General features: G+C 36.0%; 1 pseudogene; it reads left to right on the top strand.

The window, feature by feature from the left end:
- Positions 1–19047: 19047 nt before the first annotated feature.
- Positions 19048–20748, top strand: LOC110196661 (insulin-like growth factor 2 mRNA-binding protein 3; annotated as a pseudogene).
- The last annotated feature ends 123431 nt before the right edge of the window (positions 20749–144179 follow it).

A 144179-nucleotide genomic window follows, 5' to 3' on the forward strand; every position in this document is an offset into this window, starting at 1 on the left:
ACGTGGCTGTTATTGTATACAAAATCCTCTTAGTTCTGCTCACTTCACTCAGCATCAGACCATGTAAGTCTTTCCAGGTTTTTCTGAAGTCAGCCTGTTCATCATTTATTATAGCACAATAGCATTCCATTACACTCATATACCACAACTTGCTCAGCCATTCACCAATTGATGGGCATCCTGTCAATTTCCAATTCTTTGCCACCACAAAAAGAGCTGCTGTGGAAATTTTTGAACATTTGGGTCCTTTTCCCATTTGTTTGATCTCTTTGGGATATAGCCCTAGAAGTGCTATTGCTGGATCAAAGGGTATGCACATTTTTGTAGCCCTTTGAGCATAGTTCCAAATTGTTCTTCAAAATGGTTGGATCATTTCACAACTCCACCAACAATGTATTAGTGTTCCAATTTTCCCACATCTTCTCCAACATTTATCATTTTCCTGTTTTGTCGTGTTGGCCAATCTGATAGGTGTGATGTGGTACCTCAGAGTTGTTTTCGATTTGCATTTCTCTAAACAATAACAATTTAGAGCATTTTTTCATATGACTATAGATGGCTTTAAATTCTCCATCTGAGAACTGTCTGTTCTTATCCTTTGACCATTTATCATTTGGGGAATGGCTTGTGTTCTTATAAATTTGTATTAATTCTCTATATATTTTAGAAATGAGGCCTTTATCAGAAAGAATAGTTGTAAAAATTCCTTCCCAATTTTCTACCTTCCTTCTAATCTTAGTTGCATTGGCTTTGCTTGTGCAAAAACTTTTCAATGTAATGTAATCAAAATTATCCATTTTGCTTTTCATAATGTTCTCTATCTCCTGTTTGGACATGAATTCTTCTGTTCTCCATAGATCTGAGAGGTGAACTATTCCTTGTTCTCCCAGTTTACTTATAGTATCAGCCTTTATATCTAAGTCATGAACCCATTTTGACTTTATTTTGGTATATGGTGTGAGATTTCTGTCTATGCCTAGTTTCTGCCATACTCTTTTCCAGTTTTCCCAGCAGTTTTTTTGCAAGTTGTTTTTTTTTTATCCCAGAAGCTGGGGTATTTGGGTTTATCAAATAATAAATTACTATAGTCATTGCCTACTGTGTCTTGCATATTTAACCTATTCCCCTGATCCACCTCCCTATTTCTTAGCCAGTACCAAGCAGTTCTGATGATTGCTGCTTTATAATACAATTTAAGATCTGGAATTGCCAGGCTACCTTCCCCTGCATTTATTTTCATTACTTCCTTCTATATTGTGGACCTTTTGTTTTTCCTACTTTCAAGGAGCTATTATATAACTGTACATAACTATATAATTAATGCATACATTAGGGAGGACTAGGCTAGGCTCCTTGGAGAAGGGGAAAAAATCTGAATTTGACAGCATGCACACAGTTACCAGGACAATTATACTAAAATGGTATTCCAAATATCACGAATGAAGGCATTCTGCCAAATCATATGACAAAAACATACTCAATGAGAATTATTTGAACCTTATTCTTATCAGAATTGGCTGAAAGAGGGAATAACATACTCAGTTAGGTATGGAAATCCAACTTACCCTATAGAAAGTAAGAAGGGAAAGGGGAAATTAAAGGGAGAGGTGGAGAGATGACAGGGAAGATAGAGGGAGGTGGTCAAAAGCAAAACTCTAGTGAGGAGAGAAACTGAGAAAGAAGAGATAAAAGCATAAACAGGGAGGGCAATAAGATGGAAAGAAAGACATAGAGAGGAATCGTACCTGTGGATGTGAATGGGGTGAATTCTTCCATAAAAAGGAAGCAGATAGCAGAGTGAAATAAAACAAACAAACAAACAAACAAACACATAATCCTCCAATATGTTGTTTACAAGAAACACATTAGAAGTAGAGAGATAAATAGAGTAAAGATAAAAGGCTGATATAGAATACACTATGCTTAAACATGGGTAGCAACTGTGATCTCAAAGAAAGCAAAAGCAATTATTATTAAAAGAGATAAGGTAGGAAACTATATATTGCCAAGAGGTACCACAAACAGTGAATTAATATCACTAATCATATATGCACCAAATGGTACAGCATCCAAATATTAGCAAAGAGGTTACTACAACTTCTCTTGAGGATAATACACCACAAACCTGTAAGATTTATACCAGGAAGGAGAGGCTGGTTCAACATTAGAAAAAACTAGCAGTGTAATTGACCATATGAACAACAAAACTAGCATAAATCACAAAATTATCTCAATAGATGCAGCAAAAGATTTTGACAGAATAAAATACCCACTCCTTTTAAAAACACTAGAGAGCTTGGGAATAGATGGAGTCTTCCTTAAAATGCTGAGCTATCAGCAAGCATCATATGCAATGGGGGTAAGCTAGAAGTGTTACTAATATGAATGGGGGTGAAAAAAGGATGTCCATTATTACCATTGTTATCCAAAATTTTACTAGAAATGTTAAGTTCATCAATAAGAGAAGAAACAGAAATTGAAAGAACAGGCAATGAAACACTAAAGTCATCATTCTTTGCAGATGATATTGAAATACTTGAAACTATATTGAACTACTTGAAGTAATAAACAACTTTAGAAAAGTTGTAGGACATAAAAGAAACCCCATAAATTATCAGCATTTCTACATGCACTAACAAAGCCCAACAGCAAGAGATAGAAAGATAAAATCCATTAAAAGCAACTGTAAACATCATAAAATATTTGAGAGTCTACCTGCCAAGACAAACGCAGGAAATATATGAATACAATTATAAAACATTTTTCACACAAATGAAATCAGATCTAAATAATTGGAGAACCATGAATTGCTCATGTGTAGGCTGAGCTAATATAATAAAAATGACAATTCTACCTAAATTAATTTGTTTGTGTGGTGGAGCTCATGGTAGCAGTGGAGAGGGAAACCTCACAGTTCCAAAGAAGAAAAGAAGGTTTACGCTCCCAACAAATTACTTGAGTTTTTGTTTTTGTTGTTGTTGTTGTTGTTGTTGTTGTTGTTGTTGTTGTTGTTAAGGTAGGGGTCTGCTTCCAGTGTGGAGAATGTACTGTTCCAACTTTCAGAGGTTTTGTGCAGTTGTTTTCAGAGATACTTCTAGAGACCTGTAAATTTTCAGTTCTTCCTAGGTGGTATGAAAAAGGGCAAGGTGATAACTCTTTCCCAGAGCCCAGGCCAGGAAGCAGACCCCTACCTTAACAAATAATTAAAAGCCTAAATAATTTGTTGAGAACATGAACACACAGCACAGAAAAAAAAAAAAGAAAAAGAAAAAAAAGAAAAAAACCACTCAGACAATAGAATCTTACTTTGATGACAAAGAATGTAAAACCATACAATAAGAAGAAGACAACAAAGTAAAGCTCCTACATCCAAAGACTCCAAGAATAATATGAACTGGTCCCAGGCTACATAAGAGCTTAAAAAGGATTTTGAGAACCAAGTAAGAGAAATAAAGAAAAATTGGTAACAGAAATGACAATGATGCAAGAAAACTACGAAAAACAAGTCAACAGCTTGCTAAAGAAGACCCCAAAAAAATACTGAAGAAAATTACACCTTAAAAATAGTCTAACTCAAATGGCTCAAGAGGTCCAAAAAGCCAATGAGGAGAAGAATGCCTTAAAAAGCAGAATTGGCCAAATGGAAAAGGAAGTCCAAGACCTCATTGAAGAAAATGCTTCCTTAAAAATTAGAATGGAGTAATTATAAGGTAGTGACTTCATGAGAAATCAAGAAATTATAAGACACAACCAAAAGAAAAAATAGAAGAAAATGTGAAATATCTCACTGGAAAAACAACTAACCTGGAAAATACATCTAGGAGAGAAAATTTTAAAATGATTGGACTATCTGAAAGTCATGATCAAAAAAAGAGCCTAGACATCATTTTTTAAGAAATGATACACTATAAAAACACTTCAGAACCTATATACTCCATTCACATCCATAGGTATGATTTCTGTTTATGTCTTTCTCTCCATGTTATTTCCCCCCTGTTTATGCTTTTCTCTCTGCTTTCTCAATTTCTCTCCTCACTAGACTTTTGCTTTTGACCACCTCCCTCTATCTGCCCTGCCTTCTCTCCATCCCTCCTTATTATTTCCCTTTTCCCTTCTTACTTCCTATTGGGTAAGTTAGATTTCCATACCTGAGTATGTTATTCCCTATTTGAACCAAACCTGATAAAAGTAAGGTTCAAATAATTCTCGTTTCTCTGTCTTCTTTCCTTCTACTGCAGCAGGTCTTTGTGCCTCTTGATGTGATGTAATTTACCCTTTCTGCCTACTCCTTTCCTGTAGATTTTTTTTATCATTGTATCAAAGTAATTATATACTCATGCCCTTTGTCTATATATACCCTTTCTAAATGTCATAATAAAGATAAAGTTCTTAAGAGTTAAAAATAGCTTCTCATGTAGAGAAACAAACAGTTTGCCTATATTGAATAATGTTTCATTTTTTTTCTTTCCTGTTTACCTTTTAATGCCTCTCTTTTTATTTTATTATTACTTTTTTTGTTGTTGTTGTGCAATGGGAGTTAAGTGACTTGCCCAGGGTCACACAGCTAGTAAGTGTTATATGTCTGAGGCTGGATTTCAACTCAGGTCTCCCTGAATCCAGGGCCGGTGCTCTATACACTGTGCCATCTAACTGCCTCCTCCCCCTCCTTAATGCCTCCCTTGAGCCTTGAATTTGAAAATCATATTTTCTGTTGATCTCTGGTATTTTCATCAGGAAGGTTTGGAAGTCCCCTGCTTCACTGAATGCCACCTCCTCCCTCAAAAAGATTATGCTCTGTTTTTTCTGGGTAATTGGTTCTTGGTTATAATCCAAGCTCTTTTGCCTTATGGAATAGCATATTCCAAGCTCTCTAATGTTCTAATGAAGAAGCTTCAAGGCCCTGCATAACCCTGATTATGGTTGCATGATATTTGAATGGCTTGTTTCTGGCTGCTTCTAGTATTTTCTCCTTGACCTGATAATTCTAGAATTTGGCTACAATATTCCTTGACATTTTCAAATTGGAATCTCTTTCTGGAGTTTATTGATGGATTCTTTTGATGACTACATAGCCTTTGGTTCTAGGACCTTAAGGCAGTTTTCCTTGATGATTTCTTAAAAGATGCTATCCAGCCTCTTTTATTTTTTTTAATCATGGCTTTCAGGTAGACCAACAATTCTTAAATTATCTCTCTGGGTCTTATTTTCCAGGTTAGTTGTTTTTCTGAAAAGGTATTTTACTTTTTCTCTTTTTTTCCTTCTTTTGATATTGTTTTGCTGATTCTTGTTGTGTCACAGAGTTATTAACTTCTACTTGCCCAGTTCTAATTTTAACAAATTGTTTTCTTCAGTGTTTTTTTTTTTTGCCTCCTTTTCCATTTGGCCAATTCTACTTTTTGAGGAGTTGTTTTCTTCAGTGTATCTTTTTCCCCCACTTCAGCCAATTATATTTTTAATGAATCGTTTTCTACAGCCAATGCTTGTCCTTCCTTTTCCAAGCTATTGACTCTCTCTTGCATACTTCTAATTTCTTATCCCACTTTTTCTTCTAACTCTGTCATTTGGCTTTTAAAATCCTTCCTGATTTCTTCCAAGGAGGCTTTTGGGGCTTGGGGCCAGTTCATATTCCCTTTTGAGGTTTTGGATGTGGGTATATTGACAATGTTGTCCTCTTTTGAATTTGTATTTAGATCTTCCCTGTTTCCATAGAAAGAATCTGCAGTCATTGTCCGTTTCCACTTTGTGTTCATGATGTTTGCCTATTTCCTGGGTTTTAAGATGAGCTCTTCTGCTGGAGCATAGAGGGCACTGTCCCAAACTTGTGTGCTGTGTCCCAGGGACCTGGTCACTGATTTTGTGTGCTTTGGTCTCTGGTGCTTGCAGTCAGAGGTTGTAGGGATATGGCAGGTGCTGAGCCTACCAGGTGCCGAGCTTGGGTCAACAATAATGGAGCTCTCAGGGGGTGGGGTCTGGCCCCTGGAGGATCCCTGCTCACCCAACCTATGCTCAATCACAAGAAGTTTTGGCTGCTGGAAGATGCCTATCTTTCTTGAGTTGTGCTTCCTGGAGTTGTGTTGAAGCATGGGGAGATTTGGCTGCTGGAGGATATGTGCCCTTCAGTGCATGTGGTAGTTTTCTGAGTTGGAGTCTAAAGGTTGCATTGCCTGTGCCAAGGCACACAGGAAATTCTGGTGTTGACAGTTGCCTGTTCCACCTCACTGAGGCTTTGGATCTCTGTCTGCCTTGCTGAAGTTGAGTTTGCTGCTGTCTTGTTGGGGTGCCTCCCATCCTATACTAACCCCCTTCCACCAGAGTGAGACAGATGTTTCCCATTAATCTGCCAACACTCCCTCACTAAAAGACCGTTGCACCCTGTCTTTCTGCTGGCTCAGCTGTTCCAGTATTTTTCCTTTAGCAATATTTTCTGGGTTTTTAGAGGTTGATAAGGGAGAGTGAGAGTGATTTACTGCTTACTCCATTATCTTGGCTCCTTGAAGTCTCCTTTCTTTTTATTAATCAAATTAACCATTGGGTTATCTATCTTATTGATTTCTTTTCATAAAACCAGATCTTAAAATTATTTATTAGCTCAATAGTTTTCTTACTTTCAATTTTATTAATCTCATTCTTGTTTTTAGGATATCTACTTTGGTGTTCAATGGTGGACTTTTATTTTATTTTTTTTATTTTTCTAGTTTTTTAGTTGCATTCCCAATTCATTGATCTGCTCCTTTTTTCATTTTGTTGATGTAAGAATTTGGAGGAAAAAGGATTTTATAAGAATCCCTACTTCCATCAACTTTTGAGAGCCAAGATGGTAGTATAAGCAACAAATTGCCAGAACTTTCCCATATTCACCTCAAAATAATCATTAGTGTTCCAAAACAAATCTTGCTCAGCCAAACCAGCAAAAAAGATGGGATGAAATAATCTTTGAGCTTAAGAACTTGGAAGATCTCCAAGAAAGGTCTGTCTCACTCAGGTGAGGAAAGCACAGTCCAGGTGAGGAAATGTCCCAACAAGTCAGCAGTTCAGTGTAGTAAGGAGGAAACCTACGGCCGTGTTTCAACATAACCCTAGGAAAACAGGAAGCCTTCACTGTCCAGAACCCCACATGCTTTAGTAAAACCCTGGACAAACAGGTGAACACCATCTCTACAGGTGACAAAGCAAATGGCAGCCACCTGCTCTGTGCCTTTACAGCATGCTTCAGAATAGCTCCAGTCAAAGACGTAACACCAAGACAGAACATCATGTGATTCAGTGGAGCCTCAGGGAAATACAGAAACACCCACTGCCCTCAGCACAAATGAGACACCAGCACTAGGACCTTGGCTTACCACCAGGTAAGCTGCCTGACTGGCATGGGCTCAAGCAGTGGTAATCACACCCTACACATATACCCCTTCAGCTCAGCACCATACAGAAGAGTCCTCGGTGGGCAGTGCAGCATCAAGGAAACAACCAGCACCTGCAGCCATTGGCAGAAGAAACCTGGGGCAGTGTCCATTCCACCCAAATGCTGGTAAAAACAAAGGAAAAAAAGATAAAAAAGATCAGCAAAAAACAACAAAAAAGTATCTGATCATAGAAAGCTATAATGGTGAAAGGGAAGATCAAGATACAAACTCAGACTTATGGGCAAAACCCCAAAGAAAAATGGGAAGTAGTGGTGAAGCCAAGATGGCAGAGTGAAAGGCAGTGACTTGCTCGAGCTCTCCCCCAAATGCCTCCAAAAACCTATAAAAATTATCTCTAAAATTCTAAAGCAGCAGAATCCACACACACACACAAAAAGACAGAGTGAAATGAATTTCCAGCCCAAGACAACCTGGATGGTTGATCAGAAAGGTATATCATGCTGAGCAGAGAGAGGGATGCAGTGAGATGTGGGCATGGAGGCTACAGAAAACATGGAGCAGGCCTCAGAGGAATGAATCGCAGGCATTTGTGGTGGTTTTTAGACTTCTCAAGCCATGAATGCCAAAGACAATTCAGAAGGTCAGTGGAAAAAGTCTGTTTCTGTGGTGAAAGGAACCTAGGTCTCCACCTCAGTTCCTGAGCAAGCATGGCCCCAGGGGGGTGGCTGTTTCCTGAGCTTCCCAAGCATAGACTGAGGGGGAATTGAGTGGATGATCAGAGGGGGATTGCAGAGATCTCTTTGCCAGTGCTGAGGCAGGAATCTCTTGTTTTGCCTGTGCTTGCATCTGGGTCACAGTTCTGCGTGGTGGTCCTGGGGTGAGGGGGAGCACTGGCATGGTGTAGCTTGTAGTGGCTGCAGGAAGGAAATCTTCCTCACAGTTCCAAGGCAGAAAAGAGTGCTCGTGGTCACTAACAGACCAGAGCACAGGTCAGGAAAGGAATAAACACTTCACCTCCTTGAAAGAAAATAAAATTTACATGTCCCTAGAAGTATCTCTGAAAACAGCTGTAAAAACCCCTGAAGCTTGGGACAGTGCATTCTCCACATTGGAAACTCTTGATAAAGAGTTTGTAACTCAAATAATTGACTGGGATCATGAGCAAAGCAGCAAGAAGTATCAGACCACAGAATCTTTTTTTGGTAACAAAGAAGATCAAAACGTAAACCAGAAGAAGACAACGAAGTCAAAGCTCCTAGAAGTCTCCAAGAAAAATTTGAATCAGTCCCAGGCCTTGGAAGAGCTCAAAAGGGATTTTGAGAAGCAAGTAAGAGAAGTAGAGGAAAAACTGAGAAGGGAAATGAGAGTGATGCAAGAAAATCATGTCACACAAGTCAACAACTTGCTAAAGGAGAAAATAACACCTTAAAAAATACCCTAACCCAAAAGGCAAAAGAGGTCCAAAAAGCCAATGAGGAGAAGAATGTTCTTAAAAGCAAAACTGGCCAAGTGGAAAAGGAAATCCAAAAGCTTACTGAAGAAAATACTTCCTTAAAAATTAGAATAGAGCAGTTGGAAGGACTGAAAAATCAAGCCACTGTAACATGAATCCAAAAGAATGAAAAATTATAAAACAATGTGAAATATCTCATTGGAAAAACAACTGACCTGGAAAATAGATCCAGAAGAGAGAATTTTAAAATTATTGGACTATCTGAAAGCCAGGATAAAAAAAAAAAAGAGAGCCTAGACATCATCTTTCAAGAAATTATCAAGGAAAACTGCCCTGATATAGTAGAAGCAGAGGGCAAAATAGAAATTCAAAGAATCCACAGATCTCCTTCTGAAAGAGATCCCCAAAGGAAAACTCCTAGGAATATTGTAGCCAAATTCCAGAGTTCCCAGGTCAAGGAGAAAATATTACAAGCTGCCAGAAGGAAACAATTCAAGTACTGTGGAAACACAATCAGTATAACATAGATTTAGCAGCTTCTACATCAAGGGACCAGAAGGCATGGAGTGTAATATTCTGGAGGGCAAAGGAGAGGGAAATACAGACAAGAATCCCCTACCCAGCAAAACTGAGTATAATGCTTCAGGGGGGAAAATGGTCATTCAGTGAAATAGAGGAATTTCAAGCATTCTTGATGAAAAGACCAGAGTTGAATAGAAAATTTTACTTTCAAATACAAGACTCAAGTGGAACATGAAGACATAAACAGGAAAGAGAAACCATATGAGACTTATTATGGTTGAACTGTTTACATTCCTGCATGGAAAGATGACATTTGTAACTCATGAGACCTTTGTCAGTATTAGGGTACTTGGAGGGAAAAATTATATGTATTTATAGATGTAGATATAGATAGATAGATACCTACATAGATGGCACAAGGTGAGTTCAAGATGAAGGGGTCATTTGTGGAGAATAAAATTAAGGGGTGAGAGAGGATTATTCTGGGAGAAGGAGAAATATCTCACAAAAAAAAGAAAATAAAAGGCTCTTACAGTGGAGGGGAAACAAGGAAAGGCGAGAGGGAATGACTGAATCTTATTCTCATAGTATTTGGCTTAAGGAAGGAATAACATACACACTCAATTGGGTATGGAAATCTGTCTTACAGGAAAATGGGGGGGAAGGGGACAAGAGAGCAAGGGAATGATAGAGAGGAGGTCAGATTGGGAAAGTGGATAATCAGAAGCAAACGCTTCTGAGGAGGGACAGGGTGAAAAGAAAGAATAGAATAAATAGGGGGAGGTGGAATAGGAGTAAGGGAAATAGAGTTAGTTTTTCACAACATGACCACTATGGAAGTGTTTTGCGTAACTGCACATGTACAACCTGTATTGAGTTGCTTGCCTTTTCAATAAAGGTGGGTGGGTAGGGAGGAAAAGAGAAAATTTGGAACCCAAAATTTTAAAAACACATGTTTAAAAAATATTTTCACTTGCAACTGGGAAATAAGAAATACAGGAAATAGGGTACAGAAATCTTCCTGCCCTACAGAAAATTAGAAAGGGAAGGGGATAAGAGAAGAGTGGGAGAGAGAGATAGAAGGGAGGGCAGAGTAGGGGAAGGGATATTCAGAATGCAGGCCATCTTGGGTTGGGGGACTTGTGAGATGAATATTTGAAACTCAAAATCTTATGTAAGTAAATGTTGAAAACTAAAAATAAATAATTTTTTTAAAAAATGGGAAGTAATCTCAAGTACTGAAATAACTTATGGAAAAGCACCTTAAGGTCACATAAGAATTATAGAAGCAAAATTGGGAAAGTAAATGACAGTGATGCAAGAAAATTGTGAAATATAAGCCAACAGCTTGGAAAAAGAAAATAACTGTTCAAAAAGTAAAATGAGCCAAATGGAAAAAGAGTTACAAAAATTGGCTGAAGAAAACAACTCCACAAAGAGTACATTTGGCAAATGGAAAAGAAAGCATAAAACCTAATTGAGGAAAACAACTCCTTAAAAGTTAGAATTGGGCAAGTGGAAGCTAATGTCTTCACGAGTCAAGAGACATCAGTAGTCAATTAAATATATTTACAAGGATTAAAGCAATGAAAGAAGATGTGAAATGCCTTATGGAGGAAAAAAAAAACTGACCTGGAAAATAGATCCAGGAGGTAATATCAGAATCATTGGACTGCCTGAATGCAATAATCAAAAGGTGGACCTGGACACATCTTTCAAGAAATTATCAAGGAAAATTGCCTCACAAAAAGAAGACCAGAATTAAACCAAAAATTTGATCTCTGATGTCAAGACTCAAGAGATGCATAAACAGGTAAAAAGGGAAAATAAAATGTAAGGGACACAATAGAGCTAAACTTTTTTACATCTTTACATGGGGAGATGATTCTTGTTATTCCTAAATGTTGTATCACTAACAGTTCAGCAGAAGGAATATACACAGACAGACATTATGGGTATATGGTGCACTATAAGGAATTACATAAAAAAAGAGATGAGAAAGAGGAGTATAATGGGTGCAGAAGGAAGGGTGAGGTAGAATGGGGTAAATTATTTCACATGAAGAATCATGAAATACCTATTACAGTGAAGATGAAGATGGGAAAGTGGACAATGGACATTGCTTGAACATTACTCTTATCGATATCTTACCTAATACAGAAGTAGGAGAGGAGTAAATCAAATAAAGGCAGTAGGGGTGTGGACTGACAGAAGGGATGGTAGAGCAGGGGAAATGGTAGACAGAAACACAGCATTAATGAGGAGGGAAAGGGTGAAAGGAGAAAGAGGACAGACAGAAGGAAGACTAGGATGTAGGGAAACATACAGTTAGTAATCATTACTGTAATGCAAATTGGATGAACTCTCCCATAAAATGTAAGTGGATAGCAGAGTGCATAAAAAACAGAATCCTACAATATATTTTTTACAAGAAACACATATTGCAGGCAGATGCACATTGTAAAAGTCTAAAGGGGTTAGAGCACAATCTATTATGTTGAAGTAAACAAAAATCAACAACAACAATAACAAACAGAGGTAGCAATACTTATCTCAGACAAAATAAAAGCATATGTAGAAGAGATCAGGAAGGAAACTACATCTAGCTAAAAGGCACCATAGTCAATGAAGTAGTATCGATACTAAACATATACATACCAAGTGGTATAGCATCCAAATATTTAAAGGAGAAGTTAATGAAGTTACAAGAACTAGACAACAAAACTATACTAGTGGGGGACCTCAACTGTCCTCTCTCAGAACTGGATAAATCCATAAAAAATAAACAATGAAGAAACTAAGGAGATACATAGATTGCTGGAAAATTAGATGTGATAGACCTTTGGAGAAAATTGAATGGGAACAGAAAGGAATGTGTCTTTTTCTCAGCAGCACATGACACTACACAAAAATTGACAATGTAATAGGGTCTAAACAGCTCAAAATCAAATGTAGAAAGACAAAAATATTTAATATTTTTTCAGATCATAATGCAATTAAAATTGATTCCAGCAAAGGACAGTGGAAAGATAGATTAATAACCGATTGGAAACAAAATGAACTAATCCTAAAGAATAAGTGGGTCAAACAACAAATCATAGAAACACTCAATAATTTCATTAAAGAGAATGACAACAATAAGATAGTATACACACAAATTTGTGGGATGCAGACAAAGCAGTACTTAAGGAAACTATATCTCTCTAAATTATTTTATCAACCAAATGGAAAAACAGTAGATCAATAAATTTGGCATAAAACAATGACAAAAAAGTAAAACAAGACAAGAACAAATAAAAAAATTCCCAAATAAGCACCAAATTTAAATACTGAAAATCAAAGGTTAGATTAATGAAATTGAAAGTAATAAGCTATTGAGCTAATAAATAAATCTAGGAGTTTGTTTTATGGGAGAAAAAAACCACTGAGATAAACTATTGGTTAATTTGATTAAAAAAGAAAACAAAAACCAAATATACAGTATCAAAAGGGAAAAAAAAATAAAATTACCTTGAAAGAAGAAGAGTTGAAGGAATTATTAGGAAGTATTTTCCCCAACTAAATGTCAATAAGTCTCCAAATTTAAGTGATATCAATGAACAACTATGAAAATATAAATTGCCTAGATTAACAGATCAGGAAATAGAATGACTAAATAAACCCATCATAGAAAAATAAATCAAACAGACCATTAATGAACTTCTTAGGAAAAAAATCCCCAGGGCCTGATGGGTTCAGGAATGAATTCTACCAAATTTTTAAAGAACAATTAATTCCAATAGTATATAATCTATTAGGAAATGCAGGCAAAGAAATAGTCCCACCAACCCCCTTTTATGACACAAATATGATGCTGATACCAAAATAAGAAGAGCTAAAATAGAGGAACAGAATTTTAGATGAATTTCTCTAATGAATCTTGATGCAAAATATTGAAAAAAATAGCAACATGGCAATTACAGCAATATATCTTAAGGATTATACACTACAAACAAGTGGGATTTATGCCAGGAATACAGAGTTGGTACAACATTAGGAGAACTATCAGTATAATTAAACATATCAATAACATGACTAACAGAAATCATATGATTATCTCAATAGATGCTGAAAAAGCTTTTCAAAAAATGCAACATCTATTCCTATTAAAAACACTATAGGGTCAGCTAGGTGGTACAGTGAATAGAGTACCGGCCCTGAATTCAGGCAGACCTGAGTTGAAGTCTGGCCTCAGACACATGAAACTTACTAGTTGTGTGATCCTGGGCAAATCACTTAATCCTGTTGCCTAGATAAAAAACAAAACAAAACAAACAAACAAACAAAACCCACTATAGAGCGTGTGACTGGAGGAAGCATTCCTTAAAGTGATAAGCAGCATCTATCTTAAATCATCAGCAAGCCTTATGTGTAATAGGGATAAGTTAGAAACATTCTGAAAAGGATCAGGGTGAAGTAATGACACCCATTATTAACACCATTATTCAATATAGTAGTAGAAATGGTATCTATACTAATAAGAGAAGAAAAAGAAATTGGAATAATTCGAATAGGAAATGAGGAAATAAAACTATCACTCTTCACTGATGATGGTATTCTTAGAGAACCTTTGAAGAAACCAACAACAACAACAACAAGAAAAACTTAAAATTATTAACAATTTCACCAAATTTGTAGGATAACCGATTAACTCATATAAATTATCAGCATTTCTTTACATGACCAACAAAGCCCAGCAGTAAGAGATAAAAAACAAATTATATTAAAAATACCTGTGAACAACATAAAATATTTTATAATCTACCTAGCAACACAAACCCAGGAAGCATAAAAATAAAATTAAAAAACATTTGTCACACAAATAAAGTTGGATGTAAACAACTGAAAAAAAATCAATTACTAATGAGTAAGTTGAGCCAATGTAATAAAAATTTACAATTCTGCCACAAACAGTTTAATTTTTCAGTGTCATACCAATCAAACTGCCAAAAAAGTATTTGATAGTACTAGAAAGATAGCAATAAAATTAATGTGGAAGAATAAAAGATAAAGAATATCAAGAGAATTTAAAAAAAAAATAAAAAGGAAGGTAGCCTAGCAATGACGGATTTAAAATTATATTAAAAAGCAGATATCATCAAAACTATCTGATACTGACTAAGGAAAAGAGTGGTAGATCAGTGGAATAGATAAGCTACACAAGACACAGTAGTCAATGACCATAGCATACCAAGATTAGGTTAAAATGGTCACATGATTTAGACATAAAACATGACCCAATAAGCAAATTAGAATTAATGACCAAAGAAGACATAGAGAGTAGCAAAAAATTTAAAACAGCTAATTTCAATTGTATTACACTAAAAAACTTTCACGCGAACAAAACCAGTACATCCAAAATTAAAAGGAAAGTAGAAAGTTGTGAGACAATCTTTACAGCAAGTTTCTCTGATAAAGGTCTCATTTGTAATATGTATGTATGTGTGTGTGTGTGTGTATATATATATATATATATATATATATATATATATATATATACACACATATATATGTATATATGTATATATATATATGTATGTATATATATATATATATACACACATATATATGTATATATGTATATATATATGTATGTATGTATGTATGTACGTATGTATGTATGTATAAAGAACTTAGTCAAATTTCTAAGAGTAGAAGCCATTCCTGAATTGATAAATATTCAAAAGATGTGAATAAGCAATTTTCAGATGAGTCGATCAAAGCTCTCTATAGGCATATGCATAAGTGCTCTAAATAACTTTTTTATTTAAAGTGAAAAAAAAGTGTGCTTCAATCTGTATTCTGACATCATTAGTTCTTTCTCAGGGCATGGATAGAATTTTTCATCATAAGTCATTCAGGATTGTATTACATCATTGTATTGCTGAGAATTACTAAGTCATTCACAACTGATCATTTTACAATATTGTTACTTTGTACACTGTACATTCCATTTTGCACCAGCCCATGCAAGTCTTTCCAGCTTTTTCTGAGAACATCCTGAACATTGTTTCTTACAGCGCAATAGTATTTTCATCAAAGTCACATACCACAACTTGTTTAGCCAGAGGAAAAGTAAAGCCAGAAAATTGCCATCTTTTTTTTTTTTAATTTAAAGCACTTCTCCATTCCAACTTTGCTTTTTAGATTAGAGTAAAATAAGTTTATACACAGTCAATTTGATTGTTGTACATAAACCATTTATTTTGTCAATAATGAATTCTGAAACCCACTGAAATGTATTTATTTTATTTTTTTTTAATGAGGCAATCAGGGGTTAAGTAACTTGCCCAGGCTCACACAGCTAGTGAATATCATGTGTCTAAGTCTGGATTTGAACCCAGGTCATCCTGACTCCAAGACTGGTGCTCTATCCACTACACCACCTACTTGCCACCTAACCCACTGAATTTTAAATCAGAAAATGTTGCTTCTAATTCTACCTTTGATATTTACTGTGTATGTGATCTAGGGTAAGCCACAGAATTCCTTTGGGCTTCAGTTTACTAATTTGTAAGATGAGGGGTTTGGACCATATAAACTCTGAGATCCCTTCCACCTTTATGTTTTTGATGTTATCACACTTTATGAAGAGATACCATCTGTATTGCTGGATCTCATCAGATCAATACATTTCTCAAATCTACCACTGAGCCCTCTGGAATTCTTATCTTATTTTTTAATTGTTTTAATTAATTTATTTATATTTAGTTTTCAACATCAACTTCAACAAGCTTTTGAGTTTTAAATTTTCTCCCCCTCCAACCACCCTCACCAACATGGCATGCAAATTGATGTAGGCTCTACATATACATTTGTATTGAACACATTTTCACATTAGTCATGTTGCTAAGAAGAATTAGAACCAATAGGAGGAACCACAAGAAAGAAGAAACAAAACAAAACAGAAGGAAGAAAGAGCAAACAGCATGCTTCAATCTGTATTCAGACTTTTTTTCTGGATGTGGACAGCATTTTCCACCATGAGACTTTTGGAGATGTCTTAGTTCCTTGCATTGCTGAGAACAGCTAAGTTTATGAAAGTTAGTCATCACACAATGTGACTGTTACTGTGTATAATGTTCTCCTGGTTCTGGTCACTTCACTCAGCATCAATCCATACAAGTCTTTCTGATGTCTGCTTGCTCATCATTTCTTACAGCACAGTAGCATGGAATTCCTATTTTATTGATAAAGACACCTTTGTATTAGGTCCATATCTTCCCATTGGAAATTAATTTGTTCATATTTTACCTTTACTTATATATGTACATGTCGTTTTCCCCCTATATGATACAAACTTATTGAGGGCAAGTACTTTTCTTTTTGTCTTCATATCTCCAGTGTCACCACAAAATAGTCAATAAACATTAAAGTGAATTTAATTGGAGTTAGTTTAGAGCTAGGCCTGGGATACTCCACAACAGTGAATATCTCAACCTACTAAGTTTTATCCTATGCAAATTTTGCCTATGTACTTGCATAAATCCTCTATAGGAAAGCCACTCAATGTCTGGATTTTTTTTTTAAACTTTCTTGATGTAACATAGTAACCAAAAGATTATTCAGACCCACAAATTGTCCCTTACTCTTTCTGTATGACTCATCCATATACTTTTATGTTCATAAAATTTTATTGAGAGGTTGGGATAGAAACTGGACATGATTTTGTTGGTATGGAGAACAGCCACCTCTAATAATGCGAGTGTAACTGTTTCTGCAATTTATGTTATTAGAAATTTGCCTGAGAGCACTGAGAGTGAAATGACTTACTCAGGATCATGTAGTATGCTTCAAAAGCAAGATTTAAACCCAGGGTTTTTTGGCTGTAAGGACAGCTGTCTTTCTACTACACAATGATTCCTCCTTTTTATTTAAACCCTAAATTACACACACACACACACACACACACACACACATACACACACACACACACAATCACCACCACCGCCACCATCACCACCACCCCATCTAGGCCTGTGAATTTTTTATTCTATTTTTTTATCTTAATTGTAGTTTTAAAATATTTTATCTATTTGTTTTAAACTTTAAAAAAAATTGGATTCTAAATTATCTTCTTCCCTCTAGCTCCTCCTCTACTCATTGAGAAAGCAAACAATATGACACAAATTACTTGTATATTATCCTTAAAACTTCCCTAGGATATTGCTTTTTATTTTATGTATTTTATCTCCCCTCTAAAACTCTCTCCTTCCCCCACCTCCACAAATACCTTCTTTATTTTTATGTGCTAGGTTATATGACTGCAGGGGTGAAAACAGAAGAGGGAATAGATGCCACTGTTGGTTTAGGAGTGATGATAGTAATTTATGATAAGATAAAGCATATCTTTGAACTCAAGGAGTCAAATATACTCAGGGACCAAGAAATTTGTGAGAGTCAGCAATATTCATTCAGAAATATTAAAAAGAAATCATGGAGTTTTAGTTAGTAAAGAAAAGAAAAAGAGTAGTTGCTAAGATCAAAGGTCCTCCAGATTAGTTCTAAGAAAGAGCTGGATTGTGCAGGAAACTGATAAGGTTTAGCAAGGGGCTCCACTGAGTCATAAAGTGGCTGGTTGCCCAGAGATATCTTGACAACTTCTCATTTCCAATTTCTTTTTTCCCCTTGCTCTCTACACTAAAATACTGATGTGTTTATGACTATTAGGTTAAAGTGTGCAAACATCGACAGTTAACTTTTGCCTTTCAATGCTGTAGTTGGCTAATACTTGGAATTTAGGCATCTGGGAATTAGCTCCTTGAGTATAATTAAATTACTCAATTAACTCAGGAAATTGACCCACTCCATATTTTATTTAATATTATTGCTTTCTCAAATATGTTATATTTTGGTCAAATACTCATTATTATTGCTAGTTTTTATTTGTTGTATGATCCTCAAATATGTTGGAAATTTCCCCAGTATTGATTCATTACGTATCTTCCCATCATCTTCTTATAAAAGATCTTTCAGTGATTAAATCATTGTATTTGAAGGAGTAAATGAGAGTAATAATTTAGCTATTTTGAAATTATTGGTTTACTTACTTTTTTGTCAATTGTTTTATTGAATGTAGACATTTGAAATAGTGTAAAATACGCATTTTCTGCAGATTTAAAAAGGAGCAAACCACATTGTCTTCACTGTCAAATATGTCAGGTTTGGTAGACATGATGTAGATTAATAAAGCGTCATGAGAGTGATAAGATTCCTAAAAAACCCTCTATGGTTTGGAATACTGTCTTAATGATTTGAAAAGTAAAGGTGTTCACATTTAGTGTACCATAGTTTAATTTAAACAAATAAGAGTCATTTCCTGTGGAGAAAGACTTTCCCCCCTTAGATGCATTTGTGTCTTCATGTTTTAAATTATTTTTACTAAAATTAAAAGTCCTATGACCCTTATTTCCCATTTTTAAGTCATGGATTATTTCTAAACAGTGAGCAATATTGGCTAAGACTCTGGCTTACTGCTGCAGCTCCTGCAGCCACTGCTGCCATTACCACCACCAGCACCTTCTTCTCCTCCACCACCAGCAAGGAGCCTGGCTGCAGATGAAGCACAGCAGCCCAGGCCCAGGCGGTGACCAGCCCTTTTTCTGGTGGCTCAAAGAGGGCCTGAACACAATTTGGCTTACTCCAGTGAGGCTTCTGTGACCATGGCACCATGGCCCAATGGGTGGGGGGTGTAACCCAGATTGTCCAAGGTAAAGTGGAGGTACACAGAAAACTTATCAAGGTGGAGCACTAGGTCCCTAAGAAGCAGATGAGCCATAAGATCCAGATCCAAAACATCCAGCCTCATCTTCAGCGGGAGGTTCTGTACAGTGTTTTGGCTGTGTATGGGTTGGCGGAGAATTGTGAAGAAGTAAACACTGATACTGAGACTGCTGTGGTCAATGTAACCTACAGCTGCAAGGAGCAAGAGAGACTTGTGATGGAGAAGTTGAAGGGCTTTCAGCTCAAGTAGTACACCCTGAAAGTTGCCTATATCCTGGATGAAGTGGCCGACGTGCCCATGCTGAACTCTCCAGTCATGGCCACCCTCTCTGGTTCCTGTTATGGGGGACCACAGAGACAGGGATCCTTGGCAGGAGCTTCAAGGCAAAACCACCAGGATAATATTCCTCTTCATATGCTGGTACTGACTCAATTTGTTGGAGCAATTATTGGGAAAGAAGATGCCACCATTCAAAACATCACAAAGCAGACACAGTCTGAAATTGATACTGGTCACAAAGAAAACAGAGGCGAGTCTGAGAAGCCAGTTACCATTCATGCTTCCCTTGAAGGCTGCTCAACGGCTTGCAATATCATCATGGAAATCAAAAAGAAGGAAGCCCAGAATATGAAATTATACTCCCATGGTATCTCATCTCCCCACCCTCCTACTTAGTGCATCACCTCGCACATACACCAATATTCCTTTGAAGATTTTAGCTCCTAACAACTTTGTTGGCCAAGTGATTGGGAAGGAAGGAAGGAAGGAATCTGAAGAAAATTGAGCAGGATACTGATACAAAGATCACCATCTCACCACTGCAGTAGTTGACTCTGTAAAACCCAGACCTTACTATCACAGTTAAAGGTAGCATTGAGACTTGTGGCAAGGGTGAGGAGGAAATCATGAAGAAAATAAGAGAGTCTTATAAGAGTGATCTCAGTGGTATGAATCTTCAAGTCCACTTACTTCCTGGATTAAGCCTGAATGCCCTGGGTCTATCCTCAGCCTCTATTTCTGGGATACTCTCACCCTCCACTTTGGAGATTCCTTTGGCTGCAGCTGCTACTAATACTTGCTATATGGGCAACAAGATGAAAGGGAAACCATTCACCTGTTCATCTCCACCATGGCTTTGAGAGCCATCATTGGCAAGATGGGCTGCATATCAAGCAGCTCTCTTGTTTTGCAGGAGCTTCCATCAAGATGTCCCTGCCTGAAACACTGGATGCCAAGGAGAGGATAGTAATCATCACTGGATCCCCAAAGACCAATTTAAGGCTCAAGGAAGGATCTATGGAAAGCTCAAGGAAGAGAATTCCCTTGGTCACAAGAAAGAAGTGAAACTGGAGGCCCATATTAAAGTGCCCTCCTGTGCTTCTGGGAGAGACATTGGCAAAGGAGAAAAAATGGTGAATGAGCTGCATAATTTGACCAGTGCTGACGTGGTGGTTCCTAGTGATCAAGTCCCTGATGAGAAGGACGAGGTGATTGTGAAGATAACTGGCCATTTCTAAGAGTGGCAGATGAACTAGAGAAAAATCCAAGTGATTCTGACCCAAATTAAGAGGCAGAAGCAAATGCAGCAGCAGAAGAATGCCAATGCTACTACCTTCCCTGGTCCAAGTGGCCATCCTCAACCCAGTTGAAAATAGATAGGCTAAGGAAATAGTGCATCTCAACAAAAGATGCCAAACCAAAGATAAAACTAAATGTAATAGATGGGTGAGGAAACAGCTATTCCCAAATCACAATTAGAAGTCTCGCCAACCCAAAAGCTTATTTGAAGACCAGGCAAATTTTGAATTCATGTTTAAAAAAAAAATCTGTGTAGTGTACTCTCAAGTTTACAGAAACTAGCTTTAAAAGAACCAAGAAGAAGAACAGCAACATCAACAAAGACAAGAAATTGAGTCATTTTCCTTGTGTTATATTCTTGAAATTGGTTGTAAAGTAACTTGGTATTTATTGTCCTTGATATTCTCCTACCATTTTAAAAGTTGGTTGAATTAAGCTTTGTGTTCTCACCTTACCAACTTGAACAGAGAGAAAGAAAGGCATTGCTCCTTATTCATTGCTTATGAAAATAAGCTGGTGGTATGATTGGTGGACTAGAAGTATATCCAGTAAATTGTCAACAAGTGTAATTAAACATAAAATATATGTACCCCAAAACAGCAGCATTTAAAAAAATTGTTGGCATTTTTATTAAGGGAAATCTTAAATGTGTTGGCCAAGGTGTGGCAAGAACACGCATTAAAAAAAAAAAACTGCTTCAGGCATAGAGAGTATTAAAAACAAAACAAAACACAAAACCTTTCTTTTCTTTTGGTAATCTGTAAGTTTGATAAAACCAGTAGTCCCAGAACTTTAAAAAACAAAAAACAGAAAAAAAAACCAAAGCAGATTTAAAATCTGATTGGCCAACAGAAGCAAAATGAGATAATTGAGCAAATAACACATAGTTCTTTGAGCTGGTGGTTGATAGGAATAAAATTGGAAAACAAAAACTCAGGGCTTTTAAGGTTTCTGCCACCAAAATTTACCAAATTTAGTTAATGTTCCTTAATCCTGAAAAATGACAATAGAAGAGAAGCAATGCCATTTATGGTTTTTTTTTTTTTCCGTTAAAATGGGCTTTAAAAGAAATGGTCCTCTTTTGGCAAACAGAACCAAGAAGTGATAGCAAGATGTTGGGGGTGGGAGGTGGGACCTAACTGAACTAGGAGACTGGACTGTTTGCTCTCCTTGGTTAGATACATGAATCCTTTGTACCTCTGACCATTTCTGCTTAAAGAAACACTGCTTCAGTGCAGATCCATGAGGTCCCTGCTGGCATTCATTGTGCTCAGAGAGCAAGCTTTCTCTTCAGTTCTGTAGGCCATGTGATTTATTAGGCCATTTCTAATGCTTGTCATGCTTTAGATGATCACAACCATTATCAACACAACCAGGGAAGGGCACAGAAGGTTAAAGATTTGACAATATTTAAAGAAAAGGAAATGCAACATACTCAGCCACTGTCACGGGCCACACTAAACCACCTAAAAATGATGCAAACAAGGAAAAAAATCTCAAAAATGTTAAAAAAAAAACAACTAAAATTAAGCCTCCTAGACTGACTTAAAGGTAAAATACAGCAGGATTCATAGACAGTCTGCAACAAACCAGCTGAAAATAAAATAGTCAAAAGACAGGGATGTATGAAAAAAAGATTTCTTTCCAATTTCAAAATGCAATTTAAAAAAAAAATGATTGTAGTATCATGCATTCAGGTTTCTCCAATAAACTTCAATCTACCTAAAACAAACAAGCAAACAAACAAAAAACAGTGAGCAATATGTAAAAGTCATTTCTTCTTAGGTTGCTGAGGTTTATTGCATATAAAGAAGATATCTCTGTCTTCAACTATGTGGTTTTACCTGTATTTCCCAGAAGCCTTGACAACATTTTCTGAACTTTCATTTTCAAAATACTGTTATTTCATTACATAATTTTACCAAAAATTTGTTCAATAATTTTTTTTTCAATGTTTTCCTTATTTTTGAGGATCTTTTACCCTTTTTTTTAGGCAATTGGGGATAAGTGACTTACCTAGGTTCACACAGCTAGGAAGTGTCAAGTATTTTAGGCCAGAATTGAACTTAGGCCCTCCTGACTTCAGGGTGGGCACTCTATTCACTGTGCCACCTAGCTTCCAATTTTTCTCCTTTTCTTGATTCAGGAACTTTATCAAGGCTTGTTTTGAAAAAAAGTATTCTAGTTGGAATGCTTCATAGTCAGCATTAATAATCTTTTAGAAAGATCTTTTCGTCATGTTTTCTTCCAAATACCTCTGTTTCTCTTCAGCATTAATTTCTTGCAAATTATGTTTCAAGATCCCACTAAAAGCAATGAGCAAGGTACCTAGATCATGTTTGTCCACCCAGTCTTTAATTTTTATTAACTATTTTTTGTCTTTCTAATATAGTCCTTTTTTAAAAGGTTAGCCAAGTAGTAATTGGTTTTGAAATCAGAAACAGGTGTTCATTCAACAGTTCATTCTCTTTATCATTCCAATCAGGATAGAAGCCTACTAATTTATTTAATTTATTACATAAGTTTTAATGTTGCCCATCATGTCATATTAATGTTTAAATTTCTGGCTTCCTTTCACAGTCATCTTTTCTAGTTTATCTGTTGGCATAACCACTGGAAACAGACCCCTACCGTAGCAAAGAGTTTATAAGTCAAGTAATTGGCTGGGATCATGAGCAAGCAGTGCAAAAAGAGTCAGACTATATTGTCTTACTTTGGTGACAAAGAAGATCAAAACATACAACCAGTAGAAGACAACAAAGCCAAAGCTCCTACATCCAAAGCCTCCAAGAAAAATATGAATTGGTCCCAGGCCATGGAAGAGCTCAAATAGGATTTTGAGAAGCAAGTAAGAGAAGTAGTGGAAAAACTGAGAGTGATGCTAAAAGAGACCTATAAAAGTACTGAAGAAAATAAAACTTTAAAAAATAGCCTAGCTGAAATGGCAAAAGAGGTCCAAAAAGCCAATGAGGAGAAGAATGCCCTAAAAAGCAAAATTGGCCAAATGGAAAAGGAAACCCAAAAGCTTACTGAAGAAAATACTTCCTTAAAAATTAGAATGGAGAAGGGCATCTAGGTGGCACAGTGGATAGAGCTCTGGCCTTGGAGTCAGGAGGACCTGAGTTCAAATCCAGCCTCAGACACCAGCTGTATGATTCTGAGCCAGTCACTTAACCCCAATTGCCTCACAAAAAAAGAAAAAAGAGAAAAAAAATTCGGGTGGAGAAATTGGAAGCTAGTGACAATTTAAGAAATCAAGGCACTGTAACGCTATTCTGAAACAATGAAAAAAAAGAGAGAATGTGAAATATCTTATTGGAAAAACAACTGACCTGGAAAACAGATCCAGGAGAGAGAACTTAAAAATTATTGGACTATCTGAAAGCCATGATCAAAAAAAAAAAAGAGCCTAAACATCATCTTTCAAGAAATTACCAAGGAAAACTGCCCTAATATTTTAGAACCAGAGGCAAAATAAAAATTGAAAACATCCACCAATCTTCTCCTGGAAGAGACCCCCAAATGGAAAACTCCTAGGAATATTGAAGCCAAATTCCAGAGTTCCCAGGCCACAGAGAAAATATTGCAAACAGCCAGAAAAAACAAACAAACAAACAATAATTCAAGCATTGTGGAAACACAATCAGGATAACACAAGATTTGGCAGCTTCTACATTAAGGCTCCAGAGGGCATGGAACATAATATTCCAGAGGGCAAAGGTGATAGGACTGCAACCAAGAATCATCTACCCAGCAAAACTGAGCATAATCCTTCAGGGTAAAAAAAAATGGTCATTTAATGAAATAGGGGACTTTCAAGAATTCCTGGGGAAAAGACAAAAGCTGCATAGAAAATTTGACTTTCAAATACAAGACTCAAATGAAACATAAAAGAGGTAAACAGGGAAGAGAAATCATAAGAGACTTATTAAGGTTGAACTGTTTACATTTCTACAGGGAAAAAATGATACTTGTAACTTGTGAGTTCTTTGTCAATATTAGGGTAGTGGGAGGGAAATATATACATATATGTGTGTGTGTGTGTGTGTGTGTGTGTGTGTGTGTGTGTATGTGTATGTATAGTTAGATAAAGGGCACAGGGTGAGTTGAAGAAGAAGGGGTGATATCTGGAATATAAAATTAAGGCATGAGACAGGATTATACTGGAAGAAGGAGAAAGCGAGTAGAATGGGGTAAATCATCTCACATGAAACAGACAAGAAAAGGCTTTTACAGTGGAGGGGAAATAGCGGAAGGTAGTGAATCTTATTCTCATAGGATTTGGCTTAAAGAAGGAATAAAATACACAATGGGGTATGGAAATCTATGTTACCCTACAGGAAAGTGAGGGGGGAAGGGGACAAGAGAGCAGAGGGTTGATGGAGGGGAGGGCAGATTGGGGCAGGTGATAATGAAAAGCAAACACTTCTGAGGAGGGACAGGGTCTAAAGAGAGAATAGAATAAATGAGGGGTAGGATAGGATGAAGGGAAATATACTTAGTTTTTCACAACAGGACTACTATGGAAGTGTTTTGCATGACTACACATCTATAAGCTGTATCAAGATGCTTGCCTTTTCAATGAGTTTGGGTGGGGAGGGAGGAAGGGAGAAAATTTCTAACCCAAAGTCTTACAAACACATGTTAAAAATAAAAAAATTAAAAAATAAAAATAAATAAAAATTTTAAAAGTTACAGAAAAAATAAAAAAAATTAGTAAAATTATTCTTGAAAACTAAGAATAAATAAATTAATCACATCAGGAGAGCATAACAAAAACAAAACATAATGAAACAAAAGAAACAAACAAACAAAAAAACCCCCTCAGAGTTACCACCTTACATTAGATTGGTTAATATGATGGAAAAGGAAAATTATAAATGTTGGAGAAGATGTGGGAAATGCATTATTCGTGGCATTGTGATTTAATCCAACCATTACTTGAGAGTAATTTGGAGCTATGTCCAAAGGGCAATGAAAATGTGCACGCTATTTGGTCCAGCAATACCACTATTAGGTCTATATCCCATAGAGATCATTAAAGAAGTTAAAAGGAATCCCATGTACAAAAACATTTATAGCAGCTCTTTTTGTGTTGGTAAAAAAAAAAAATTGGAGGGGATGGATATCAATTTGAGAATATCTAAACCAGTTGTGGTATATGAATGCAACAGAATGTTATTGTTCTATAAGAAATGATGGACAGCTAGATTTCAGAAAAACCTGGAAAATCTCACATGAATTGATGTTGCATGAAGTGAGCAGAGCTAGGAGAACATTGCAGAATGCAAATGCTCTTCTCTTCAATGCAATGATCTAGACAATTCCAAAAGACTCATGATGGAAAATGCTAACCACATCCAGAGAAAGAACTAGGGATCTGAATGTAGACATAAGCATAGTATTTTTTTTCTTCTTTCTTCTGGTTTTTCCCTTTTGTTCTGATTCTTCATTCACAACACAATTAACGTGGAAATATGTTTAATGTGATCATATATTATAATCTATATCACACTGTTTGCTGTCTTGGGGAAGGAGGGAGAAAAACTCGGAACTCAATATCTTACAAAAATGAATGTTGAAAACTATCTTTCCATGTAATTAGAAAAAATACTGTTAAGTGAACATAAAAAAAAAAAGCCTGGCCAATTGCTCAAATGCTAGAATTGTTGTGTCCTTTTAAAGTGCCTTTCACAAACTAAGTTTTTTTTAATTAGAAATAAAAAAAATTCTCACACTCTCTTTTCTTTCACCTTTTTAAAAAAATCCAAGTCTATGTGAATTTGCTTAGCATTTTACTATACAGTGGAGAGTTAAAATTTGACACCAAGTGCTTTAAAAATGTAATAGAAAAAAGTTAAGCAAAATCAATAATGGTGTGAGAAATGACTTGAACAGCTTGTATTTTCACAGTGGTCATCAAAAAGTAATTTTATATCCAATAATTTGTATTGATTGTTTGTGAAACTGTAATGTATTATTCCAGGAGCCTGGTTTAATAGTTATAAATATGTGTACTATTTTGTCAAATTTTTTTTTTCTTACTGAGTTCCATTTCCTCTAAGAGGAAATTTTGTGGTGTTAATATGTGGGAGCAGGGAACTGAACTATGACCATAATTCAACAAATAGCTTCAGTCTTACAATCAGACCTCACTTATTTGGAGATCTGAGTGAAAACAATATCTAACATAGTGAGCCTTTCAAATACAGTTACCTGTAAGGCAATTTGTGCTACATTTGTCAACTGCCTTGGCTTCTTTTTATTTTATTTTATTTTATTTTGCATTGGTTTTTTCAACAGTTCATGGACTAAAGATTTGTTATCTAAAAGCAGCTTAATTATTACATACCTTCAGGACTTATGGTTATAAGCTAAATTCAAAAAAGGCAGATCATATAGCACATTTTGTCCTAAAAATACTTACACATGTATGCATACCCACATACCTAAATATAATGGGGAGACAGGGCAATGAGAGCCCAACGGTAAAGATCCTCTTTCCTCTCTCTGTAGCATTACCCTATTATGATCTTAGATCTTCCTTGCCTCATCCCCACATCTAAGCTGCTGTTGGTGCAGACATAGCCTTCTTTCAGTTTTCTGCAAATGTGGGGCAGACCTCGGATCATATGATAACATGTCTCTCCATGTCATCACAAGTTGTAATTATTTATATTTAGACAACACATATACATGCATTCACACACATATGAAAGTAAATTATCCAAATTCAATTCAAATTAGGTTCCTGCTCTATGTTCCTGTGCTAGGTGCTTGGGATAGAGCTAAAGAAAAAAGTCTCTATTCTCAAGAAATTTATGTCCTCTTGAGTCCACAAAATTAATCACAGATTATCAATGTGCATAGATCATCAAGATATTTAAGCATCTACTATGTGCATGGTACTATGATAATACAATGTATTGTTGTTGTTCAGTTGTTTCTGACTCTTCATGTCCCCATTTGGGGTTTTCTTTGTCAAAGGGCCTGGATTGGTTTGCCATTTTGTTCTCCAGTTCATTTCACAGATGAGGTAATGAGGCAAACAGGGTTAAGTTACTTGTCCAGGGTCACACAGTAAGTAAAGGTCAGAGACCAGATTTGAACTCAGGAATTTAGTCTTCCTGACTCCAGGCCCAGTATTCTATCTACTGTGTCACCTAGCTACTCTTATGCACAAAGTACTATATGGTAATTTCAAGTGGAGGAGAACATTACTAATTGGAGGGATGAAAAATGACCTCATTTAGGAGGTGGTCTTAAATGGTGTTCTGAAAGGAGATTTTTGATTCTGACACAGGTGAGAAGGGAGTGTGTGACAGACATGAAAGAATCACTCATGCAAAAGCAGAGTTGAGAGGCAGAATACCAATTATGGTGTAGATCAAAATTTTAAGTTAATTGACTGAATTTTCCATTTTTTTCAAAATCAGATATATGGAGAAACAGACCTTATAAATGAAATATAGTTTTTGTTATTAGAATTGTCCAAGTCATTTCATACCAAAACATTTTGGGATTTAAAATATTCTCAGCTTTTCTAAAAAGTTTTTTTTTCTTCTCTAAACAACTGAAGTACAATTTCCTCAGATTGAACAACCTCTTTGTTGATTTTCACTGTTCCATTTGAGGTCTTCTTTATTGGTAAGATTCATTGGAAGGTCAAATAAGAAAGTCAAAAGATGCCACAATTAAGAAATGCATCTTTTGACTCACAAAAGTTTGGTTTGAAGATAATGTCCTAATATTTAATTTTGGCCCATTAAAGAATGTTCATTGCTGACAAATTTCAATATTTGCAAGGAATTACTAGGAATATGTAGGGCTTTCCACTTTTTCCTTGCTTCATGGGTAATCCAAGAAATGGATTAAATATATCAATTGGCTTTCTTTTCTGAACATATTCCATCCTTGGTCCATACACAGGATATTTTAGTATAAATATTATACTTAATCAATCATTAAAAAAAATTAACCTAATTAAAGCCCAAGACATCATACAAAATGATGATATAAAATGATGCAGATCAATAGAATAGTGATGACTTATGTGATTGAACCTCCTTTGGTTGTTTCATATTTAGTCTGTTAGAATGATTCTATTCCAAGGACCTCTATAAGCATTTTTCCTATGATAATGCCAGTTCTTCAAAAGAACTCATTGCTTTAGATAAAGTGTAAGGAATTCCTTTGGCTCTTCTCTGGTTCTTTCCTTTATCTCCTCTATGTGCTCCCAAGAGATTAGGACAGAACAATTAGGGAGCTCAAGAATATGTACTTTTAATAAGAAAAATAAATTTATTATTTTAATGTTCATCAATTTTTTTTTACTGATCCATATTTTTTATTTTACTGATTCATATTATGCGGCCTCTTGGACAAGACTTGTTCTGGTGCCTGGAAAGAACTAAGAAGTTCAGGATATAAGTGTGGACTGAATAGTTTCTTCCTTTGGGAGTAGAAAGGATAAGATATCAGAAGTGATCCAGAGCACATAGAGATCAGAAATATGGAGCCATATACTAACATTGGAGATGGGGTAGATAACTTGAGTAAAGAGAAAAAAGATGTGGAGTGCTGTCAGAAACAGAACTATGCATCATATCTCCCTTGAATTATACTCCACATTTTTTATTTATTTAAATCCTTTATCTTTCTCATAGACCAGAACTCTTGCAGACTGAAACCCAGAATGTAATTCCTGCATACAAGGTGTTTTTGTTTTGTTTTGTTTTGTGTTTTCAAAGTTATATGCTTTCTTTCCAAGCACCAAAACCCCATCAGCTGGAAACTCTGAACCATACAATTCTGGGATACATCTGGGATAATAAACTATTACTCAACCAGCCTCTGCCTAAAGAACTGAATGGAAAGGGAACCCCCTGCTTCTCAAACAATCAATAATACTTTTCATAGCTCTACTGTTAGAGAATTTCCCTTTCCTGAGGCCTAAATCTTCCTCTATGTAATTTCTGTTGATTATCACTAGCTCCTTTTTTTTCCCTAGGGTAACAATAAGAGTCCAGTTGCTCTTTTTATGTTACAAATTCTCAATTTATTGAAGATAGTAATAATATTCTCCTTAAATATTCTGTTCTGTATGGTAAGTAGCTTCTTGATTGTTTTAACTAGGTTGTTTTAACTGCAGATCCCTACACATCCCAAAATCCATCACTCTTCTGAACTTTTCCACTTCTGTGGAGGGTATCACTCTCTTTCCAGGCACCCAGCTTTGTACCCTTGGTGTCATTGTTGATTCCCTACATTTACTCATACCATATAACCAATCAATTTCCAAAACTTGGCATTTTAAAATTCACGATGTCTCTGATATCTTTTTTTTCCTTTCACTCTCATTATTTATTCATAGGTCCACCTCTTTTTTCCTTGCAGTTTTTGAAATATTCTTCTTTACTCAAATCTCTATAGTATAATCCATCCTTCACACAACTTTCAGAGTATGTTTTTTTAAGTAAATCACATGCTTAACTTTTGTACTCAATAAATTGTATTTTATTGGTTCCCTATACATTCTGTGATAATGCATGAACTCTTCCATTTAGCATTTATAGCCTTTTCACAACTTGAACTCAGACCTATCCTACATTAAATTTCATCTTTCATTCTATGGTCCAGCCAAACTGACTTTCTTATTCCTCACAGTCACACAAAATCACAATGAAAATATCCAAATGCAGAAATGATATTTTATTAAGATTGATTAATTAGAATTGCATAATGAAATAAGAACACTAATAATACCTACCATTTGCATAGTGCTTTAATATTTGGAAAGTGATTTGTAAACATTATCTCATTTCATTTTCACAACTCTAGGAGTAACATGCTATTATTGTCTAACTTTTACAGATGAAGAAACCCAAGCAGTCAGATATTAAATGACTAGCCCAAACTCACACAACTAGTAAATGTCTGAGGCCAGATTTGAACTCAGGTTTTCTCACTCTTGGTCCAGAATAGTTCCACATTAAAAACTTTCTTTTCAGTTGAAAACAGCATCAATTCATTTGTTACTTGTTTTTGCAGTGTATGTGGAGGAAATATGTATGCAGAAAAACATGATTCCTCCTTAAGAATTATTATGTTCACTGTCTGTTTGACCTACTTTATGGCAATTATATTGTGTAATACATAAGATGCTACACTACAGTTTCAATGTAATTAATTTTACAAGATAACAAACAAAGACCTTTAAGTAGTAAAGTCTTTACAATGTACAGTAGTGAGCTGGGAGTGACAATGAACAGATTTTATATATCACTGGTTAAGCATTTCAGCAAAGTGCCTGAAGGTTGTCAAACTTAAGAAGAATTATACATTCTTTTGAAAATATGTATAATGGAACAGTGGAATAGGTTAGGTGCACAAGACACAGTACTCAATGACTACAGTAATGAATAGTTTGATAAACTAAAAGACTTCAGCTTCTGGGATAAGAACTCAGTATTTGACCAAAACTGCTGTGAAAACTGGAAAACAGTATATCAGAAACTAGTCATAGACTAAAATCTTACACTGTATACCAAGATAAGATAAAAATGGATACACAATTTATGCATAAAGTATGAAACTATAAGCAAATTAGGAGAGCAAGGAGTAGTTTTCCCATCAAATCCATGGGGAAAGGAAGAATTTATGAACAAATGAGAGACAGAGAACATTGTGAAATGCAAAATGGATATTTTTAATTATATTTTTGCACAAACAAAGCCAATGCAACCAATATTAGAATGGAAGTAGCAATCTGGGAAACAATTTTTACAGCCAGTGTCTCTGATAAAGGCCTTATTTCTAAAATATATAGGGAACTGAGTCCATGAGGATCTTAAGGTAAACACTTTAGCTTTGACAAGGTCTTTAAAGGGTATAGTCTTGAAACTTATTTTTATAAATAATGAAGCTAAGGCCTCTAGATATAAAATTGTACCAAAAGTCACACAGGTAGCAAATAGGAGAAGTAGGATTTGAACTCAGGTCCATTGATTTCAAATCCAATACAAGAATATGTTCAGAAAAGAGTAATTTGGGATAAAGCAGTACAAGTCAATGAACTTTAGAAATCACTGGAATTACTTTGTTGTTATAAATGACTCACACTCCACCTTACATCAGTTCATCTTTACCCATCCAAATTCTATTTTATATGCTACAAAATCCAGTTCCATTTACCTCCAGACCCTGTTTCTGACTCTCTAGACTTTGACTGCCATACCCTTTTCAGTTCTATTTTATGTGTTACCTTCCTTTATTAGAATATAATCTACTTGAGGACAGGAATTGTAGTCCACCTTGAGGAAAATATGATCTACTTCCTTGGCCCCAGTCAACATGCTATTTTGGGGAGAAGTGGGTCATTGTCTTATGTATCAGCCATTTTTTTCCCCAAAAAACTATAGATATATTAGCTCAAGGAAAAGAATGGAAGGAAAGAAGCATTTATTAAGCACCTAACATATTAAGTGCTGGGGATATAGAGTCAAAAAGGAATAAATCAATCTGCTTTCTAGCATGTTTGAGGCAGGTAGAAAGCGGAAACCTGCTCTCTGTCAGTCCCATTGTGCATGTATGTGGGCATGTCATTATCTAGTGCCAAGACAGGATGTGTCTGAATTGTGCTTTCTTTGAGGTGCTTGGTACAAATTTGCTGCTGCTAGTTTCAGACAGGATCCCCAAAGATGCTTGTATTATTGGTGGCAAATCCATTTCAAATCCCTTTTATACCAATAACATGACCCTTTCTGTTCACCATACTACTACCATACTACTTCAGAGATCATAAGTGGCTGAGTCAGGATCTGAGTTCATGTCCTCTGTTTCCCAAATAAAATTTTTCCCCCAGTACACTCCATTTTTTATTTTTCTTTTTTTTCTCCAATTGTTTCCATAGTTTCATTTCCCCCAGCCTCACTAGGTAAAGAAACTGTGATCCTGGTTACCTCATGCTTTGCTTAAAGACTCACTTACTTTTATCTCCTTTGCTGGCCCTATCCTTTCTTCCAGCTCCTCAGTGTGGACATTTCCCAAAAACAAGTTTTCAAATCTCTTCTCTCTATATACTCTTGTAACTTCAACTATGATTTCTATGTGGATGATTTCCCAGTCTCTCAAGTCTTGATATCTCTCTTGAGTTTTAGTGCCATATTCCAGCTAGAATATTCCCATATTCTTGCTGGGAATTTTTTTAAAACATAAATTTAATTACTATTACTTTACAACATTTACTTCCACAAGATTTTGAGTTCCAAGTTTTTACCCCATCTCGCCACTTCACCCAACCCAAGATGGCAAAATAATAGGGGTGGTTCAAGTATTTCCCCTAAAGACAAATAGAAGGAATTAGGGTTCAGAAATGTACACATGTTTTTCACTACATAAAAGAATGGGTACCAGCGGACACAACATCAGCTACTTGCATAAATCCTATCCCTGTTTTAATTTACATATGTATGTATACATGTCTACTGCACTTAGACTGAAAGTTGCCACGTCACTGTCTTTGATTAACTAATGAATTGTCTGTGTAAAAATGTTTATTTTCATCATGTACTGAAGGAAAGCAAAAGAAAACCCACAATGTAGTCTTTCTGGGAAAATATTTTTTGAACTTCTCTCCTGGTTTTCATGACATCCCAGCTCTGTCTCATGAACATGTACAACCTGGAGTTGTCCATGCCCCTACAATCCCATTCTCCAGTTGGAGAGTTCCTATCTAAAACCACAAGTTCATTCTTGCTCACTTCTTTCCCAAATCCATTATTGGCTCTATGAAATTTTCCACCTTGTCCCAGCTCCCATCTCCTTTGCAATTCCCTTCTATGTGTTAACTTCTCCATTAGAATGCCCCAATGCATAGCACACATTAAGCACTAAGTAAATATTCTATCTCTGTATCTCTCTCCCTTTCTTCATTATCATCATCATCAACAACACCATCATCATCATCTTCATTAATCAGTCCCAAGGCTCTCAGTATCTTGTTTATTTCCTATTTATCCTGCTATTCATGGCCACATTAGTTCTTGTCTTTCATTCCCTCCAACTTGCACCCCTTCCTTTTTTACTTCTGGAACCATAATCAGATCAGCTCTGTCTTTGCTCCTGAATAAGGTCAGTTAGTCTACCTCTATGTTTGTAGTCACCATCTCTGCAACTTTTCAAACCAAAAAGTCTCTCCCAGGACAATTCTCCACTACATATGTTATCTTCTCCTATTAAAATATAAGCTCTTTGAGAATAGGGATGTTCTTAGCTTTTGGTTCTCTATTCCCAACACCTAGATAGTAGTTTTCACATTGTTAAGTTCCTAACAAATTTTAATCCATTAATTCCTTTAAAAATTCACTCATAATAGCATTAAAGAGAGAAAGTTTATTATTTCTTGTCTCTTTTATTTAAAATCAGAATCAAAGTTGATAAATATTTAAGCATTTACTGTGTTCCAGACACTGCTAAATGCTGGGGATTCAGAAAGAGTCCTTGACTTCAAGGAGCTTATAGTCTTTTGGAGGATACAACACATAAAAAGAAGTAAGTTATAGCTGAAGTGTAAAATGATCTAAGAAGGGTTAAGTTTCATAGCTGATTTCATTTTTCAGAATTATGAGCTTGTGGAGATGATGAAGTCCAGGAAAGAAACTGGTGTCTTCTTGTCACTACTTGAACAAGTCACTTCACATCCTTGAGTCCCAATTTCTTCATCTGCAAATTAAGGAGTTGAATTAGATGGTTCTACGATGCCTTCCAACTCTATATTTATGATATTATTAATTTTGGTTTTAACTCAGAAAAGTTATAAAAATAACAGTAGGCTTACATTTTTCAGGTGAGGATATCACCTGAGCAGTCATCTTTAAATCAACAGTTTAAATTCAAAAAATATTTTCTGAGTGCTATCCATAGAGCTCTGCACAAGACATTAGAAGATACAAAGATTAAATAAGGGACAGTACCTACTCTTCATGAAGTGGTAATGTAAGATACAAATGCAGATAACTATAATACACATCAAGGAATGATTAATATTAATAGGATAAAAGAAAAAGTGCTATGCAAGATCCACAGAAAGAAGTCACTCCTAACTGGCAGGGTCATGGAAAATTCCATGCAAATAATGGTATTAGAGTTGGGTTTTACCATCTATAGTCATATGAAAAAAAATGATCTAAATCATTATTGATTACAGAAACACAAATCAAAACAATTCTGAGGTAGCACATCAGACCTATCAGATTGGCTAACATGACAAAACAGGAAAGTGATGAATGTTGGAGAAAATGTGGGAAAATTGAAACACTAATGCATTGTTGGTGGAGTTGTGAAATGACCCAATAATTTTGGAGAACAATTTGGAACTATGCCCAAAGGGCTATAAAAATGTGCATACCCTTTGATCCAGCAATAGCACTTCTAGGGCTATATCCCAAAGAGATCAAACAAATGGGAAAAGGACCCACATGTATAAAAATATTCATAGCAGCTCTTTTTGTGATGGCAAAGAATTGGAAACTGAGAAGATGCCTGTCAATTGGGGAATGGCTGAGAAAATTGTGGTATATGAATATAATGGAATACTACTGTGCTATAAGAAATGATGAACAGGCTGGCTTCAGAAAAACCTAGAAAGACTTGTATGGTCTGATGCTGAGTGAAGTGAGCAGAACAAAAAGAACATTGTACACAATAACATCCACTTTGTGCAATGACTAATATTGATAAACTTAACCCTTCCCAGCAATACAAGGATCTAAGACATCTCCAGAGGCCTCATGATGGAAAATGTTATCCACATTCAAAGAAAGAACTGTGGAAGTTGAATTACTATCATTTTTTTTTCTCTTCTGGTGAGTTTTGTTTCCTCTTTCTGATGGTTCCTCCTATTGGTTTTAATTTTTTTTACTTACAACTTCACTAACGTGAAAATATGTTTAATAGGAATGTAAATGTATAGCCTATATGAGATTGTGGGCCATCTTGGGGAGGGTGGTGGGGAGGAAGTGGGAGAAAAATTTTAAACTCAAAAGTGATTGTTGATATATCAAAATAAATTAATAAAATATTTTTTAAAAAGAGAGAAGAAAAAGAATTGGGCTTTAAATGCTGAGTAGAGATTCAACAAAAGTAGTGAAAGAAAATTCCCCAAAACAAGTAACAGCATGATCAGGAGGATGGATCCTAAAAAATTTAAAAAAAAAAAAGGCGTGAGCAGGGTGGGAGCAGTTCACCTTTGTTGGAGTGTGAAGCAGGTAGGAGAGAATAGCATGAGGTCAATGTGAAACACATTTTTAATATGAGTAAAAACACAAAGCAAAAAAGCTTTTCTTACTAAAAACTAAATATTGTTATGTAGATAGATGCTATACATATATACATATAGTTTGTGGGTATATACACTTATTTTTTTGCATATATTATATACACATATGCACATATATAAAATGAGTGTGATGAAACAAACTGTGAGGCTTCGATTATGAGAGAAGATAAAGAAAGTACAACAATGCATTTTCCAGAATGACAGCTAGTGAGAGTCGCAAATGTCCTTCACTAGAAGAAAGAAAACACACTGTTCCAATCAATAGGCAGATAGTCTGTAATGTAAAGATTAAGATCAGAATATTTAAAATTTAATACTTTTTCACTCCATATAGCACTTTGGAAGTCAATATCTTTGGAAACCTGGTTCATTTTCCTGCTTTGAAAGCATTATATATTTAAGGTTTCTAAATAATTCATCAGGTCCATGTGACTAAAACGAAAAAAAAAAAAGTGAGTCCATCCATTATCTTCTGCAGCTTCTGTCTGGATATTAGTTTCCCCCCCCCCCCAACTTGTCAGTAGTCTTTCTTCCTCTCTTTTATGAGGTCAATAGATACATTAAAGAAAATCAGTAAAAAGTCCCACCTACTCACTATTTATAAATTCTGCTACTTAAATGATATGCATAGATAGCTGCTGCACATGTACGATACAGAGATAGTTTCACTGTATTGTTCCTTCAAGGTCTGATTACAAATTCTGTGATTAAATGTCAAGGAAGTCTACTATGCCTTATTCTTCCTTCTGACCCATTCTGTTATGTAGTGAAAAACATGTGTATACTTCTGAACCCTAATTCCTTCTATTTGTCTTTAGGGGAAATACTTGAACCACCCCTATTATTTTGACTCTTAATCAATAATATTCTGAATACCCAATCAATAAGTATTTATTAAACATCTATTATGTATGGGTCAAGCACTGTACCAAATGTTGAGAATAAAAATACAAAAATGTAAGAACTGCTGTCTTCAAGGGGTGTTTATACTATTAAGGAAAACAATATAGATATAATATAAGCAGCCCCAAATGTATACAAAATACATAACAGATAATTTGGTAGGCCTTAGTAGCTGGCAAGATCAGGAAAGAAGGAGACAACATTTGAATTGAGCTGTGAAGGAAGTTAGGGTCCTAAGTGTCAAAGGTGAGGAGAGACTGCATTCCAGATATGGAGGAAGAGGGGGGACCATCTGAAATGGAATGCCCTTTGTAAAGAACAGCAAAACAACACAGTTTGGCTGGAGCAAAAGGTCCATCAAAGGGAATCATATCTCACTAGGTTAGAAAGACAGGAAGGTTGAAACGACATTATAAAAGACTTTAAATGCCAAATACAGGCATTTGTATTTTGTCATAGTGGCAATGTGAAGTGCATGCTATTTATTAAGCAGGTGATGTTATATGGTTAGACCTGTACTTTAGGGATTTTAATCTGATGGCTTTGTGCAGAATAGATTATACTTTCCTTTCCATCTCAATTTGTCATCATTAACTTAAAACAATAAAGGAAAAATACAGTAAGAACAAAATAGGTAATTATTGTATAAAAGATGTAATTTTAAGTATATTTTTGCTCATAAACATATTTATCTGTGGTCAATTTTCTCAAGTAAGAATATTCTTGGATTCTGAAGTATATCACTTTGATTTTTTTCTTTTTTTGAGAAAAGAGTCTTTAGCTCTTCAAGGAAGATTTCCACATCAGTTTACAACATGTGAAAGGCACCATGGAGAGTGGTTAGAGAGCATGACACAGAGTCAATGATCTGAAAAGAGTTCTTGGTTTGTAGTCAGAGGACTTCAGGTCAAGTCCAAGCTCTACTTTTTCCTTACACTTCTGATATTGAAACAATCCTTTTAACCTCTTATGTCAGCAGGTTTCTTATCTATGAAATGCTGGCTTGACCAGATAACTTCAAGATCCCTTCCAGTTCTCTGTCTATGATCCTAATATTTGAGTACAGGTCTTACTTCTGACAGACATTGGTTGTATAACCCTAGGCATGGCCCTTCACCTTGCAGTACTCTTTGCAACTCCCTAAGACTATCACTTTTGGAGGGCTAGGGGCAGGAAGAACCAAGATGGTGTAGAGAAGCCAGGAAGTTGCCTGAGCTCTCCCCAGTCTCCTTCAGAAAAACAAAATCATTAAATCAACCCTCTAAACAAATTCTGGAGCAACAGAACTCACAAAAAGATGAGAGAAACAATTTGAAAACTTAAGATAACTTAGAAGGACTTCAGAAGAGAGCTGGCTTACTTGATTCAAAAGACAGTGTGTTAGCCCAGTGCAGATGGTATCTGGGCAAAACAGTGGGAGGCTCTAACCCACAGCACAGATCAACAACTGAGGCCCCATAGTCCTGGCTCAGCAGGCCAGCATTGAGGCCTCCAGACTTTGTGCAAAAGGCAAACTGGGCACCACAGAACAGTGGTACAACAGGTGTGAATAAGCCAAGCCAACCCACAACAGAGCAGGCAAGCTGCAGGAACCTAAAGCTGCAGCGGGAAAACCACTGACTCCCAGAATAAAACACTTAGTAGAGCTCAATTTTAAAAGTCAGAAAATAGGCTGGAAATGAGAAAGAGACAGAAACAAGCCCTGAGCACAGAAAACTACTATGGCAACAAGGAATATCAAAACACAAACTCAGAGAATAATCACAGTGTCAAACTTTCTACGTGTGAAGCATCAAAGGGAAATATAAATTGGTCTGAAGCCCAAAAAGTCTTCTTGAAAGAACCCAAAAATGATCTTTAAAATCAAGTAAATGAGGTAGAAGAAAAATTGGGGAAAAAAATAAGAGTTATGCAGGAGAACTATGAAAAAAAAAGAAGAGTAAACAGTTGGAAAGGAAAGAACAAAAATAGAGTGAAGAAAATAATTCCTTACAAAAAGAATTGGGCAAATGGATAAAAAGTTCCACTGAAGAAAATGACTTCTTTAAAAGTAGAATTGGCCAAGTGGAAAAGGATGTACAAAAGCTAACTGTAGCAAATAATTACTTAACAATTAGAATTCAGCAAGTAGAAGCTAGTGACTCCATAAGACATTGAGAATCAGTCCAACAAAATCAAAAGGATGAACAAATAGAAGACATGTAAAATATCTCATTGGAAAAACAATTGACCTAGAAAATTGATCTAGGACAGACAATTTAAGAAGTATTGTACTATCTAAAGGATATGATAAAAAAACAGAAAAGACCCAGGAAACATCTTTTAAAAAATTATCAAGGAAAACTGACATCCCAGGAAGAGGGAAAACATGGTCATTGAAAGAATAAACCAATCATCTCCTGAAAGAGATCCAAAAATGAAAACTTCAAAGACTATTATAGCTGATTTTCAGAATTATTAGGTTAAGGAGAAAATACTATAAGCAGCCAGAAAGAAACAATTTAAGTATCAAGGATTCACAATCAGGATTACACAAGGCTTTTCAGCTTCTACATAAAAGAAAGGAATGAAGGGCTTGGAATATGATATTGTGGAAGGAAAAGGAGCTTGTATTACAATCAAGAATCAACTACCAATTCTGCTTCAGGGAGCCAAGATGGTGGAATGAAAAGGTAGTCACTCTCACTCTCCCTGTCAAAGTCCAAAAACCCAGAAAATATCACACCAGAAAAAAAAAAAACTGGAACAGCTGAACAAGAAGAAACATGGGGAGTAGCAGTGTGGCACCCCAGCAAACGGGTCTCCCAGTGCCTCAGCAAAAATAAGGGAGGCACAACTACAAGGGGCCCTAGGCCAATAAGTACCTTGTGACATTCATCTGAAAGGAAGTGAAGAAAACAACCCAAAGGCTTCCTAAAGCCATATCCTTGCTGATTCCAACCACACACCAGGTGAGCTGTCAGACCCCTTCAGCCTTCAATTGTGAAGAAATCCTGAAGCTTAGATGGTAGAATGGGCAAACACCAACACCTGGACCTCCTAGTGCCTCATTGAGGGTGGGGGGAACCAGTGGAAACCAGCTCAGAAAACTACCAGGTGCCTCGGCACTCAACCACAAAGGAATCTCCCAGTGCATGAGCAGAAATGAGGGAGACAACACTGAAGGGAGCCCCAGGCATATAAACACCCTGCAGCACTCATCTAAAAGGATCTGAAGAAAGCTAAAGGAAAGGAAAAGCAGGCAACCTAGAATTGCCTGAAAGTTCCAGCCTTGCTGATTCCAGCCCAACATGAGGTAAGCTGCCAGAAACCTACAGCCTCCAATTGCCAGCATAACAGGCCCCAGCACACAAAGGCAGTGACCAAGACCTAGACTCCACAACACAAAAAGCTTGGGTCAGTGCCCTCTGTTCCTCAACAGGAGAGCTTAATCTCTTTAAAGGCCAGGGAATAAAGAAACACCATGAGTAAAAAGAAACGTACCATAGATTCATATTATGAGAAGAGTGAAGATCAAGACAGAAATTCTGAAGAGGACAACATTGTCAACAAACCCACATCTGCAACAACAAAAGGGAATATGAACTGGTCTGAAGCCCAAAAAGCCTTCTTAGAAGAGCTCAAGAAGGATTTTAATAGTCAAATGAGAGAGGTAGAAGAGTCCTTCAAAAATACAATTGGCCAATTGGAAAAAAAAATACACTGAAGAAAACAAGTCCCTAAAAACACAATTGGCCAATTGAAGAAGGAAGGACAAAAACTAACAGAAGAGTACACTGAAGAAAACAAGTCCCTAAAAAAACAATTGGCCAGTTGAAGAAGGAAGTACAAAAACTAACAGAAGAAAACAATCTGTTAAAAACTAGAATTGGACAAATGGAAACTAATGTCTCTATGAGAGAGCAAGAATCAGTCAAACAGAAACAAAAAAATGAAAAAAAGATGAAAATGTAAAATACCTCATCAGTAAAACAACCGACCTGGAAAATCACTCAGGAGAGACAATTTAAAAATTATTGGACTACCTGAAAATCATGATGAAAAAAAGAGCCTGGACAGTATCTTTCAGGAAATCATAAAGGAAAACTGCCCAGAAGTCCTAGAACCAGAAGGGAAAATAACCATAGAAAGAATCCACCGATCACCACCTGAAAGAGATCCCAAATTGACAACACAAGAAATATAATAGCAAAATTCCAAAATTACCAGATGAAAGAGAAGGTGCTGCAAGCAGCCAGAAAGAAACAATTTAAATATCATGGAACCACAGTCAGGATTACACAGGACCTTGCAGCTTCTACATTAAAAGACCAGGGTGGAACATGATATTCTAAGGCAAAGGAGCTTGGAATGCAGCCAAGGATCAATTACCCAGCAAAAATGAGCATCATTTTTCAAGGGAGAAGTTGGATATTCAAAAAAATAGGAGACTTCCAAGCTTTCCTGATAAAAACACCAGAGCTCAACAAAAAATTTGATCTTCAAGTACAGAACTCAAGAAGGACTTAAAAAGGCAAATGGGACAGAAAGATACAATATGTTGTTAATAAGGGGGGGTGTTTAAACCCTACAAGGGAATATGAGACTTGCAACCCTTGAGAACTGTATTGTTATTACACCTTTAAAGGAGTATACATAAATAGGGTGGATATTAGTTGACTTTGATGTAATGATTGAAAATATATCTAATCAAGTGGGTTCAATGGATCCAAATAAGTGGATCAATCTCATCTTAGAAAATGTACTGAGAAAGGAGTAGGCAGACAAGGGTAAATTGCATTGCAGGAAAAGACACAAAATCCTATTACAGCAGAGGGAAAGAAGGGGGGTGAGAATTATTTGAACCTTACTCTTTTTTTTAGTTAAATTAACCAAAGGCTTATCTATTTGATTGTTTTTTTCATAAAAACAACTGTTAGTTTTACTTATTAGTTAAATAGTTTTCTTAATTTAAATTTTATTAATTTTTCCTTTGGTTTTCAATAGTTCTAATTTGGTGTTTAGTTGAGGATTTTCAATTTGTTCTTTTTCTAATTTTTTTAGTTGTATGCCCAATTCAATAATCTCCTTTTTTTCTGTTTTATTTATGTAAGCATTTAGAGATATAAAACTTCCCCTAAGAAGTGCTTTCACCGCATACCTTAGATTTTGGTATGTTGTCTCATTATTGTCATTCACTTGAATGAACTTATTGATTGTTTCTATGATTTGTTGTTTGACCCAATCATTTTTTAGGATTAGATTATTTAGTTTCCAATTATTTTTTATTCTATCTTTCCATGGCCCTTTTTTACATATAATTTTTATTGCGGCATGATCTGAAAATGAGGCATTTAATGTTTCTACCTTTCTGCATTGGATTGTGAGGATTTTGTGCCCTAGTACATGGTCAATTTTTGTGTATGTGCCATGTACTGCTGATAAAAAAAGTATATTCCTTTCTATCCCCCGTTTAGTTTTCTCCAGAGGTCTACAATACCTAACTTTTCTAATGTTCTATTCACCTCCTTAACTTCTTTCTTGTTTATTTTGTGGTTAGACTTATCTAGTGCAGAGAGGGAAAGGTTCAGGTCCCCCACCAGTATAGTTTTGCTGTCTATTTCTTCCTGTAACTCCCTGAGCTTCTCCTATAAGAATCTGGAGGATATACCATTTGGTGCACATACATTGAGTGATGATATCACTTCATTGTCTATGGTGCCTTTTAGCAGGATGTAGTTTCCTTCCTTATCTCTTTTGATTAGATATATTTTTGCTTTTGCTTTGTCTGAGATCAGTATTGCTACCCCTGTTTTTTTTTTACTTCAGCTGACGCATAATGTATTCTGCTCCAGCCTTTTACTTTTGCTGTGTATGTGTCACTCTTTTTCAAATGTGTTTCCTGTAAACAACATATTGTAGGATTATGGTTTGTAATCCATTCTGCACTCCGTTACGATTATCTGTGTCTTTTCCTCCATCCTTTCCCCCCATTTATGCTTTTCTTTCTCCTTTTTCCTTTCTCTCCTTCACTAGTGTTTTGCTTTTGACCACCGCCTCCTTCAGTTCCTTCCCCCTTTTATTATCCCCTTCCCTTTTCTTCCGCTTTAGTCTTACTGCTTCTTCCCTCCCTTCTCTCCCCCCCTCCCTTTTCTTTCCCCTTTTCCCTCCTACTGCCTATAGGGCAAGTTAGATTTCTATACCTAACTGATTATATTATGCCCTTCTTGAGCCAAATCTGATGAGAGTAAGGTTCAAACAATGCTCCCCCCCTTCTTTCTCTCTGCTGTAATAGGATTTTGTGTCTTTTCCTGCAATGCAATTTACCCTTTCCTGCCTACTCCTTTCTCAGTACATTTTCTATGGTTACTTTCCCTTCTGGTTCTAGGACTTCTGGGCAGTTTTCCTTTATAATTTCCTGAAAGATACTGTCCAGGCTCTTCTTTTCATCATAATTTTCAGGTAGTCCAATAATTTTTACATTGTCTCTCCTTAGTCAATTTTCCAAGTTGGTTGTTTTACTGATGAGGTATTTTACATTTTCATCGATTGTTTTTTTAATGTTTTTTGTTTCTGTTTGACTGATTCTTGCTCTGTCATAGAGACATTAGTTTCCATTTGTCCAATTCCAGTTTTTAACAGATTGTTTTCTTCTGTTAGTTTTTGTACTTCCCTCTTCAACCAGCCAATTGTATTTTGTAGTGACTTGTTTCCTTCAGTACACTCTTCTGTTAGATTTTGTACTTCCTTCTTCAACTGGCCAGTTGTGTTTTTTAGGGACTTGTTTTCTTCAGTGTATTTTTTTTCCAATTGGCCAATTGTATTTTTGAAGGACTGCTCTACCTCTCTCAGTTGTTTATTAAAATTCTTCTTGAGCTCTTCTAAGAAGGCTTTTGGGGCTTCAGACCAGTTCATATTCCCTTTTGTTGTTGCAGATGTGGGTTTCTTGACAATGTTGTCCTCTTCAGAATTTCTGTCTTCATCTTCATTCTTCTCATACTATGAGTCCATGTTATGTTTCTTTTTACTCATGACATTTCTTTCCTCTCTGTCCTTTAAGGAGATTGAGCTCTCCTGCTGGGGAGCAGAGGGTACTGACCCAAGCTTCTTTTGTTTGGAGCCTAGGTCTTGGTCACTGGCTTCATGTGCTAGGGCCTCTTATGCTGGGATTTGGGGGCTGTAGGTTTTTCAGCTCCTTTTAGATGGGTGCTGCAAGGTGTATATCTGCCTGGGGCTCCCTTCAGTGTTGTCTCCCTCTTTTCTGCAAATGCACTGGGAAATTCCTTTGTGGTGGAGTGCCGAGCCTCCTGGTGGTTTTCTGAGCTGGTTTCCACCGATTCCCCTCACCCTTACTGTCTGCCTGCTCTACCACCTGGGCTTCAGGATTTCTTTACAATTGGATACTTCAGGGCTCCTACAACTCACCTGGTGTTGGGTTGGAATCAGCAAGGCTGGGGCCTTAGGAAGCTTTTAGGTTCTTTTCTTCACCTCCTTTCAGATGAATGCCTCAGGGTATTTATTGGTCTGGGGCCCCTTGTAGTTGTGCCTCCCTTATTTTTGCTGAGGCACTGGGAGACCCATTTGCTGGGGTGCCACACTGCTACTCCCCATGTTTCTTCTAGTTGAGGTGTTCCAGGTTTTTTTTTTTTTCTGGTGTGATATTTTCTGGGTTTTTGGACGTTGATAGGGAGAGTACCTTTTCACTCCGCCATCTTGGCTCCCGGAAGCAGAAGTCTGAACCTTACAGTCATGAGATTTGGCTCAAGAAGGGCATAAACATAATCAGTTAGGTATTGAAATCTAACTTTTCCTATAGGCAGTAGGGTGGGAAAGGGGAAAGAAAATGGAGGGGGGAGAGAAGGGAGGGTTGGAAAGGAGGGAGGGAAGAAGCAGTAAGAGTAAAGGGGAAGAAAAGGGAAAGGTATGATAAAAGGGGGAAGCAAAACACTAGTGAAGGGGTGAAAGGAAAAAGGAGAAAGAAAAGAATAAATAGGGGTAAAAAGGTTACAAACTACAGATAGTAATCATAACTGTGAATGTGAACGGGATGAACTCTCCCGTAAAACCGAAACGGATTGCAGAATGGATTAAAAACCATAATCCTACAATATGTTGTTTACAGGAACACATTTGAAAAAGAGTGACACATACAAGGTAAAGGTAAAAGGCTGGAGCAGAATATATTATGCGTCAGCTGAAGTAAAAAAAGCAGGGGTAGCAATCCTGATCTCAGACAAAGCAAAAGCAAAAATAGATCTAATCAAAAGAGATAAGGAAGGAAACTACATCCTGCTAAAAGGCACCATAGACAATGAAGTAATATCATTACTAAAATATATGCACCAAATGGTACAGCATCCAAATTCAGAGAAGTTCAGGGAGTTACAGGAAGAAATAGACAGCAAAACTATACTAGTGGGGGACCTGAACCTCCCCCTCTCTGCACTAGATAAGTCTAACCACAAAATAAACAAGAAAGAAGTTAAGGAGGTGAATAGAACATTAGAAAAGTTAGGTATGATAGACCTCTGGAGAAAACTGAATGGGGATAGAAAGGAATATACTTTTTCTCAGCAGTACATGGCACATACACAAAAATTGACCATGTACTAGGGCATAAAAACCTCACAATCCAATGCAGAAAGGCAGAAATATTAAATGCATCCTTTTCAGATCATGATGCAATAAAAATTATATGTAATAAAGGGCCATGGAAAGATAGACTAAAAAATAATTGGAAACTAAATAATCTAATCCTAAAAAATGATTGGGTCAAACAACAAATCATAGAAACAATCAATAATTTCATTCAAGAGAATGACAATAATGAGACAACATACCAAAACCTATGGGATGCAGTGAAAGCAGTTCTTAGGGGAAGTTTTATATCTCTAAATGCTTACATAAATAAAATAGAAAAAGAGGAGATTAATGAATTGGGCATACAACTAAAAAAACTAGAAAAAGAACAAATTAAAAATCCTCAACTAAATACTAAATTAGAAATATTGAAAACCAAAAAAATTAATAAAATTGAAATTAAGAAAACTATTGAACTAATAAATAAAACTAAGAGCTGGTTTTATGAAAAAACAATAAAATAGATAAACTTTGGTTAATTTAATTTAAAAAAAAGAAGAAAACCAAATTACTAGTATCAAGAATGAAAAGGGCAAAGCTACCACCAAGCAAGAGGAAATTGAAACAATAATTAGGAATTATTTTGCCCAACTATATGCCAACAAATTTGACAATCTTAGTGAAATGGATACATATTTACAAAAATATAAATTGCCCAGATTAACAGAAGAGGAAGTAAAATACTTAAATAACCCCATCTCAGAAAAAGAAATTGAACAAGCCATTGATGAACTCCCTAGGAAAAAATCTCCAGGGCCAGATGGATTTACATGCGAATTCTATCAAACATTTAAAGAACAATTAATTACAATACTATATAGACTATTTGGGAAAATAGGTGAAGAAGGAGTCTTTCCAAAGTTTTTTTTTTTATAATACAAATATGGTGTTTTTACATAAACCAGGTACAGAGACAGAGAAAGAAAGTTATAGACCAATTTCTCTAATGAATGTAGATGCAAAAATTTTAAACAAAATACCAGCAAATCAATTGCAGCAACTTATCAGAAGAATAATACACTATGACCAGGTAGGATTTATACCAGAAATGCAGGGTTGGTTCAATATTAGGAAAACTATCAGTGTGTAATTGAACATATCAACAACAAAACCAACAGAAACCACATGATAACCTCAATAGATGCAGAAAAAGCTTTTGATAAAATGCAGCACCCATTCGTATTAAAAACACTAAAAAGCACAGAAATAATAAACAACTTTAGCAAAGTTGTAGGCTATAAAATTAACCCACATAAATCATCAACATTTCTATATAGTACCAAGAAAGCCCAACAGCAAGAGATAGAAAGAGAAATCCCATTTAAACTTACTGTAGACATTATAGAATGTTTAGGAGTTTACCTCCTGAAACAAACCCAGGAACTCTATGAGCACAATTACAAAACACTTTTCACACAAATAAAATGAGATCTAAATAATTGGAAAAATATCAGTTGCTCATGGGTAGGCCAAGTTAATATAATAAAAATGACTGTGTTACCTAAGGTAATGTACTTATTTAGTGCCAGAACTATCAAACTACGAAGAAATTATTTTATACAGTTAGAAAAAACAATAATAAGATTCATTTGGAAAAATGAAAGTCCACAATACCAAAGGAACTAATGAAAAAAATAATGCAGATGAAGGCAGCCTAGTAATTCCAGATCTTAAATTGTATTATAAAGCAGCAATCATCAAAACTCTTTGGTACTGGCTAAGAAATAGGGAGGTGGATCAGTAGAACAGTTTAAATATGCAAGACCCAGTAGTCAATGACTATAGCAATCTATTATTTGATAAACCCAAAGACCCCAGCTTCTGGGATAACAACCCACTCTGAAAAAAACTGCTGTAAAAATTGGAAAAGAGTATGGCAGAAGCTAGATATAGACCCAAATCTCACACCATACACCAAAATAAAGTGAAAATGGGTTCATTACTTAGATATAAAGGTTGATACCATAAGTAAACTGGGCGAACCAGGAATAGTTTACCTATGAGATCTATGGAGAGCAGAAGAATTCTGACCAAATAGGAGAAAGAGAACATTATGAAAGCAAAATGGATAATTTTGATTACATTAAATTGAAATGTTTTTGCACAAACAAAGCCAATGCAACTAAGTTTAGAAGGAAGGTAGAAAATTGGGAAAGAATTTTTACAACCAGTCTCTCTGATAAAGGCCTCATTTCTAAAATATATAGAGAACTAATACAAATTTACAAGAACACAAGCTATTCCCCAATTGATAAATGGTCAAAGGATATGAACAGACAGTTCTCAGATGAAGAAATTAAACCATCTATAGTCATATGAAAAATGCTCTAAATCATTATTGATTAGAGAAATGCAAATCAAAACAACTCTGAGGTACCATATCACACCTATCAGATTGGCCAATGTGACATAACATGAAAATGGTAAATGTTGGAGAAGATGTGGGGAAATTAGAACATTAATACATTGTTGGTGGAGTTGTGAAATGATCCAACCATTTTGGAGAACATTTTGGAATTATGCTCAAAGGGTACAAAAATGTGCATACCGTTCAATCCAACAATAGCACTTCTAGGGCTATATCCCAAAGAGATTAAACAAATGGAAAAAGGACCCACATGTACAAAAATATTCAGAGTAGCTTTTTTGTTGTGGCAAAGAATTGTAAACTGAGTGGATTTCCATCAATTGGGGAATGGCTGAGCAAGTTGTGGTATACGAATATAATGGAATACTATTGTGCTATAAAAAATGATGATCAGGCTGACTTCAGAAAAACTTAGAAAGACTTATATGGTCTGATGCTGAGTGAAGTGAGCAGAACAAAGAGGACTTTGTATACAATAACAGCCATGTTATACAATGACTAATATTGTTAAACTGAACTCTTCCAGCATTACAAGTATCTAAGACATCTCCAGAGGCCTTGGGATAGAAAATGCTGTCAACATCCAAAGAAGAAACTGTGGAAGTCGAATTGCTATCACTTATTTTTACCTTCTGTTGAGTTTTGTTTCATATTTCTGATGGTTCCTCATATTGGTTTTAATTGTTACTTACAACTTCACTAAGGTGAAAATATGTTTAATGGGTATGTAAATGTAAAGCCTATATCAGATTGTGCACCCTCTTGAGGAGGCTGGGTGGAAGGAAGGGGGAGAAAAATTTTCAACTCTAAAGCATATGGAAGTGATTTTTGATAAATCAAAATAAATTAATAAAATTTAAAAAAAAAGAATCAACTACCAAACAAAACTGAGCATAATTTTTCAGGGGAAAAGATGTACATTCAATGAAATACGGGACTTTCAAACTTTCTGGATGGAAAACCCAGAGCTGAATAGAAAATTCTATCTTCAAATACAAGACTTAATAAAAGCATAAAAAGGTAAACAGGAAAGAAAAAAAAAACTGATGTCTTTCAATAAACTTTAAACTGTTTTCCCTAAATAAGAAGATGATATTTATAAGTCCTGAGAACTGTATCTCTATTAGAGTAGTTAGAAGGAATATACATACACAGAGGGTAAGGGTATCAGTTGATTTTAATGTGATGATACAAAAAAAAAAATTAAGGAGTAAAGAACAGGATTGTACTGGGAGAAGTGGAAAGTGAGAGGCAGAATAGAGTAGTTTATCACATGAAGAGGTGCAAAAGACCAATAATGTTAAAGGGAATGAAGGCAGGGATTGAGCATTATTTGAACCTTACTCATTGGATTTCATTCAAAGAAGGAATAACATACACACATAGTTGTTTACAGAAGTTTATCTTGCCCTACAGGGAAGCAGGAGCAGAAATAGGAAAGAAAAGAGAAAGGGGAAGCTAATAGAAGGGAAGGCAGAAAGGATGGCAGAAGCAGGAGGAGAAATGAGGAAAAAAGAGGAGGCAAATAGAAGGGAGGGAAGAGGGGCAGAGCCAAGATAGTGGAGAAAAGGCAGGGACTCACCTTAGCTCTCCCTCAAATCCCTCCAAATACCTTTAAAAATGACTCTGAACAAATTCTAGAGTAGCAGAGGCCACAAAAGGCCAAGTGAAACAAATTTCCAGCCCAAGACAAATTGGAAGGTTGACAGGAAAGGTCTGTTGAGAGTGAGAGAGACATGTAGTATAGTGCAGTCCAAGCCAGTGCATAACAGTTTCCAGCAAACACAAAGCAGGGCCCGGGGGGACTAAATCACCAGCTGCAATGGCAGTTTCCTGAGTTTTCAGCCCACAGATGCCAAAGACAACTTAGAAGTTCATCAGTAAACGTCTATTGGATCTGGGTGAGAGTCAAGCAGTTTAGAGCAGGCTGCCCCAGCAAACCAGGAGCAGGCCTAGTCAGTGTCAGTGGCTGCTTCTGGAGCTGTCAGCACATGGATGGTAAGGGGGTATAAAAAACAGTCAAGAGGATATTATAGGCACCTCTTTGCTAGCAGTGAGGCAAGACTCTGTTGGTTTGCCCATACTTCAATCTAAACTGCAGCCCTAGGTGGCCATCACAGGGCAAAGAGGAGCACTAACATAGCAGAGCTTGTGGTGGCATTGGAGGGGGGACCCTCCTCACATTACCAGGGTAGAAAAGAGTACTGTTGGTTGCTCACAAACAGAATATAGGCCAGAAGAGGAGTAAACACTTGTTCTTATATCATGCCAGCTTGGAAGAACTGAAAACATACAGGTCACTAGAAATATCTCTGAAAAAAACCGGAAATACCCCTGAATCTTGGGACACCCTATAAACAGAGCCTGATCTTTATAAACAGTTAAAAAAGTCAAGTAATAGGCTGGGAAAATGAGAAAACAACACAAAGTTAAAACTCTGACTATGAAAACAAACTTTGTTGACAAGGAAGATCAAAAGACACATTCAGAGGACAACAAAGTCAAAGCTCCTCTATACCAAGCCTCCAAGAAAAAAATATGAATTGCTCTCAGGTGATGGAAAAGCTCAAAAAGAATTTTGAAAATCAAGCAAGAGAAATAGAAGAAAAATTGGGAAGAGAAATGAGAGTGAGACAAGAAAACCATGAAAAATGAACCAAAGTTTGGTAAAGGAGACAAAAAATACTGAAGAAAATAAGAACTTAAAAAAAAAAAAAGACTAGCCCAAATGGTAAATGAAACACAAAAAACCAGTGAGGAGAAAGTCTTAAAAAGCAGAATTGGCCAACAGGAAAAAGAGGCACAAAAGATCACTAAAGAAAATAATACTTTAAAAATTAGAATGGAGGAAATAGAAGCTAATCATTTTATGAAAAATCAAGAAACAATAAAACAAAATCAGAAGAATGAAAAGAATAGAAGGCAATACTATCATTAGAAAAACAACTGACTTGGAAAATAGATCCAGGAGAGATAATTTAAAAATAACTGGATTGTGTGAAAGCCATGATCAAAAAAGAGCCTAGACATCATCTTTCAAGAAATTATCAAGGAATACTGTCCTGATATAGTAGAACCAGAGGGCAAAATAGAAATTGAAAAAATCCACCAATTACCTCCTGAAAGAGATCCCCAAAGGAAAACTCTTAGGAATATTTTAGTCAAATTCCAGAGTTCTCAGGTCAAGGAGAAAATATTCTAAGGAGGCAGATAAAACAATCCAAGCATTGTGGAAACACAATCAAGATAACACAAGATTTAGCAGCTTCTACATTGAGGGACCACAAGGCATGGAATATAATATTCCAGAGGTCAAAGAAGATAGGGTTACAGCCAAGAATCGCTTACCCAGCAAAACTGAGCACAATCCTTCAGGTAAAATAATGGATATTCAATGAAATAGAGGACTTACAAGCATTCCTGATGAAAAGAGCAGAGCTGAATAGAAAATTTGACATTCAGATACAAGAGAAACATGAACAGGTAAACAGGAAAGATAAACATAAGGGACTTATTAAGATTGAACTGTTTACATTCCTACATAGGATGATGATATTATAACTCCTAAAACCATTCTCCTTATTAGGATAGTTAGAAGGAGTATATAGAGGGTAAAGCTATGAGTTGAATATGAAGGGATGATGTCTAAAAAATAAAATTAAGGGGTGTGAGAAAGGAATTTACTGGGAGAAAGAGAAAGGGAGAGGAAGAATGGGGGTAAATTATCTCATATAAAAGAGGCAAGCAAAAGCTTTTACAGTGGTGGGGAATAGTAGGGAGGTGAAGGGAAGTGACTGAATCTTACTCTCACTAGAATTAGCTCAAAGAAGAAATAACACACACATTTAATTGCATATAAAAATATATTTGATCTACATGAAAGCAGGAGGGGAAGGGAATAAGAGAAGGGAGGGTGATAGAAAGGAGGGGAGATTGGGGTAGGGGAAGTCAGAAGACATTTAAGGAGGCACAGGAGGGAGAATATAATGAATAGGAGATGAATAAGATTTAAAGAAAAACATTTATTCTTTCACAACTACACTATTATGGAAATATTTTTCATGACTACACCTGCATAACCTATATCAAATTATTTGCCTTCTCTATCAGAGGGAGTAGAGAGGGAGGAAAAGAAAGAATTTGGAACTCATAATTTTAAAAATGAATGTTAAAATTGTTTTGACATGTAACAGGAAAAAAAAAAGTAAAACACTAAATAAAAAAAAGGAGGGCAGATTGAGGGTGGTGTTGGCCAGAAGTAAAAGTCTGGTGAGGAGGGAAAGGATCAAAAGAGAGAGAAAAGTATAAACAGAGGGGGAAATAGTATGAAGGGAAATACACAATTAGTAATCATGACTGTGAATATAAATCAGATGAAGTCTCCCATAAAATGGAAGTGATAGCAGAATGGATTAAAAACCAGAATCTTACAATATGTTGTTTGCAGGAAACGTATTTGAAGAAGAAAGATAAACACAAAATTAAAAGGCATGAACAGAATCTATAATTCTTCAGCTGAAGTTAAAAAAAAAGACAAAATAAAACAGTGGTAAAAATCCTGATTTCAGCTAAAACAAAACAAAACAAAAATGCTCTAATTAAAAGACATAAGGAAGGAAACTAAAATTTACTGAATAGTACCACAGACAATGATGTAATATCAATATTAAACATATATCCACAAAGTTGTATAGCATCCCTGTTCTTAGTGGAGAAGTTAAGTGAGTTACATGAAGAAATGAGGAGCACAAATATATTAGTGGGGGACTTCAAATCCTCCCTCAGAAATAAATAAATCTAACCAAAAAATAAACCAGAAAGTACTTATAGAGGTGAAAAGAACTTTAGAAAATTAGATATGATAAGTCTCTGGAGAAAAATTAATAGGGACAGAAATGAATATTTTTCAATGGTACATGGCTCTTACACAAAAAAAAATTACCATGAATTAAGACATAAAACCCTCACAATCAAATTCAGAAAAGCTGAAATATTAAATGTGTCCTTTTCAAATCATGATACAATAAAAAATTATGTGTAATAAATGACCATGGAAAGAGGGGCTCAAAACTAATTGGAAACTATTTAACCCAATTCTAAAGAATAAGTACATCAAAAACAAATCACAGAAACAATCAATAATTTCACAAAAGACAATGAAAATAATGAGAAAATGTACCAAAGCTTATGGGATGTAACAAAAGCAGTTTTGCTCAGGGGAAACATTACATCTCAAAATACTTCCATGAATAAAATAGAGGAAGAAGAGATCAATGAATTGGGCAGGTAACTAAAAAAGCTAAATAAAAGAATAAATTAAAAATCTCCAATTAAATACCAAATTCAAAATTCTGAAACTTAAATGTGAGATTAGTAAAATTAAAAGTAAGAAAACTTCAACTAATAAATAAATTTAAGTGCTGGTTTTATGGGAAAAATAAAACATAAACTTTTGGTTAATTTGATTTAAAAAAGAAAGAAAACCAAATTACCTGTAACAGAAATGAAAAGGGTGAATTCACCACCAGTGAAGAGTGAAAACAATAACTAGGAACTATTTTGCCTAACTATGCCAATTAATCTGCAATCTAAATAAAATGGATGAATGCTTTTTAAAAAAATATAAATTGCCTAGATTAAAAGAAGAGCAAATATAGTACTTAAACAAATTTCAGAAAAATAAATTGAATGAGCCATCAAAGAGCGCCCTCAGAAAAATATTCAAGGCTCAGATGAATTTACAAATGAATTCTACCAAACATTTAAATAACAGTTAATTCAAATTCTACATAAACTATTTGGAAGGATAGGCAAAGAAAGAGTCCTGACAAATTATTTTTATGATACAAATATAGTGCTAATACCTGAACTGGCAAGAGCCAAAACAGAGAAAGAATATTATAGACCAATTTCCATAATGAACATATATGCAAAAAATTAAATAAAATATTGGAGCAAAGAGATTACAGCAATTTATCACCACAATAATACACTATGAGTAGATGAGATTTATACCAAGAAAGTAGAGCTGGTTAAATATTAAGAGTACTATTAGTGTAATTGAATATATCAATAACAAAACTAACAGAAATCACATGATTATATAAATAGATTCAGAAAAAATCTTTTGATAAAATACAAAATGATTCCTATTAAAAACACCAGAGAGCATAGGAATGAATGGAATTTTCCTTATAAGGACAAACAGGACCTATCTAAAACCATCAGCAAGCATTAGCTGTAATGGGAATAAGCTAGAAGCCTGCCCAATACAGTCAAGGGTAAAGAATTACCATTATTATTCAAAATTGTACTAGAAATGTTAGCATTACCAATAAGAGAAGAAAAAGAAATTGAAGGAATTAGAATAAGCAATGAAGAAACAAATTTATCACTCTTTGCAGATGGTATAATGGTATAGTTAGAGGGTCTTAGAGAATCAAGTAAAAAAACTACTTGAAACAAGAATTTTAACCAAATTGCAAGATACAAAAAACCTACATCAATTATCAACATTACTATGTGTTACTAACAAAGCCAGCAGCTAGAGACAGAAAAAAAAGTCCTTCTAAAATAACTGTAGAAATGATAAAATATTTGGAAGTCTACCTGCAAAGACAAACCCAGCAAGTATATGAACAAAACTATAAAACCCTTTTTATAGAAATAAAGTCAGATTGAAACAATGGGAAAAAATGTCAATTGCTCATGGGTAGGCTGAGCTAATGTAATAAAAATTCTCCTCATTGGCTTTTCGTACTTTTTTTTTTTTTACCATTTGTCCTAGTCTGTTTTTTAAGATGTCATTTTCCTCAGTACTTTTTTGTGGTTCTTCTTTACCAAACTGTTGGCTTGTTTTTCATTACTTTCTTGCATTTTTCTCATTCTCTTCCCAATTTTTCCTCTACCTCTCTTACTTGATTTTTCAAAATTCCTTTTGAACTCTTCCATGACCTGAGACTAATTAGTATTTTTCTTTGAGTTTTTGGATATAAGAACTTTTACTTTGTCGTCTTCTTCTGAGAGTGTGTTTTGACCTTCCTTGTTGACATAGCAATTGTCTATGGTCAAATATTTTTCTGTTATTTGCTCATTTTTTCCAGCCTATTAGTTAACTTTTAACTTTTTGTTAAAGTAGGGCTCTGCTTTTGGGGTAGAGGGTGCATTGTCCCAAGTTTCAGGGGCTTTATGCAGCTGTTTTCATGGATTGTTCAAGGGCCTTTTAAGATTTCAGTTTTTCCAGGGTTGTATGATCTAAAGACAGGTGTTTACTAATCTCCTGGCCTGTGCCTATGAGTGACCACAAGCACCTTTTTATGTCCTGGAACTGCTACTAGGGTTCCTGCATCACTGCAGCCACAAGCTCTAGTGTACTAGTTCTTATCCTGGGACTGCCACACAGACCGAGATGCAAGTATGGGTAAGCAACAGAGACTGGCCTCTGTTCCTGCGAAGAGACCCCTCTAATCTTCTAACTGGTTCTTTGACCCCCTTACTTCTTGGCTGAGAGCTCCAGAAGAAGCAGCTCTTGTTAATGATTGAGTGGCTCCCAAGGCCTGAACCTGGTTTGCTGGGACTTGGTCTATTCTGGCATGGCCTGCATTGGATTGTGCTTGCCTCTCACCCAGGTATGACAGACCTTTTCTGCTGACCTTCTAAGCTGTCTTTGGAATCTTTAGACCAAGAAGTCTGGAAACTACCACTTCTGTCATTGATTCACCCAGAGGCCTCTTGCTGGTTTGCTGTGGCCCAGTCTGCACTGGTGTGGCCTATGCTGAACCATACTCCTCTCTTCATCTGGTGCAACAGACCTTTACTGTTAAACTTTTAAATTGTGTTGGACTGTAAAATTATTTCATTTTGTCTTTTTGTGGGTTCTGTTGCTCTGGAATTTGTTTTGATTCATTATTTAAAGGTATTTGGAGGGGTATAGGGGAAAGATCAGGTGAGTCCCTGTCATTACTCTGCCATCTTTGCTCTGCCTCTAAAAGGATCTCTTTTGAATCCTATTTCTAATTATGTAAGATATTATAAATTGGGGAAGAGTGAAGACTTTGTAATTAATTGAAATCTCCAAAAAATGATGCAAATAAAACATTAGTCTTAATAAGTATATATGCCTTTGTCTCATCAAGCTTTATATCCAATTGAATAATAAGTAATGAATATAAGATGCACATTTCTTTTCCTTTTTCTTCTTCACATTTTTGGCATAGTTTCTAATGAGCAGGGATATGGGAAAAAAAAAAAAAACATGACCAGCTAGTGGGAGGGGAAGCTTGAGGTTCTCAAAAACTTAAATGGAAAAGTACCCAAAGAATAATAGTAGATTGACTTTGAGCACTAAGCAGGGAATGGGGGTGTGAGTGTGGATGGGAGGCAGTTGGTAAGGGGAAAGTGTTTTTCATTTTATCTTCATTCACTATACTGGTCATATATTTGTCTTTTTCTAGAATTGTATTCTAGTAGAACACATGTGATTTATGTCTCTTGGCAACTGACTTCTAAGAAACCAAATGATATTGCATGAAAGTGCTCTGTAATTTCAGTAACATCAATCTTAACTTTTCAATGTTATAAGAAATTTTAACTGTCATGTCATATAGATAGGTGTCAAATAGTTAAATGAAGGACAATATCAAATATCTGTTTGATTGGAATAGAAGGTGGGCCAGTCATACATCAAGAATGAGAGATAACAGATGAACAGTTTACTTTCACCTATGAAATAATGGTTCCAGAAAAAGCTTTCCAGTTCATATAGAAGATTTACAGGAAGACATGGATGAGAAAGATAGAAATCTGCACCTTTAGGAGTATCTTTTTGTGATGAAACTTTGAATCTTTTGAAATCTTTGCCTAAATCATGTAGGTGCTTAGGTATATTTGTTGCTGTTTTGTTTTGTTTTTCCCTTGTGATTAGTCTGCTGATGTTTCAATATATGGGGTATAATTTTCTCATGATGCTGCTGAGTCTCATACACACCTAAAATCTAGGCTTTCAACAATGTGAAAAACAACTGTTAAATATTATGAGCTTATTTTTTCACAAGTTTTTAAAATAGGAATCAAAAAGCTTGTTATTTGTGAATTAAAAACAGTGAGAATTCTTCATGATCTTTTTATTAGGGTCTTGGAATCCCAAGTGCCATCTCAGGACTAATATGTAAAACTTATTTTTCATTGCTGCCTTTTTCTGATTGAAAAATAAATCACCTTTGTATATTTAAAGAAAAATTTTACCTTTATTTCTCTCACTTTAATACCAATTCAGAATAAAAAGATTATGATTCATTGAGTCTTGTTCATATTTTATTAAAAGATTCTTCTCATTCTACAAAGAGGGGAAGAACAAAACATGTGTGTGCCTATACACACACACACCTATCTATCTATCTATCTATCTATCTATCTATCTACATGTCTTTCTATCTATAACCTATACTCACACCTATGTGTGTTTATATACGTGTGCATATATAGATATGTACATATAATTTATGTGTGTAAATAGATAGATGGCTAGAAAGACAGATGAGAGATAGATATGGATGTAGATGTAGATATGAATACAGATATAGATACACATATGGTTGAGGAGTTTTCTACAAATTTCTCCCACTACAAATATATTAAAAATAAGATAATAAGAATAAAATTGAATCATACATCATGCTCACAAGGTACCAAATATAAAGTAAATAAAGTTGAATCTACAAGAAGCCAGACTTGCATTGCTACATCAAAGAACTTAACCATTTAAAACTGCTAATCAGGAACCTTTAACCCCTCACTCCAACACAAGAACAGCTAATGCAAACAATGTTGCAGGTCTGTTATTCATGGTTCACTTCTGTGGGGGTACCTCCCTTCCCACTCTTTTTGATTTCTCCTCAACCTTCTCTCCTCCAATACTGTGGTAAATTTGCCTTTATTTATTTATTTATTCATTCATTCATTTATCTATTTATTCATTCATTTATTCATTTATTTATTTATAATTTTGATGCAGCCTTGGAGGAGGCTTTGTTGCCTCTCACCATTGGCAATGCAACTTTCTCTATGGAAATGGGCCTTTACAAACCAATAGCTTTAAACTATGTTCACTGAGGAAAGGAATAGGATCAGAAGAGACTGCTGGTTGGCTGTAAGTCTCCTTTGGATCTGATGAGTAGGGCAGGCATCAGGTAAGAAGAGCCTGCTTTTCCTCTCCCTGGGTTTGGGTGTCAACTTTGTGGCTGAGGAGCAGGGTAGGGTTGGGAGTAATACTTCCTACATAATGAAAATCAAGCTGGAACTTTTTGCATTTTGTGCAGCTGAAATTTAGTGGAGGTAAAAGAGAGAAATACTGAAGAAAGTAACAGCTTGAAAAGCAGAATTGAGGCAGCTAGGTGGCACAGTGGATAGAGCACTGGCCCTGGAGTCAGGAGGAACTGAGTTCAAACTAGTCTCAGACCAGACACTTGAAAATTTCTAACTGTGTGATCCTGGGCAAGTCACTTAACCCCAATTGCCTTGTCCCCCCAAAAAAATAGAATCGAGGGAATGGTTTTTAAAAAAGGCACAAAAATTCACTGAAGAAAGAGCTGCTTTAAGAGTAGAAGAGGCCAAATGAAAAAGGAGGTAGAAACTGGTGAAGAATATTGTTTCTAAAGAGTTAGAATGAAACATGTGGAATCTAATGACTCCATAAGACTTCAGGAGATAATCAAGCAAAGTCCAAAAAATGAAAAACAGAAGAAAAAGTGAAATATCTCATTGGATAAGCAATCGACTTTGGAAATAGGCAAATGTAAATTAAGCATCTAAATTCTACTTAACACCCATTAGTCTGACAAAAATGAGAAAGTGGATGTTACAGATATTGGGGAGATGGGAAAACCAAAATATCGACATAACTTTGAATTTGCCCCTCCATTTTGTGAAGCAAATTAGAACTATGTAGAAAACATTACCACATTATGCATACTCTTGTCACGATATTGACAGTACTAGATCTTGAAAGAGGAAAAAGATACACAAACAGAAACATGTATTTATTTTATATGAATGATATTCATATGTTCTATAAATATACTTATATTTGCATAAAGTACATGTAGTTGTACAAATATATGTGTATTTCAATATAATCACTTGTATATAGTTTATTCTATATATTTATAAATACACACAAAAACATGTATGTAAAGTTCTAGCATATATATGTATATAATACATAAATTATATGTGCATATACACATACATACATATATATTTAATTTGTAATTTTTTGCTTTGGCAATGAACAGGAAGCTAAGGGGCACTAATCAATTGGGAATAAATGAATAAATTATGATATGTGAATTTGATGGAACGCTATTGTGCTGCACATAATGGTAAAGATTCCAAGAAACTTGGGAAGACTTATATGAATTAATGAGGAGTAGGAGGCAGCTAACTGACTCAGTGGATAGAGTGCTAGGCTGGAGTCAGGAAGATCTGAGTTGAAATACGGCCTCAAACAGTTACTAGCTGTGTGACTCTGGGCAAATCACTTAACCTCTATTTGCCTCAATCTACTGGAGAAGGAAAAGACAAAAGACTTTATATCTTTGCTAAGGAAACACCATGAACACTATGGTCCATGGAATCATGAAGAGTTGGATTTTGTTCTGCATTTAACTACTTTAGAGAAATATTCCACCATAGATTCTAATATTTGTATTTTGCTGATTTATTTTTTATGCTACATAGACCATGAATTTTTTATTATCTTGAGATTCTAATTTCTCTTCTGAATGATTATGGAAACTTTTGTTGCTTTTTGAATACTTTTGGAAGCCCACAATGTTTTCCATATCCTCAAATATTGGTTCAAATTTTGGTATTGAAGAATTTATTCAGAGATTTTTATGAACTTTTGAATGTTTTGATACTCAGTCTCCCTTCTAGTTTCAGCATCCTTTCTATTGATCTATACATTTGTGCTTTTAATTATTAATTTAGTTTTCTTCCTTTTGAAATTTTTTTGTAAATTTTATCATTTTCTCTGATATTCCTCAGTCACTTATTTTCTGATTATTTGGGTTTTGAAGGTTGGCATATCCCTGAAGCTGATCTGCAATGATAAATTTCCATTATTGACCTTGGTACTTGCCCCAACCAGCTACTTGGGGAATAAAACTGGATCCAAGTAGATTTCATCCCCTTTTTAATCAGACCTCATGCAGACATGTATTATGACACTCTCCTTCAAGTTCCTTTATTCTTTAATTTTTATTATAGCCTGCATCAATATCTGCTACCTTTTTTTGTTGGATTGGGGAGAGGAAGGGTTGGACATTTTGTGAAGAGATTCTTTATCTTTGGCATTATGTAACCTAATGGCTGCCCCAGGCAGTGAGGAATGCTGTTATCCTTTTACACATTCCCCCTTCCTCTATAAATGGCTGGGCAGAGTAGATGTCCATTGCTTATTGCAACAGGATGATGAGAAAACAGCAAGAGTGATGACTTCCAGGAACCAAGATGGAGAAGTAAACAGTAAATTGCCACCACTCTCCCCATATTCACCTCTAAGCAATCATTACAAAGCACCCCCAAACAAATTCTGAAATGGTAGAACCAACAAAGAAATGGGGTGAAACAATCTTTTAGCTCAAGAAACTTGGAAAATCACCAAGAAAAATCTTTCCCACTGGGACAAAAGGGGAGTACAGTCCAGGAAGCATCACAGTAAGTCAGTAGCAAGCCCCACTTCAACAAACCAGTGGGAGATCCTGAGTCAAGTGTTGTAGAGCAGGTAAACTTCAACAACAGAACACCCCATATATCTTACCATAGCTAAGGGAATGCGCACACTCTAGCTCCAAGAACTTCCATGTGCTTTAGTGTAGTGCAAGACAAATAGGCAACCTCCAGTGGCCAGACAGTCATGTGATTCTGTGTATCCCCAGAAAAACTGAGAAACACTAAACCAGCTTCAGCACATGCCAGACACTAGCAATAGGATGCTTGTCTCAGCACCAGGTAAGCTGCCAGACCCCCAAGGCATTCAGAAGTATAAGTTACTCCCCACCCCATACTCTCAATATGGGACCAGACACAATGTTCCCCTGTGGGCCTTAGGACAGCAACTGTGCAGCACCAGGCAAACAGCCAGAACTTTCAGCCCCTGGCACAAGAAGCCTGAGATAGTGTCTCTTCTACCCCAGGAGCAACAGAGATCCAAGAGTAGTATAAAGTACTCACAAAAGAAAACACTATTCATGGAACTGATGAAATCAGAATTCAGATTGAAGCATACTTTTTTCTCTTCTTTTACTTCTTTTCATATTTTTTGTTTCACATGTTATTTTATTATTTATTTATTTTTAGTTTTCAACATTCACATTTATGAGATACTTAGTACTAAATTATTACCCCTCCCCAAGATGGCATACAATCTGAGAAAAGATTTACATATACAATCATATTAAACATATTTCCACATTAGTCATGTTGTAAAAGAAGAATCAGAACAAAAGGGAAAAAAAAAAACATAAGGAAAAAAAAGAGACAGAGAAAATAGTATGCTTCAATATGCATTCAAGACTCCATAGTCCTTTCTGTGAATGTGAATAGCATTGTCTATCATGAGACTTTTGGAATTGTCTTAGATCTTTGCATTGCTCAGAACTAATTCCATCAAAGCTGTTCATTGCACAATATTCCTGTAGCTGTATGTAAAGTTGTTCTATTTTTGCTCACTTTAGTCAGCATCAGCTCATGTAACACTTTCCAGGTTGTTCTGAAATCTGCCTGCTCATCATTTCTTAAGAAACAATATCATTCCATTACATTCATATATCACAACTTGTTCAGCCATTTCCTAATGATGGATATTCCCTCAATTTCCAATTCTTGGTCACCACAAAAAGAGCTGATATAAATGTTTTTGTACATGTAGGTCCCTTGCCATTTTAATAATCTCCTTGGGATACAGACCTAGAAGTTGTGTTGCTGGGTCAAAAGATATGCATAGTTCAATAGCATTTCAGGGATACTTCCAAATTGTTCTCCAGAATGGTTGGATCAGTTCACAACTCCACCAACAATGCATTAGTACTCCAATTTTCCCACATCTTCTCCAGCATTTATTATTTTTATTTTTTGTCATGTTAACATATCTGCTTAGTCTGAGGTTGCACCTCAGAGTAGTATTAATTTGCATTTCTCTAATCAATAGTGATTTAGACCATTTTTTTTCATATGACTATATATAACTTTAATTTTTTCGTCCAAAACTGCCTGTTCATATCCTTTGACCATTTATCAATTTGGGAATGACTTGTATTCTTATAAATTTGATGCAGTTCTCTATAAATTTTAGAAATTAGGCCCTTATCAGAAACTCTGGCTATAAAAATTGTTTGCCAGCTTTCTGTTTCCCTTCTAATCTTGGTTACACTGGCTTCAATTTTGCAAAACTTTGTTAAATTTAATGTAATCAAAATTACCCATTTTGCATTTTATGATGTTCTCTATCATTTGTTTGGTCATAAGTTCTTCCATTCCTCATAGATCTGATAGGTAAATTATTTCTTCCTCTCCTGTTTTGCTTGTAGTATCAGTCATTATATTTAAATGATGTGTCCATTTTGTCTTTATCTTGGTATACTGTGTAAGATGTTTTTCTATGCCTAGTTTCTGCCATACTATTCTCCAGTTTCCAAGCAGTTTTTTTGTGAGTACTTATCACAGAAGCTGGAGTCTTTGGGTGTATCAAATAATAGATTACTATAGTCATTGACTACTGTGTCTTGGGTTCCTAACCTATTCCACTGATCCAACACATTATTTCAGTACAAAGAAGTTTTGATGATTGCTGCTTTATAATAGTTTAAGTTCTGGTAGAGCTAGGCCACCTTCCCATGGATTTCTTTCATTAATACCCTGGATATTTTGGAACTTTTGTTCTTCCAGATGAATTTTGTTATTATGTTTTCTTGCTCTATAAAATATTTTTTGTTAGATAGGTTGCTATGGAACTGAATAAGTAAATTAATTTAGGTAGAATGGTCATTTGTATTATACTACCTCAGCCTACCCATGAGCAACTGACATTTTTCCAGTTCTTTAGATCTGACTTTATTTGTGTGAAAATGTTTTGTAATTGCGTTCATATAGTTCTTGGGTTTTTCTTGGCTAGTAGAGTCCCAAATATTTACTATTGTTTAGAGTTACTTTCAGTGAAATTTCTCTTTCTATCTCTTGCTGTATTACTAATACATAGAAATGCCCATGATTCGTTTGGGTTTATTTTCCATCCTGCAACTTTGCTAATGTTCATGATTATTTCAAGTATATTTTTAGTTTCTTCTCTAGGATGTTCTAAGTACACCATCATATCATTTGGAAAGTATGATAGTTTTGTTTCTTCTTTGCCTATTCTATTTCCTTCAATTTAGTTTTCTTCTAATTGCTATCATTTTTAGTACAGTATTGAATAAAAATGATGATAATGGACATGCTTGTTTCACCCCTGATCTAATTGGAAATGTTTCTAGCTTATCCCCATTACATGTAATGCTTACTGATGTTTTTAAGTAGATGCTGCCTATCATTTTAAGGAAGACTCCATTTATTCCTATGCTCTCTAGCATTTTTAATAATAATGGGTGTTGTCATTTGTCAAAAGCTTTTTCTGCATCTATTGAGATAAATATATGATTTCTTTTAGTTTTGCTGTTGATATGGTCAATTATGCTGATAGTTTTCTTAATATTGAATCAGACCTTCATTCCTGATATAAATCCAACCTGGTCATATTGTATTATCATTGTGATAAGTTTCTGTAATCTCTTCACTAATACTTTATTTAAATTTTTTGCATCAATATTCATTAGGGAAGTTGGTTACAATTTTTTTTCCTTGTTTTGGCTTTTCCTGTTTAGATATCAGCACAATTTTTGTACCATAAAACAAATTTGGTAGAACTCCTTCTTTTTCTATTTCCCCCAATAGTTTATGTAGTATTGCAATTAAATGTTCTTTAATATTTTGATAGATTTCACTTATAAATCCATCTGACTCTGAAGAGTTTTTATTAGGGAGCTCATTGATAGCTTGTTCAATTTATTTTATTTTCTGAAATAGTATTATTTAAATATTTTATTTCCTCTGCTGTTAATCTGGGCAATTAATATTTTTGAAAATATTCACCCTTTTCACTAAGATTGTCAATTTTATTGTGATACAGTTGGGCAAAATATCTCCTAATGATTTTTTTAATTTCCTCTTCATTGGTGGTGATTTCACTCTTTTCATTTTTTAAACTCATAATTTGATATTCTTCATTCTTTTTTTAAGCAAATTACCCCAAACTTTATCTATTTAACAGTTTTATTTTCATAAAACAAGCCTTTTGTTTTATTCAATAGTTCAAGTTTTCTCAATTAAATTTTTTAATCTCTCCTTTGATTTTCAAAATTTCTAATTTGATATTTCACTGGGGATTTTTAATTTGTTCTTTTTCTAGCATTTTTAGTTGCATCCCCAATTCACTGATCTCCTCCTTATTTTATTCATGTAAAAATTTAGAGATAAAAAAATCTCCCTAATAACTTCTTTGGCTGCACCTCCTAACTTTGGTATGTTACCTCATTATTGTAATTCTCTTGAATGAAATTATTGATAGTTTCTATTATTAGTTGTTTGATCCCCTCATTCTATAATATAAGATTATTTATTTTCCAATTAGTTTTTAGTCTATCTTTTTGTATCTCTTTTATTACATGCAATTTTATTGCATCATGATCTGAAAAGGATTCATTTAAAATTTCTGCCTTTCTGCATTGGACTGTGAGGATTTTATGCCCTACCACATCATCAGTTTTGGGGTAGGTGTCATGTACTACTAAAAAAAGGGTATGTCCCTTTCTATCCCCATTCAATTTTCTCTAGAAGTCTACAATATCTAATTTTTCTAATGTTCTATTCACCTCCTTATCTTCTTTCTTGTTTATTTTATGGTAAGATTGATCTAGTTATGAGAGGGGGTGATTAAGGTCCCCCACTAGCACAGTTTTGTTTTCTATTTCTTCCCATAACTCACTTAAATTCTCCTCTAAGGACTTCTATGCTGTACCACATTCTGTATATATGTTTGATATTGATATTACTTCATTGTCTATGATAGCATTTAGCAGGAAATAGGCTACTTCTCTAACTTTTTGAATTAGATCTATTTTTAGGGGCAGCTATGTGGCACGGTGGATAGAGCACCAGCCCTGGAGTCAGGATGGACCTGAGTTCAAATCTGGCCTCAGACACGTAACATTTACTAGCTGTGTCACCCTGGGCAAGTCACTTAACCCCATTGCCCTCCCTCACCCCCTGAAAAAAAGAATTAGATCTATCTTTGCTTTTGCTTTGTCTGAGACCAGGATTGCTACCTCTGCTTTTTGTACTCAATCAGAATCATAATACATTCTGCTCCAGCCTTTTAATTTTGTTCACTGTGTATCTATCTGTTTCAAATGTGTGTCTTTTAAACAATATATTTTAGGATTATGGTTTTTAATATACATTGCTCTATGCTTCCATTTCATGGGACAGTTTCTGCCATTCACATTCACTGTTATGATTACTATTTCTTTCCCTCCATCTATCACCCCCAAACCCATATGCTTTTCTCTCTCCTTTCTCTCCTCAGTAGTATTTTGATTCTGGTTATTACCTCCTGCTATCTGTCCTCCCTTTTTATTTCCCCTTTCTGCTCCTACTTCTTGTAGTTAAGATCGATTTCTATACACAACAGAGTTTGTATATTATTACTTCTTTGAGAGAAATCAGAGGAGAGTAAGGTTCAAACAATGCTCATCTCCCTCCCTTCTTTGCTTCTATATAATAGAGTTTTATTCACCTTTTCATGTGATATTATTTGCCCTTTTTTGCCTCCTCCATTTCTCTCAATATAGTCTTTTTTCATACCTTACTTACGTATATTTTTTATCATTACATCAAAATCAACTTATACTCACATACTCTGTCTAAGTGAACACCTTTTAAATGTCATGATAAAGATACAGCTCATGAGACTTACAAGTATCATCTTTCCATGTAGGGATTTACACAGTTTAACCTTATCAAAATACATTTTTTTCCCTTCTCTTTCCTGTTTATATTTTTATGCATCTCTCGAGTCTCATATTTTAAGACTGAATTTTCTGTTCACCTCTTGTTTTTTTTATTATCAAACTCTAGAAGTCCCCTTTTTTATTGAATATCCATCTCCTCCCATGAAACATTATGCTTAATTTTGCCATTTGATTCTTGATTGTAATCCAAGCTCCTCTGCCTTCCAGAATATAATATTCCAAGCCCTCTGAACTTTTCATGTAGAACCTGCTGGCTCCTGGGCAATCCTGACTATGGTTTCCCAACATTTAAGTTGTTTCTTTTTGGCTTCTTGTCATATTTTTCCCTTGACCTGATAATTCTGGAATTTGGCTACAAAATTCCTAGGAGTTTTCATTTTGGAACTCTTTCAGGAGGTGATCAGTGGATTCTTTCAATGACTATTTTACCTTCTTTTTCTAGGACATCAGATCAATTTTTCTTGATAATTTCTTGAAAGATGCTGTCTAGGCTCTGTTTTGATCATGGCTTTCAGGTAGACCAATAATTCTAAAATTATCTCTCCTGAACCTATTTTCTAGGTCAGTAGTTTTTCCTATGAGGTATTTTATATTTCCTTCTCTTTTTTCATTCATTTGATTTTTTTAACTGGTTCTTGATGTTACATAGAATCATTAGCATTCACTTCTCCATTTCTAATTTTGAAAGAATTGCTTTCTTTAGTTAGCTTTTGTACCTCCTTTTCCATTTGGCCAATTCTACTTTTTAAAGAGTTTTTTTTTCTTCAGTGGATTTTTCTCTCATTTAGTCAATTATATATATTTTTTAAAGAATTCTCCTCTTCAGTCAATTTTATCCTTCCTTTTCCAAGCTGTTGAATCACTCTTGCATGCCACTCATTTATTTTCCTAATTTTTCTTCTACCTCTCTTATTTGACTTTTAAAATCCTTCTTGACCTCTTTGAAGAAGGTCTTTTGCACTTGGGACCAATACATATTCCCCCATGAGATTTTGGTTGTAGGTATATTGACAATGCTGTCCTCTTCTGAGTTTGTGTTTTGATCTTCTCTGTGTCCATAGAAACTAATGTCACCGTGTTCTTTTCCCTTCTTTTTACTCATCTTGTTTGCCTATTTCCTGGTTTTTAAAGTTGAGCTCTACTACTGGAACACAGGGGCCACTGTCCTAAGCTTCTTGTGCTGGGAGTCAGGAGCCTGGTTACTGGCTTTGTCTCCTGAGTCTTTGGGTGCTGGCAGCTGGAGACTGTAGAGGTCTTGCAGCTTACCTAGTGCTGAACTTCAGTGCTAGTGGTGATTTCTAGCACACGGTGAGGCCAGATGCTATTTTTCTCCCTTTTCCCAGCGCTACACTGAAACACATGGAGGTCTGGCTGGGAATGAAGCCTGCCTAACTGGGGCTTCACCAGAGCATGATGAAGTCTGGGCCCCTGGGGCAACACTGCAGTACATGAAGGTCTGATCAGTGCAGGATGATTGTCCTGTAGGGGTTGTGTTGGCAGACTGGAGTCTGCTGGCTTCTCTGGCTAGGCTAAGGTACATGGGAGGGGAAGTCTAGGTTTTGGCTTTTGCCTGTTCCACCACACTGAAGCTCAGGATCTACCACTAGTTTGGTGAGGTGAGGCTTGTTACTGGCTCACTGGGATGCTTGTTGTCATGGAATGTGCTCCCATATTACCCAAGAAAGACAGACTTTTCTTTTTTTTAAATTAATTTATTTTGATTTAACAACAATCCTTTCCATAAGCTTTTGAGTTTTAAATTTTTCTCCCCCTCCCTCTTCCCCCTCCCAAGACGATGTGCAATCTGATGTAGGCTATATATATACACATATATATATACATATATATATATATATATACACACACACATATATAATACACACTCTTATTAAACATATTTTCACATTAGTGATGTTGTAAGTAAGATTTAGAATCAGTAGGAGGAACCACCAGAAAAATGAAATAAAACACAACAGAAGAAAAAAAATACCAAATAGTATACTTCCATCTGCATTCAAACTCCATAGTTCTTTCTTTGGATGTGGATAGCATTTTCCATCACGAGGCCTTTGGAAATGTCTTAGATCCTTGTATTGCTGAGAAGGGATAAGTCTATTAATATGAGTCATTGCACAACGTGGCTATTGTGAACAACTTTCTCCTTTTTTGAGACAGACCTTTCTCGCAGATCCTCCAAGTTTCCTGCACTCCACCCCATCTTTCTCCTAGCTCTGCTTTCCAAGATTTTTCCTGGGGTGCTATTTTCTATTTTTGTTTTTGTTTTTGTTTTTCCCCCCCAGAGATCAATATAGGAGAGTGATAGAGATTTACTGTGTACTCCACCATCTTGGCTTTGAGTTTCATTTTTTTTCTTTTGTTCTGTTTCTTTTTTTTACAAGTGTGACTAATATGGAAATATGTTCTATATGACAGCACATGTATAATCTATGTCAAATTGCCTATCATTTTTGGAAGAGGGGAGTGGAGTGAGGGAGTGAGAAAAAATTTTAATTCAAAATCTTGTATAAATGAATGCTAAAAATTGTCAACCTATATTTTGGAAAAATAAAATGCTCTTCTAATAAAGAAAAAATAACCAGCAGGAATTGGTTGCACAGACAGCTTCTCTCCAGGAGGAGAGACATTTCTGAGAAGATAACCAAAAGAAGTTCACAAATTGATTGACTTGGCCTACAAGAGGATAAAGACCAATTTGAGAGGACCAAATGAACATATTATGGATTAGTGTTCTACTTCACCAATTCCTAAGATTGTTATTATTTTTTGGAATTCATTCTTTTGTTGTAGATTTCTCTTTCATTTTTTCTGTCTCTCTGTTTCTGTCTCTATGTCTCCTTAAATTTCACTTCGAAAAAAAAGCCTCACCTATACCTTCAAGAGATTACATGTTTAACAAATATGTTTCTCTGTTTCATCCTTGAACTTCATGTTCAAGAAGAATTTGGACAAATTTGGAATTTGCACATACACACACATATACATACATACATACATACATACATACATACATACATACATACATACATATGTTAAACAGAAAGCTTAATATGTGTAAAGACATGGATGTTAATATTGATATAGGGATCAGATCTTTGATTTAATCTATATAGAGCACTCTACAATAAGGAAGCTTCCTCTGCCAATACAAGTTACCTATTTTCTCTAAAACCTATAATCTAACAGAATTGCCTGAAGCATTGGTAGGAAAAGTGGCTTGCCCAGAATCATGCACTCAGTATATATCAGAGATGAGACTTTAACTCAGATCATCTTGTCTTTAAGGCCAACTCACTACCCACATGCTGTACTATCTTGGAAATGAACATACCATTTCCCCCAGACTTCTATCCCTGCTTCCAGCCCAGCCCTCACAGCCAAAATCCCTGCATCCTGTAGAGATGTCAGCCATTTACAATAACTGCTAGCCAACTATTATCTACAGGGAAGATATGCCACCCCAGCTGAAGCAATAAAGGACTCTTAAGGAAGAAAAGGAGGTAGTATGTGTCAGGCAAGCCAAACTACCATCACCAATCAAACAATCATATCCTCTCAGAAAACAAAGGAGAAAGCCCAAGACCTTAACCTAATATTCTTGGGAATAACAGTACCCTTGGGATACTTCTAGCCCAGGCTCTGTAGCCATCATTGAAATATGTGATTATTCTGGAGAAGACTTTCCTTAAAACTGTTGACCATCTGTTAGGATTTGGTAGGTAAATCCAAACACCTTTGTATCCCAATTATTCTCCAGACTACCAGCTATGCTTCTAGCCCAAGCCTCTTATCCTGGGAAATAATCCCTGTAGAGATACAATCTAGCAACTCCTTTAGGCCTCTAAAGTTTCAAAAACCACAGCTAAGGAAAACTGGAAAATAAAATTATCATTCCTAAAATTCTTGGCACATTCACATGGTTTATCATCAGAAATAAAGGATATGCATTATCGTATGCTTTGTCACGGTTCATTTTTCTGAAAACCTTGGAAGGATCAAAGCCCAGGACATGAAATGCCATCTTTAAGAAATGTTCAGTTTTCAGAGAATAGCCAGAGAAATTTTCATGTGTAATAGGGGCTCACCAATAAATGATAATTCATTTTTGTTTCCATTTGCCAGTGATGTCTGAAACAAGAGAGCTAGAATTTAAGGGGAATAAACTCCAATTGATTAATATCCTATAGGACTTGTGTCAGGACTCACTAGATTACATCAGACATTTAGGAAAAAAAAAAGGAGGGTCATATGGAAATATAATATTGTTCCTTTCTTCTCTCAGCTATTGAGAATTTGCTTAGAGATGGAAGGTAGAGGGATTGGGTGGTGGACTATGAGTTGGCTGGTGAGAGGATAAGGAGAGATTCAAGCAAAAAAGTACCTGGAACAAAGTAAATACATCTATCTATACACACACACATACAAATGTGTGTATTATGTATGTATGTATGCATGTTGTCCATCATTCTTGAAGAGGACCAAAAAGGCATCACTATGTCAGAGTCAAGGAACAATGCATCTGACTGTGGCTAATTAGACCATTATGAGCTCAGAAGGCTTTACCACAGGTGGCACAAAAATAATCCATATTAATATTTGGAGTGGAGATTTCTCTAAATTTGTGCATCTCGTGTTTCTCTTAAGCTACTACACTTCTGCTTTGCTCATAGAGTACAGCCCTTCTTTAATGAAGCCATACCATGTTGGGCAGTCCTTTGCCAGTGTCTCCCATGTCATGCAATTGATTCCAAATTTTACAAATACCTTGAGAGTGTCCTTGTGTCACTTCTTCTAGCCTCCATGTGAATACTTGCCTTGTGTGAGTTCACCATAAAATATTCTAAGACAGACATGCATTTGGCATTCTAACCACATGGCTGGCCCATCAGAGTTGTGCTCTCTTCAGTAGAATCAGAATGCTTGGCAGTATAGTAGGAGAAAAGCCCTCATTGTCTAGTACCTTATCTTGCCAGATGATCTACAGAATCTTCTTAAGATACTTCAAATGGAAATGGTTCACTTTCCTGGCATGGTGCTGGTAGACTGTCCAAGTTTCATAGACATATAATAATGTGGTCAGTGTAACATCTCTCTAAATTTTCACTTTAGTAGTCAGTCTAATACCTCTTCTCTCCCACACTTTCCTTGAGAGCTTCCAAAACACTGAGCTAGCTCTGAAAATGTGTGCATCAACATCATCATCTATGAGTATATCCCTGGAAAATATACTGCTAAGGTAAGTGAACTTATCCACAGCATTCAATATTTCTCCTTTTGATATAACTGATGGTTTCATGTATCAATAGTGTAGTGTTCGCTGGTGAAGAATTTGTGTTTTATTAGAGTTAATTGTTAGGCCAAAATTATTACAAGCAGCAGAAACTGATCCATACTTTGTTACGTCTCAGTCTTAGAGGCTGCATTGAGTGCACAATCATCTTCAAACAAAAACTTATGCACCAATTCTCCCTCTACTTTAGTTGTGGCTTGGAGCCTTTTCAAGTTAAATAATTTATTGACAGTCTGATAGCTGACCTTGCTGCCTTTTTTGTCTTCATTGAAGATGTCTGATAATATTGCTGAAAATATAGACTTGCTTCACTCCATTGGTGACTGGGAAACTTTGAGAGCATGATCCATCATCCAGAACCTGGGTAAACATGATGTAAAATCCTCATGAATTTCTCTGAGCAATGACATTTTGCCATATTTTTCTGAAAGCCCTGACAAGTTATGGTATCAAAGACCTTGATAAGATTGATAAATATTGTATACACACCGGTATCCTTCTCCTGGAACTTCTAGAGTTATCAGGCAGCAAATACCACATTAATGTTCGTTGGCCCCTTTTTGAAGACACTCTGGCTCTCAGGTAGACAATCATCTTCCAGGTGAAGGATTAGTCTATCGAGGAGAACTCTGGCAAAAATCTTGACAGCAATGAATAATACAGAGACTCCTCATTTGATTGTCACAGGACAATCCATTTCCTTTACAATTATAAAGAAGGAATATGGAAGCGTTCTTTATAAAATACCATTTGTTTTTTTTCTAATTACATGTAAAGATTATTTTCAACATTGATTTTTATTAGATTTTTAGCTCCAAATTTTTTTCTCCTTCCCTCCATTACATCCACCTCCCCAAAATAGCAAGCACTCTGATATGTTACATATGTGCAATCACTTAAACGTATTTTCACATTAGTCATGTTCATGTTGTTGAAGAAGAAATAGAACAAAAGGGAAAAGTCACAAAACCAAAAAAAATAAACAAGACTAAAAATATTATGCTTCAATCTGCATTCAGACTCCATAATAATTTCTCTTGATGTGGATCATGAGTCTTGTATTTGTCTCTGATCATTACATTTCGGAGAAAAGGTAAGTCAAACATACTTGATCATTGCACAATGTTGCTGTTACTGCATACAATGTTCTCCTGCTTCCGCTCACTTCACTCAGCATCAGTTCATGTAAGTCCAGGTTTTTTCTGACATCTACCTGCTCATCATTTCTTATGCCTTAGTAGTATTTCATTACATTCATGTATCAGAACTTGTTCCATCATTTCTCAATTGGTGGGTATTCTCTTAATTTTCAATTTTTGACTACCACAAACAGAGCTGTCATAAATATTTTTGGGCATGTAGGTCTTTCCACCTTTTATGTGATCTCTTTGGGATACAGGCCTAGTAGTTGTATTACTGGATCAATGGGTATGCACAGTTTGATTGCCCTTTGGACAGAGTTCCAAATTGTTTTTCAGAATGGTTGGACCAGTTCACAACTTCACCAACAATGCATTAATTTCCAAATTTTCCCCACATCTTCTCCAGCATTTATCATTTTCCTCTTTCTTGTCACGTTGGCCAATCTGATAGGTATGAAGTGCTACCTCAGAGTTGTTTCAATTTGTCTTTTTTATTCAATAGTGATTTAGAACATTTTATATGTCTATGGATAGCTTTAATTTCTTCATCTGAAAACTGCTTGTTCATATCCTTTGATTATTTATCAATTGGGGAATAACTTGTATTCTTATAAATTTAGCTCAGTTCTCTATATATTTGAGAAATGAAGTCTTCATCAGAAACACTTGCTGTAAAAATTGTTTCATATCTTTTCAGTTTCCTTCTAATCTTGGTTGCATTGGTTTTGTTTGTTACAAAACCTTTTTAATTTAATGTAATCAAAATTATCTGATGGAGATATTCTTGAATTCTTTGGATATAACTTGCTCTTGCCATATAATCTGGAAAATTTCACTCAACTTTTTTATGATGAATGGACTTCTTTCCTTAAAAATCTCACTTGGAATAGATTCATCACCAGATACTTTACCTCATGAGAAGAGCTCAATGGCATTCAAAACCTCTTCTTCAGTTGGAAGTTCAGCTAGAGAGACATTGATTTAAACCTGAGGTATAGGGTCAGTGACTTGAGTATTGATTAATGATGGTCTGTGGAGAACAATATGGAAGTGTTCAGCTTATCTCTCCAGGATCATGCTCTTATCATAAACCAATGGGGCTCCATCAACACTGAGTCGTTGAAATGAAACATTCTACGTTGGCCCACATATAGTCTTCAGTGCATCATAAAGCATTTTGAATTGTTACTATCAGAATAAAACTGAATTGCTTCTGCCTTCTTAACTGAGCCAAGAATACTGCATCTCTCTAAGCTTTGCTTGCACTTTATTCCTGATGCAGTTAAACATTGTTTTCTTAGGGATGAATGAATTATCCTGTTGGTAAACCCTAATGAGTTCTCACTTTTCATTAAACAGCTTCTGAATTTCCCTATCATTTTCATCAAATCAATCTTGATTGCAAGTTTACTGGACCAGGTGAGTAAATGCAGTGCTATACACCAAATCTCTGAAAACTGTCCAGCTTTCTTCTGCTTCACTATTGCCAACTGCCTATTGACTAAGCTTTCCCTGAAAGTTAGCAACAAACTGTTCCCTCTCAGAGAAACACTCTAGTCTTCTGGTATTCCTTTTTTCTTGGGACCTCTGCTTTTGTTGAAAGTGACTACTTAGCTTAGAAAGGATAAGTCTTTGATCAGTCTAGTACTCTATACCACACATTGCCTTCATCATTCTCACATCATGTCTGTCTCTTCTTACAACAACATAGTCTTTTAAATGACAATGTTTGTAGCAAGGTTGAATCCATGAAGTTTTATTGCAGTTAGGTAACTGGAAGACAGCATTTGTGATGAAATGGTCATGAGATACATGTCTTCAGTACTAAGTGACTTTCTGTTACTGTTTCTGACTCCATTCCTCCCACCAACTCTCTATCATGTCTGGTAGTCTGTGCCTACTTTTGCACTATGTCACCCAGAAGTATAATCTTGTTTTCTTTCAGAACACTGATGATCAAGGCCCCCAGATTGTCTCATTTTTTTTTTTACTTCAGCAGAGTTTATTGTGGTGGGAGAATATGAACTTATGATGGTGGCATGGCATTTTCCTGCAAATGGAAATTGCATTGTCATGAGCTTATCATTCACTCCTTTGGGGGGCATTCAAGATTATTGACTACATTAGTTGTGGTTGCAAAACCCATGCCAGTTTCATATTGGTCTCCTTTACTGTGGCCACTCCAGAAAAATGAGTATCCAGCTCTGACTTCTGTAAGCTGTCGTTCTTTTGCCAACCTTATTTCACTCAGGGCTGCTATTTGGATGATATGCCTGATGAGTTCTCTCTCAACGAGATGTTCATATTTCAGTTCTATTGGATTTCATGTTGTTTGCAAGGGTGTGCACATTCCACGTATTGATGATGAGTGGAATCTCTTCCCAACAGTTTTACATTTGTGTGTGTGTGTGTGTTTCAACCTTCAACCTTTCAACCTTCAACTACCTTGGAAAGCAGTCCAGGGTGAATGAAGCAGACAATTTTTAAGGCACTTTTTCTAGCCTTTTTCTCACACCAGTGTGATCCTTAAAAATGGCTACTCATATAAACATGGCCGAGCTGAATTCCATTGCTGCTTTATTGCATTGAGAAGACAACCCCCTGAGCTGGGTTGCCTGCATTCAAGGTTGTTAGTATAGCTCTCAGTGAATCCACACTTGTTGCTTCATCACTTGCCTGTTACTACAAGACCTTGAAGTAGGTACAGATGGGTAAAATGATATGGATGATGTCTTGATTTGTGTATAAATTGCATTTAAGTGAGACAGAGTTGTGTGAAGTTGAAAGACTCACTCTCTTTTCCAGGTACATTGGAGTCCAGTAGCAAGACCAAGTCAAGACAACTGATGATGGCTCAGGATGCAGTGGATGACTTTGGCATCTTCAGTATCTAACTAAACTCTAAGCTCCACAGCTCTTGTTTCAGCTGCCTTCGTGGTCATTGGAACAAATTGTCTGCCTATTCCACTGGGGAACCTATTTGAAGTTTTTGGTGTACACACCTCCCTAAACTCAACCAAGGATTTTAGAATCCTTGGTTACCCTCAAACTGCTCATCTGCTCAAATGGTTTACTGGAGCATGGCCTCTGTGCATGCTACAGCTTCTTGGAGACACAGATGAGAGTTGGTGGACACCAAAGGTAGAAAGCAGCCCTGAGAAAAAGCTCAACAGCCTGTACACCAGAGGTACTACCTTTTCCTGTACATGTCCTAATATACATACATTCATGTCTCTCTCTTTCTCTCTCTCTCTCTCTCCATCTGTCTTTATATAGATTTAGGTATGTGTGCATGTATGTGTAGAATGGGAATTATTATGTTACCTAATCATTTTTCTAGTCAGTTGTCTTGATATATATATATATATATATACACACACACAACACATATATATACATACATATATATGTGTGTGTGTGTATATATGTATATATATATGTGTATATATGTGTATGTGTATATATATGTATATATGTGTATGTGTATATATATATATGTGTGTATATATATATATATATATATTATATATATTATATATATATATATATATATATATATTCAGTCATTCCATGATCTTTGAATAGACAATTCACCAAAAGGGGGTGCAATATATAACTTGTGTGATTAATTATGCACAATACGCCACACTGAACCTTTAGCTAACAAGTGGACCCAAATTTTAGAGAGGCACCAAGTTATACCTACAAAGTATCACCATCTTTGTAACATGAATGAGGCATTTAATATGATTGTATGGTAATTAAAGTAGGGTGATTTAAACAAAGGGAGGACAAAAGGGGAATTTAAATTCCTTATTTTGATTTCTTAACTGTCATGGCCAGAAGACTTGAAACTGAAAGTACAGATGAGATGATTTTTCTTCCTGTTGTGGTTCTGAATAAATGCCTTAAGAAATGGCATTTTATGAAATGTTTGATGTGGACCCTTTTAATACAGCTATAATTTAAATTTTGGCAAATGACTGTGAGCAGAAACATGCATTAACAGTATAAAATAATGAAACAATATTATGCTGAAAGTCTGACACATATTGCATTGTCTCCACCCACAGTTCAAGTGTGTGGAGCATAAAACACAGGAGGCAATTACATTCCCAGAATGAAAGCAAGTATAATTTGGAGAACTCCTGCTCACTCACTGCAGGTCTTTCTCAATAGCAAAAAGTAACTGGAGATTTAATAACTAGTGTTAGCCTGAGAGTATGTTTTAGGAATAAATTTAGATCCCCCCCCCCCAATCTATCTGCATCCTATACAAACCTAGCAGATTCCTGTCACTTACTTCAAAGCAGATTGGCAGAAAGCTTTCTCACCTTTTTCAACAACAAAGGCACTTGCATATTTCTAGCATAGTTCTTTTATCCATGATTTTTATACATACAAAATAGCCCCTCTCCAAACAGACCTTATTTTCTTGATACTCTTTTACTGAGCTATCTAGGTGTTAGGGAAATGCAGCACTAGAAATTTTTTGGTTTCATGAGTTGTAGGCCCATTTAATGTTAGAACAAAGAATATAAGTTGCAGTACTTTATTACAAAGAATGTCAAAGGGAACAAGCAAAGAAAACACAAAGCAAAGATTATATTCCATGAGGAATGCAAGGAACAATGTGTCATCAGCTTATAAAAAAATAAATTCACAGGAGAATGTACGCATTTTGACAGTATAGATAGGTCTCCTAAATTTAATTAGAAATACTCAGTTAAGCAGTATTTCCAGGTGGTTCCTTGATGCTATCATGCTTCCATTGGTAGCTATTTAAATACAGTTCATGTTTCCTCTGGGCCTGGATTAGAGGTGGAATGTCACCTAAGCACACATAATTTCCTATTCATATCATAGTGCTGTAGTTAAATCACAGAAACTGGTAACAAGATTTACTTTTCACTTCACACACACACACATACATACATATATATATATATATATATATATATGTATATATATATATATATATATATACATATACATATATATACACACATATATGTGTATATATGTATGTGTGTGTTGTGTTGTGTGTGTGTGTGTGTGTGTGTGTGTATGGCAACTAAATGACACAATGGATAGAGAGTTGGGCTTGGAGTACAGAAGTTCTGCGTTGAAATGTGGCCTCTGTGACCTCTGTGGTTCTGTGACACTGAGCAAGTTACTTAACCTCTATCTCCCTTAGTTTTCTGATTTGTAAAATGAAGATGATAACAGCACCTATAGCACAGTGTTGTTGTGAGGAATACTATTTGTATAGTGCCTGGTGTGTTGTAGACACTTAATAAATGCTTATTTATTTCCTTTTCATTCTATTCATTCCTTTTCATCCATGTCTCACAAGAGAGGGTACAAACTTTCCACTTCAACTCATATGCATTTTTTTTCTTTCTAAGAATTTGAAAGTTATTTTAAAAATTCTTTTTGGAGCTTTCCAATTACTCTACTAAACCATGAGAACTGGAGGTGGCTTATTAAGATTCTTGGGGCTAAATAAGTCCTTATTCATTCATTTCTCACCTACACCTCATTTACTTGTCTTAAATGACACTTGTCTTAAATGGCATTGCTCTTTATCTGTCTAGATATTTTGACAAATATAAAGGCATTAGTAGTTGAGATAAAAGGTAAATTTTTTTTTGTTTTGTTGTGTTTTTAGCTATTAAACAATATATCCATTCATTGAGGGAATTTTATTCCTCTTCTATTGACATACCAGTAGAGATTCTTGAACTTATTAATAATAATTAAAAACAGTATGGTCACACAACAAGACATGATAAGTTAATATTAACAATAATAATAATAACTTCACAGGGTTGTTGTGGAAATCAAAATTATATTTGTGAAGTGTTAAGCACAGTTATGACATATGTAAATGCATATTCTTTTCCCTTTCCCTCCTTTTAGAAAGATATATCTTAGCAGATCACAGAGTCATCTCTGAAACAAAATCTATAGAGTATTTCAAAGTAGATCCAAGATGGAGTAGTTTACTGCCTTTATGCAGGGACTTGCATGAGCTCTCCCACGAAAACCTACAAATATCTTTAAAAATGACTCTAAACAAATTCTAGAACAGCAGAACCCACAAAAAGACATAGTGAATCAAATTTCCAGGCAGAGACAACTTGGAAGGTTGTCAGGAAAAGTGTGTTGCATGATGGTAATAGAGAAGTACAGGCTGTGCCAACATAGCATGTGCCAACACATGGACCACAACAAATCCTAAGCAGGCCTTGGTGCAACTGAATGGCTGGCAGCAGTGGCTGTTTCCAAAATAATCACCTCACCAACACCAAAGGCAACTTGGAAGGTCAGCAGAAAGGGTCTGTCACATCTAGGTAAGAGTGGAGCACAGTACAACACAGATGATGCCAGCACAGCCCCAGCCCAGCAAACTAGGAGTAGGCCTTGAGAGTGACTGAATCAGCAGCAGTGGTAGAAGCAGCTGCAGCAGCTGCTTGTGGAGCTATCAGCTCATACGCAGACAGTAAGGTGATCAAATGATTGCTCAGAAGGAGAATATGAGGGTCTTTTTGCTAGCAGTGAGCAAGAGCTCTGTTACTTTGCCCATACATGGATCCCAGCCAGAATCCTAGTTGACAGTTCCAGGGTAAGGAGGAGTACTAACATAGCAGAGCTTTCAGCCACAGTGGGGAAACTCCCTACTGTTCCAGGGCAGAACAGAGTGCTTGTGGTCACTCACAGAGTAGAGCAATGGCCAGGAGAGCAGTAAGCACCTCCCCTTAGATAATACCACATTGGAAGAATTGAAAACTTACAGGTCTATTGAAGTATTACTGAAAACAGCTGCACAAAACCCCTGAAGCACAAAATCTCCACCCTGGAAGAAGAGCCTTACTTTAACAAACACTTAAAATTGAAGTAATAGGCTGGGAAAATAAGCAAACAGTAGGAAAAGTCATGACAACAGAAAGTTACTATAGTGACAAGGAAGATCAAAATACATACTCAGAAGATGACAAAGTCAAAGTTCCTACATCAGAGACTTCGAGAAAAAAATGATAACATTAATTTGTCTCAAGCCATGGAAGAGCTCAAAAAGGATTTTCAAAATCAAGAAAGAGAGGTAGAGAAAAAATTGGGAAGGTAAATGATAGCAATACAAGAAAAATATGTCAACAGCTTGGTAAAGACACACACACACACACACACACACACACACAAATAATGACAAAAATAACACTTAAAAAACAAACTAGGACAAATGCTAAGATGTCCAAAAAGCCAAGGAAAAGAAGAATGCTTTAAAAAGCAGAATTGGCCACATGGAAAAGGAGGTAGAAATACTCACTAAAGAAAATAATTCCTTAAAAATTAGAATGGAAGAAGTAAAAGATAATGAGTTTATGAGAAATTAAAAAAAAAACAATACAACAAAAGCAAAGCCGTGAAAAAAGGAGGATAATGTGAACTATCTCATTGGAAGAAGAACTGACTTCCAGGTAGTTCTAGGAGAGAGAATTTAAAAATTATTGGACTACCTGAAAGCCATGATCAAAAAAAGAGCCAAGACATCATCTTTCAATAAATTATCAAGGAAAACTGCCTTGATGTTGTAGAACCAGAAAGTAAAATAGAAATGGAAAGAATCCACCAATCACCTCCTTAAAGATATCCCAAAATGAAAACTTCTAGGAATTTTATAGCCAAATTCCAGAGTTCCCAGGTCAACAAGAAAATATTGCGAACATCTAGAAAGAAAGCATTCAAATATAGTGGAGCCACAGTTAGTATAATACAAGATTTAGCAGCTTCTACTTTAAAGGTTTAGAAGGCTTAGAATATGAAATTCCAGAGGGCAAAGGAGCTAGGATTACAACCAAGAATCACCTTCTAAGCAAAACTGAGTATAATCTTTCAGGGGAAGAGATGGATATTCAATGGGATAGAGGACTTTCAAGCATACTTGGTGAACCAACCAGACCTGAATAGAAGATTTGACTGTCAAATAGAAGACTCGAGAGAAGCATAAGAAATTAAACAGGAGAGAGAAATCATAAGACACTTAAAAAGTTTACATTGCTTACATTCCAACATGAGAAGATGATATTTGTTAACTCCCAAGAGCTTTGTCCTTATTAGGGTAGTTACAAGGAGTATATATAGACAGAGTGCACAGGTGTGAGTTGAATATGAAGGAATACTATGTAAAATGTAAAATTAAGAAGTGAGAGAGAGGAATGTACTAGGAGAAAGAGAAAGGGAAAGGTAGAGTGGGGTAAATTATCTTACATAAAAGAGGCAAGAAAAAGCTTTTACAGTGGAGAGGAAAAGGGAGAGGAAAACTATTCCTAGGTGGAGGTGAGTGGGAGTGAGTGAACCTTATTATATCAGAATTGGCTCAAAGATGGAATAACATACACACTCAATTAGAAAGAGAAATCTATCTTACCCTATAGGAAAGTGGGAGGTAAACAAGAGAAGGGGGTGATAGGGAGGGCAAATTGGAGAAGGCAGTAGTCAGAAGCAAAACATTTATGAGGGACAAGGTGAAAGGAGAGATAGAATAGAATAAACAGGTGATGGGGGATTGGATGGAGGGAAGTACAATAGTGTAGCAATAGTATAATAGCAATAGTAACTGTGAAAAAAATTAAGCAAGTTTCTCTGATAAAGGTCTTAGTTCTCAAACATATGAAGAAATGAGTCAAGTGTATAAAAATAAGAGCCATTCCCCAACTGATAAATGATCAGAATATATGATCAGTTTTCAGGTGATATATCTATAGCCATATGAAAAAGTACTCTCACTAGTGATTGGCAAAATGCAAATTAAAACAATTCTGAGGTATTATCTCATACCTATTAGATTGGCCGATAGAACAGAAAAGGTAAATGACAAATGTTGGAGGGGATGTAGGGAAAATGAGACTTTATTGAGCTATTGTTGGAGTTATGAACTGATTTAACCATTCTATAAAGCAATTTGGAACTATGCCCAAAGGGCTATAAAACCATTCATACCCTTTGACCTAGCAATACCACTACTAGGTCTGTATCCCAAAATAGATAAAAAAAAGAAAAGTATTTTTATGAACAAAAAATATTTATAGCAGATCATTTTTGCAAGTAAGAATTAGAAATTGAGGGGATGTCTATTAACTGGGATACGGCTGAACAAGTTGTGGTATGTGATTATGATGGAATACTACTGTACTATAATAAAGATGAGCAGGTTGCTTTCAGGGAAAAAAAAACTGCAAAACTTGCACAGGCTGATGTGAAATGTACCATTTCCAAAGTAATAGCATAATAGCAATAGTGTAAGATGATCAGCTGTAAATGACTTAGCTATTATAAGCAATACGATGATCCAAGTCTTCTTTGAAGGACTTATGATGAAAAGTCCTACTCATTCCCAGAGAAAGAACTGATGGTATCTGAATATAGATTGAAGCACACTTTTTTCCTTTATTTTTCTCATTTTTTCTATGTTTTCTTTCACAACATAACTATTATGGATTTTTTTTTTGCATGAATACACATGTATAACCTAAAAAAAACCACAGTGTACAGTTCTCCATTTAAAAAACAAAAAGCATATAAATGAAGATTCAAGTTTCAATTAGAATGAGAGTCTGGTACTTACTAACTTTTGCTGTTATGATAATGACTTGAGGGTGCCAATATCTGAACCATAGGGTTCCTGGGCTGAATCTTTGGGAATTCAAAGCAATTAGTTGGATGGACAATGGAAGAGAGACAGTCTGTCAAAACAAACAAAAAACAAGAACAAAACTATACTTATTCTGACTTTTTTTTTTCCCTTAAACTATTCCTAGCCCTTGGAAACTACTATGTTCCTAAAAAGGTTAAGAATGGTTTTTATAGTGGAATTTCATCTCTAATTATTAAACACACACACACACACACACACTCCCAAGGACATTGTCTCTCTTGCCCATTATCATTCTCCTATTTGTACTTACTACCTATGAAACACTGAACAAGTGACTAAGAAGGGTAAAATAATTTCTTGATTGTTCATTGTTTCCATTTGAACTTCTATAACTATAGGATGAAGTTCCTCAATAATTTTTATAATAGCTGTAATAAGGGCAGATTATATTTTTAGTATCACCTTTGGGGGAAAATGAGTTTAAGATTAAGAAAGAAACTTAAAGTCATGTAACTACTCATAAGATTACACAGAAGATTTAGTCACTGCTTAACTATTTGATGAAACCATAACATATGATACTATTTCTTTGTTTTCTTTGAGGTTACTTTATTTTTGTTTTTGTTTTTCAGTCCATACCTGTGAGTCCAATGGTGTGAGGAAGTATTACTAATGAAGATTTGTAACATGCCTTCAACTAATGTTCTATGACTTTTCCACAGTCACACAAATAGTATTCAACAGAAACAGGACTTGAACTCAGTTTTTAATTCCAAGGACTACTTCAGGTGTTCTATCCACCATACCATCAAGCTTCTCATGTTTCTGTAAGCTAAAGCAAAGTTGCTTGAGTGTATGCTTTGGCATTCACTTCTAAAACATAACCTGAGAGTATCAGCTAGTGCACATACTAGCCAACATTGTTAATAATAAGAAAAAAATATATAAGCATGTGACATTTACAGATTATTTATAAATGTTACCTTCTTTTACTTGTGTGGTGTATCATGGATTAACTCCACAGTTTTATTTCTGACAATTTAAGACATTCCATTCTCCTTTACCATCATAATGGATTAAGTCAGTGAGGGTGTTTCTGCCTAGAAGGCCTAAGATCAGAATGTGTGGGTTGTTGAAAGACAGAAGCCTTTTTTTATGTAAAAAACACGTTTCTGATTTGTAAATGCACCCAGAGTTTCTGCTATCTGTGGGCCCATAATGATAGATTTAGAAAAAATAAAATAAAAATAGAACTAAAAGCTAAAGCATTTTCACAGCAGTTATTATTATGTGTTATTATTAGCAACAGCATGTGGTGACATTTCAAGCTCTAAATCCCCAGAAATATGTCCTCGATCATAGATATTCCAGATGCTAGAATCACACACACACACACACACACACACACACACACAGAGAGAGAGAGAGAGAGAGAGAGAGAGAGAGAGAGAGAGACAGACGCTGTTGTCTTTCTAAGAGAGTGAAGAGACAAGCTGAAATAAGAAATCCAGTCTTTCTTTTGAACGTGATTAAGAATCATTCTGCCCTGTCATTTAAATCTTCAAGATATGACATTTACTCCTCCACAGTGTTTTGGTCAGTTCCAAGTTTGCGTCAACAATAAACCCACCTTTTAAATTATAATTAGGAATGTTTTTGAACTGATTAAAAAAAAATTAGGATTTCTTCAAAGCAGAGAGTGTTGAAATCACATAGTTGTTATTTAGTAGGTAAACATTATTTTAACAAGGTTTGTAATTGCATGAAACTGCTAAAAGGTTAAAATATGACCCCCAAAATACAAGTAGGACAGGAATCATTTCTAATTCATCTTTGCATCTCCTGTAGTGCCTGGCATGGTGCCTTTCACAAAATGGGTGTTCAAAAATGTTCACGGAATAAATCGCTTTTATACAATCAACAGGGAGAGAAAATAATGGCTGGATTGTAGTTCAACAGAGGTTGTTATACCGAGAAATGAGCGAGTTGACGACCCAAGCTAATTTTAAATTGTGGACTTTATTAGCTATTAGCGCGCGGCTGCCAGGGATATTCACATCCAAATCAAGCAGCCCCCATCAGGGGTCGAGCTAGGGTTTATATAGAAAAGAGCATGGGAAAGAAATGCAAGGAACACTGATAAGGTAATCCAAAGGTGCAGGTGTCTTTGGGGCTATGGATGGGAAAGTACAGGGAGTGTATAGGACAGGGAGGGGGATGGATCTTTGAAGTTTCACAAGAGGAAGAGTTCTTGGGCTGGTCAAGGACACCCCTCTCCCTCTGTCTTGATGAGAGAATGCTCTGCAACAAGGGAAAGCTTTCTCACAACACAGGAACTTACTGAGGAATTGGGAGGCTTCCAGAGACATGATCTGAGGGTTGGAGCCTGAGCAGCCAGATAAGGGTCTTACTAAGGAATTTGGAGTTTTCCATGGCCTGAAGGATTCTACTACCTAAATGGCAAAAATGATGTTCTGCATTACATTCCCCACTTCTTTTGTGTACCACGTCAAACCCTTGACGTGGTGGGGGCTGTCTCATATAGGGTGTAAAGGAGGCAGACGCCAGGGGCTGATAGCGGGGATCTCTAACCAACAGTAACTTAACTAAATTAATACAGGATCTAACAAAGTCAAGGAGCCGATTAACTAGACAAGGACCAAGAATTAGGGCTATAGTAAGGAGGAAAAGCCCGGCTAAGGCAGAAATAAGAATGGTTAACCATGGGGAAGTCCGAAACAGGCTGTGGTACCAATTTTCGTTCCCTTCTCGTTCCCTCTGCCTGTCTGCAATATTTTTCCATACTAGGGAAAGGCTCTCCTGAACTACACCTGAGTTATTGGCATAGAAACAGCAGGCCTCCCCTAGGGGCACAAAGGCCGCCTTGCCTGAGAAACAATAAGCCCAAACCCTCTGGTTCTGCAGAACCATCTCTGCCAAGGAGTTGACCTGTCTCTCCAGTTGGGATATAGAGTGCTCCAGATGACTGACTGAGGTCTGCATCGACCTGAGCACTAAGTTCCTGGTAACTGGCCTCTCCTCGGACTAGGGCAGCGGTACCCACAGCAGTTGATCCCACTAACCCCAACCCCACTGAGGATAGGGATGAGGAGGGGAACAGCTCGCTTGCTTCAGTAGGACACACTGCCCTCATGACTGAAGTACTCCCAACCCTCCGGGCCCTGAAGAAGGGAGACCCTGGGGATAATGGAGACTAATATACATAGAGGCTCAGATTCTTTTAGGAACACTGCAGCGGAGACACACTGTGTGATCCCATCCAGACAGGCCCACCAAGTGCCGGATGGCGCTGAATAAAAAGAGGAGGAGGATTGGGGAACAACCACAGTACTATTACAGACAGGAGAGTAAGGAGAAGTTTTCAGGGATGTGGTGGATGAGGTAAGACAGGTACCTTTTCCTTGGACATTCCCCAGGGTCAACTTAGGTTGTTCCCACCGACAATTCTCCGAGTCTGGGCTATGGGAAACAGAACCATTAACTGCCACTCCCACATTGTATGGGGTGGTGCATCCATACACAGCCAGCAGCTAGGTCCTAGGTCAGGCCTGGTGGAGTTGACAATGCTATGGATGGCTCGAGCAGTCTTATAATTGAGGGGTGAGGGGGATCAGCCTGAGGGGTCCTACTAGGAGCCAGAGGATCGGGAAGAATCTTAGGTGGCTGAGGGGTGCTGAGCCGGTCGGAGGGGATCCTAGTGGGGTCAGAGGATTGGGAGGAATTTCAGGTGGGGGCCAGTCCTCCTAGGGGACCGATGGGCAAAGGGGACCTCTCAGGGACCTGTTTATACACAGTGAGGAGCACTCCTTCTTCTCCCCCTTACAGGCATACAAACCCCAGGTCTGGGGTGTGAGCCACTGGAGGGACTGTTGATTAGGGATAACAAGAGTCACATGAGTAGAGTTGGCCATGAGGGTAAAAGATGCTGTCAGGTCAAAGTACTCAGGAGGCTGACATATTTAACCCTGGCAGAGAAAGGGTTTGGAAGGGATGCCAGAGCATGGTGGTTTTGGAACATTGAAGATAGTACCAGGGCCTTGGGGTCCAGGAGGCAGTCAGCATAGTGAGGGTGTATTCGGGGTTAGCCCCCTAGATTTGAGGACCCACTGAGGTTTTGGCAAAGGAGCATGGGGATTAGATGTCCAATGCAAGGATTAAAAAAACAAGGAAAAGGTTAGGAAGGGGATGTTCGGGACAGACGCAACTTGAGGGGATCTGGACCAGGTACTTCCCATTCTCAGGACGGTAGATGAAGGCTGCCTTTACTCGTGAATGATGAAGCCAGACAGGGATAGAGTCCACCTTTATGGCTGTTGGAGTGGTCAGGATCATGGTGTGGGACCTTTCCACTTAGGTTCCAGGCCAGAGGCAGTGTACTTCTTGACCAAGACTGGGTCTCCTGGGCTGAAAGCGGGTACAGGCTGACAGGTAGAGACTGGTAGGTGTCCTGGACAGATTTTAGAAGAGTCCTCTGTGTTTTCTTTCTGGAGTCCCTGCAGGAACTTGGTTAAGGAAGAATTAGTGCCATCGCCCTGAGTTCCTACTCCCCCTTTTAGTTTTTGGCAAAGGAATCATCCAAAAGAGGACTGCCGTAAGAGCCGGACCCATACTGCCAACCCCCCACTAAATAGTAAACAAGAGCAAACAACAATATGCATACCTTACATTAATCCACAGGCCCCAATACATACATAGATATATGAAAGAATCCATTTTAACACAGTGCATATAGGATCTTAAATGTTTCAGTCATGCCATGTTTCTCTGATGACATGGACAAGATAAACCACAAGCCATTTCCCTTTTAACATTATTAATTGTAACACAACTTTAAACAAGTAATATTACCCAAATAACAAAATAACATTCTCACAAACCCCTGACCTAATTGTAAAGAACTTAACTCATATAGGAAACACACAGAACACAAGTCCCAGTTCTATAGTACCCTAAGATGTCACATTGCCTAAGGAACATTTCCAAAATGAGCCCTAAAAAGCTTGCATGCATTTCTACTCTTGTTCATAAAACCTCACTAAATTGGTACAAAAGTTCTTAAATAACACAAATTCCAGAGTAGTATTAAGGAAACTGAATTCCTAAGTATTCCAGAATCCCTCATAAGTCTTTAGTTAAAGGCACATAGAGATAGTTCAGTTTTCCCAGTCACACAGGACTAGGTTCAAACAATACAACAAAGTTTACTCATAATTCGCAAAATTGCATAATTACATTAAGTCAGGTACAGATTAAACCAATCAGAGAGCTCACAATAGACTAGTTTGGAAAAGAGAGATTTACATGTAATCAGGGTAACAAAGAAAACCTTAGACAGGAATCATACAAATCAATACAATCAGTATTACCTATATTAACTAACATTAAGTTCCTTGCTCATGTACAATCGGTTTAATTCATAGGCAGTTCAAAAAGGGAGCTCTGCTTCTCTGGCTTAGTGTAAAAATCCAAAACTGTGATCTTCCTACCTAAACATGCTTAAAGCTTGGATTGCATGATAGATACATCTTGGAAGCCAATCATATCAGTCTAATCCTATTGCTTTTCTCAAAATTTGCTATCCTATTTAATTAGACATCTATCACATTACACCTTTGTCCTATTATTGTGTGTAAACATTTCCTCCTTAGGGGGATGTTATCCCTATATTATTATTATGTGGCCATGAATGTACTTGCATCCTATTACGGTAACACAGGATGTTCCAGAGGGACAGGGTCATATATCATATCAGAAGGAAAGAACTTCCTTAGCTCCATTTGATTCCAGGCATGAGTCATATCTGATAGGTAATCACGTAGTCACTGGATGTTAAAAGCAGGGCCTGGGATTAATCAGGTGGGGATTTCCCTTGTCAAAAGGAAATAGCACAATTGGGAAATAGAGTCAGAAGATCCTATCTAGGCTGTGTCCAAGGTTGTCCTCAAAAGTCTTCCCAGCACAGACTTCCACCTTTATCAGTTATCAGCCTGCAGCACATGCCATTCTACTATTGGCTTTATGACAACTCAGACAAGTACCCTGGTAATCAAAGCTCAAAACAATAGTAAATGTCTGTCCCATAAAATCACAAATCCTGGATAATAAGAATTTAATCTCACATTGGTAATAGTAAGAGACTGATCACAGAAAAATACTATTGCTCTCATAATTCCTTTAAACAATGGGAACATCTTGAGGTAAGTATAATCAATTGAACCCCAATAAGGGCCAAAAACCTGAGCTAATTCTTTTTTTTTTTCAAGTGAACCAAAAACACCCCTTTCCAGGACCAGATAGAACTGACCAACATTCTTTCTGTTTGTTATCACTGTCTGGGACCAAACACTCTCCAGAACAATGGGACTTTTCTTATCTCGGTATCTTATGGACATAGACTATGCTATGTCATGTTAATGGTAAAAGAAACACAGATATCTTGGTCTATAATTTCAACTGACACTTTGACACCCTCCCGCTCTATTGAATTTACAACCCATTCAATTAAGAAAATTCCCTTCCCATGCCACATGTCAAACAAACATATGGAAGCTGCACTTTTTTTTTTTTAGGGCAGATGACCTTGCCCCCCCCATAGTTTCCAGGGATCCTGGTAAGTTTACAAAATAAGGGGAATTGCCATGTGCCCCTCCTTTTCACACACAAGTAATCAATTAACAATCTTAGGTTTTGATATTAAAACAATAACCCCAAATAACTTAGTTAACAATCTCACAAATTTTATAAATTATAACAAAACAATTTCAACTGAAAATTCCCTTTCAATAGAGACAAAATTTGAAAATTTTATACTTCCTTGAATTACAATATTTAAAAGGAAATGTTACAAAACAGGATCATATAAAATGCCCCAACAGCCAAATTGACTCCTTTTTTTTTTGAAGACACAATTAATTTAACATTCAGATTATAAAAGAAATTGCCCTTCCAGCAACATAACTAATACAATTGACCCAATAAAAAAATCTTTCTTCTTTCTAGACCCTTTCACCAGGTCCAACAGTCTCCTGGGGCCACTCCATCCCTATAGACTGGCTTCTTTACCTTGACCCATCCCCTTTTACTCCCCATGGCTGTGTGCTGGAAGATACTTCCAGGCTGTAGCTGCTACCCCTCCCCTTCCTTCCTATAGCCAGGTGGGGGAAGGTGAATTTTGCGGGCAGGGAGAGAGGGGTAAAACACTCTCTTCCTAATCTGATCTGGGCTGAAAGGGGTTAATAGAGAAACCCAGCTGTTTGGGATCCCCACACAGAGATACCCTCTTGACTCAAGGGGAGGAAGTGGGGGAAAGAGTGACAAGATTGTAAGGAGGTGTTTAAAAACTCCTTAATGATCAATCTCAAAAACTTCCAGAATCTGCTAAGATGTTTTAGCTGTCCTATCTTTTTCACTTCTACGTCCACCCCTTAAAAACTTAGAGTGGGGCATTGAACTTTCAAACCTACATTCTTGAGACCAGTGCCCTTTCTTATGCTACCTGAAGCAGGAACCATTGACTCTGTTTCTCTGAAAGCACCCATTTAAGGCCAATTCAAGGACACAATTTACATAGGAATGAAACATAGAAAATTCACAGTGGATTAAGACATAATTGTTATCAGTATTAAATTATTGCAACAAATTAGCTTGCAAATGGAAATTTAGTAGGCCTTCTAAAAATCATACAAAAAGATTTTGCAAAACATTACTTTGTAAAAAGTATTTCCCTTTCTAAAAAAGCTTAGTTTATCCTGATGTTAGAAGGAATAATCACTAAACTTTCATGAAAACATTTGTTAGAAATTTTTAAGGTGATAGATATCTTTCCTTTCTACCTTAAAGTAAAAATAAACCTTTAAAAATGGAATTCATTAAAACTAAGTTGATGTAAAATGTCCTCAAGTAACATAAATAACTTCCCAAAGTACCATAACAAACTAAATTCCTAGTTGTTACAGAATTCCTAGACATCAAATTCCTTAGTCAAAAACAGAGAAAAAAATTCAGTTTTTATAATGCGTGAAGAACATTACCACAATAACAAATATTATCAAACCTTTAAAAATTTACTCAATTTTTATCTCAAGAATTCTCATTTACTCAGGAATTTCACAACACAGAAAACGTTTACACAGATTTGATAAGAATTATAGGTGAAACTTCCTCCAAATAAAATTTGGAAGTTTATTCTAACCCATTCATTCTCCCCTATTTATTTATTTAGTTTTTGGAGGGGTAGAAAAAATATATTCCCAAATGCAATACCCTTGTTAAGCTTAGAAATGTACTGGACCAGTATTCTGATTGCTTTTTCTTTCCCATAATGACCAGTCTTTAAAAGAACCCACCCGGGGATCTAGCCTGAAAGGTGGGTGGACATAATTCCCTCCATCTCTCCTCAAACTGCCCTCACTGTGCACTCAAAACAATCCACTCGTCTGAGTTTCCTTCAATGTACCTAAGTGCAAAACAGTGTAACAAATGCTGAAATTGAAAACCTCACATATTTACCAATTTGGATGAGCTGGGGCTCGTAGGAAAATATCAACTAAACCCTGCAAGCCATAGTCCTCAGCATATAAACCATTTGTCTGTTCTGGTACACAAGAACTTTTCTCTTTGTCTCCACACTCAAACTTGGCCAGAGTTAGAATGCAGAGAGAGAGAGAAACTATTACTCATGCAAAAGTCCCAAAACCTTCTCACTTTCAAAACCTCCAGTCACACCATGCAACTAAATCATATTCCCTTCAAATTTTCTACACACACTCCTCTCTCCTACATGCTTAAACTTCCTTGCCTTTCTTTCTAATGATTTAAAATCCCCTTAAAACCTGTACATATCTCATTCCTTTCTAATTCTGACCTGACACTTCAAAAATCCTTCCCAACTTGCCCTCTACCAACCATATAACCTAAATAATAAAGTATTCTTCTCTCTTTCCCTCTCCCATCCACGCACTGCTTTGAAGCTGCTGTTACCTGGGGAGGGAGAGGGGGAGAATGAAGGCAACTTTTCAGAGTCCTGCTGCAGCCTTTGGCTGTCTGGCTGCAAACAACCCAAAAGGGAGGGAAATGATGTACTGGCCGTATCCCCCCATTATTGCAGAACACAGACACAGACAAACAATAAAAGCCTGAACACAAACACATCCTCCCAATGGAAGTCTGGAGAAAACTGTCTGCAATCCAGTCTGACACCTGTCTTTCAGTATGAAACAGAGGTGGCTTCAGGCAGATGATTGCAAAACAGAATCTCTTAAAAACACAATCTCTACACATATAAACTAATAGACCAACACTGAGACAGAAACCAGGAACGAGACACGGGCCCAACAGAACTAAGACAGAAACCAGGAACCAGAAACCGGGTACCAGGAACCAGATACAGGCATAGTCCCGACGTCTCGGGGTGCCTGGGGGATTGAGGCACTAATTAGGTGCTCTGCCACGTCTGGCACTCGTTCCCCACCAGAAAACAGGTTTGCAAACATTTACCTCCAGAGGGTTACCAGGTCCACGAGGGCCGAAATGAGGTACAGTCGGAGTCGGGGAGGGAGGCTTCTCCTAGTCCTGAGTCCTGGGGCCCTGGAACATCATCAGGGGCCGGCTCCCCTAGAAGTCAGAACAGAACAATTCCCCCCTCCCGAGGCCGATGTCCTCTCTAGGTGGGTCTCTGCAGCGACACGGTACGCTGCTATCTCGCTGGGGCCTCCAAAATGTTATACCGAGAAATGAGCGAGTTGACGACCCAAGCTAATTTTAAATTGTGGACTTTATTAGCTATTAGCGCGCGGCTGCCAGGGATATTCACATCCAAATCAAGCAGCCCCCATCAGGGGTCGAGCTAGGGTTTATATAGAAAAGAGCACGGGAAAGAAATGCAAGGAACACTGATAAGGTAATCCAAAGGTGCAGGTGTCTTTGGGGCTATGGATGGGAAAGTACAGGGAGTGTATAGGACAGGGAGGGGGATGGATCTTTGAAGTTTCACAAGAGGAAGAGTTCTTGGGCTGGTCAAGGACACCCCTCTCCCTCTGTCTTGATGAGAGAATGCTCTGCAACAAGGGAAAGCTTTCTCACAACACAGGAACTTACTGAGGAATTGGGAGGCTTCCAGAGACATGATCTGAGGGTTGGAGCCTGAGCAGCCAGATAAGGGTCTTACTAAGGAATTTGGAGTTTTCCATGGCCTGAAGGATTCTACTACCTAAATGGCAAAAATGATGTTCTGCATTACAAGGTAACTAATAAGAGATAGAGGAAAATCCTGAAAGATAATCTTTCAGTTCAGATCACAATCATCTCTAGAAGTTATCATCTAGACCACTGTTAAGGAATTTGTTCAAGTTAAAATACTTACCTGTCAGAGGAAGGCTTTGAATGTAGGCTTTCTGGTATCCAAGATCAATTCTCTTTCTTTTTTTTCCTTTGGTGACTTCCATATTGTCAATGCAGTGATATATTAATGCAACTTGAGAAACAATGCAAACGAAGCAAAAAAAAAAAGGTGATGGGAATAGTAGATGCTCAGCTTCTTTACACCCAATCCAGGTCATGTGAAGCAAATTTTGATTTAAAATAAGCCCTACATTTAGTGAATTCATGACACTATCTCTCAAAATCTTGAAATGCAATTTGTTGGTGGAAATTTCAAATTATAAGTCACATCTGATGGTATTAAATTTAAAAGGATGCAGTAGTTAGTTTAACAGAAAGAATGGCTGAAATTATAAACTACTTGGCTGCTTATAATTTCATCATGGACCACTTCCTCAATTTTAAGTCCTATTTATTCCCAACAACTCAATAGCTTCCAAAATTTTGGAATATACTAAAGGACTTATAGTGTTAGTAGTATAGCAACTCCCATGCTATACTTGTGTAATTGCTAAACCTTCATGGAACACACTGAGGAGATGTTTTAAGTCTAGAAGTGCTGATTTGCTTGGCAAAATATTTCGTATTTTATTTATTTTTTCCAAGAAAATAAATTAAATGAACCAGAAAAAATGCTTTAGACTAAAAAATGCATGCCTGGAATAAATATAGATTGTGAAGAAATTTGTAATCAGGAATGATTTGGAATTTGTTTCTCTCTCATTACCTAATTAGAAAAGAAAACCATAGGCAAAAATGAGTGAGTAAAATAGAGGGAAGTTAGCTTTTTAGGCATATTTGGCTTTATAAAGTCCTTCAGGCCATATCATATGTTCTATCTCCATGCTTTCCAGTCAACATTATCATCTGACCCACTAAAGCAATCTAACATCCTCTGGGCCAAGCTGGAACCCTTAAGACTTCTGGGTCTTTTATCTGCCCCATACCTATTTTTTTTTAGATGTTTTTATTCCTAGTTATGGTGAGTTCCATGAGAAAGGGGACTATGTCACTTTTCCCATTTGTAACCTCATATTTTGCACGATTCTTGGCATATAATAAGTGACTAATAAATACTTCATATTCATTCATTCATTCATTCATTCACCCATTTTTGTTCCATGCTCAAAAAGGAAAATGGAAGAGACTATAGTAATCATCTACATATAATATGCAACATCTTAGGTAACAAAAAGATGATATAATTCCTTCTAGAAAAATACTCAGAACTTTTTTTGTTTTGTATTTTTAAATAATTTTTGTTTTACTTTTAGTTTTCAACATTCACTTCCATAACATTTTGAGTTTTAAATTTCCTCCCCCCCATGCATCCCTGCTCTTCAAAACAGGGTGCAATCTGAAATAGGCTCTACTTATTAATTCATATTATACATATTTTCATATTGGTCAGGTTGTAAAGAAGAATTAGAACCAATGAGAGGAATTAAAATAAGAAGAAACAAAACAACAGCAACAAAAAAAGAGAGAGCAAATAGTATGGGTCCATGTGCATTAAGACTCCAAAGCACTTTCTCAGAATATGCATAATACTTTCCATAATAAGTCTTTTGGAGTTGTTGTAGATCCTTACATTGCAGAGAAGAGCTGTCTATTAAAGTTAGCCATCACACAATGTTGCTGTTACTGCATACATCAGTCCATACAAGCTTCTCTAGGTTTTCTTAAGTACACCTGCTCATCATTTTTATAGCACAATAATGTTCCAACACATTCATATGCCACATCTTGTTCAGTCATTCCCCAGTTGATGGACATCCCTTTAATTTCTAATTCCTGGCCAGCACAAAAAAGAGTTGCTATAAATATTTTTGTACGCATGTGTCCTTTTTCTAATTTGTATGATCTCTTTGGGATACAGACCTAGAAGTGATATTGCTGGGTCAAAAGGTATGGATAGTTTTATAGCCCTTTGGACACAGCTCCAAACTGTTCTCCAGAATGGTTGAATCAGTTCACAACTCCACCAACAATGCATAAGTATTCCAATTTCCTCAAATCTTCTCCAACATTTATCATTACCATGTTTTGTCATTTTCGCCAATCTGATAGGTGTGATGTGGTACCTCAGAATTGTTTGGATTTGCATTATTCTAATTAATTGTGCTTTGGAGCATTTTTTTGTATGACTCTAAATAGCTTTAATTTCATCATCTGAAAAGAGCCTACTCATATCCTTTGACTGTTTATCAATTGGGATATGACTTGTATTCTTAGAAATTTAACTCTGTTCTCTATAAATTTTAGAAATGAGGCCTTTATCAAAGACACTGGAAAGAAAAATATTTCCCAGCTTTCTGCTTCCCTTCTAATTTTGGTTACATTGGCTTTGTTTGTGCAAAACTTTTCAATTTCATATGATCAAAATGATCCATTTTGCATTTTGTAATGTTCTCTATTTCTTCTTTGGTCATAAATTCTTCCCTTCTCCATAGATCTGACAGGTAAACTATACCTTGATCTCCTAATTTGCTTTTGCTATCACCCATTATGTCTAAATCATATAACCATTTCCATCTTATCTTGGTATACGGTGTAAGATGTTGTTCTATGTCAACATTCTGCCATACTATTCCCCAGTTTTCCCAGAAATTTTTGTCAGATAATGAGTTCTCATCCCAGAAGCTGGAGTCTTTGGGTTTATAAAACAGTAGGTTACAATAGTCATTGACTATTGTATCTTGTATACCTAATCTATTCCATTGATACAATGATCTATTTCTTAGCCAGTACCAAGTAGTTTTAGTTATTGTTGCTTTATAATACATACAGTTTAAGATCTGCTAGGTATCATTTTTTCTAGCTCTACAAAATAATTTTTGGTAGTTTGATTGGTATGGCACTGCATAAGTAAATTAATTTAGATACAATTGTCATTTTTTTTAATATTATCTCAGCCTGTCCATGCATAACTGATGGTTCTCTAATTATTTAGATCTAATTTTATTTTTCATAACTGTGTTCATATAGCTCTTGGCAGATTGACTCCCAAATATTTTACACTGTCTACAGCAACTTTAAGTGGAATTTGTTTTTCTATCTCTTGCTATTGGGATTTGTCAGTAATATGTAGAAATGCTGATGATTTATATGGATTTCTTTTATATCCAGCAACTTTGCTAATTTTCTTTATTATTTCAAGTAGTTTTTTTTTACTTAATTCCCTAGGTTGCTCTATGTATACCATCATATCATCTGCAAACAGTGATAGTTTTTTTCTTTGACTCTTCTAATTCCTTCAATTTATTTTTCTTTTCTTAATGCTAAAGCTAACATTTCTCATACAATGTTGAATAACAATAGTGATAATAGACATCTTTTTTCACTGCTGATCTTATTGGAAATGCTTCTAGCTCATCTTCTTTACATATGATGTTTGTTGATTGTTTTTGATAGATCCTAATTATCCTTTTAAGGAAGACTTTATTTATTCTTTTGTTCTTTAGTGTTTTTAATATGAATGGGTGTTGTATCTTGTGAAAAGCCTTTTCCGCATCTATTTGAATAATCGTATGATTTCTGTTAGTTTTGTTGTTGATGTGAACATTATGCCAATGGTTTCCCTAATATTGAACCACCCCTTCATTTCTGCTATCAATCCTAACTGGTCAAAGTGTATTATTGTCAAGATGAGTTGCTAAAATCTCTGCCAATATTTTATATAATATTTTTGTGTCTATATTTGTTAAGGAAATGGGTCTATAATTTTCCTTTTTCTGTTTTGGCTCTGCCCAGTTTAGGTATCAGTACTATATTTGTATCATAAAAAAGAATTTGGTAGGACTCCTTCTTTACCTATTTTCTCAAAACATTTGTATACTATTGAAATTAATTGTTCTTTAAATGTTTAATAGAATTCACTTGTAAATCCATCTGGCCCTGAAGATTTTTTCATGGGGAGTTCATTGAAAGCATCTTCAATTTGTTTTTCTGAAATGGAATTTTTAAAATATTTTATTTATTCTATTGTTAATCTGGACAATTCACAGTTTTGTAAATATTCATTTATTTCACTTAGATTGTGAGATTTATTGCAATACAGTTGGGCAAAATAGCTCCTAATTATTGTTTTAATTTCCTCTTCATTGGTGATGACTTCATAGTTTTCATTTTTTAAACTGGTAATTTGGTTTTCTTCTTTCTTTTTTTAAAATCATCTTAACCAAAAGTTTGTCTGCTTTTTCCATAGAACCAGCTCTTAACTTCATGTACTAGTTTGATAGTTTTTTTTAATATCAATTTTCTTAATCCCTCCTTTGTTTTTCAGAATTTCTAACTTGGTATTTAATTGGTGATTTTTAATTTGTTCTTTTCCTAGGCTTTTAACTTGTACACCCAATTCCTTTTTCCCTTTCCCTCTTCAAGAGAATTTTGCTTTTGACCAAAGCCTCCCTCAACCTGCCCTCCTGTCTACCTATCTATCTGCCCTCCTTTTTCTTTCTTCTTTCCTCTCCTACTTCGTATAGGGTAAGTTAGACTTCTATTCCTAACTGACTTTGTTTTTCCCTGGTTGAGCCAAATCTAATAAGAATAAGGTTCAAACAATGCTCATCTCCCTTGCTTCTTTCTCAGTATTGAAATAGGTGTTTGCATCTCTTTCTGTTTTCCTGGTATATTCCCCTTTCACCACTTAACTAGATTTTTTATCATCACATCAAAGTCAACTTATACCCACACCCTCTGTTTATGTATACTTCTTCTAAACGTTATAATAACGATACAAATCTCAAGAGTTACAAGTATCATCTTCCCTTGTAGGGATATAAACAGTTTGCCCTTATTGAATATTTTTTTTCCTGTTTATTTTCTTATGCCTCTCTTGAGTCCTGTATTTGGAGATCAAATTTTCTGTTGAGCTCTGTGCTTTCCATCAAAAAGGTTTGTAAGTTCCCTATTTCATTGAATGTCGGTCTCATCCCCTGAAAGAGGGTAGTTGATTGTTGCTTGTAATCCTAGCCTCTTTGTATTCCAGAATATCATACCCCAGTCCCTCTAATATTTTAATGAAGAAGCTGCAAGGTCATGCATAATACTGAAAGTAGTTCTACAATATTTAAACTGTTTCCTTATGACGGCTTGCAGTATTTTCTCTTTGACCCAATAATTTAGGAATTTGGCTACAATATTACTTGGTGTTTTCAGTTTGGGATCTCTTTCAGGAGGTGACTGGTGAATTCTTTCTATGACTATTTTACCCTCTTGTTCTAGGACATCAGGACAGTTTTCCTTGATGCTTTCTTGCAAAAGACTGTCCTGGTTGGTTCTTTTTTTCATCATGGCTTATGTAGACCAAGAATTTTTAAAATTATCTCTCCTAGATCTATTTTCCTGGTCAGTTTTTTTTTCCAATGAGACATCCCTTCCATTTTTTTAATTCTCTTGATTTTATTTGACTGATTCTTGGAGGCTCATAGAGTCATTATCTTCCACTTCTCTAATTCTAATTTTTAAGGAAATATTTTCTTCATTTAGCTTTTGAATCTCCTTTTCCATTTGGCCCATTTTACTTTTTAAGGATTTCTCTTCACTGAGCGTTTGTGCCCCCTTTTCTACTTGGGCAATTCTACTTTTTTAAGGATCTATTTTCTTATTTGAAAAAAATGTTCCATTTACTGAGCCAATTTTTTTTTTACTCTGTTATACTTATTTATTTTTACTTTTCAACATTCAAGTCCATGAGTTCCAAAATTTCTCCCCGTTTCTCCCCTATCCCCACCTCATAATAATGTGAATTCTTGTTACCCTGTCCCCCACTCTGCCCTCCCTTCTCTCAACTTCTCCTGCCCCTTCATTTAACCCATTTCTCATCTATTTTCCTGTATGGCAAGATAGATTTTTCTACCTCATTGCCTGTGTATCTTATTTCCCAGCTGTATATGAAAACAATTTTTAACATTCATTTTTAAACTTTGAGTTCCAAATTCTCTCCCTTACTAACTCCCCACTCACCATCATTCTGAGAGCAAACAATTTGATATTGGTCATACATGTGTAGCATGCAAAACACTTCCATAAGAGTCCTGCTGTAAAATCCTACCAATATTCCCCTCCATCCTATCCCACCCCCTATTTATTCTATTCTCTCCTTTGACCTTTTCCTTTCTCAAAAGTGTTTCTGATTACCCCCTCCACCATTCTGTCCTCCCTTCTATTACCGCCCCCCTTATCCCCTTCCTCCCTACTTCCGTGTTGGGCAAATAGATTTCCATACCCAATTGAATATGTATGTTATTCCCTCCTTAAGCCAAATCCAATGAGAGTAAGGTTCACTTATTCCCTCTCACCTCCTTCTTTTTCCCCTTAAATGTAAAAGTTTTGTTCTTGCTTCTTTTATGTGATATAATTTATCTCATTCTCCTCTCCCTTTCTCCTTCTCCCAGTCCATTCCTTTCTCACCCCTTCATTCTATTTTTTAGATATCATCCCTTCATACTCAACTTATCATGTGTCGTCTGTCTATATATATATATATATTCCCTCCAACTATGAAAATAATGAGAAGTCTCATGAGTTACAAATATCATCTTTCCCTGTAGGAAAATAAACAGTCCAACTTTAATAAGTCCTTTATGATTTATCTTTCCTGTTTGCCTTTTCATGCTTCTCTTCAGTCTTGTATTTAGCTCTGGCTTCTCAGGAATGCATTATATTCCTCTAAATCATTGGATGTCAATTTCCCTCCTCATTGATTACACTCAGTTTGGCTGGGTAGGGGACTCTTGGTATTAATTTTGGCTGCTTTAACCTGTGGAATATCATATTCCAAGCCCTCTGATCACTTAATGAGAAGCCACTAAATCTTGTGTTATCCTGAGTGTGGCTACACCATATTGAATTGTTTCTTTTGGATACTTGCCATATTCCTTGACCTGGGAAGTCTGGAATTTGACTATAATATTCCTAGGAGTTTTCCTTTTGTGATCTCTTTTAGGGGGTGATGGATTGATTCTTTCACTTTCCATTTTACCCTCTGGTCGTAGAAGATCAGGGCAGTTTTTCTTGATAATTTCTTGAAATACGATGTCTAGGGTTTTGTTTTGTTTGTTTGTTTTGTTTTGTTTTGCTTTTGTTTTAGTTTTTGATCATGGCTTTCAGGTAGTCCAACCATTTTCAATTTCTGTCTCCCGAACTATTTTCCAGGTCATTTGTTTTTCCAATTAGTTATTTCAACTTGTCTTCTATTCTTTCATCATTTTGGTTTTGTTTAATAATTTCTTACCTTTATTTTTTTCGTGAGTCATGAAGCTCTTTGGCAAAATGTTCAACCCTATAAACTCATTCTTAGGATAATGTTTTTCCAACTTAAGAATCCTTGTTCCAAACTAAGAAAAAACTTGATATCTCTTACACTATTACTACTTCTACTGCTGCTGCTGCTGCTGCTACTACTGCTGCTGCTACTTTTATTTCTATTATTACTACTGATTGCTAACTTTTATATAGTACTCACTATGTGCCAGGAAATATGCTAAGCACTTTATTATCTATCTTATTTGATCCTCACAAGAACCCTGGTAAATAGATTCTATTATCCCCTCTCATTTTGTAGATGAGGAAACTGAGGCAAATGGAGGTTAATTACCTTGCTATGGGTTATGCAGTTAATAAGTGTCTACAGCTGGATTTGAACTCAGGTTTTCCTGACTACAGGACTTATGCTTTGTCCAGTGCACCATTAGATGCCTCAGTATTCATCCAGAATTTATTTAGTATTACAAATATTGTGTACACATATAATTTTCCCTACCAGACTATAAGGTCAGTGAGAGTTGGCAAGATACCTTTTACTTCGTTATGTGCTTCTCGTTACTCTATTACATTATTTGGCACATTCTTTGACTGCTTAAAATGACAACACATATTGTAATGCTTTTCTAGGTTTTCATCCTATGTGACTTTCATCTAGGTTTTACCATTAATCTGACATAGAGAATCTACCTGGTCCAGATTTGATCTTTTTCTTTTTATAGAATCTTGTTGTTTTTATAGAATTATGATTCACATTTAGAAAGCACATTTAGGTTTACAAAGTAATATCTTGAGAATATCAGTGTTCTCCTTGGTTTATCTTTCTGCTTTGTCTCATCCTTACTACATGACTAGCCTGCTTCAATTTCTATTCTTAAATCTCTTCTGCGATATAGTTTATGATACTACTTACATGAAATTCATTTACTGTAGCATCTTATAGCCAATTTATACTTATTATGTGTCTTTTCTCTGTCCATTGAGTTATTTGTAACTTTGAGATCATTGCGTTTCATAATTTAAAGCCAATGTCACATCACTGGTAGAACAGAGTTTTGATAGAGATGAGTTTTTGAAGAAGTTTGCAATCTGTAGTAAGTAGAAGAATTGCCCAATATCCTAAATGTAATTTAGATTCATGTTTTCTTTCTTTTCTGAACCCAGATTATTAGAAATTTTTGAACACTTATCTAAGACATGAATATAGTTGTAGTAGCAGCAGCAGCAGCTGCAGTAGTAGTAGTAGTAGTAGTAGTAGTAGTAGTAGTAATATCATTATTTAGCAATCACAGTCCTTCCAACAATAGACCATGTTATAATACTTTACAGTTACAAAGTAGTATATCATCAACAGATATTGAATTTTATGGAATTTAGTTGAGATGGACAGATTATTTTTTAAATGAAATTCTAAGTATAAGAGGAGATGGACTTTAGTCAGGATAGCTGAGGGGCTCAAGAAGTTATTGAAACTCAGTTCTGTATGTGAAACCCAATTGAGTTTCCTGACTCATTACCAGACTCCTGAACTATTACCAGAATGGTCCCTTATTCATCTTTTAAGAGATTCATGAAATAAAATATAGTTTCCTTTTCCATCTATCATTGTGCAAGGTTTCTTCAGTTAGTGCATTTCTATTACCAACACAGGCATTACCTATTTTATACTTGCTTTTGTTAAATAGCTTATAATGTAAGCTACTTGCAACCTTACTAAATCCCCAATTTTCTATGATCCATTTTTACTTACCCAAGGTCCCTTTCATATATCTGAATCCTAAAATTTAATGATTCTATGGCTAGGTTTGGAAGTCTAGCTCAAAAAATGTTGTAAACATTATGGCTTATAATCCCAAAATTATTATTTTTTTTCTAATTAGGTCAGTTTTGGAGCTTCAGTAAGGGGAGAGCAATTACGAGAACATTCTGGGTAATCTTGCTGAGTCCTGGAGTGTTATACTGACCTAATAAGGTAACAGATGAACCATATACTTATATCAAGAGTGCCCAGACTACTTTTCTATCAGATATAAACCTAACAATGTTAATATAATCTTGTCATAGTCCCTAAACACTTAGTTGATTTACAATTTCCTAGTTACATAGTTCAAAGCTCTGGAGAAAAAGTGCCATATGCAAATAAGCTGATGGACTAGAATGACCTGCATGCACCTTTACCTAAATAATTACTTTGGCTTCAAATGCGCCCTCTTAGTATATTGATCTGTGTGGCAGTCATCTATTTGGTCCTTAGAAGAGTCTTTCGCATCAACGTTTTATTTGGGACTACATTTTTTTTTTCATAAGTCGGCATTTATTTAAGTTGAAGAGCAGATTATGAAGAGGATGGGGGGGCACATGGATTACAGAGTCCAAGGTGGAGCCCTAGGGGAAAGGGAAGAATTGAGAAGACAGGGAGACAGGGAGAAGAGAGCCTCTCCTCTAGCTCTGCTCTAGACAGGGTTCATCTTGATTTCTGAGCCTTGGTCCAGGGTACACAATGCAGCACACAATAAGATGAGGATCCAGGGGCTGCAGGTTTAGGAAACACCAAGAGGTGGCCCAAGTTACACATCCAACCAGAGGTGAGGGCTGGGATTTTCCTTGGATCAGCATCACTGTGTTCTTTTAGGAATTGAAGACTGCAGGCCCAGATATAGAGCAGGGACTAGATTTAGGACCCAACTCTTCCGGTCTTGGTTGGAGAAGAACTTGGAGTTAGGCAGTTTTCCTATATGGCCCACCAAAATGATGTGGTTTAGGGGTTCAGGGGTCCTGGAACCCCAATATCACAACACATGGGTCCTGCCCGAAAAAATTTGACCCAAGCTTCTTTCAAGCAAAGTCAAGGTTTATTAGAACATCCATCATACTGGGCAGACTCTTAAGGAGTCTGAACATGAGTAAGCAGTGGCTAGATTATAATTCCAGCAGTGGCTAGATTATAAGAATCTGAGCCTTGAGACTACATTTCTTCACAAATTGATTTTTATTAATTTTTCCTTACACAAATGTTTATTTTTTCCACACCTTTCAGCAACTAACTTCACATATGAAAAGGATAGCATATTATGTTGGGAAAACTATAATATTTGTCTTGACTTATCATCAAAACTGTTCATTTCACATTCTGATATGGCTATTCCAATAGAAATTATACAGCTACTCAGAATTGCATACAGTTGCCTAGGATGTCAGTTTGTGCCTAGCTGCCTACCAAGCAGCCTATAACTGACCTACTGAATTCTCAGCAGAATATTGACAATACCTGGTGAAATTCACTGAATGTAGATAGAAAAACTACATAATGCATACCCCAAACCTTTTTATTTCCTGGATAATTACTATTTTCTATAAATTCTCCAGGTAATTGTTCAAAGCTTAGCTTCACTTTCCTTTATTAGACATGTTTAAGGGAGCAATTAAACACATTATATTATGAAAAGTGCTTCAGAGGAGCAAAGTTTCAATTGGTCATGAGGCATATTATGCTTTAGCAATGCTTACTGAAAATCTTCAAATGTGGTCCTCCATAATGAATGCAAAAATCTTATTAAATTAATATATGGATTGACTTTTGGATTTTCTTGAACATCTAGGAATGGAATATAGCTGTGCTGTTAGAAGTTGGGTTAAATGCTTTCCTTGCTATTTAATCACTAAGAACAAGGTTTAAAGCAATAATTTGGTTTCACTTCACTTCTAATCAAAAATCCTTTTAACCAACAGCTCCTTAAAGAGATCAGATAATTTTTCCATGAAATATATTTGCTTTAATGGCATTACACTAATATTCTCTATATTACACTACACTGATATTATCTACTATTACACAGTGTATCTTACTTATTTTAACCTTTAATTAAAAAAAACCTTCTATTTATCTAGAAGACATTATAAAGGGAATAATATCAGATCACGGATTTAGAGTTAAGGTGGAACTTCAAGGTTATCTAGTCCAATCTTCTCACGTTACAGAAAATTGAAACTTACGGGAAGGAAGTGATTTGCCAAAAGTCACACAAGAAGTGACAGAACCAGGCTTCATCAGGTCCCATACCACTAAAGTAAGCATTGATTTTGTTGTACCCTACTTTCTTTTTTTTCTTTTTTTAAAAATTATTTTTTATTAATTTATTTTGATTTGTCAACAATCACTTCAATATGCTTTTGAGTTGAAAATTTTTCTCCTTCTTCCTCCCCCCGACCCTCCCCAAGACTACGCACAATCTGATATAGGCTTTACATTTACATTCCTATCAAACATATTTTCACATTAGTGAAGTTGTAAGAAAAATTAGAACCAATAGAAGGAACCATCAGAAAGATGAAACAAACTCAACAGAAGGTAAAAATAAGTGATAGTGATTCGACTTCCGTAGTTCTTTGGATGGCATGAGGTCTCCGGAGATGTCTTAGATCCTCTTAGCGCTGAGAAGAGTTCTGTTTAACAATATTAGTCATCACATGACTTGGCTGTTATTGTGTACAAAGTCCTCTTGATTATGCTCACTTCACTCAGCATCGGAACATATAAGTCTTCCCAGGTTTTTCTGGTCAGCCTGTTCATCATTTCTTATAGCACAATAGCATTCCATTACATTCACGTACCACAAGTTGCTCAGCCATTCCCCAATTGATGGGCATCCTCTCAATTTCCAATTCTTTGCCACCACAAAAAGAGCTGCTGTGGAAATTTTTGTGCATGTGGGTCCTTTTCCCATTTGTTTGATCTCTTTGTGATATAGCCCTAGAAGTGCTATTGTTGGATGGAACGGTATGCACATTTTTGTATCCCTTTGGGCATAGTTCCAAATTGTTCTCCAAAATGGTTGGATCATTTCACAACTCCACCAACAATGTATTAATGTTCCAATTTTCCAACATCCTCTACAACATTTATCATTTTCCTGTTTTGTCATGTTGGCCAATCTGATAGGTGTGATGTGCTACCTCAGAGTTGTTTTGATTTGCATTTCTCTAATCAATAATGATTTAAAGCATTTTTTTCATATGACTATGGATGGCTTCAATTTCTTCATCTGAGAATTGTCTGTTCATATCCTTTGACCATTTATCAATTGGGGAATGGCTTGCATTCTTATAAATTTGTCTTAATTTTCTATGTATTTTAGAAATGAGGTCTTTATCAGAGAGACTGGTTGTAAAAACTTCTTTCCCAATTTTATACCTTCCTTCTAATCTTAGTTGCATTGGCTTTGTTTGTGCAAAAACTTTTCAATTGAATGTAATCAAAATTATCCATTTTCCTTTTCATAATGTTCTCTGTCTCCTGTTTGATCATGAATTCTTTTGTTCTCCATAGATCTGATAGGTAAACTGTTCCTTGTTCTCCCAGTTTACTTATGGTATCAACATTTATATCTAAGTCATGAATGCATTTTGACTTTACCTTGGTATATGGTGTGAGATGTGGGTCTATGCCTAGTTTCTGCCATACTCTTTTCAAGTTTTCCCAGCAGTTTTTTTCAAAGAGTGGGTTCTTATCCCAGAAGCTGGGATATTTGGGTTTATCAAATAACAGATTACTGTACTCATTAACTACTGTGTCTTGCATATATAACCTATTCCACTGATCCACCTCCCTATTTCTTAGCCAGTACCAAGCAGTTTTGATGATTGCTGGTTTATAATACAATTTAAGATCTGGAATTGCTAGGCCATCTTCCCCTGCATTTCTTTTCATTAATTCCTTTGATATTCTGGACCTTTTGTTTTTCTAAATGAATCTTGTTATTTTTTTTTCTAACTCTATAAAATAATTTTTTGGCAGTTTTATTGGCATGGCACTAAATAAGTACATTAGCTTAGGTAGGATTGTCATTTTTATTATATTACATTGGCCTACCCATGAGCAACTGAAGTTTTTCCAATTATTTAGATCAGATTTTATTTGTGTAAAAAGTGTTTTGTAATGAACAACTGATGTTTTTCCAATTGTTTAGATTGGATTTTGTTTGTATAAAAAGTGTTTTGTAATTATGTTCATAGAGTTCCTGGGTTTGTTTGGGGAGGTAGACTCCTAAATATTTTATAATTTCTACAGTAATTTTAAATGGGATTTCTCTTTCTGTCTCTTGCTGTTGGGCTTTGTTGGCAATATACAGAAATTTATGTGGGTTTATTTTATAGCCTACAACTTTGCTTAAGTTGTTTATTATTTCAAGTAGTTTTTACTTGATTCTATAGGATTCTCTAAGTATATCATCAAGTCATCTGCAAAGAGTGATAGCTTTGCTTCTTCTTTGCCTATTCTAATGCCTTCAATTTCTTTTTCTTCTTTTATTGCTAAAGCTAACATTTCCCATACAATATTGCATAACAGTGGTGATAATGGACATCCTTGTTTCACCCCCGATCTTACTGGAAATGCTTCTAGCCTGTCCTCATTACATATAATGCTTGCTTAAGAGTTTAGATATATGCTATTTATTATTTTAAAGAAGAATCCATTTTTACCTATGCTTTCTAGTGTTTTTAATAGGAATGGGTGTTGTATTTTATCAAAATTTTTCTGCATCTATTGAGATGATCATGTGGTTTCTGTTGGTTTTGTTTGATATGCTCAATGATGCTGATAGTTTTCCTAATATTGAACCAACCCTGCATTCCTGGTATAAATCCTACCTGGTCATAGTGTATTATTCTTGTGATAAGTTGCTGCAATCTACTTGCTAGTATTTTGTTTAAAATTTTTGCATCTATATTCATTAGAGAAATTGGTCTATAATTTTCTTTCTCTATTTTGACTCTTCCTGGTTTAGGTATCAACACCATATTTGTATCACAAAAAAAATTTGGTAAGACTCCTTCTTCACCTATTTTCCCAAATAGTCTATAGTATTGGAATTAATTGTTCTTTAAATGTTTGATAGAATTCGCATGTAAATCCATCTGGCCCTGGAGATTTTTTCCTAGGGAGTTCATCAATGGCTTGTTCAATTTTTTTTCTGAGATGGGGTTATTTAAGTATTTTACTTCCTCTTCGGTTAATCTGGGCAATTTATATTTTTGTAAATATGTATCCATTTCACTAAGATTGTCAAATTTGTTGGCATATAGTTGGGCAAAATAATTCCTAATTATTGTTTTAATTTCCTCTTCCTTGGTTAGCTTCACCCTTTTCATTCTTGATACTAGTAATTTGGTTTTCTTCTTTCTTTTTTTTAAATTAAATTAACCAAAGGTTTATCTATTTTATTGTTTTTTCATAAAACCAGCTCTTAGTTTTATTTATTAGTTCAATAGTTTTCTTAATTTCAATTTTATTAATTTTTCCTTTGGTTTTCAATATTTCTAATTTAGTGTTTAGTTGAGGATTTTTAAGTTGTTCTTTTTCTAGTTTTTTTAGTTGTATGCCCAATTCATTAATCTCTTTTTCTATTTTATTTATGTAAGCATTTAGAGATATAAAACTTCCCCTAAGAACTGCTTTGCTGCATCCCATAAGTTTTGGTATGTTGTCTCATTATTGTCATTCTCTTGAATGAAATTATTGATTGTTTCTATGATTTGTTGTTTGACCCAATCATTTTTTAGGATTAGATTATTTAGTTTCCAATTATTTTTAGTCTATCTTTCCATGGCCCTTTATTACATATAATTTTTATTGCATCATGATCTGAAAAGGATGCATTTAATATTTCTGCCTTTCTGCATTGGATTGTGAGGTTTTTATGCCCTAGTACATGGTCAATTTTTGTGTATGTGTGTCATATATCACTGAGAAAAAAGTATGTTCCTTTCTATCCCCATTCAGTTTTCTCCAGAGGTCTATCATACCTAACTTTTCTAATGTTCTATTCACCTCCTTAACTTCTTTCTTGTTTATTTTGTGGTTAGACTTATCTAGTGCAGAGAGGAGGTTCAGGTCCCCACTAGTATAGTTTTGCTGTCTATTTCTTCCTGTAACTCCCTGAACTTCTCCTTATGAGAATTTGGATGCTATACCATTTGGTGCATATATGTTTAGTAATGATATTACTTCATTGTCTATGGTGCCTTTTAGCAGGATGCAGTTTCCTTCCTTATCTCTTTTGATTGGATGTATTTTTGCTTTTGCTTTGTCTGAGATCAGGATTGCTACCCCTGCTTTTTTAACTTCAGCTGACATGTAATGTATTCTGCTCCAGCCTTTCACTTTTCCCCTTTATGTGTCACTCTTTTTCAAATGTTTCCTGTAAACAACATATTGTAGGATTATTTTAATCCATTCTGCAATCCATTTCCATTTTATGGGAGACTTCATCCCATTCACCATCACAGTTACATTTACTATCTGTGTCTTTTTCTCCACCGTTTCCCCCCCATTTATGCTTTTCTTTCTCCTTTCTCCTTTCCTCTCTCCACTAGTGTTTTACTTTTGACCACAGCCTCCTTCAGTCCCTCCTCCCTTTTATTATCCCTTTCCATTTTCTTCCCCTTACTCTTACTGCTTCTTCCCTCCCTTCTTTCCCTTTTCCCTTTTCTTTCACCCCTCCCTTTTCTTTCCCCTTTTCCCTCCTACTGCCTATATGGCAAGTTTGATTTCTGTACCTAACTGCTTATGTTATGCCCTTCTTGAGCCAAATCTAACGACAACAAGATTCAAACAATGCTCACTCCCCCTCCCTTCTTTCCCTCTGCTGTAATAGGATTTTTTGTCTTTTCTTGTAATGCAATTACCCTTGTCTGCTTCCTTCTTTCTCAGTACATTTTCTTTTTTTTTTAAATTTTATTAATTTATTTTGATTTCTCAACAATCACTTCCATATGCTTTTGAGTTTAAAAGTTTTCTCCTCCTTCCTCCCCCCACCCTCCCCAAGATGGCACACAATCTGGTATAGGCTTTACATTTACATACCCATTAAACATATTTTCACATTAGTGAAGTTGTAAGTAAAAATTAAAACCAACAGGAGAAACCATCAGAAAGATGAAACAGAACTCAACAGAAGGTAAAAATGAGTGATAGTGATTCTACTTCCATAGTTCTTTCTTTGGATGTGGACAGCATTTTCCATCCTGAGGCTTTTGGAGATGTCTTAGATCCTCATAATTCTGAGAAAGGTTCAGTTTAACAATCTTAGTCATTACATAACGTGGCTGTTATTGTGTACAAAATCTTTTGGTTCTGCTCACTTCACTCAGCATCAGACCATATAAGTCTTTCCAGGTTTTTCTGAAGTCAGCCTGTTCATCATTTCTTATAGCACAATAGTATTCCCTTACATTCATATACCACAAGTTACTCAGCCATTCCACAATTGATGGGCATCCTCTCAATTTCCAATTCTTTGCCACCACAAAAAGAGCTGCTATGAGTATTTTTGTACATGTGGGCCCTTTTCCCATTTCTTTGATGTCTTTCAGATTCAGTACATTTTCTAAGATCAGACTGATCCACTTATTTGGTTCCAATTACCCACTTGATTAGGTTTTTTTTTTTTATCATGACATCAAAGTCAACTAATACCCACCCTCTTTATGTATACTCCTTTAACATGGTGTGAAAACAATACATTTCTCAAGGGTTGCAAGTGTCATATTTCCTTGTAGGGGTTCAAACAGCACTCCCCCCCCCACCATCAACAACATATTGTATCTTTCTGTCCCATTTACATTTTTAAGTCCTTCTTGAGTCCTGTACTAGAAGGTCAAATTTTTTGTTCAGCTCTGGTCTTTTTATCAGGAAAGTTTGGAAGTCTCCTATTTCATTGAATATCCATCTCCTCCCTTGAAAAATGGTGCTCATTTTTGCTGGGTAGTTGATCCTTGGCTGCATTCCAAGATCCTTTGCCTTGTGGAATATCATGTTCCACAACCTGTGGTCTTTCAGTGTAGAAGCTGCAAGGTCCTGTGTAGTCCTGACTGTGGTTCCATGATATTTAAATTGTTTCTTTCTGGCTGCTTGCAGCACCTTCTGTTTCATGTGGTAATTTTGTAATTTTGCTATTATGTTCCTTGGTGTTGTCAATTTGGGATCTCTTTCAGGTGGTGATCAGTGTATTCTTTCTGTGGTTATTTTCCCTTCTGATTCTAGGACTTCTGGGCAGTTTTCCTTTATGATTTCCTGAAAGATACTGTCCAGGCTCTTTTTTTCATCATTATTTTCAGGTAGTCCAATAATTTTTAAATTCCCTGTCCTGAATTGATTTTCTAGATAGGTTGTTTTACTGATGAGGTATTTTACATTTTCATCTATTTTTTCATTTTTTTGTCTCTGTTTGACTGATTCTTGCTCTCTCATAGAGACATTAGTTTCCATTTGTCCAATTCTAGTTTTTAACAGATTGTTTTCTTCTGTTAGTTTTTGTACTCCCTTCTTCACTTAACCAATTGTGTTTTTTAGGGACTTGTTTTCTTCAGTGTAGTTTTTTTTCCCATTTGGCGAATTGTATTTTTGAAGGACTCTTCTACCTCTTTGATTTGACTATTAAAATCCTTCTTGAGCTCTTCTAAGACAGCTTTTTGGGCTTCAGACCAGTTCATATTCCATTTTGTTGTTGCAGATGTGGGTTTGTTGAAAATGCTGTCCTCTTCAGAATTTCTGTCTTGATCTTCACTCTTCTCATAACATGAACCTACGGTACCTTTCTTTTTACTCATGGTGTTTCTTTATTCCCTGGCCTTTAAAGAGATTGAGCTCTCCTTCTGGGGAACAGAGGGCACTGACCCAAGCTTCTTGTGTTGGGAGTCTAGGTTTTGGTCACTGACTTTGTATGCTAGGGCCTCTTATGTTGGCCATTGGAGGCTGTAGGTTTCTGGCAGCTTACCTCGTGTTGGGCTGGAATCAGCAAGGCTGCAACTTTCAGGAAATTCTAGGCTGCCTGCTTTTCCTTTCCTTTGGCTTTCTTCAGCTCCTTTTAGATGGGTGCTGCAGGGTGTTTATCTGCCTGGGGCCCCTTGTAATGCTGCCTCCCTTGTTTCTGCTAATGCACTGGGAGATTCCCTTGTAGTAGAGTGCTGAGGCACCTGGTGGCTTTCTGATTCAGCCTGGCCCTTTTCCCCCACCCTCACTGAGGCACCCGGATGTCCAGGTGTTGGTGCTTGCTTGGTTCAGCATCTGGGCTTCAGGATCTCTTCCTGGGGTTCTGACAGCTTACCCTGTGCTTGGCTGTAATCAGCAAGGCTGGGGCTTTATGAAGACTTTAGGTTGTTTTCTTCAGCTCCTTTCAGATGAATGCTGCAGTGTGGTTATCTACCTCGGGCCCCCTGCAGTGCTGCTTCCCGTATTTTTGTTGAGGCGCTGGGAGACTTGTTTGCTGGGCTGCCATACAGCTGCTCCCCATCTTTTTTCCAGTTCAGCTTTTCCAGGGTTTTTTTTTTCTGGTGTGATATTTTCTGGGTTTTCAGAGGTTGATAGGGGAGAGTGAGAGTCACTACCTTTTCACTCTGCCGTCTTGGCTCCTGGAAGCAGAACCTGAACCCTACTTTTAATTTTGAAAATTCTACTTCCTAGAATGCACAAAGTCTGATGTCAAATGTAGGGGAGAAAATGTATTATTTCCAGCTGCAAAATCCCATCTGTTTGTTGAAAATAAAATGAAACTGTAAGAAATGGATATATGCTCACCCATGATGGAATCTTACCCCTTAAATTGGGACTCATCTAACTGCCACCTGTAGATTCAACCATGAACTATTTGTTCTTTATTCAGGGGAAATTTAAGAAGGCTTAGACCCATTGTTTATTGTTCATCATTAAGTCAACATTGTTGCTGGTCTCATTTAAACCTTGTACCCTAACTCTAGTTATAAGGACTCTAACTTTTCTCAATTATGCTTCAGTTTATGACTTGATTCTGTATCTTGTCCCACAATCTTAGAGGATGTAGTTTCTTTCCTCATGCAATCTGCCTTTCCTCAAATGCTTTTAAAATAAAAATAATAATTATTTACTTAATGATTTTGATTTTTCCAAATGCTCTGCCATTTCTGGAGGTGGCTAGGTGGCACAGTCGATGCAGTGCTGAAGCTGGGATGTAAAATGCCTGAGTTAAAATAGGGCCTCAAGACCCTCCCTTAGTCACCTATGAAAGCCCAGAAATTATCACTACAGGAAAAACCCTGAAAAAGCTGAACCAGAAGAAAGATGGGGTGCAGCAATCCAGTAGCCCAGGTAGCTTTAGAGATTAATGGGAAAGTCCCTTCTTGCCCTGGTGGAAGGGGAACACTACAGAATAGGAGGCGTCCCAGCAAGCTAGCAGAAAGCCCCACCTCAGCATACCAGGAGGAGATCCTGAAACCCCAGTGGTGGAGCAGGCAAACAACAACACCTGGACCCCCAGTACCTCAGTGAAGGTGGGGAACCAATGAAAACCAGCTTGGAAAACTACCTGGTGTCTATGCATTCTGCAGCGACCATCTCTCCCAGTACCTCAGCAAAACTAAGGGAAAACTCCAAGGGGCCGCAGGCACATAAACATTCTGCAACATCCATCTGAAAGGAGCTGAAAAAAATGAAAGGAAGGAAAGGCCTGGGTGAGCAGGAAATCTCCAGGAGCCATTGTGCCCCTAAAGTTCCACTGCTGCTGATTCCAGCTCAACACCAGGGAAACTGCCAGAACCCTACAGCCTCCAATTGCCAGCATTGGAGTACCCAGCACACAAAGCCAGTGACCAGGACCTAGGCTCCCAACACAAGAAGCTTGGGTCAGTGCCCTCTACTCCCCATCAGGAGACCTCAATCTCTTTAAAGACCAGGAAATAAGCAAACATCATGAACAAAAAGAAACATACAATTGATTCTTATTACGGGAAGAGTGAAGATCAAGGAAGAAATTCTGAAGAGGACAACATTGTCAACAAACCCACATCTGGAACCTCAAAAGGGAATATGAACTGGTCTGAAGCCAAAAAAGCCTTCTTGGAAGAGCTCAGGAAGGATTTTAAAAGTCAAATGAGAGTGGTAGAAGAAAAAGATGGGGAAAGAAATGAGAGGTATGCAAGAGAGAGTCAATAGCTTGGAAAAGGAAGGACAAAAGCTAACTGTAGGAAACAAGTTCTTAAAAAATACAATTGGCCAAATGGAGAAAGAGGTACAAAATCTAATAGAAGAAAAAAATTTATTAAAAATTAGAGTTGGACAAATGGAAGCTACTGACTCTATAAGAGGGCAAGAATCAGTGAAACAAAAACAAAAGAATGACAAAAATAGATGAAAATGTAAAATACCACACTGGTAAAACAACGGACCTGGAAAATCGGTCCAGGAGTGACAACTTAAAAATTATTGGTCTACCTGAAAATCACAATAAAAAAAAAGCCTGGACTTTATCTTTCAGGAAATCATAAAGGAAAACTGTCCTGAGATCCTTGAACCAGAGGGTAAAATAGCCATAGAAAGAAACCCCCAATCACCTCCTGAAAGAGATCCTAAATGCCAAGGAATATTATAGCCAAATTCCAGAATTATCAAGGTAAGGAGAAAATACTGCAAGCAGCCAGAAAGAAACAATTAAAATATCATGGAACCAAAGTCAGAATTACACAGGACCTTACAGCTTCTACATTAAAAGACTGTAGGGCATGTTATATGATATTCCTTAAGGCAAAGGAGCTTGGATTACAACCAAGGATCAACTACCCAGTGAAAATGAGCAAGATCTTTCAGGGGAGAGATGGATGTTCAATGAAATAGGGGACTTCCAAACCTTCCTGATAAAAAGACCAGAGCTCAACAGAAAAATTGATCTTCAGGTACAAGACTCAAGAAAGACATAAAAAGGTAAATGGGACAGAAAGAAACAGCATTTTATTAATAGGAGCAAACTGTTTATGTCCTTGCAAGGGAAGATGACACTTGTAACCTTTGAGAACTGTATTATTATTCCACAATGTTAAAGGGGTATAAATAAAGGTGGTGGGTATAAGTTGACTTTGATATAATGATAAAAAATTTCTAATCAAATTGGTTAAATGGATCCAAGTAAGTGGATTAATCTGATCTAACTAAGAAAATGTACTGGGAGAAAAAGGAAAGGAGGAGGCAGAAAAAGGTAAAGTACATTACAAGAAAATGCCAAAAATTGTATTCCAGCAGAGGGAAAGAAGGGTGGGAGATGAGCAATGTTTGAACTTTCGTCTCATCAGATTTGGCTCAAGACGGGAATAATATAATCAGTGAAGTACTAATATTGATAGACATAACCCTTCTCAGCAATACAAGGATCTAAGACATCTCCAAAGACCTCATGATGGGAAATGCTATCCACGTCCAAAGAAAGAACTGTGAATTTGAATGAAGATCGAAGCATGCCATTTGCTATTTTTATTTCTTCTGTTGTATTTTGTTTCCCCTTTCTGGTGGTTCTTCCTACTGTTTCTAATTCTTATTTACAACATCACTAATGTGAAAATATATTTAATAGGAATTTATATGTATATCAGATTGTGTTATCTTGAGGAGAAAAATTTAAAACTCAAAAGCTTATGGAAGTTATTGTTGATAAATCAAAATTAATTAATTAAAAAAGAGAAAAATAATAGGGCCTCAAACCCTTGAAAGAAATATGACCTTAAGAAACTCATTTACCTTCTCTGAGTCTCAGTTTCCTCAATTACAAAATAGGGATAATAATAGTACCTACCTTTCAAGATTATTGGGAGGATAAAATGAAATAACAGTATTTTCTGTAAATCACTTTTATAAACTTAAAACCACTATACAAATGTTAGCTATTGTAATGTTATTTCATCATCAAAGTAGTTCTTTGAGGGAGCCAGAACAGAATTTTTTAAAGTATTTATTTTTTTTTTAATATGTTTGCTGAACAGGGTGAGTTGAAGATTTAGGGGTCATATCTGGAGAATAAAATTAAGGGGTGAGAGAAGATTATACTAGGAGAAGAAGAAAGGGAAAGTTAGAAAGGGGTACATTATCTCACAACAAACAGAAAAGAAAAGGCTCTTACAGTGGAGGGGAAACAGGGGAAGGTGAGAGGGAATAAGTGAATCTGACTCTCATGGGATTTGGCTTAAGAAGGGAATAACATACACACTCAATTGGGTATGGAAATGTGTCTTACCCTACAGGAAAATAAGGAGAGAAGGGGACAAGAGAGCAGGGGGATGATAGAGAGGAGGGCAGAATGGGAAAGGGGAAATCAGAAGCAAACACTTCTGAGGAGGGACAGGGTCAAAAGAAAGAATAGAAAAAATGGGGTTGGGGCATAATAGAATGAAGGGAAATATACCTAGTTTTTCACAACATGCTTACTATGGAAGTGTTTTGCATAAGAACACATATATAATCTATATTGAGTTACCTGCCTTTTCAATGGGGGTGGGTGGGAAGGAAGGAAGGGAGAAAATTTGGAACCCAAACCTTTTAAAAACACATGTTGAAAAAAATGCTTTCACATGCAACTGTGAAATAAGAAATACAAGAAATGGGGTACAGAAATCTATCCTGCCCCAAAGGAAAATAGAAGGGGAAGTGGATGAGAGAATGGCAGGGGGGGAGAGATAGAAGAGAGGTCATACTAGCAGAAGGATTGTTCAGAATGCATGCCATCTTGGGGTGGGAGGAGGGGCGAGATGGGGTGAAAATTTGGAACTCAAAATCTTGTGGAAGTAAATGTTGAAAACTGAAAATAAATTTATATTAAAAATATGTTTGCTGAAAAAATAGTTAAGATTGTTAACAGAGGGAAAAAGTATACCTTTTATTTCAGACTGTAAGGTACTGACTATTGGAATTGATCATAATATTTTTGCCTTTCAAATCTGAATGGGTTTACATTTTTGAGTCACTGTGTAGTTTGTTATTTCGCCTCTTCTTTTTTTCTTTATTTTTCCGTTGGGCATCATTTCATACAAATTTTCCAAAATTTCTCTCAAGGCTTCACACTGATCTCTCCTCATCATTCAGTAATATCCCAATTACATTCATACATTGTAATTTACTGAGTCATTACCTGCACATTGGACAGATATTCTCTTTCCAAAATACACACACACACACACACACACACACACACACACACAATTTTGTTATATTAATAATTTAATGAATATTTTTGTTTCCATAGGTCTTTTTTTTTACCCATACTCTCTTTGGTTTTCAGTACTAGAAGAAAAAATTTCTTGATCAAATACTATAAGCAACCATGAATAATAATGTTTAATCCAAATAATTAAATCAATTCATTGAACTAACTACAGTGGGTTATCCTACCTGTCTTTCCACAACCACTCAAACTATGAGTTTTTTAGTCTTTCAGCATATTTTAGAGCCTTTTAGCACTCTTTCATCACTTTTATGTTATAAACTGATATTTCAGGGTTTTAATGTGCAACTCTTTTGTTTTCAGTGATCTTTAATATTTTTCAGTAGTTTTTGATATTTTATATTTCTTAATTTGAAAACCTTTTATTTGCTTTAAACATTTTTTGTTATGGAAATTATTTTTTTTACCAATTTCTGTAAATACTATAGATTTTTTATATTAGGTTTTTATTAATTATTTTATAATAATATTGTCATGAATCCTTATAATTTGTTTTCTAACAGCATAAATTCCACTTGTTGAATAGCTTATAAAATTTAATACAATCCAGATGACCTATTTTGATGTCCATGGTTCCTTCAATGTAGTGTCTAATTATGAACTTTTCTTCTCTTTCATTCATCATTACTGGGAATTAAAACCCAAATACCCATGGCTAGTTTATTTACTATCTGTTAGTAAAATTATCTATATTACGTTGACTTTTTTTCTCTTCTGATTTTGGAATCACATCTCTCACTATATTTTTACTGTGTCTATGTTACCTCACAGGGTCCTGGTCGTCCTTGGTATGAACTTTTCCACTACCAGCCAAGACATATTCATGATAATTTAATAACAATACCTTGCATTAAAAGCAGGAAGACCAATATCCACAAGCCAAAATTAAATAGATATTGAAAGGAAGTGAATGAACAGGCTGACAAACCTGCAAAAAGAGATACATAAACCTGAGGAATAAAAGTATAAAGCCTTTACTCATTCTGAACCAAATATCACACAGCATGACCATTATGGTCAAGCCTTGAGGACAAGATGGATGCATTACATATTTTAGTCTGGTAATTTCCTTAAATATAGTGCCATTTACAACAGCTGATCAAGAATTTATCCCCAGGTTCTGGGAGCCAAGATGATAGAGTAAGCAGTAGATCACTTTCTGTTTCCCATCCCTGAGCACCCATAAAACAGTGCCCCAGAACAGATTCTGGAACAGAGGTGCCAGCTAAAAGATGGAGTGGACCATTATTTTGATCCAGGAGACTCAGAAGATCAGCAAATAAGGTCTGTATCATTTGTAAAAGGGGAGCATAGTCCAGGACAGGATGCACCCCAGCAAGCCAGTGGCAGGCTCCACATCAGCAAACCTGTAGGAGATCCTGCAGGGAGCAGGGGAACAGGGAAACAGGTAAACAGCAAAACCATGACCCTCCCACCCTATGTGCCTTAGCACAGTGAGGGGAACCGGTAGGTTCCATCTCTGATAACCACCATGTGCACTGACAAAGTTTTTCGAAGGGAAACATCTTCTAGCAACAGACCTCCCCATGCTTCAGCAGAGCTCTGGATGAGTAGGTATCTTGTAGAAGCCAGAGCTCAATGTGCTTCCATGCAGCCTCAGGGAAATGGAGAAAAACCCCACTTGTCCTTACCACCCACCAGACACCACCACTAGGACCCCAGCTCAGTACCAGGTAAGCTGCTAGACACTTACAGCTCAATGGAAAAACAACTGACCTGGAAAATAGATCCAGGAGAGCTAATTTAAGAATTATTAGTCTACCTGAAAGCCATGATAAAAAAAGAAGATCCTGGAGAGTTTCTTTCAAGAAATTGTCAAGGAAAACTGCTCTGAGTTCCTAGAATCAGAGGGTAAAATAGTCATTGAAACAACCCACTGATCACCTCCTTAAAGAGACCGCAAAATGCAAACTCCAAGGAATATAGTAGCCAAATTCCAGAATTATCAGATCAAGGAGAAAATAAACCAGAAATAAACAATCTAAATATCATGGAACCACAGTCAGGATTATGTAGGAGTTAGCAGCTTCTAAATTAAAGTATCACAGAGACTGGAATATGGCATTCCAGGAAAGTGAAGGAGCTTGAATTACAACCAAGACTCAACTGCCCAGCAAAAGTGAGTCTAATCTTTCAGAGGAAAAGGTGTACATTCAATGATACAGGGGATTTTCAATAATTCCAGATTAAAAAAAACCCACAACAGAAAATTTGATCTTCAAATAAAAGGAAAAGGATAAAAAGGTAAACAGGAAATAAAAGAAAAAGATGTTATTCAATAAGGTTACAGTGTTTTATCCCTACACGGGAAGATGTAACTTATGTTTCTTGAGAGCTGTACCTTTACTATGTCACATATTATGTCACTTTATTGTATCACTAGAAGGTTTATATATAGACAGAAGGTGTGGGAATAAGTTGAATTAGATGTGATGATCAAAATAATCAATTAATTAAGTGGTGGGAAAAAAAAGATTGTACTGGGAGAGGAGGAAAAGAAGAGGCAGAAATGGGTAAATTACATCATAGAAAAGGTGCAAAGACCTATTACAGGAGAGGGGAAAAGAGGTAGGTCAGCATTGTTTGAAACTTACTCTCATTAGATTTGGCTCAGAGAGGGAATGTCATAAACACTCAGTTGGATGTAGAAACCAATTACATTCCACAAGGAAATAGGAGGGGAAAGGGGAAAGAAAAGTGAAGCAATGGATAAAAGGCAGGGGAGAAAGGAGGAAAGAAGTAGTAGAGGAAAAGGGGAAAAAAAGAGAAGGAGAATGATAGAAGGGAGGGGAGATTAAAGGAGGATATGGTCAGAAGCAAAACACTGGTGAGGAGGAAAAGGGTGAAAGGAGAGAGAGAAGTATAAACAGGGAGTAAATTAGGATAGAGAGAAGGACATAGTTAGCAATCATAACTGTGAATGTGAATGGGATGAATTCTCCCATAAAATGGAAGTGGATAACAGAATGGATTTAAAACCATGATCTTACAAAATGTTGTTTACAAGAAATACATTTGAAACAGAGAGATTGGTTGGTTGCTGTCCTAGGTTCTCAGAGAGGACTGAAATGACATCACTATACTAGAGTCAAGTTTCAGTGTGTCTGACTGTGGGTGACCAGACCAAAATTTGCTCTGAATGCTGTACCACAGATTAGGTACAAATACTCCATGTGAACATTTGGGGTGGGTTCTCTAAATTTGTGTATCCTGCATTGTCTTTGAGCTCTTTCAATTCGGCTTTGCTCATATAGCACCTTCTGTAATGTGGGCATGCCATGTTCAGTGGTCCTGTGCCGGTGTCTCCCATGTTACACAATGAATTTGAAAGCTTTTAAGAGAGACCTTGTATCATTTCTACTGATCACCATATGAATGCTTGCCCTGTGTGAGTTCTCCTTAAAAGAGTTTTTTTGGCAAGCATACATTTTGCATTTTAACAACATGGCCAGCTCATCAGAGTTGTTTTGTCTGAAACAGAGTTTGAATGGTTGGCCATTTAGTTCAAGAAAGGACATCAGTATCTGGTATTTTATCCTGCCAGGTGATCCTCAGAATTTTCCTAAGACAATTCATATGGAAGCGATTCAGTTTCCTTGCTTGGTGGTGGTATACTGTCCAGGTTTCACAGGCATACAACAATGAGGTCAGCACAATGGCTCTATAAACTTTCAGTTTGGCACTCAATCTAATACCTCTTGTCTCCCATACTTTCCTTCAGAGTTTCACAGACATTGAACTAAGTCTACCAATGTATTCATCAACCTCATTATCAATGTGTACATCAAAGATACACACAGAATAAAGGTAAAAGGCTAAAGTAGAATATGTTATACATCAGCTGAAGTTTGAAATAAAGTAGGGGTAGCAATCCTAATCTCAGAAAAAGCAAAAGCAAAAATATCTTGCCAAAAGGTAATAGACAATGAAGCAATATCAATACTAAATATATATGCAATGTATAGCATCCAAATTCTTGGAGGAGATTTTAGTGAACTATAGGAAGAAATAGACAGCAAAACTATAGTAGTGGAGAACTTCAATTCTCCTTCTCAGAAGTAGATAAGTCTAACCACAAAAATAAGCAAGAAAGAATTTAAGGAAGTGAAGATAGTTTTAGAAAAGTTAGATATGGTAGACCTCTGGAGAAAATTGAATGTGGATCAAAAAGAATATACTTTTCCTCAGCTGTCCGTGGGACCTACACAAAAACTGATCATGTGCTAGGGCATAAAAACTTCACAATACCCTGCAGAAAATCAGAAATATTAAATATATCCTTTTCAGGTCATGATGCCATAAAAAATACATGCAATAAAGAGCCTTGGAAAGATACACTAAATATAAATTGAAAACTAAATAACCTAATCTAGAGAATGAGTGGATCAAACAAAAAGTCATAGAAATCATTGATAACTTTATCCAAGGGAATGACGATAATGAGACAGCATACCAGAACTTATGACATGAAAAAAAAAAAAGCAGTTATTAGAGGAAATTTGTATGTCTAAATACTTACATCAATAAAATAAAGAATGAAGAGATCTATGAATTGGGCAATCAACTAAAAAAAGCTAGAAAAAGAACAAATTAAAAATCCCCAATTAAATATCAAATTAGAAAGACTAAAAATCAAAGCATGGATGAACAAAATTGAACTTAAGAAAATTATCAAACTAATAAATAAAACTAAGAGCTGATTTTATGAAAAAATAGATAAACCTTTGGTTAATTTAATTTAAAAAAAAGAAAGAAACAAATAATCAGTATCAAAAAAGAATGAATTCACCACAGATGAAGAGGAAATTAAAACAATATTTAGGATCTTTTTTTCCCAAGTCTATACCAATAAATTTGACAATCTAAGTGAAATGAATGAATATTTATGAACATATAAATTATCCATATTCAAAGAAGAGGGAATAAAATATGTAACTACATTTGGAAAAAAGAAGTTGAACAAGCCATCAATTAATTCCCTAAGAAAAATAATCACCAGAGTCAGATGGATTCACAAGTGAATTCTACCAAACATTTAAAAAATATTTAATTCCAGTACCATACAAATTATTTGGAAAAATAGTCCAAGAAGGAGTTCTGCTAAATTCTTTTTATGATACAAATGTGCTGCTAATACCTAAACCAGGAAAAGCCAAAACAGAGAGAGAAAATTGTAGACCATTTTCCCTAAAAAATATATTTGCAAATTTTTACATAAATTATTAGCCAAACAACTTATCACTGGGAAAATACACTATGATAAGGTAGGATTCATGCCAGCAATGCAGGGCTGGTTCAACATTAGGAAAATTATTAGCATGATGGACCTTATCAATATCAAAATTAACAGAAATGATATGACTGTCTCAATAGTTGCAGAAAAAGCTTTTGACAAAATAGAACACTATTAAAAACATTAGAAAGCATAGGAATTAATGGAGTTTTCCTTAAAATGATTTGTATTATCTATCTAAAACCATTAGCAGGCATTATATGTAATGGGGATTAACTAGAATAATTTCCAATAAGATCAGGGGTGAAACATGGATATCCATTATCACCAATGTTATTCAATATTTTACTAGAAATATTAGCTTTAGCTATAAGAGAAGAAAAAGAAATTGAAGGAATTAGAATAGGCAATGGGAAACAGAGCTATCACTCTTTGCAGATGACATGATGGTATTGTTACAGAATCCCTGAGGCATCAAATAAAACAAACAAACAAACAAAACAAAACTTCTTGAAATAATTAACAGCTTTAGCAAAGTTCCAGGATATAAAATATATCCACGTAAATAATTGGAATTGCAGTGTATTACTAACAAAGCCCCAAAGCAAGAGATAGAAAGAGAAATTCCAATTAAAGTTAACGTAAACATCATGAAATATTTGGGAGTGTATCTACCAAGATAAACCTGGGAACTATACGAACACAATTACAAAACATTTTCCACATGATTAAAGTAGTATTTAAATATTTGGAAAAACATCAGTTGCTCATGCGTAGGCCAAGTTAATATAATAAAAAAAAAAAAAGAAAATTCTACCCAAATTAATTTACTTACTCAGTTCCATATAAATCAAACTAACAAAAATTATTTTATAAAGCTAGAAAAATATGATAACAAAATTCATCTGGAAGAAAAGATCCCAGAATATGAAGGGATTTAATGAAAAGAAATCCAAAGGAAGGTGGCCTAGCTCTACCAGATCTAAAACTGGTTTATAAAGCAGCAATCATCAAAACTACATGGTACTGGCTAAGAAACAGAATGGTGGATCAGTGGAATAGGTTAGGTACAGAAGACACAGTAGTCAATGACTAGAGAAATCTGCTGTTTGACTAACCCAAAGACTCCCTCTTCTGGGATAAGAGCTCATTATATGACTGGGAAAACTGGAAAATAGCATGGCAGAAAGTAGGCGTAGATTAAAATCTTATACCATATACCAAAATAAGGTCAAAATGGGTGCATGATTTAGACATAAAAGCAAATTATAAGCAAATTAGGATAACAAGTAACAGTTTATCTATCAGATTTAATAAGAAAGAAAGAATTTAGTGACCAAACAAGAGATAGAGTACATTAAGAAATGTGAAATGGATAATTTTGATTGCATCAAATTAAAAAAAAATTAGCACAAAGCCAATGCAACCAATATTAGAAGGGAAGCTGAAAGATGGAAAAAAAAATTATAGACAATGTTTCTGATAAAAGTGTCATTTCTAAAATAGAGATAACTGAGTCAAATTTGTACAAATACAAGTCATTCTCTGGTTGAAAATGGTCAAAGGATGCCAGCAGGCAGTTTTAAAATGAAGAAATTAAAGCTATCTCTAGTCATATAAAAAAATGCTCTAAATAACTATTGATTAGAGAAATGCAAACCAAAACAACTCTGAGGTACCACATCATATATATCAGATTGGCTAACAGGACAAAACAGGAAAATGATAAATATTGGAGAAGATATGGGAAAATTGGAACAGTAATGCATTGTTGGAGTTGTGAACTGATCCAACAATTCTTAAGAACAACTGGAACTATGACTAAAGTGTTATGAAACTGTGCAAACTCTTTGATTCAGTAATACCACTACTAGGCCTGCATACCAAAGAGATCATAAAAATGTGAAATGAACCCATATACACAAACATATTTATAGCAGTTTTTTTTTTTTTGTGGTGGCTAATGATTGTTAATTGAAGGGATACCCATCAATTGGGAAATAGCTGAATAAGTTGTGGTATATGACTGTAATGGAAATCATAAGAAATGATTACCAGGTAGGATTCCAAAAATGTGGAAAGACTTATATGAACTGAAGCTGAGTGAAGTGTGCAGAACCAGGATAACACTGTACACAGTTATAGCAACATTGTGCTATAACTGACTTTTCTTAGACTTACCTCTTCTCTTCAATTCAATGATCTAAGACAATTCCAAAAGACTCAGGATGGAAAATACTATCCACATCCAGAGAAAGAAGTATGAAGTCTGAATGCAGATTGAAGCATACTATTTTTTCTTTCTTTTTTTTTTTAATGGTTTTTCCGTTTTTTCTGGAACATGACTAATGTGGAAATAAATTTAATATGGTCACACATGTATAGCCTATATCAGATTGCATGTTGTCTTAGCAAGGAGAGGGAAGGGAGTGATGGGGGAAATTTTAGAACTCAAAATCTTACAAAAGCCTGTGTTGAAAGCTAAAAATAAATACATATTTTAAAAGAATCTATCCTCAGGTAGATAAATTGCGATTCATATATTTGCTGTCACATGCACAGATATATGGAATATAGCACCCCTCAGAGAACCATACTAGGATTACTCCCTTTCCCTTTTTTATGCCTAAGAAGTTACAGAATGCCCAGAAGGGCCATTTTCACTTTATGCTACTGACCGCATATTGCTACTGAAAGAAAGCTGTGAGAAACCATAATTGATGCATTTATTTTAGTTTCTCTAAATACAGATATATAATTTGAAAACTTTGTTTCATACTATTCCATTTGCACCAGCAAATTTGTAATAGCAAACTATAACATCATCATACAGTAAATTAGAGTTTGGTATTCCCCTGAAATTCAGAAGCTACTACATTAAAAAAAAAAAAAAAGAATAATTCTACTGGATTTACCAGCAGGATAGTTTATTCATCCCTAAGAGAGTAGCAATTAAATCCATTAAAAGTAAAATATAGGTGAAGCTTAGAGAGATGCAGGATTCTTGGCTTAGTAGGTAGGAAAGCAAATGAAATTAAGTTTTATGCTGATAGTAACAATCTAAAACACTTTATGATGCTCTGAAGGCTATCTGTGGGCAAAAGACCTATGGTGCTTCTCAGATACTCACTGCTGATGGAACCACATTGATTATTAATAAGGACATGATCCTGGAGAGATGGGCTGAACACTTCCATAGTATTCTCAACAGATCATCATTAATGAATGCTGAAGCCAATGAACATAAACCTCAGGTTGAAGTCAATCCCTATGTAGTCACATTTCCAACCAAAGAAGAGGTTTTGAATGTCATTAGGTTTCTCTCCTGTGGCAAAGCACCTGGTGCTCATTCTGTTCAAGCTAAGATTTAGAATGTGGGGGGCTCCATTACTTATACAAAAGTTGACAAATTTCCCAGGTTACATGGCAAAAGGAGGTTATCTCTCAGTACCAGGATGCCTCTACCATTTATGTAAAGGCAAACAATTCAAATTTTCTGGGACAATCGTGGGGAGTCTCTCATTTAGTCATTGCTGGCAAGATTCTTGCCAGACTCTTTAATAGGATGATCCTTCACCTGGAAGATGGCCATTACCCCTGAGAGCTGATGTTGCTTCACAAAGGGCCAAGGAATGATAGAGACGGTGTTTGCTACCCAAAAACTCCAGGAGAAATGCAAGGAACAGAACAGAGGTCTGAAAGACACATTCATCAATCTGACCAAGGTCTTTGATACTGTCAATCATGAGGGCTTATGGAAAATCATGTGAAATTTGGTTGCTTGGAGAAGTTGATCAATACTGTACACAAATTTCATAATGGAATGCTTGCCTTGGTTCTGAATAATTGATGATGCTCCCAAGATTTCCCAGTCACCAATGCAGTGAAATAAGGTTGTGTGCTTGTCTCCGTAATTTTAGCATGATATTTTCAACAATACTTTCAGATGCCTTCAATGAGGACAAGGTCAGGTACTATACTATTAGTAAATTTTTAACCTGAGAAGGCTTCAAGCCAAGACTACAGTTGAGGAAAAGTTGGTGCATAATATTTTTTTCGTTGCAGATGATTGTGCACTCAGTGTAACAAAGTGTAGATCAGTTCTCTTCTCTTTGCAGTAATTTTCACCTAATAGTTAACACCAAGAAAACACAGATTCTCCACCAGCCAGCACCACACCATCCATATGTGGAGCCATTGGTTACAGCTACTGGATAAGTTCACTTATCTTGGCAGTATACTTTCTAGGGATGTACACATTGATAATGAGGCTGACACACACACATTCCAGAGCTATCTCAGCATCTGGGAGGCTCTGAAGAAAAATATGAGATAGAAGTTATATTATATGGGGGGCAGCTAGGTGGTGCAGTGGACAGAGCTCCGGCCTTGGAGTCAGGAGGACCTAAGTTCAAATCCATCCTCAGACACTTGACACTTACTAGCTTTGTGACCCTAGCAAGTTACTTAACACCAATTGTCTCACCAAAAAGAAAAAAAAAGTATTAGATGGAATACTAAACTGAAGGTCTAAAAAGCCATTGTGCGACCTCATTGTTGTATGTCTGTGAAACTTGGACGGTCTACCAGTACCATGGGAAGAAACTGGATCACTTCATTTGCATTGCTTTAGAAAGATTCTGAAGATCCTTTGGAAGGATAAAGTACTGGATATTGAGGTCTTCTCTCCCACCAGACTGCCAAGCATTCTGTCTTTACTGCAAAGAGTTCAACTCTGATGGGCTGGCCACATTGCTCAAATGACAAATGGATGCTTGCCTAAAAGAAATTGTTTTATTAATTAATTTATATTTAGTTTTCAACAATAACTTCTATAAGGTTTTGAGTTTTAAATTTTATCCCCTCTCCCCACCTCCCTGCCCAAGACAGCATGCCATCTGATACAGGCTCTACATATACATTCCAATTAAACATATTTTCATATTAGTCATGTTGTAAAGAAGAATTAGAACCAATAGGAGGAACTGCAAGAAAGAGAAAAGAAAAGAAAAGAAAAGAAAGAAAAGAAAAGAAAAGAAAAGAAAAGAAAAGAAAAGAAAAGAAGAGAAGAGAAAAGAAAAGAAAAGGAAAGAAAAGAAAAGAAAAGAAAAGAAAAGTAAAGAAAAGAACAAATAGTGTGCTTCAATCTGCATTTAAGCTCCATAGCTGTCCACCCCACCCCCGCCCCAGGTGTGTATAGAATTTTCCATCATAAGACTTTTGGAGGTGTCTTAGATTCTTGTATTTCTGAGAAGGGTTAAGTCTATCAATATTAGTCATCACACAACGTGGCTGTTACTGTGTACAACATCCTTCTGGTTCTGCTTACTTCACACAGCATCAGTCCATACAAGTCTTTGCAGGTTCTTCTGAAGTCCATTTTCTCACCATTTCTTACAGCACAATAGTATTCCATTACATTCCTATACCACAATTTGTTCAACCATTCCCCAACTGATGGGCATCTCCTCAATTTCCAATTTTTTGCCACTGCAAAAAAAAAAAAAAAAACAACTGTTACAAATATTGTTCATGTGGGTCCTTTTCCCATGATACCTTTGGGATGTAGTCCTAGAAGTGATATTGCTGGGTAAAAGGGTATGCACATGTTTATAGCCTTTTGGATATAGTTCCAAATTACTCTCCAAAATGGTTGGATCATTTCAGAACTCCACCAATAATGTATTAGTGTTCCAATGTTCCCACATCTTCTCCAACATTTATCGTTTCCCTGTTTTGTCATGTTGGCCAATCTGATAGGTATGTTGTGGTACCTCAGAGTTGTTTTGATTTGCATTTCTCTAATCAATCATGATTTAGAGCATTTCTACATGACTACAGATACCTTTAATTTATTTATCTGAAAACTGCCTGTTCATATCCTTTGGCCACTTATCAATTAGGGAATGACTTGTATTCTTATAAATTTGACTCAGTTCTCTATTTCAGAAAGGAAGCACTTATCAGAGGCACTGGTTGTATAAATTGTTTCCTAGTTTTCTGTGTCCCTCCTAATCTTGGTTGCATTGGCTTTATTTAAGCAAAAAAAAAATTCAATTTAATCTAATCAAAATTATCCATTTTGCATTTCATAATGTTCTCTATCTCTTGTTGGTCATAATTTCTTCTGTTTTCCATAAATCTGACAGTTAAACTATTCCTTACTCTCCCAGTTTACTTATACTATCAGTCTTTATATTTGAATCATGAACCCATTTTGACTTTATTTTGGTATATGGTGTAAGATTTTGGTCTATGCTTAATTTCTGCCATACTCTTTTATAGTTTTACCAGCAGTTTTTTTTCAAAAAGTTAGTTCTGATCCCAGAAACTAGGGTCTTAAGGTTTAACAAACAGTGGATTACTATAGTCACTGACTACAGTGTCTTCCTTGCCTAAGCTATTCCACTCATACACTACTCTATTTCTTAGTCAATATAATGTTGTTTTGATGATTGCTGCTTTATAATACATTTTAAGATCTGGAATGTCTAGGCCACCTTCCTCTGCATTTCTTTTCATTAGTTCAATTTTTGATAATTTGACTGATGTGGCACTGAATAAGTAAATTAATTTAGGTAGAATTGTCATTTTTATTATATTAGCTTGGAAAAGGATAGAGGAGGAAGATGAGGAGGATGAGGAAGACAAAGAGTAAGAGGATGATGATGAAGAAGATGATGAATAAAACTGTACTATATTCTATCTTAATGTGAATACCATACAGTAGGGGAAACACCTTTAAATGAAATACCTCTCCTTTGTGATGGTGTTGATTGTCCTCATTAGGCTTAATTGACTTCTAATGACTTAGCTTCTCACAAGCACTTCTAAATAGATGTTGTAACTGGTTTACATGAAATGGCCAGAGTTATCTGAGAACATCCAGAAACTATGTCAAAGTTATACATAAATCCAAACTTTTTTTTTTTTAATGAGAAAGTGTTCTCGTGTTCTCATGACTCTGCACTTTTGTTGTTGGTGTAAAGCAAAAGCATTTACAAATGTTTTCAGGCACTTTTTTTATTTGTAATGTGGTGTTCAACTATATGGTTATTGGCTAGAAAATTCTGGGTTATAAACTGTACATATCTATAGTTTTTAAAAACAACAAAAAACTCCACACCCCTAAACATATTCTTGGGGTCCAGGCTTGAAGGGGGCATGAGGCTCATCTTCCTTTCCTAAGGGGCTGCAATGCAAAGCCTATACTGTGAAGATAGATTGCACATACATTGCATTGGATGTCCATTTAACTTAAAAGTTGTCTTTGTGTACATACAGTGAAATAGCACCCAGCTCCCCTTCTTAGGTGTCACAAGGGTGGGGTCAGCTAGCATGAGAAAAGTGTCTGGAGTTTTGGTTTTCTTTTTATTTGAAATGTAGTAGTTTTAAATTGAAACTATAGAGTTATGCCTTGTATCAGTGAAACATAAATCCAGGGCAGTGATGCAAGTAAAGAAAAAAAAAAGCCTGTTCTTGACACAATCTGGAAAGGTTTTTTTTTTTATGTTTAGAATGCTTAAATGTCTTTTGAAGCAAAATAAACAGTATTACACTTAAAAAAATAAGAATGGGCATTGTTAAAAGACAATTTTATGGAGAAGTCACACAAGCCAACTACTCACATGGTAGTCAGAAGAAGAGATACATGGACACTCTCAAGGTCTCTCTGAAGGACTTTAGAATTTATTGTGTGACATAGGAGACACCAACACAGGACTGCTCAACATCAAAGAAGATGTTGTGCTCCATGAGCAAAGCAGAATTGAAGTAGATTAAAAGATACATGAGATGTGCAAATTTAGAGAATCCACCCCAAATGTTCACATTTGTGGTTAAAGTCAAACTGCTGATTGCGGTTTGTAATTCAGTTTTTGGATGTGCTATGAAAATCTTTGCTCACTTCTCACAAGCTTTAGCTGTGCCTATGGAAACATTACATAAGTTCATTGTGACATGGAAATAGTGCTAAAGACCATTACTAACAGATTCCTATTTATCCAGCATGATCATGAAAGAATGACATTGCTGCAGTACATTCTCTGGGCATTGGGAAGGTAATGGCTCACATTAATTTTCTTTCTGAATTATACACATTCTTTTGTTAGATACATTTCCTTTTATAACTAGGGGGAAAAAAGGCTTTCTTTACCTCCCTTTAGCACTATCAATGTCTCCATCACCACTGCTGCTCCATTTTGTACAATGCTAGGCAACGAAATAAAAGGTCCTCATATCATAGTTTGTACTCAACATTGTAACATATGTCAGAACAAAAGGAGAAAGCTAATTAAAACTCAAATTGTGATAGAAATAAATAGTAACTCTGTGCTCAGCAGAACTGTGTGATTCAGAGCAGAATTGTCAAGGAAGATATTAATTGTATTTTTAACTCATTCATAGATACTCAAGATAAACCAGAAAATACAGGTATAACCAATATCCATGTTATCATTATATATATACATACGCAAGATGTCTGGAAAAAGATCGAAAAAGATGAGGAGGATGAGGAAGACAAAGAGGAAGAGGAGGAGGATGAAGAAGATGAATAAAACAGTACCATATTCTATCTCCATGTGAATATCATACAGTAGGGGAAACAAATACAAATATACACATATATACATATACATACATGTGTGTATATGTGTATGTGTGTGTGTATATATATATATATATATATACATATATATGTGTAATTATTTGTATAACATTTTTCTTTATAAAGACTCTTATTTACCAATTCATGCACTGAATGCAAGAAACATTGAAAAAGCACATTTCATTTTCTCAGAACTATAACTACGGAGTGGTCAATTCGATAAATACTATCAAGTACCTATCATGTTCTGAGCATTATAAGAGACCCGAGAAAATGTAAAGATACATAAGATATGGTCCTTGCCTTGAGGCAGTTTATTGTTTAGTGAAAGGGAATAAGGCACATGCCCCAATAACTGCAATAAAAACAGAACATGATACTAGCATTATAGATGTATTAAAAAAAATGTGAGTTAAGAGAATGAAGCCTTTTCTAACTATGGCAAAATAGAAAGACAACAACAGAAGGGAGGTGAATTTGCAATCAATCAGTTAGAAAGCATTAATTAATCACCTACTATGTGCCAAATGCTATGCTAGGCACAGAGGAGATATATGTGTGTGTGTGTGTGTGTGTGTGTGTGTGTGTGTGTGTGTATGTAGAGACAGACAGATAGATAGATAGATAGATAGATAGATAGATAGATAGATAGATGGATAGATAGATAGACAGATATAGATATAGATAAAGATATAGATATAGATATACCTAATATCAAGGAGTTTATATTCTGTTAGAGGAGATATCAGGTACATAGGTAAGTATAGATGACACAAACGTAGAGAAAATAAATGCAAAATAATTAAAAGATAGTTTGGAAGAGCAGATGCTAACATTTCTGGATTAGGGGTGAGGGTATGATAGGGAAAATCAAGTAAAATTTCATGAAATTTAAGGTGCCCAAAGTACATCTTAAAGGGAGAAAGGGCCTCAATAAGAGAAGGTAAAGAAAGATTGCCCTCCAGGATGAAGAATAGCCACTTTTGAAAACATGGAGATTGAAGACAGAGTACAGTGTGTGAGGAATAGGGAGGAAGCTAATTTAAGTGGGTTACAATGGATGGTAGTGGGGGAAGATACATCTACTGAACATGGGAACATAGACTGGTGACAGGTTGTGATGTTTTGGAAAAAAGCTAAACAAAAGGGTTTACATTTTGTTTCAGAGATAATAGGAAGCCACTAGAGTTGATTGAATTAGGTAGCAGTAAGAGTTAAGTAAAATTACTTTGGCTCATGTGTATATATGAAGTGGTGAGAAACTTCAGGCAGGGAGATGAATTAAAAGAGTGTTGCAATAATATTAGAAAGAGGAGATGAAGGCCTGAACTTAGGTAGCACAAATGGAGAGAAACGGTCAGAGGCAAGAGATATTGTAGAGGTTGAAATGGTATTATTTGTTAGCAGATTACATGCATCTGGTGAGGAATATTGAGGAATTGAAAATAATGCATTTGAGAGACTGAAAGGATGCTGGTAACTCAACATAAACAGTGAAGTTGGATAGAAGGGACATTTTTGGAGAAACATATAGGATTTAGTTTGGGACACGTTGAATCTGAGATGTCTCTGGGACATCCAGTTTTAAATTCGCAATTGCTGAAATGTGATTAAATCTCATGAGAAATTTATGGGCTAGACACACACACACACACACACACACACACACACACACACAAACATACCAGGGAACTTCAGATGAAGAAGCTTTTCCTCTCAAAGCAGTTCTATATCTTCTCTGCAATTGAAAATCCTAAAATTGTCTAGAACACAGATGTTAAGTTACTGACCAAGGGTCATAAACTCAGAAAATATAGAAGACAGGATGTGAAAACAAGTCTTCTTGTCTCTGAGGCTGTCTCTCTACCCATTATGCCATGCTGTGTATAGACATATTCATATATGATTAGCATTTTGATAGGGAGATATATAAATTTTATTATCTATACCCATATCTATAAGTATCTATAGACATAGTTTTATAGATATCTATATTTACCAAATCTATAAAAAGCAACAACATATCTATATAGCAATAATAAAAACCAGAAGACATTAGGGGATCACAGAACCCTGTAGAGGATCCTCAATGAGATATTTTCTTGCTCAGAATACTTGTCTAGCCATTCACAGCAGAAAAATAAAATTGATGGAAAAATGCATAATTGCTCAGGTTATTAGCAATATTAATATATCTATAGTTATATGGATATATTCACACATATACACATATGCATATTTGCCTATATCCTGAGCAATTAAGTATGTTTATATACAAATATGTAGGTATATATGAATAGTATATATCTGTATATCTATACACACAAACACAAACACACACATATATACATATATGTATGTGTGTGCATATATATGTATATATATAGCAATATGTTATGACATGAACAGCTCTTATATTTATATTAAATATCTATGTCTACTTCTGTATATTTATCTACCAATCAATTATATATCTAACTTTTCTAGGCCTCAGTTTCCTCATCTTTAAAATTAGAGACCTTGACTCAATCACTTTTGAGTCCTACGCCAACACTAAATCATTGATCCTATGATTACGGTAATATTTATCTTTACTTTCTTGTTCATTTTGAATGTTGTTGATAGGTAAGAGGAATTATGTTTTGGTAAGAGAGATCATTTTGGCAAAAAATAATGAAATCATCCTGGCCATAAATGTAGGTTCTAGAACGGACTTTTTTTTTTTTTATCGTTGGTCACTAAAAATCTTCTAGCTTTATCTGCTTCCCTCCATAGCCATGCCCCTGCTGAATGGCAAATTAAACAATTTCAACAGATTTAGCAATGATACTGAGGCTGGAATATTTGTATCAAAGCTAAATTATATCCAAGCAGCATTAAAATTATAGCAAGATGATCTTTGTAATAAAAATGACATTTTTCAACAAAACACATTGTTTTTGAATCATGGGTGTGCTGGACCCAGCTCAAACTAGATCACCAGACCAACTGTTAAAACTTCAGTATGAATAATTATACTATGGAAATGAGCAATTGTGATCAATCAGGACTTAAGTTGTTTAATTGATTGTCTAGATTTAATAAAGTGATGGAGAAAAAGTAAATAATTCAGATTAAATTTAAATGTGTTGTGTGTACATTTATTTTCAGGGAATTAGTTAATGGTTGGAAGTGATGTGGTTAAGTAGGAAAAGCCCTGCAACAGTAGTTAGTTCATTTTAATTTTAGTCCCCAAAATTAGCTGTGATAAATGAAAATTTCTTTACCTGTCTGGAACTCAGTTCCCTCATCAATGAAATGGTGAAGCTTGATAATAATATTTAAAATAGTGTAATTGTGCTATTCTGGTTATATGCTCACAATTTCTGTATTACAACTGCTTATTTAATGTGCCACTTCTCAGTACTAATGGAAGAGGTTAGCTAATGTTCAATGAACCCCTAAAGGTAAAGAAACTAAAGCATACATGATTTGGGCATGAGGTATATATTTTGGATAAATTTATAAAATAAATTTTCATACTTGAAGGTGAGTTCCTTGAGGTCAGAGAATTATTTTTCCTTATATCCCTAGTGCTTAGTATAATATCAACGAGAAAAGCATTTATTACATATTTGTTTACCAACTCATCTGAAGCATATTCAACATCTGAAAGGTGGCTTACTTTGAATATTTAGCATCAACAGTTTTCTCAGGGCAACTACTATACATTTGGTATTTCCATGAATAATTCTTCTCAGTGCTTACATTTTACTCTCATTGGAATTATTTCAAAAAAGGAAGAATTGTATATGTGCATATATATATATATATATATATACATATATTATATGTACATATATATGTATATATACTATATATTATATACATAATATATAGTATATATACATATATATTATGTATATGTGTATGTGTGTGTGTGTGTGTGTGTGTGCATGTAACTCTCAGTTGAGTATAGAAACACCTCACACCCAATAGCAACATAAGAGAGAAAAGGTATAAAAAATATGGATTAGAGGGTGATATAAGAGAGGGTGGATTAAGGGAGAAAGTGGTGAGAAGCAAAACAGATTTTTGAGAAGGGACATGATAATACAAGAGACAAGGACAAATAGAAGAAAATAGAATGGAGGGAAATACACAGTCATTGTAACTGTGAATGTTAATGGGATGAGCTAAACCCATATAATTGAAACCCATAAAATGGGTTAGGAATCAGAATCCAACAATATGTTACATAAAAAAAAGTACATTTCAAATAGCAAAGCACACATACAGACTTAACATAAAGGACTGGAGCAGAATTTATTATGTTTCAGCTGAAGCAAAAAAGAAAGGTAGGAGTAGCAAACATGATCTGAGGAAAAAACAAACAAAGTAGACATAATTAAAAGAGATAATTACAAAAACTTTATTTTGCAAAAAGGTAGCATAGACAATGAAGTAGTATTTTTAAATGACAACTGATTTCTCTGTTAAAGGCCTCATTTCTCAAATATATAGGCAATGGAGTCAAATTTATAAAAAATAAGAGCCATTATCCAATTGATAAATGGTCAAAGGAAATGAACAGGCAATTTTCAGAAGAAGAAAACAAAGCTACATGTACTCATATAAAAACGCTCTAAATCATTATTGATTAGAAAAAAAGGAAAATTCACACCTGTCAGAAAGGACAAATACTGGAGGAAATTAGGGAAAATAGGCATATTAATGAATGTTGATGGCATACTGAACTGGTCTAACCATTCTAGAGAACAATATGGCACTATGCTGAAAGGAGTATAAAATTGTGTGTGCCCTTTGATCTAGCAATAACAATGTGAAGAAAAAAAGAGAAAAAATCAATTTACTTGATGATTTCACTTCATGTTTAAAAGGAACAATCAGTTGCACACAATAGATTTGCAGTTTCTTGTGCAATTTTTTTTTAAAAATTATACTGTCTTTTATGACTTCCTCAAAGACATGAAAAAGGAAAATAACCTTTATGTACAAAAATATTTATAATACCCCTTTTTATTGTGACAAAAAAATTAAAAATTGACAGGATGTTCATAAGTTGGGGAAAGGCAAAATAGGTTGTGGCATAGCTTTGTGATAGAGTACATTGTGCTTTGGGAAATGATGAGGGGGCTAGTTTCAGGAAAAAAAAACATGGCAAGACATCTATGAACTGATGTAAAATGAAGTAAGAAGAACTGATAGATCATTGTGTTCAGTAAAATTAATATTGTAATGATAATCAATTGTGAAAGACATGACTACTCTGATCAATACAAAGATCCAAGAGACTTCCAAAGGAGAAAAAATGGTATGCACGTCCAGAGTGAGAACTGATGCACTTTAATTGCAAAGTGAAATAGATCATATCTTATGATCATTTAGTAATTGGGGAATGGCTCTAAATTTTTTTTTTTGTAAATTAAAATTGATTCTCTGTATGTTTTAGAAATGAGGTCTTTATCAAGAAACTTACTTCAAATTTTTTTCAGTCATTTTTGATAACTGTATTTCCTTCCATCCTATCCCCTACATCATTTATTCTATTCTTCTTTTCCTTTCACCCTCTCCCTCAGAAGTGTTATGATTCTGACTACTCAGTTTCCCCAGTCTGCTTTCCCTTATATCACCCCTCCTCTCCCTTCTCTTGTCCCCTTTCCCTTTTACTTTCCTTTAGAGTTAGCAAGAAAGATTTCTATAGCCAAATGTATATGCATGTTATTCTCCCTTTGAGAAAATTCTGATGAGAGTAAGGTCAACTTCCAGTTACCTCACCCTTTATAGCTTCCATTGCAAAACCTTTTTCTTGCCTCTTTTATAAGAGATAATTTACCCCATTCTACTTCTCCCTTTCTCTTTCTACAAGTACATTTCTCTCACCCCTTAATTTTTTTTTATATATCACTCCTTCATACTCAACTCACACTTGTTTCCTCTGATTATATGTGCTCCTTCTCACTACCTTAATAGTTAGAAAAGTCTTACCAGTTACAAATATCATCTTCCCATGTAAGAATGCAGGCAGTTTAACCTTATTAAGTCCTTTATGATTTCTTTCTCCTGTTTACATTTTTCACACCTCTCTTGAGTCTTGTATTTGAAAAAAAAAATTCTATTTAGCTCTCATCTTTTCATTGAGAATGCTTGAAAGTCCTCTGTTAATATAAATTTTTTCCCCAGAAAGATTATACTCAGCTTTGCTGAGTAGGTGATTCTTGGCTGTAGTCCTAGCTCTTGTGCTTTATGGAATTTCATATCCCTAGCCCTCAGGAATTTTAATGTAGAAGCTGCTAAATCTTGTGTTATTCTGATTTTGGTTCCATGATAGTTGAATTGTTTATTTTGGTGTGCTCGCAATATTTTCTCCTTGACTTAGGAACTCCAGAATTTGGCCATAATTTTTCTAAGAGTCTCATTTTGGAATGTCTTTCAGGAGGTGATTGCTTGCTAGATTCTTTCAGTTTCTATTTTGCCCTCTGATTATAGAAGATCAGGGCAGGTTTCCTTGATAATTTCTTGAAAGATGTTATCTAGCCTCCTTTTTTTTTTTGATAATGGCTTTCAGATAGTCTAATAATTTGAAATTATTTATCCTTGGTCTATATTCTGGGTCACTTGTTTTGTCCAATGAGATATTTCACATTCTTTTCTATTTTTTCATTCATTGTTTTTGTTTTACTGTTTCTTGATTTCACATAAATTCATTAGCTTCCATTTGCTCCATTCGAATTATCAAGGAAGTATTTTCTTCAGTGAGCTTTCAGATTTCCTTTTCCATTTGGCCAATGCTGCTTTTTAAGGAATTCTTTCCCTCAATGGCTTCTTGGACCTCTTTTACCATTTGGCCTAATCTGTTTTCTAAGGTGTTATTTTCTTCAGTATTTTTTGTGTCTCCAAGCTATTGACTTGTTTTTAGTGATTTGCTTGCATCACTTTCATTTCTCATCCTAATTTTTCCTCTACCTCTCTTACTTGATTGTCAAAATATTTTTTTCTGCTCTCCCATTGTCTAAGACCAATTCATATTTTTCTTGGAGGCTTTGGATGTAGAAGCTTTGACTTTGTTGTCTTCTGAGTGTTTGTTTTGATTTGCCTTTTCACCATAGTAACTTTCAATAGTTTTTTTCCCCATTGTTTGCAGGTCATTTTCCCAGCTTATTGGTTCAGTTTCAACTCATTGTTAAGGTAGGGCCCTCCTTCTAGTGTGGAGGTACACTATCCCATACTTCAGGGGTTCAGTGCAACTGTGTTCAGATATAGCGCTAGGGACCTGTGAATTTTCAGTTCTTCCAAGGGGCATGCTTTAAGGAGAAATTTTTCCTACTCTCCTGACCTGTGCTTTGGTCTATGAGAGACCACAAGCACTCCTTTCTGCCATGGAACTGTAAGGAGGACCCCTCCTTAGCTGTGGCTGCAAGAACTGCTATGCTAATATTCCTCCTTACTCTGCAACTGTCACCTAAGACCTGCATCTGTTTACACACAAAGTAGCAGAGTCCTGCCTCAGAGCTAGCAAAGAGACTCCTGTAACCAGTTTTTAAACCCCTTTACCATTAGCGGATGGAGAGCTCTGGAAGCAGTCATTGCTGCTGCTGATTCATTCAACTTCAATGCCATCTCTTGGTTTTCTGTGGCTGCCTTTATGCTGGCATGGCTTGTGCTGGACTGGCCTCCACTCTCATCCAGGTAAGACAAACCCTTCCTGGCGATCTTTTAAGTTGTCTTTGTTGTCTGTGGGCCAAGAGGTCTGGAAACCCCAACTGCTGCCAGTTATTCATTCACTCTGAGGCCTACCCTGGAGCATTGAGCACTGAACTTCACTCCTCTCTCACCCTGGCACAACATATCTTTCCTGCAGACATACCAAGTTGTTTTGGGCTGGAAATGGGCTTCATTTTATCTTTTTGCGGGTTCCTCTGCTCTAGAATTTAGTCATTTTAAAGGCATGTTGAGGGGTTTGAGGGATAGCTCAAGTTGCCTTTATTCTGTTATCTTGGCTCCTCCTGCATATAAGTCTTTTTCCTTTTTTTTTTAATCACTTTGATGAAACAGCCCTAGAAGTGGTATTACTAGGACAAAAAGGTATTGATGATTATATAGCCTTGGACATAGCTCCAAATTGCTCTTCAGAATGGATGAATCAGTTCACAACTCCAACAACAATGCATTTAAAGTCTCATTTTTCCCACAACCCTTCCAACATTTGTCACTAATTTTCTCTGTCCTATTAGCCAAACTAATAGATAAGAGGTAGTACCTCAAAATTGTTTTAACTTACATTTCTCCAATCAATAGTGAGTTAGAATATTTTTTTATTTGACTATAAATAGCTTTGATTACTTCATCTAAAGACTGATAACATCTTTTAAACATTTATCAGTTGGGAAAAGTATCTTATTTTCATAAATTTGACTCAGTTTTTTATATATTTGAGAAATCAGGCCTTTACCAGAGAAACTTGCTTTAAGTTTTTTTTTTTTTTTACAATTACTATTCTTAACTGTATTTCTCTCAATCTTATTTCCCCACCCCTTTTATTCTATTCTCTCTATCCTTTCACTGTGTCCCTCCTCAAAAGGGTTTTGCTTCTGACTAGTTCTTCCCCAAACTGCCCTCCTATCATCCCTGCTCTTATCCCTTTCATCTCTTACTTTCCTGTAGGGTAAGGTAGATTTCTATACACATTTGAATGTGTTTATTTTTCCCTCTTTGAGCCAATTATGGCTGAGAGTAGGGTTCACTCACTGCCCCCCTCTTTCTTCTGCACTGTGAAAGATTTTTCTTGCCTCTTTCATGTGAGATAATTTACCCCATTCTACCTCTACTTTTCTCTTTATCCAAGTACATTTCTATTTCATCCCTCAATTTTGCCTTTTATGCTTCTCTTGTGTCTTGTGTTTGACACTCACAGTTTTTATTTATCTCTGTACTTTCATCAAGAAGTTTGAAAGTCCTCTATCTCATTGAATGCCCATTTCCCCCCTGAAAGATTATACTCAGTTTTGTTGGGCAGGTGCTCCTTGGTTGTAATCCCCGCTTAGCATTTCAGATCTCTTTTACCATTTGGCCTAGTCTGTTTTTATGGTTTTATTTTCTTCAGTATTTTTTTTATATCTCCTTTACCAAGCTGTAGAATCCTTTTTCATGATTTCCTTTCATTACTCTCATTTCTCTTCCCAGTTTTTGTTCTACCTCTTTTACTTGATTTTCAAAATCCTTTTTGTGGTCTTCCATGGCTTAAGACCAATTAACATTTTTCTTAGAGGTTTTGGATGTGGTAATTTTAATTATATATCTTCTTCTTAGTGTGTGTTTTGATCTTCCTCATCACCATAGTAATTTTCTATGGTCAGATACTTTTTTTCTGTTCTTTGCTCATTTTCCCTGCCTATTAATTGGCTTTCTAATCTTTGTTAAAGTAGGGTTCTGCTTCCGGGGTGGAGGGCACACTGTCCCAAGCTTCAGTGTTTTTGTGCAATTATGTTCAGAAATACCTCTAGGGACCTGTAAGTTTTCAGTTCTACTAAGGTGGTATGATCTAAGGAGAGATATTTACTCCTCTCCTGGTCTGTACTTTTGTCTGTGAGCAACCACAAACATACTTTTCTGTCCTGGAGCTGTGAGGAGGATAACCCCTCTACTGTGGCCACAAGCTCTGCTGTGCTACTGTTCCTCCTTCCCCTGCAACTGCTTCCCCTGGACAGTGGCCCAGATCCAAGTATAAGCAAAGCAACAGAGTACTGTCTCAGTGCTACCAGAAACACCCCTGTTATCTCCTTCTGACCTAGTTTTTTAATCCCTTTACTGTATGTATACTGAGAAGTCTGAAAGCAGTCAATACTGTTGCTTTTGCTGATTCAGTCACTCTCAAGGCCTGCTCCTGATTTATCGTGGCCAGGAATGGGCTGGTGCATCCTGTGCTGGACTGTAGTCCTCTATTACCCAGGTGAGAGAGACCCTTCTTGCCAAACTTCCAAGTTGTCTTGGGATGGAAATTTGCTTCATTCTGGCTTTCTGGGAGGTCTGCTACTCCAGAATTTATTTAGGGTCATCTTTAAAGGTCTTTGGAAGGGTGTGGGGTCAGGTGAGTCACAACCTTTACTCTTCCATCTTGTCTCTGCCTCCAGTCAGATTCATTTTCCAATTGATAGCTGGTTAAAATTTGGATGGGAATTTTCTTTAAAAGAAAACAAAAAGAAGATAAGATATAATCACTGATTATGTCAAAATATTCTAAATCTGTAACAGTAAGAAAAGCTCAAATTTAAATAATTCTGAACTACTATCTGACCCATATCAAGTTGACATAAATAATTAAAGATAACAAAATTAAATGCTAGTAAGGTTATGATAAAACAAACATGTTATTATACTGCTGGTTGAGCTGTGACTTGATCTAACATTTCACAAACAATATCGAGTTCTAAATGCAATATATGAAGTGGGACAGAATAAAGAGAATAGAACTAAAAGGACAACAAATCCATTGAAAACAATCATATTATGGGTGGAGTCAAGATGGTGGAGAGTGGCCAGTGTGTTGCCTGAGTTCTCCCTAGTTTCCTTCAGAAATAATGTTGAATCAAGCCCATAAATGGATTATGGAATGACAGAACCCACAAAAAGACAGAACAAAAAAATAAATTCCAGATTAAGTATATATAGAAGGAGGGGCACCTAGGTGATGCAATGGATAGAGCTCAAGCCTTGGAATCAGGAGGACCTGAGTTGAAATCTGGTCTCAGACATTTGACACTTACTAGCTGTGTGACCCTGGGTAAGTCACTTAACACTAATTGCCTCACACACACACACACAAAAGGAAAATATATATATATATATATAGAAGTACATCAGTAAAGGTCTGTCTCACTTGGGCAAAAGGGGAGCTACAGCTCAGCACATACAGTATCCAGGCAAGCCAGCAGGAGTCTCTTAGCCTCAGCACTGATCAGCACCTGAGGCCCCTCCATCTGGGCTCAGAAGACCAGCAATGAGGTCTTCAGCACTGCTGCAGAATGCACATTGTGAATGCCGGAAAACCAGCATAACAAGAGTGACTAGTTTGGGCCACCCAAAGACCAATGGGCAAATTGCAAGTATCTGATGACCCAGTATGGAAAGCCAATGATCAGGTTTCTGACTCCAAGCATAGGAAGCTTGTTATCATGCCCCCTGTCCCCTAGAAGCAGTGCACAATTTTAAAAGTCACAAAATACCCAAGGAAAATGAGAAAGAAACAGAAGAGATCCCTGACCTTAGAAAGCTACTATGGTGACAAAGAAGGTCAAAACACAAAATCAGAAGATAACAACAATATCAAGCCTGTATGTGAAATCTCGAACGTGAATATGAATTGGTCTCAAGTCAAAAAAGTGCTTTTGGAAGAGCTCAGAAAGGATTTTAAAAATCAAGTAAGAGAAGTAGAAGTAAAGTTAAGAAAAGAAATGAAAGTTATGTGTGAGAACTATGAAAAAAAAGAGTCAACAGCTTAGAAAAGGATGCACAAGAATTAAATGAAGAAAATAATTCCTTAAAAATAGAATTCAACAATCTTTCTAAAGTGTAAGTCTGGACTTCCACTTCCAGGAACCAAGATGGTGGAGTAGAAAGGTAGTCACTGTCACCCTCCCCTATCAACCTCTGAAAGCCTAGAAAATATGGCCCCAGGAAAAACCCTTGAACAGCTGAACCAGAAGAAAGATGGGGAGCAGGAGTCCAGTAGCCCAGGTAGCCTGAGGGATTAACAGGAAAGGCCCCTCTTGCCCTGGGGGAAAGGGAGCAGTATGGAAAGGGAGGTGTCCCCGCAAGCTAGTGGAAAGCCCCACTTTAGCACACAAGGAGGAGATCCTGAAACCCAGGTGGTGGAGCAGGCAAACACCAGCACCTGGACCTTCAAGTGCCTCATTGAGGGTGGGAGAACCAGTGGAAACCAGCTCAGAAAACTACCAAGTGCCTCGGCATTCTACAGCAAACCGGACTCCCAGGTCCTCAGCAAAAATAAGGGAAGTAGCACTACAAAGCACCTCAGGTGGGTAAATACCCTGCAACATTCATCAGAAAGTAGCTGAATAAAACTAAAGGAAAGGAAAATCAGGCACCCTAGAGTTGCCCTAGAGTTCCAGCCTTGATGATTCCAGCTCAACACAGGATAAGCTGACATAATCTTACAGCCTCTAATTGTCAACATCAGAAGCCCCAGAACACAAAGCCAGTGGTCAATACATAGGCTCCCAGTACAAAAAGCTTGGGTCAGTGCCCTCGGTTCCCCATCAGGAGAGATCAATCTCTTTAAAGGCCAGGGAATAAGGAAACACCATAATCAAAAAGAAACATACCATAGACTCATATTATGAGAACAGTGAAGATCAAGGCAGAAATTCTGAAGAGGACAACATTGTCAATAAAGCCACATCTCAAGAAGGGATTATGAACTGGTCTAAATCCCAAAAAGCCTTCTTAAAAGAGCTCAAGAAGGATTTTAAAAACCAAATGAGAGAGGTAGAAGAGTCCTTAAAAAATACAGTTGGCCAACTGGAAAAAAAGTACACTGAAGAAAACAAAGCCCTAAAGAATACAATTGGCCAAGTGAGGTAGTAGGTACAAAATCTAATAGAAGAAAACAATTTGTTAAAATTAGAATTGGGCAAATGGAAGCTAATGACTCTATAAGACAGCAAGAATCAGTCAAATAGAAACCAAAAAAAATGAAAAAAAGATGAAAATGTAAAATACCTCATTGGTAAAACAACTGACCTGGAAAATTAATCCAGGAGAGGCAATTCAAAAATTACTGTTCTACCTGAAAATCATGATAAAAAAAAAAAATAGCCTGGATAGTATCTTTCAGGAAATCATAAAAGAACACTGCCCTGAGGTCCTAGAACCAGAGTGTAAAGTAGAAATAGAAAGAATCCACTGATCACCTCCTGAAAGAGATCCCATATTGAAAATGCTAAGGAATATAGCTAAATTCCAGGTCAAGGAGAAAATACTGCAAACAGCCAAAAAGAAACAATTTAAGTATTATGGAACCAAAGTCAGAATTACACAGGACCTTGTAGCTTCTAAATTAAAAGACATAGTGTGTGGAATATGATATTCCATAAGGCAAAGGAGCTTGGATTACAACCAAGGATTAATTACCCAGCAAAAATTAGCATGATCTTTCAGGGTAGGAGATAGATATTCACAAAAATAAGGGATTTCTGAACCTTCCTGATGAAATGAAAAGAGCTCCACAGAAAATTTGATCTTCAAATACAAGTCTCAAGAAAGGCATAAAAAGCTAAATGGGACAGAAAGATACAATATGTTGTTAATAAGGGCAAACTGTTTACATCCCTACAAGGGAAGATGATACTTGCAGCTCTTGAGAACTGTATTGTTATTACACCATGTTAAAGGAGTATACATAAAGGGGGTGGGTATAAGTTGACTTCGATGTAATGATAAAAAACAATCTAATCAAGTGGGTTAAATGCATCCAAATAAGTGGATTTATCTGATCTAAGAAAAAGTCCTGAGAAAGGAGAAGGCAGAAAAAGGTAAATTACATTACAGGAAGACACAAAAGCCCATTCCAGCAGAGGGAAAGAAATTAGGCAGATGAGTATTGTTTGAACCTTACTTTGATCATATTTGGCTCAAGAAGGGAATAACAGAATCAGTTACATATAGAAATCTAACTTGCCCAATACATATTAGAAGGGAAAAGGGGAAAGAAAAGGGAGAGGGGAAAGAAGGGAGTGAAGAAGCAGTAAGGGTAAAGGGGAAGAAAAGGGAAAGGGCTAATAGAAGGGAGGAGGGACTGAGGGAATCAATGGTCAAAAGTAAAATGCTAATGAGGAGGGAAAAGGAGAAAAGAGAAAGAAAAGCATAAAGAGGGGGCAGAAATGGATTGAGAGAAAGACACAGATAGTAATCATAACCGAATATGAATGGGATGAACTCTCCCATAAAATGGAAGCAGATATCAGAATGAATTAAAAAACATAATTCCTACAATATGTTGTTTATAAGAAACATATTTGAAGTACAGGGATACACACAGAGTATAGGTAAAAGGCTGGAGCAGAATATATTATGCATTAGCTGAAGTAAAGAAAGCAGGGATAGTAATCCTGATCTCAGACAAAGCAAAAACAAAAATAGATCTTATCAAAAGAGATGAGGAAGAGGGGCAGCTATGGGCTCAGTGGATATAGCACTGGCCCTGAAATCAGGAAGACCTGAGTTCAAATCTGGCCTCAGACCAAACATTTGACTCTTACTAGCTGTGACCTGGGCAAGTCATTTAACCTTAATTGCCCCAAAAATAAAAAAGATAAGGAAGGAAACTACATCCTGCTAAAAGACACCATAGACAATGAAGTAATATAATTACTAAACATATATGCACCAAATGGCATAGCATCCAAATTCTTAGAGGAGAAGTTCAGGAAGTTACAAGAAGAAATAAGACAGCAAAACTAGTGGGGGACCTCAACCTCCCCCTACCTAA

This window comes from Phascolarctos cinereus, unplaced genomic scaffold (genome assembly GCF_003287225.1).
Source record: "Phascolarctos cinereus isolate Bilbo 61053 unplaced genomic scaffold, phaCin_HiC Scaffold_4;HRSCAF=312, whole genome shotgun sequence".
Classification (NCBI taxonomy): domain Eukaryota; kingdom Metazoa; phylum Chordata; class Mammalia; order Diprotodontia; family Phascolarctidae; genus Phascolarctos; species Phascolarctos cinereus.